Genomic DNA, 106,854 nt, shown 5'->3' with positions numbered 1-106,854 from the left:
AAATATTTTCCTAAATAAATCAATATAACAAATAATTTTAGCAAGAATAGGAAACAAGCCATTTCTCAGCTGTGAGAAGAGTTCAGCCTCACACACATTCGAAAGCGTCACTCAGGATCACATCCCTCACATCACGTCATAATTAAATAGAACATTGAGTGTGCTGATTAAATTTTAACAGTGTCGTGCTCAGTTTTCTCCTTTTTCTCATTGCTGAAACATGCTTTTGTTCAATATTCCCTGCTTTAAATCAGAATTCTCTACAGTATACAGTGCCTGTGCTCAAGAGGATCACGGTCTTCAGGAACCTCTTTCCACTGGCCTTGAAGTCCTTCAAACCCCTTCAGCTCCAGTACAGAACCAGATCACAACAGAGTGGACGTGACAACTGAGGATTGGTTTGAGGTATTGAGTCTAATAAGCTACAAATTACTCTGAATATAGATTCATATTTGGAAGATTTTTTACACCTTTTCTGTGCATTTGTTTTATGTTCTTTGTGATATGAGAAGATATTTGAGGTCAAATCTCTTCTATGTGTAATGTCACGCTGATTGCTGTTTTTGTTTTGTTTTTTGCGTATCATCACCCTGTTAGTGAGGGAAATGATAGTCAGGAGAGACAGAGGAGGAAGAGTAGTTTTGAAGAGCTGCTGACTCTTCACTGGAGCTGCAGTTCAGGTCAGAGTCAGAAATTGGAGGATCAGACCACTGCAGCCATTAATGAGAGACACGCTGAGGGTAAATCCAGTGACCATTTGAGAATCTGTTTATAGAGCTCTGTACATCATAAAGTCTACATCATTATGAGTGTCCATTAATGGAAACATAATTCATAAACTACAATATGTTAAAATCCACACCATCACACATTTTATCAAAAGTCAGAACAAAGCTGTGGTCAGATGTTTATTCTAAACCTAAACCATGACAAACCAGGGCCCAGATCAGGACGCAGACAAACTGGCTAAACCGACCGTCTGCTAACCGCCTCACGTCACAGAACTCAAATAATTCACAGCACAAAGAAACTCTTTCACCTAGATATTATCACATAGAGACTGTGTCTGTACCTCGAACTAGTAAATACAAAAAACTTCCGAAACCTTTTAAGGGTAAAAATTTAATTGATGTTCAAAAAATGAAAATCACAGATATATTAGATAAACAAATGATAAAGCTTGGGCTACTGAATATTAGATCTATTTCTTCAAAAGCACTTATTGTAAATGGAATTATCACAGAAAATAAACTAGACATGCTGTGTTTGACAGAAACCTGGCTAAAACCAGACGATTACATTATTTTAAATGAGTCTAGTCCTCAAGGTTATGACTATCGACACAATCCTCGACAGAAAGGCAAAGGGGGAGGTGTTGCTGTAATTTATAGTAATATATTCAGAATCATTCAAAATAATTTCAAATATAATTCCTTTGAAGTGATGGTGCTTTATGTAACATTATGTAAGTTGACATTTGTGCTGGCTACTGTATACAGGCCACCAGGGCACCATACTGACTTCATCAAAGAATTTGCTGATTTTCTATCAGAGTTAGTACTGGCTGCGGATAAAGTCCTTGTTGTTGGTGATTTTAATATCCATGTAGATAATAATAAAGACGCATTTGGATTGGCATTTGCAGACATTTTAAACTCTATTGGAGTTAGACAACACGTGTCAGGACCCACTCATTGTCGTAATCATACCTTAGATCTAATACTGTCGCATGGAATTGATATTGATGCTGTTGAAATTCTACAGCAGAGCGGTGATATATCAGATCATTATTTAGTGTCGTGTATAATACAGTTAGCCAAGGCTACAAAACCACCACCCAGCCATAAATATGGTAGAACCATCACTTCTACCACTAAAGATTGCTTTATAAATAATCTCCCCGAGCAGTTTCATCGCCTTAGTATACCTGACAACTTAGAAGAACTCGATGCTGCAACAGAAACTATTGGCTCTCTCTTTTCCAGCACATTAGATGCAGTCGCTCCTTTACGTCTAAAGAAGATTAAGGAAACTAATCCAACGCCGTGGTATGATGAGCACACTCAGGCTCTAAAACGAGCTGTGAGAAAAGCTGAACGTAGTTGGAAGAAAACAAAACTAGAAGTTTTTCGCCTTTCGTGGAAAGAAAAAATGATTGAGTACAGAACGGCTATAAGAAATGCTAGATCTACTTATTTTTCAAATCTCTTAATAGAAAACAAACATAATCCTAGGTACTTATTTGACACAGTGGCTAAATTAACTAGAAACAGAGATTCAACTGCTGACGTTTCCAAAGAGCACAGCAGTAATGACTTTATGAACTTCTTTACTTGCAAGATTGACAATATTAGAGAGAAAATTATAAACATGCAACCGTCTACAGTTTCGCTTCAGACAGTGCACTGTAGTGTCCCTGAGGTAAAACTAGAATCATTCGCCGCTATAGGAGAGGAAGAATTATCTAAACTTATCAAATCATCAAAATCAACAACATGTATGTTAGACCCAATGCCGACTAAACTACTGAAAGAAATGCTTCCAGCGGTCGTAGGTCCACTTCTTGATATAATTAATTCATCGTTAACACTAGGATATGTGCCAAAAACTTTTAAGCAGGCTATTATTAAACCTCTTATTAAAAAACCTCAACTAGATCCGAGTGATTTAGTAAATTACAGGTCAATCTCGAATCTACCTTTTCTGTCAAAGATACTAGAAAAGGCAGTTTCAACACAACTGTGCTCCTTTTTAGAAAGAAATGGAATCTGTGAGGATTTCCAGTCAGGATTTAGACCATACCATAGTACTGAGACTGCTCTCGTTAGAGTTCCAAACGATCTACTCCTATCATCCGATCGTGGCTGAATTTCTCTATTAGTGTTATTAGATCTCAGTGCTGCTTTTGACACTATCGATCACAACATTCTTTTAAAAAGACTTGAAAACTATATTGGCATTAGTGGAATTGCTTTGGCATGGTTCAAATCTTACTTATCTGACCGTTATCAGTCTGTAGTAGTTAATGAAGAGATGTCGTATCGATCACAAGTTCAATATGGAGTACCACAAGGCTCAGTACTAGGACCGTTGCTTTTCACTCTGTACATGCTACCCTTAGGAGAGATAATTAGGAAGCATGGTGTTAGTCTTCACTGCTACGCTGACGATACTCAGCTCTATATTTCCTCGCGCCCTGACGAAACCTACAAATTCACAAAACTAACAGAATGCATAGCTGACATTAAAAACTGGATGACAAGAAATTTCTTATTATTAAATTCAGAAAAAACTGATATCCTAATCTTTGGACCAAAAACTTCCTCACGAAAAAACCTTGAATACTCTCTAACACTTGACGGGTGCTCCATTAAATCTTCGTCCTCAGTTAGGAACCTGGGTGTGCTCTTTGATACCAATCTTTCATTTGAAAGTCATGTTTCTAGTATCTGTAAAACCGCCTTCTTCCATCTAAAAAATATATCTAAATTACGACATATGCTCTCAATGACAAATGCGGAACAGTTGGTTCATGCATTCATGACCTCAAGACTAGATTATTGTAATGCTCTACTGGGTGGTTGTTCTGCTCGGCTTTTAAACAGACTACAGTTGGTCCAAAATGCGGCAGCTAGAGTTCTTACTAGAACCAGAAAGTATGACCATATTAGCCCAGTTCTGTCAACATTACATTGGCTCCCTATTAAACATCGTATAGACTTTAAAATCTTGCTGCTTACTTATAAAGCTCTAAATGGTTTAGCTCCCCAATATCTAAGCGAGCTCTTGGTGCATTATAGTCCTTCACGTCTATTGCGATCTCAGAATTCAGGCCAGTTGATAATACCCAGAATATCAAAATCAACTGAAGGCGGCAGATCCTTTTCCTATTTAGCACCTAAACTCTGGAACAATCTTCCTAGCATTGTTCGGGAAGCAGACACACTCTGTCAGTTTAAATCTAGACTAAAAACACATCTCTTTGCTCTTGCATACACATAACACATTATCAATACATTAACATTTTTCAAATCCGTTAAAGGATTGTTACGCTGCAATAATTAGGTCAGCCGGAACCGAGAACATTTCCTATAACACTAGATATACCTGTACATCAGAATAAGAATGGCATCTACGCTAATATCAGTCTCTCTGCTTATCCTGAGGTTTGCCGGGTGCTGGATCCAGGCCGTATCCAGATCAGATGGAGAACCTGTGTCTGGACCTGACTACAACGTAGCCCAGGAGACAATGGGCCTACAGATCCAGTTCTGGCTGCATCTATAATTCAGATTTTTAAATCTCCGTATCCGCTTACATATATTTATATATAATCTATTTTTAATCTCCATAATAAAAATGTATAATTCAGATTTTGATCTCCATATCCATTTACATATATTATATATATCTTCCAAGGGGTTTTTTCCCTCCTAGGACTTTTTTCCCAGTGCTAGCATGCTGGGTTTTTCTCCTAGGGTTTTTTTTCCACCCCTGGGAGTCAGCCGACATTGGCTTAATGTAGCACCATCTTGTATATGTTACATATTACCACGCTTGCTTGTACAGCTTATTTTTAACCATTTCTCTTTTTTCTGTGCTCCTAATATGTAAAGCTGCTTTGAAACAATTACCAATTGTAAAAAGCGCTATATAAATAAATTTGACTTGACTTGACTTGACTTTAAACACAGATGAACCCAAGCAGAAATACATCAACATTGTACGTAGGCAACACTCACTAAACTGTTTTCAAATTAAACTGTGTAAACACACTGACAGAAACACTTCTTCATGATCTTCATGATCTTTCTTCTGGCCTAGTCATCCCACACCCGTTCCATTAGAGGTCGGCCTGTTGATACTTGCTAACAGTGGCCCAAAAGTTCCAGAGATCATTGAGTTGCTGGACTGTCAGGACCAACCTGACCAATACATCATGGTCTTGGAGCATCCCTCGCACTGCCAAGATCTGTGGGATTTTTTTGGAGAGTCATGGCGGCACCCTCAATGAGGACTTAACACAGTTTAATGACACAGGCAACAATGGCCGCTCACATGTGCTGTTGCCGTGGAGTTTTCCATCGTGACATTAAGTTGGAGAACCTGCTGATCAACACAGAAACATTTGAGGTCAAACTGATTGACTTCGGATGTGGGGATCTCCTGCAAGAATCTGCCTATGACGTCTTCTGTGGTATGTATGCATCAAACCTGTAGTTTTAGACCTCTAGTTTTAGAAGTTCTAGTGACAAGTTAAACTGGTATCATATAAACCAAATCTCACTTTTGAAGTAGTATTTTTTTAAATTAAAAAAAAAAAATTAAAAGAAAACATGCCGTGGGATTTCAAGCTTACCCATTAAACACAATCTCCTTCCTTCAGGCACTCGAAAGTACCGTCCACCTGAGTACTTCATAGATGGCAAGTACCACGGTAAACTAGCTGTGTGGTCTCTGGGAGTGCTCTTATTCTTGCTGGTGTGTGGACGCTTTCCAGAACCCAGAGACATGCAGATGATTGATGACGATGTCTGGTTTGGGCCTGGCTTGTCAAACGGTAAGATGGCATTTATCACAGCAAAGAAGAATCATACAAAACAAAGAAACAAGGAAAAAGTAACACCCGAGCCAAGTGGCTTTATAAAAGATGGATAATGTGGATGAATCAGGATTTTTTTCCAGATTTTCTAAATACTGCAGGTGTAAAGTTCAAAGTAATAATCTGACTTTCTTCCATTGTGCTGCACAGAATGCTTCTACCCAGGGACGTGCACAGGAATTTTGAGGGGCAGTTGCTCTGACCTAAAAAAAGGGCACTCCCCTACCAACACATCTCAACTCACGGGCTATATGAAGGACTGAGAATAACCGTGGTATAAGCGGAATAATTGACTCCGCTTCGAGTCCTGACCGAATCACCACCTCAGGTGTGCATTATTTTTCTAATAATTCAACGGCCCGTCGTCAATTATTCCTTACTTGAATCACAGCTTAAATAGTGTTTTGACATCGACAACCCAAGTGCATTTTACCTCAAACTTGCGTCTAGTTAACTTAAAGTAACAATCGCTTCTCGGGTCGACATTAACACACTGACAAAATTATATTCAGAATTAAAAATATTTTTATACCACTTTTTAATGTGTGATTGTGTAAAGGTTTTCACGAGATACCAACGTTTCGCGAACTTGCTTCCAACACTCGTTCTCATGGAGGCGCGGTGTGCGCGCGAGTATGTGAGAGAGACTCGTGAGTGATAGAAATGCTTTGGCAATACTTTGTAACAATTGTCATGCCAATAAAGCACTTTGAATTGAATTGAATTGACTCCTGAGTGAGAGACGCAGGGAAATGAAATGCAGCTGCAACGTTTGTTCTATGAAAGACATTGACAAAGACGAAAACTAAGGACAGTTTTGGTTAGTTATCGTTTTTTTGTAATGCCTCGTTTTTATTTTTATTTCAGTTAACGACGAGGTTTTTTCCCACCTAGTTTTCGTTTTTTCGTTTGTTTTCGTTAACGATTATAACCTTACTCACCTTTCCGACAACGTTAAGTCGTCTCACCCGACAACCGCGACAATCTCCTTCTAGTGCCGCTCATGCAGGCTCAGCTAAGGTGCCGGTCGCGTGCAGCGCTGCAGCCAAGTAAACAGAGTTTGCCCTTCCCCTACTGACTTTCACTTTCGGACGGGTGCCCGAATATGGAAGTGAATGAGGCTTTGCGATTTTTTTTATTTTTTTTATCTAGGCCTACGTGAAATTCTGCATCCATTGTACGATTTTTTTTATTTATTTTTTTCCACCTCGGAAGGGCAACGTGAGTCGAGAAGGGCATATGGGCAGTTGCCCGGGCAACCTGAGCAACCCCCCTGTGCACGTCCCTGCTTCTACCTGATTCGATCCCTCCTGCAGCAAAACCCAAGCTGACGGATTGATTTGAAGAAAATCATTTTCCATGAATGGTTTACGGTATTGAGCCTAAAATCAGATACAAATTTTGAAAATATATAAAATATATATATAAAAAATATATTCCTTTTTCATGAATTCCCTATTTTTTTCCCCCTTACAATTTATATTCTTTAAGAATGTTGGCTATGTATTTTTGTGCATTTGGTGAGGGTTTTTTTGTGTGTGTTTTTTGAGATGTCTTTTAATTCTTCTAATCGTAATGTAGACGTCAACATCTGGTGGCCTGACAAGTCGCATCCCTCCCGCCATGCCTTGGCTGGTGACCCTTGGCTTGTAGCAATCATATAAGCATCTGGCGATATTACTTGCCTAGGAAAAGAAAAAAAAAAACGCAGTCACAGCTGACTTTAGCCTCTCTTGGCCGCTCCAGAAGTTCATGTGGTCCCACAATGCTTAAGCAACTTAGTTTCAACAAGTTTCATAAGTTGCATAACTTCATATTTTTGTTTAACCTTTGTACTTTTTAATGAATTGTTCAAACTTGGCTGTTATTGTTCATTAAATATTATTGTTCAATAAATAATATTGGCATATCTGGTATTGAGAAACAGTCTGTGTGTTAGTGCTGGGAATAAAAAAAATAGTTTTTAACACCTTTTACATGACACTGTTTCTTTTCATGTCCATAGGGTAAAATAAAAAATCAGTTGCCATAAAAAATCTATTTCAGTTAAAAATAATTTCAGTCCTCCTTGTGTTCTCTGGTATACTTTCCTGAAGATCGAATCTTTCCCAACAGTCCTTGATTACCAATCAAGCAGGCATGAAAGTCTTTGCAAGACGTGTTTAAAGTTGTATTGTGTACACAGAAGCCCCTGCTATGTTTCCATCCTTTTGGGATATCGCATAAAAAAACACTAGATGGAAACTCAAGATAGAAAACAAAAAGCTCACAGGAAAAAGCATACATTACAACATAATCAGTTATTAATATTTCATTGGTTCTCTCATTTTTGCATGTGTTCATAATTTCTTTGTATGAAAGGCTGGCTACATATTGCACAATTTGGCATGTTTCATTGAAAAAACAAAAAACAAAAACAATGAACTTCAAGCATAACATAATGTGATTACAAAATCTTTAACACATTTTTAATAATATTTAAATAAAGGGTGAAGATGTCAAGTTTCATAGGCCGGACATCGCTTTTGGCCACTACTGTAACCTACAGAGAGAGAGTTTGACTCCCGGCTCATGCTCCTTTCCAGCCCCCTTTTCTCTCCCACTGTCAACTCTATTCTGTACTATACAAATAATAATGTTAAAAATGCCAACCAAAAAAAAAATTCTGGCAGTGAAAAGTGTGCGTGTGCATGTGCATGTGTGTGTACTTGTACAACTATCTTTGTGAGGACCAAGAAAGTAAAGTGAGGACATTTTGGGCGGTCCTCACTTTCTGAGACTCATTTAAAGGCCTGTTTGAGGGTCAAGACTTGGTTTTAGAGATAAGGTTATAATTAGGTAAATGGTAGGTTTAGGGTAAGAGTTCAGGTTAGGCACTTGTGATGGGGTAAGGAGCTAGAGATTGCATTGTGTCAATGAAAGTCCTCACAAAGATAGATGTACAAGAATGTGTGTGTGTGTGTGAGGGAGAGAGAGAGAGAGAGAGAGAGAGAGAGAGAGAGAGAGAGAAAAGTGAGGCTGTTTTATTACATTAATAATGGCAATAAGAGAGTTCACTGCTGGGGCAGAGGAGAAAGGTCACTTTTAACTATGAAAGATCCCTCTGAGCAGCCAGCTGCTCCAAATCTCCAACATGATCATTACAGTGTTTTCAAATTCCAGACTACCCTCTCTTTCTGTCTGCACTTCTAAAATATCAACATTTTAGGAGAAGATGGTGGTGCACTGTGGGTCAGCTGAGCTAGAGATGTTTTTCACCTGCTCTCCAAGACAGAAGTAGCACCCCTGGGACTCTCATCATGGTTCTGTCACAGCGGTCAATCAAAATCCATCTTGAGCTTCTTCTCAAAGTCAGCAAACAACAGATTGCTATCTATGAAAATAGTTATAGCCTGTTGTACTATGGGTATCAATACAATATCATTATGATAGTCTGTGCCAAAATTGTGTGACCAAACAATGAATTATAAAAGATTTTGTGATTAATTATTTTAATATCAAATTTCTTACAAAATTTAGTTTTTTCTCCATACAAAGTGTGCAGACAAAATTAAACTCTGCCCTGGAACATTTTTAACAGAATTATCAAATATTTATAGTCTTTCCTGACACTTGCTATCAGTGACATGAGGTTTGTCCCAGAGCGCATTACACATTTTCACCATTCTGTCATTAAAGATCATCTGCCGGGATTTTATGGAGGGAACGTTTCAGTGTACTGGAAGGATTTTGCGATTGAGACAGCCCTTATGCTGCCTTCACATCCCATCGGAAATGTCCTAATTCCCAATTCTAAAGCTGTGATACGAGCACATAGCATTCTAGTGGTATCTTGCCATAAAGAATATGATGAACATCAGGTTTATTCTTGCCTATTTATTGGGAGAATATTTAGCGTCCCATTCATTGACAACCATATAAACATTCACTGTGCTATCTAGATAGTCAGCTTGCTGGCGATTCTGGAATTGTGGTCAAATACAGGCTATTTTTGCTGTGTATAAAGCATCAACATCCCTCAAATGATTCTTCAAATATGTAAATATGCACTACTTTAATGACAAGGTGATGTAGATGTTGTGGAAAAACTAATAAAGAAACTAACAGCAGCAATCATTCTCCACTCTGCCATGTTTAAAGTATGTGGCACGCCCAACTCGGGAACTTGGGTATCAGAATTAATCCCGAGCTTCCCAGTGGTAATGCGATTTGAGAGGGTGTTCATTTTTGATTTTTAACTAGGAAACACGTTTTTACGATATTTCCGATAGTACAAGAAAGGCAGCATTAATTGATCTGACTCCCTGAACAGTGCAGAAGAAGCTGACTGAGACACAACCCCCAATATACTTCAAACGAAATCATGGAATGAACAGGTGTGACGTCAAAATCAGGCCAAAACATTGGTGTTCATTTCCAGAGTTCAGGCCTGATATATTCACAGTAAATTGTTATTCATTCTTCACTGAGAAAAAAACTTCGGAATACGTGACCAGCAACACAACATTCCGCTGCTGCCCACACGAGCGGCGTTTAGGTGAATATGTAAATAGTCCTGCAGGGATGATGTCAAAAATAATTCCCCAGTGGTTCCCTCGAGATGTTCCTGTGTTTTTTTTTTAATGGGGTGTAAAATATAAAAACCCCATTATGAAAACCCATAGCAAAAACCTTGAGGGAACCACTGGATAATTGGTCTTCTGGGTTTTGATGTCATCCCTGCAGTACTCTATATGTGCTGCATGCTTTCCGTTCAATAACAAAATAAACACACAAAAAAAATTACATTGTTGAGAAAACAATATTTAAGAACAGGGCCATCCTTAGGGCGGACTGAGCAACTGGCCCCGCGGTGACCGAACAGAGGGGGCCCCCACTTTCTCTAACTCGCACTGAGCCCCGTACCATGACAGCCCTGATTAAGAAAACGTCTGATCATAGCGATGTGGATGTTTGCACGAGCTATGCAATTCAGCACTCCAGTAAAGTCACGTCACATACAGCGACTCATTTGGGACATGGCTTTTGTGTCTGCTTTATATGGTGCTCATAAACTACATAACATTCAAAGTTGGACTGCTGTTCTTTTCATACTAACTATGTAGATGTCAGTTCCAGTCAAAACACATTTCATACTAGAAAACTTGAATTGCAGACAGATCTATTTAACCTGCTAAATATCCTTTGGGCATCGGCAACACATCAATGCTTCTCTCAAAATGTTTATTTGATAATTCAAACACATGACTGAGCACTGATTTGCCTCCGATTTTACAGGCTTTTTTAGGTTTCTCTTAGCAGTCTCCATAAACTGTTGTTGAGTGGAAAATCAGGGCTAAAGTCACATTTTGTGTGGTGGCATTAGTCTGTCATACTATTTAAAAGTTACACTGTAAAAAAAAAATCCCTGTAAAATTTATGGTAAAAAAAACGGCAGCTGTTGTTGCCAGAACTTTACCGTAAAGAATACCGATAGCAACGTTTTAGGTTTTATGGGACAGCACTTAGTTTATTGTCTATTTTACAGTTCAAAACCATATAATTTAAAGTTTTATATTGTAATAATTATGGTTCATAGCTGTTTATTTTACACACTGTAAAAAAAAAAAATCTGTTAAATTTACGGAAAAAAACCCGGCAGCTGTGGTTGCCAGAAATTTACCGTAAAAAGTATGGTAGCAACATTTTAGGTTTTACAGATTTAAATTAAATTTACAGTAAAAAACTTAACTGATATAATGTTAATTTACCAACCTATTGAAGTAGTAATATCTGTTTTGTACCGTAATACACTGACAACCACCAAACACAGTGATGATGAGTCACGTGATGAATCAAAGCTCATCACAAGCTGAAAAGGACAATACTAATATACAATACTAATATAATACTAATATATTAAAAATGCAATAAACATTAAGTGTACGGTTAGCCCTATTACAGTTATTCATCGTATATAGTACAGAAACTTTCTGTAAACCAATAAACTGTTTTTCACCATAGCATTTTTACAGTATTTTACCGTTAAAATCACGATCATTTTTTTACAGTGTAATGCAAGGGAAGGGAACATGACTTAATGAAAATCCATGTTGGAGGAGCTTGTGATAACTTGACTCAATACTGCACAAGTAGAAAAGAACTGCAGACAGCACAGGAAAGCAAAAGAATTTCTCAGCTTAGAATCTTTCTTCCTTGGAGATAACATCACAGAACATCAGAGAAGGAAGACACTGAGCCCGTCTCTAAAGAAGAGGCATTTGTGACCTGAATGTCAAAAGAACAATTGTTGTCTGCATTCCTGTATTTGATGTAGATATTGATGCCTGGAATCCTATCTCTGCTCACTTTTAGTCGGTTCAAATGACATTCTTGAGAGATGAGTGCTGCAGATCGCTCTCAGTGCCTCTATTAGTGATCAGAAGCACATATATCATAAACAGGTCCTGGTAACAGTACCTCTCTAAGATACCTTTGCAGCTGTTGCAATAAAAATGTTCTCTGAAAAGATGGAACCTGGAAGAAATTGGCTTAAGAGTTATTTAAACCATTTGATAGCTGAACTGTTACAGTTATCTGCATCATGAGTGTTCAGCTGTTTTATCATAATATAGTACATAATGTTTATGTTTACCCCAGTTCAGTTCAAATTCCGTATGTTGTTTCATTTGATATTTTGACTGAATGTTTTTCACAGGCAGAGCTATTAAGGCAAACCTCAAGGTATTTCTGATGATTCATCTCTGTCAATTATAGTTTGCATATTTTCATATTAATTTATCCAGTTACTGTCATCCTTTTCTCAGAGTGGAACTGATCAAACTTCTTTTCAGAACCTAATCATTACCAGAAATGCAAAATGAAAAAGAGAGAATCATTATCATTTTTTTAGATAAGGAAATATTCCATAGTGTGCCTTTGAATTACATAATGTTTAAAAAAAAAAAAAAAATGGAAGTAATTTTGAGAGTTTCAGAAATAATAAAGGACCATATTTTGTAGTCTGCGCTGGCTGAGAAGAATTTGATTAGTAATTTCTTTTTGATTGAGCTAGAATTAATCAAATGAAGTGAAGTGAGTGAATATTGATTGAAAGGTCATTTACAGTGTCTTTTAGTTCTAAAACATAGTTTGACAGAAACATATATGGTGATGATGATGAAAGAATTGTTATGTTGATCATTGTTGTTTTTTGATGGGATATTGCGGGGTGACACTAACAAATTAAAAATCATAGGACTTTGTATGGAAATGTTTTTGTCCCTAGGTTTTTAATCAGAGTCCTGCGTCAAAAAATGAACCATAAAAGGCATTTACCATCTTTATTACTGTAATTAGCAGTGAAAATAATCAAACTGATTGCACACAGTGATAGAAAATTTTAATATTGAGAAGTCTGGTTTAATCCCCATGAGAAGCCAGGCATGAGCCAACACCGGTGTATCTGAGGAAAGCACTTTACACCAGGTTGCTGTAGGGAGTTTCTCTATGCAGTGAGTGAAATTTTGGAAAAGAATTCTACTGATAATGTCTGTGAGTGAGGTGATAAATAGAGAATAAAGTCCAAATGACTTTAAACGAGCAGAATGTAGATTATGAGACACAGAACTTCTCAATGAGTTAAAATTATTTCAAATGAGTTAGAGGGAAATCTGCTGACGGAGGTGCTCACGGGACTCCGGGACACATTCCTATATTGTATGTGTAGGCCTGTGTAAAGGAGTGTCTGTGTGTGTGTGATCTCTGGCATGCTCGAGTGGGAGATTGAAAACACTGTTCGTTTTTGTTTTCTGTGTTTTTGATTCATAACAAGAGTGGGTGTGAGTTCTCAAGAGAGCTACTGATGACTAAACAGATGTGTATCTGTTTGCCTGCAGGGGTCTAATATAATACTCAGAAACCGAAATGAGGTGTCAAATCTTTCATGTTTTAGTGTGTCATCTTTTTTTTTTTTCGTTTGTTTTTGTTTGTTTTTTGTTTTTAATTTGGTTTTGTGTTCATGCCATCTCACACTGGCTTAATTTAATTTCATTTAAACTGTTGAAGTTATCATGTACATAAATGCACACATTATACGTTCATTGTGTATTGCGATTTACAGCAGGTGTCCAGTCAGTGATCGTATATGGTAATTGTTAAGAGAAGGGTTTCCTAAACTTTGGTTTGTGAGTTTATAAAAATGTGAAATTAAATAAAAGATAAGATAAAATGAATTTAATATAAAAACAGTCAAAACAAAATATTTAATTGGCTTATCTGCATGTCATAATACCATCAATCAACATCAATTGAATGTTGGTTGAATTATTGCAATGTTAACCTACTTGTAGTATGTTTGTAACAAATATTGTTGGGGTTTTGTTTAAATTGTCTACAAATATGTGATGTTAATCATGGCTTTGCAATACACAGCAAAGCTTTAATGAAGCTATAGCTGATTTTGAATATATTTTGAAGTGTTAACAATGACCGCTACATTAAAGGATTAGTCCACTTTTAAATAGACACTTTTCCTGATAAATTTACTCACCCCCATGTCATCCAAGATGTTCATGTCTTTCTTTCGTCAGTCGAAAAGAAATGAAGGTTTTTGAGGAAAACATTCCAGGATTATTCTCCTTATAGTAGATTTCAATGGCTACCAACAGGTTGAAGGTCCAAATTATAGTTTCAGTGCAGCTTCAAGGGCTTTAAACGATACCAGACGAGGAATAAGGGACTTATCTATCGAAATGATCGGTCATTTTCGAAAAAAATACAACCGTTTATGCTTTATAAACAAAATATCGCCGTGAACGTACTTTCTGCTGACCGATCGTTTCGCTAGATAAGACCCTTATTCCTCGTCTGGTATCGTTTAAAGCCCTTGAAGCTGCACTGAAACTGCAGTTTGGACCTTAAACCTGTTGGTAGCCATTGAAATCCACAAGGAGAATAATCCTGGAATGTTTTCATCAAAAACCTTCATTTCTTTTCGACTGACGAAAGAAAGACATGAACATCTTGGATGACATGGGGGTGAGTAAATTGATCAGGAAAAGTGTATTTAAAAGTGAACTAATCCTTTAAGTTGTTTACCTTCCAGAGAGTCTGTGTTCACTCAAAAATGAAAATGTTGTCATTGCTCCAACCAACAAAAAACACAATAAAAGTGGTCCATATATACTATATTCCAAGTCTTAAGAAGTGATATAATAGTTCTGTGTGAAGAGATTTAAATTTAACCTCACAAATCTCCTTCATCCTTTCTTAATTAGAAATGGTGTAATGTAATTCTGGCTAGCATCTCCTTTTGTATTACACAGAAGAAAGAAAATAATAGGACGTTGGAATGACATTAGGGTGATCCCTTTAAAGTTTGCCATGGTGTGCTGTGCCCTGTGAGGTCTCTGTTCTGACAGCAGATCCGGCTGGGCTTCTCTGCTTTTCCCGCTGTGTGTTAGCATTTAGCGCTAGCTACAGTGGTATGCAGAGAATCTCTTCTCTTGGCCAGCTGAAATATGGCCTTGTAGCCCCTCCCTATCTGCCTCTTCAAGCCGCTGAGCTCCAGACCATCAGACTCTCAGAGAGCCGTTAATCTGCATAGACTCAAAGAGCAACCTTCATGGGTGTTCACCCTTGACCTTTTGTACCTGACCCTCAGTGTGGCTACCTGTGAACATGGCTTTTATCAACTGTCTAAGAGCACTCGTCAACCAGGCTAAGGTAAGACAGAGAGACTCTATCTAAGAGTCGAAACTGCTCTGTGTCATAGGCACTGAGCACTAACAAAAAGTATCAAAAGTTACCATGGTGTTGCCATGTTTTTAGGCATTTTTGGACATGCCATATGAATATCATATAAACTGTTATAGTACCATCACACTTTCTGTGTAAGGGAAACAACTTTCAAATGTCAGTTAAGGGTAAACGTTTTCATTTTTGAAAAGGAATGTTTTGTATAATAAACTATGTGAATAGTTGTTAGAAGTCACTTTTTTGAGCATGTGTAAGTAAGTGTTTGGGCTGATGCAGTGGGCGTAGGAAATTATCATTTGCTGCACTGGACTCACTCACTCACTGGCTGGCCATAGTGAGAGCCAGCCAAAACTCTGTTACCAGGGCAACGTCTTTTTAAAAGCACCCTTTCAGCTTTTCCGCATTGCTCAGCCAATGGGCTACACTGCAAAACCCATGACATCACAACGTTCCTAAGTGAAAGATCCTGATATATTTACTTTTTTTCCGTTGCAGACTTAGGATACAGTGGAATGTCTGTTCAACTGAAATTACTGGAGAAACACACTTTGATTCAGAGGCACACTCAACAAACTCTGCAACTCTAACAATTTCCTTAATTTAAGGATAACAGAAAATTACAAAATTAATCTTAATAGTTCACCCAAAACCAAATTACATTTTGTCATCATTTTACACAATATTCTTCCTTGTGTAAAACACAAAGTGAAATGTTGGGCAGAATGTCAGAGTTAAAATAAATATACTGTACTATATATTTGTACTATGTTTGTGTCTATACACACACAGTGAGATTATTTGAGAAATATGTAAATGCTTTCTATAATATTGTTTAAAATGTAATTTATTCCTGTGATGGAAAAGCTGAATTTCCAGCAACATTACTCCAGTCTTCAGTGTCACATGATCCTTCAGAAATCATACTAATATGCTGATTTGCTGCTCAAGAAACATTTCTCATTATTATCAATGTTGGCAACAGTTGTGCTGCTTAATATTTTTGTGAAAACTGTGATACATGTTTTTGTGAAGTTCAAAACAGCATTTATTTGAAATAGAAACCATCTGTAACATTATAAATGTCCTAGTCATTTTTGATCACTTGCCTCATTGCTTAAAAAAGCATTAAATAATAAAAAAAATATCGTGCCAATCTCATATATAAGCCATATAAAGCTATTTGACATTGAATTTAGTCTGAATTTAGTCTGTATAGCCTTACAGTAGGCCTATAAAAAATGTATTTCAGACATCCTTGTTGAGGGTTTATTTTATCAAGCAGATGCTGAAGCACAAAGTGGGAGTGCCTAGAGAAAAACAGACACAGATCCTGTTGTTAGATTTCATGAAATATGATTGAAACATTTCCCCTGACGTTTCAGAAGCTGACCTGCTGTCGTGTCCAGCGCTCAGGTAAGGACGTGAGATTCTATTATAGCTGAATGGCTTTACTACTAACCACATTATTATGGCACCTGCTAGAGCACCTAGAAAAGACTACAAGTGTACATTATTTAGAGTGATGTGGACACAATTCAGCCTGAAGCGACCTACTAAGGAATGGTTCTATATTTAACTGTCTTTAATATAAAACACTCTGACACTACTTTCATGATATTTCATAATCTATAGTTTGAGCTGTTCTCCTTGCCCTCCTTGCCCTCTACCCTCTCTGTGCAGTCATCTACTGTAGATGTCACCCAGTTGCATTTTAGGAAAGTAATGGTAGGATCACATGACACAGAAAGTAGATCATACTATTTTTAACACACCTCAGATGGCATGGTAGATATCTAGCCTAATGTGTAATTATTCACCACAGACTATGAGGCACAAGGGTTCCTTATGTGTGCCATTTTTGGAGCCACTCTCTGGAAGTGCTTGAATCTATAAAAACATAATTAAAAGTTATAGCTTTATATTTATTTTTATATGTATATGTTTTATGTGGATGATTACCTGCTGATCTTTATGGGAACATTAAAATAAGACTAGAAGTCTTTTCTTGTTTTAGTTTAAAAATGATCGGACTAACAAATATTACATATTTTAGGGCACACAGTGTCCAGTTTCTGCTGGGACATTGTGGTTATGCTTTATTTGACTCTAATCAGTATTTTATGAATGTTTGTAGTTCATCCTAGTTTGCAAGGGTCCCCATAAACTATGCAAATGAATAAGCTCATCAAACAAACTAATGTGTGTGTGGCTGTTTTTGGTGTAAATTACACACACAGACAAGCCATCTTCAGTCCACATGGGTGATACCTCTTTTTTTTTTTTTTTTGTTAAATAATGTAAGTGTCTTTCCTCTTAATGGTTATTCACTCAATGTGATTGCTTCATCTCGTCACTGTTCAATCTCTGGCATGTGAACGAACTTTAGAAATGTTCTTCCCATTGATCTTCAGATTAGATCTTTATTGAGTCACATAGTTTGGTCAAGCACTATACCATAAGTGTGAGATATTTACTTTGTATATTTACACTGTCATTCAGATCAAAGACAGGAAAAAGTATCAGTCCACAATGGCAGATACCAGGAGCCTCTAGGCATCAGGCCAGGTTTTTAATTTGTTGTTACATTCACCCTGTTATGGCAGGATCAACCCTTTTATGATTTTTTAAATCAGATACAGGACATGTATGTGAAATAATTATTAAGATTTTTTTTAGACAAAAAATATGGCATGTCAAATAAGATTTGAGGACACTTTATCGCTTGATTAATGCAAAAAGTTTATATTAGACGAATATTAGGTTATTTTTGTCCATAGCACAACATTTTGACTCAGTCTTTTTAAAATGTTTCTGTAAATAATAACATTTAAGTTTAAACATAATAAACTTGACCTATGTGCAATTAACGTGCCCTTAGTTTGCATGACGAAACATAAAAAATACATATATATATAAACATCAAACAGCTGTTAAAAAAAGTCCGCTAGGCGTCATAACGGAAACTACCAGTCCAGTACAGTCAAAAGACGCACACGTGAAGAGACTTCATGTCCCGTGATGCTTAGCGGTTTGAATGGTTACACGGCAGCGTCCACGGAAACTTCTTTTAATTAGAGTATTTTAAAGAAATGAAACGATAGCGCTAACATAATGAGGGAGCAGCATGAATAACCACTGCTCCGTCTCAAGATTAAGACCTCGAACGCATCAAGAGTCTCAGAAAGAAGTAGTCCAGGGTTAGAAGTTGGGTTCAGAAGTCAGGAGAGAGTTAGCGAAGGAGTTTGGAAATGGATAAAAGCTGCAATGGCCAACAGACGCGATCTCTAACTTCACACTTCAGACAATCTACATACAGAGCCCTGACTTTACTACGGAGGAAGGCGAAACAGCGGCAGATAGCGGGTAAGTTATGCAGAGAGACGATTGTTTTTGCGGAGAGTAGGATTTTCTTAAGGAGTGAGTGTGAGACGGCAACGAGTCAGTCTATTATAATCTTCCAGAAGGGCTCGAAAGTCTGTCCAAGTATGCTTTATACGATTATGAGTGTTTCATTTAATAACAAATGAGATATGTTTGTTAAATCATAAAATATGTAATGAAATATTGTATAATCGATATTTATGTGTATCACTGGCTCCGTTGCAGTAATGAAACGAACCCTTGAGGTTTTCCCCCATGCATCGCTGAACCCTCTGAAATTTACCCTGGTAACCATGGTTTCTGCCAATAGCATGTTTAGTAAAGATTGATTACTTCTATCTCCTTAGAAGGTGTTAGAATTTTATTTCCATGTTAATTAATTTATTTTTGATGACAGCCGGCTAATACAAAGTTCATTAAGTCTGTTTATCAGCTATAATACGTCTACTTGAGTGTGCACGCGCTGCCACGTTTTTGCAAGCAGCTGAAATAAAAGATCTATTCATTTGTTAAAAGGCCAACAACCGCACGCACGCGACTGTGGAAAATGCATGTATTGAGAGGTAGGTGTGAGTGAGGCAGTGAGAGATCAGTTTACAGTACACCACTCTCCTTGAGTTTATACTGGATGTGTCTCGGTAGGTAGCCTACATAATAAGCTTCCTCCCTAGATAGATAGCTGCTGCACGTGCATGTGATGCTCAGAAGTGCGGTTTAGGTTGGTACCTCAGTAGGTTTGGAGACATAGTTACTGTCTGTGCTGAAATATACATTAAAGTAGCTCTGCTAATAACTACTTTGGTTGCCCACAAAGCTTTTATCTGGAGAAAGAAAAAGTGTGAGAGAATCTGAAATTGCCTTCAATTAACATAACTTACATATCTGTGTGTTCTCATGTTTGGTCTTATAACAATCCCTACATTTTCTTTTTTTTTTTGATTTATGAGGCCACTTTCTGCTGATCTCATTACAAACATGACAGTGCTAGTTTCCAATTTCCATAGAGACTTTGATTATCTTAATGAGTTTTCCAGTTGCTGCAATTAACCCATTTTGGAAGTGCACCTCCTGTCTTTAGAAATAGTTGCCTTGTGCCAGAGGACTTTTATCATGTTGAATTGTTTGCCCCAGAAGACAGGAATGCGTTTGTTATTTTGGAAGGGATTTTGGACATTAAACTGAAGAGTTTCAAAGGTCAACTGCTTTTATAAAGATTTTCCATTTCCTCTTTTATGTGATTAGTTTGATGAGCTTATGATGAGCATGTGAGGATCATGTTTCTGATGACTTAAAGGCTAAAGCATCATATTCGTTCAATTTAACTCTATTTTTGGAATTTCTTCAAAAAATTTTCTTCACTATTTTTGGAATTTCTTCCCAAAATTGTCTTGCATCCCGCAGCGGTTTACTGTCTCACATTAATTCACATCAGTACACATCCACATCAAATAAGACACTACAATAGACTAGAGTTGTCACGATACCAAAATTTTGACTTCGATACGATACCCAACTTAAATATCACGATACGGATACTTAAACGATACTATGGCAAAAACCTAAAACAGCAGGAAAAGTAAATAAATAACATATGACTTCTTTCTTCACCAGTGTGCAGGCTGATAATTCTGGATTTGAGCTTCATTGCCGTGAAGTTACAGAGTTGGATTTAATATAATTTTTAATGTTTATTATTTTATGCTCAAAGTTGAAAATTATTTAGATTATTACTGTAAATTATCAAGATTATTTTAAAAGTGAGATTACTGAGTAAAATAAATAAATAACTCTCATTTAAAGGTGCCATCGAATTGAAAATTGAATTTACCTTGGCATAGTTGAATAACAAGAGTTCAGTACATGGAAATGACATACAGTGAGTCTCAAACTCCATTGTTTCCTCCTTCTTATATAAATCTCATTTGTTTAAAAGACCTCTGAAGAACATGTGAATCTCAACATAACACCGACTGTCACGTAACAGTCGGGATCATTAATATGTACGCCCCCAATATTTGCATATGCCAGCCCATGATCGAGGCATTACACAAGGGCAGCCAGTATTAATGTCTGGATGTGCACAGCTGAATCATCAGACTAGGTAAGCAAGCAAGGATGATAGCGAAAAATGGCAGATGGAGCAATAATAACTGACATGATCCATGATAACATGATATTTTTAGTGATATTTGTAAATTGTCTTTCTAAATGTTTCGTTAGCATGTTGCTAATGTACTGTTAAATGTGGTTAAAGTTACCATCGTTTCTTACTGTATTCACGGAGACAAGAGCCGTCGCTATTTTCATTTTTGAACACTTGCAGTCTGTATAATGCATAAACACAACTTCATCCTTTATAAATCTCTCCAACAGTGTAGCATTAGCCATTAGCCATGGAGCACCATCAAACTCATTCAGAATCAAATGTAAACATCCAAATAAACACTGTACTTACGCGATTAGACATGCTGCATGACGAACACTTTTTAAAGATCCATTTTGAGGTTTATATTGGCCGTTTGAACTTTGTTTATGCAGTGGTAGTCGAGAGCTCGGGAGGGGGCAGAGAGCGCCTGATTTAAAGGGGCCGCAACCTGAATCGGCGCATTTCTAATTATGCCTGAAAATAGGCAGTTAAAGAAATCAATTAAAAAAAATCTATGTGGTATTTTGAGCTGCAACTTCACAGACACATTCAGGGGACACCTTAGACTTATATTACATCTTGTAAAAAAACGTTCGATGGCACCTTTAATGTTTGAGAGCATAAACATAATGCTGGTATCACATTCACTAACCTGTCGCTCTTTAAATTCTTTGTACATATCGGGATTTTTGTCGGCAAGATGCTTTTGACTCCCTTCGCTTGTGTTATTTTGTAACATCTTTTGCAGACGGGCTTTGTGGTGTCCATGGGCTTGCCCTGACTGTCGGCAATGTAAGCAAAATAATGCCATTATTTCACTTTGTGCATCTGCTTTCTCAACAATTTGTGGACGGTCTGCAAGAGCACCTGTATTTGCAACCATACATCTCGTTTCATCACCATAAAAGTCGTTGCGCAGTTGAGAGGAATAAAGACACACTCAATGTGCCTTAGAAGCAGCGCGCTGCATGCACACTGCCCCCTGCTGTCGCACATTAGGAAATACAGCTGGTACTCAAAGTACCGGTACTAATAAAATGAAGATCACTTTTAAAAGCAGGGTATTGCGATACCTTTCTAGTACCGGTACATCGTGCAACACTACAATAGACTACGGCTGGACGATATGACCTAAAATTAAAATCTCAATTAATTGAACATTTTACCTCAATTACGAATTAATGAATGATTATTAATCGTGACTTTTTTTTTTTTTTTTTTGCCCTCATAATTAACCAGCCAAAGCGTGAAAGCACATTTGAATTTAGCAGAGTGCTCCAACATAACTTGAATTAGTCATACCATCTCTTTTAATTTTGAAGCTGTGGGTTGTAAGTAGTTACTTCAAAAGTAGAAAAATATATGCTATAACTTTTTGAGTTTCAAAGCTACTTTAGCGATAAATCACAGCGTTGACAACGAGTTTCTGCGATCCTCTCTGTGCACAAGATCTTCACGTGATGTGCGAGCTATTGTGTGCCGCAATGCATCAGTGCAGTAGCTCAGTATAATGAATGATACACATCCAATGGTCTAAAATAGCTTAAATGTCCAAACTGGCAAGCCTTTAAACCAAGCAGCAACCTCTCTTTGTTTCTCTTGAAGCCAATACAGAAGTGACTTAAACTGCAATTCATCGCCTGGCTGCTAGAGACAGGCTCCAAAAGAGAGCAGAATCTCATTGAGCCCCATGTTAAAATGCCCAACTTTACAGCAGAAAGAAACATGTTTACAGGCTGGTACAAATTGTGGTTTGTACCAATTGTGGTTTTGGTCTATATAATTTTGCCCTTCATGACAACTGTGAGGGGGGTGTTTTTTTTTTTGTTTTTTGTTTTTTTTAATCCATTTAAATTATATTAAGCCTTAAAGTTCTGCATAATTAAAGGATTAGTCCACTTTCAAATAAAATTTTCCTGATAATTTACTCACCCCCATGTCATCCAAGATGTTCATGTCTTTCTTCAGTCGAAAAGAAATTAAGGTTTTTGATGAAAACATAGGACATACAGCGTAAGCTTTTTGAAGAATACGGAAAGCGGAAGCACATGCAAGGCAATCATTTGTGTTTATAAAGCATATACAGTTGTATTTTTTTCCGAAAATGACCGATCGTTTCAATAGATAAGACCCTTATTCTTCGTCTGGTATCGTTTAAAGCCCTTTGAAGCTGCACTGAAACTGTAATTTTGACCTTCAACCATTTGGAGGCCATTGAAGTCCATTATAAGGAGAAAAATCCTGGAATGTTTTCATCAAAAACCTTAATTTCTTTTTTACTGAAGAAAGAAAGACATGAACATCTTGGATGACATGGGGTGAGTAAATTATCAGGAAAATTTTATTTGAAAATGAACTAATCCTTTAAGGGCGCAGCCACTTGAGTGACAGGTGGATTGTCGCTGCTGTCACTACTGGCCGTTTGTCTGCTGCCGTCACGTCACCTCAGCTCCACTCACGTCCCACCAGCTTTAGCTTTAAAATGCTCTTCAGAAACCTACGGGTGATATCACGGACACTTCGTCCATATTTATTTACAGTCTATGCTTTAAACGCATACAAATGACAAACTTTTGTGAGGATGTATGCGAAAGTGATCTCACTTTGGGGATCGCCGCTGTCTGTGTGTGTTGACTCAGTGTTTGAGTTTGCCTCGGTGTTGCTTCCATGCCGTTGACTGGACGGGTCAGAGTCACATGTCTACATATGCAGTAGTATGTTTTAAGGGGAAAGTATTAACAGTATTAAAAAAACAAAAATGACCGACATGGGAAAATTACATCAGTTAGAAGTTCTGAATTTCGGTTTTGATTACTTTTCCAGCCCTACAATAGACACCACTTGGAGAAAAAAAAAAAAAAAAAAAAAAAAAAAAAATATATATATATATATATATATATATATATAAGTATGTTAATACACATTCATTCTTCAGAGGCCTACTTAGACCCCCAATTCTGGTTTATAACTTTTACCAAATGATGAACAAAAGATTTCCGTAATCTGTTCATTCTGGCATATGATACTCTGTCTTTGGTTTGATGTCAAAAGTTGATATTCTTCTTATAGATTATGGGAAGAGTCAGACATAATTTTACCTCTCAGGGACAACTTTTTTTTTTGTGTACAACTCATTAAAACTTGGCTCAAGCATTTGGCCCACAATCTTAGGACAAATATCAGTCTATAAAAAGTATATATCATAAAATGTATATAATAAATAAAATATATAATTTTATTTTTTCATATTTATTTTAATGAGGCAAAAGTCAAAGTTAGTTAAAGGGATAGTTCACCCAAAAATGAAAATTTGATGTTTATCTGCTTACCCCCAGGGCATCCAAGATGTAGGTGACTTTGTTTCTTCAGTAGAACACAAATGATGATTTTTAACTCCAACCGTCGCGGTCTGTCAGCCAAATAATGCGTGTAAATGGGAAAAACATGACAGACAAATTCAAATTAAACCCTGTGGCTCGTGAGGACACATTGATGTCCTAAGACACGAAACGATCGGTTTGTGCGAGAAACCGAACGGTATTTATATAATTTTTTTTTACCTCTAAAACATTATTTGGCTGACAGACCGTGACGGTTGGAGTTAAAAATCATAATTTGTGTTCTACTGAAGAAACAAAGTCACCTACATCTTGGATGCCCTGGATGTAAGCAAATAAACATCAAATTTTCATTTTTGGGTGAACTATCCTTTAACAGTGAGAATTGGACTCTAATCTGATCTGAAGTGACCTTTTGTTTTTTTTGTTTTTTGGAGCTGTGTCTTTAAAGAGTCTTATGTAAATGCACTCTTTGCATGTGAAATGAGATAAAAAATATTGAGCTCATGTTGTTCTGTTGAATTTGTGGACCTTCATTCGATAACTTTGAAAAGCTTCATTGTACTGTGCATTTCACATTCACAAGACAAACAATGTTCAAACTGTTAAAATCAGACTGAAATGATTAAGTATCTTGTACAAATAAACTAGCGATTAGTTTCAAATGTTGGGATAATTCCGAAGAATTTGTAGAGTGGAAGATATATGACATGACCCTTCTGAATGCAGGCAGTGAGCTTGTCATGTGCTGGTGTGGCTTTTTGGTTTGAGCCTGTGGATGGTCATGTCATGATGATACAGTAGTAACATAGAATATCAGCTGAGAGGAAGCAAGCATGGAAATCCAGTGTTGCAACATAAAAAAAGTACATGAAAAGTTCCTACTTCCATATCTCCAGGTCTTCTTTTTATCCTATTACAGAAATAAAGATATTATAATAAACATAACTGACACCAACTTTGTTACATCCATTCCAGACAGTAAGAGAGATCCAATACTCTATGGGGTCCTAATGTTGTCAAGCTTGATGCCTTAGCTACTTCCTTGGTGCCTCAGAGTTATTAGATGAGATTAATGTTGAGTGTTATAGGTCAGGTGAAATAAATGTTGTCTGTAAGTCTGTCTGTCTATATATATATATATATATATATATATATATATATATATATATATATATATATATATATATATATATATATATATATATATATATATATATATATATATATATATATATATATCTTGTGCTACTTATTTTGAATAATTTAAACATTACAACAAAGCAGCATAAATTTGATAGTAAATTGTAGTTCAACGCTGAATATATATTTACTAAGAAATAAGTACAATCAAATGTTTCATTGTCTTTCTTACAGTAAAATGTATTAAATAAAATTAAAATATAATGTGCAAATAAATGACTAAATGACATCAATAACTATTTTGAATAGCTTTACGATGTAAACCTAACAAAGGACATTAATATTACATATATAATTATTATATATAATAAATACATTACCGTTCAAAAGTTTGGGGTCAGTAAGTTATTTGTTGTTGTTTTTTTGTTTTTTTTAACTTGGCAAGGATGCTTGCTGTTTTCAGTAACTGTTTTTAATGTTAATGATAATAAGAAATGTTTCTTGAGCACCAAATCAGTAGTTTAGAATAATTTCTGGTGGACCATGTGACACTAGCTATGTTTCCATTCAAAGTTGTGAATTTAACTTAAGCACAAAATTCGAATGTCACATAAAACATTTTCAAATAATGCAGCATTTCCATCCCATGTTTTCAAGAGAACAAAATCGTCACTTCCTGGGAAATTGGCGCAAAGTATCTGTAATAAAACTGGAAGTTTCTGCAATTGGGGAAGCCACTGTGGCTCTTTTTTTGTACATCATAAATGACTTGCGTCTCAGAGCGCGCAGATGAAATGCAATAAATGTTGTCGTTTTATCTTGCATTCAGTGGCGGATACTTGGTGTTTGGGAACGCAGTCACGTGAGACACTTCTATATTAAAATAGAAAACTTTTTTTTTTAAATTATAATAATACTTTACACAATAATACGGTTTTTACTGTAGTCTTGGTGAGAGTAAGAGACTACGAAAATATTCAAAAATTCTTACTGACCCTAAACTTTTGAATAGTGGTGTATGTCTCTATAATATTATATAAATGCTATAAAATGTTATATATAATTAAATATTGTATATAAATATTATTAAGACTACTGTTCTGTTTGATTTGACATTGAATTTGCACAGGGACAAATACTGCATCTGTGCTGCTGTCAGGGATTAGTACTTGGGGGAAAAATGAAGTCAAACAGAAAGATTGACATGCAAGCTTGTGTGGATGAGATCTCAGTTGGATCTTGACCTGTTGGGTCGATATTTGTTCAGTCACATTGGTCTGATGAGGTCTCAGTGGTCTGGCTAGACTGAACTTAAGTAAAAATGGCACTCTTGTACATCTGAGAATAACGGTGTATTTGATGGTGTTGATTTCTGCCAAACTGAACTTGTTTGTCATCCGTATCCAGACAGCTGTGAAATGCCACAGAGGAAACCACTGTTTTTCAGTCCCTGCTGCAAGAAATTAAGTGAGAGCTGCATATCACAACACAACAGACACTGACATACAAAAGGGCATGAAAGTACAAAGAAAACAAACAGTAAAAGTGCAAACAGCCCACAAGCCTCTACAAGAGGAAGTAGATGTAACGTTCTCACATTCTGTTTCATTATCTCACTCTTTATCATTACTGTGGTCTGTGTGTCTGTGTGTCTGTGTGTGTCTCTGTGTCTGTGTGTCTCTGTGTCTCTGTGTCTGTGTGTCTCTGTGTCTGTGTGTCTCTGTGTCTGTGTGTCTCTGTGTCTCTGTGTCTGTGTGTCTCTGTGTCTGTGTGTCTCTGTGTCTCTGTGTGTCTCTGTCTGTGTATGCTGCTAAATTTCTGAGGTCTTGTTCAAGAAAGGTCACTGCAATTATGACCATGCAGCATCTTGTGTGTGTGTGTGTGTGTGTGTGTGTGTGTGTGTGTGTGTGTAAGAGAAATATTTTAATAACAGCTGTTCTTGGAGCTCTCTTGACCAAATAGGCCAGTGACTAGACAGGCCACCCGCTGACTGCTGCATTTTTTTTATGTTGCCTTTTTTATGTTGCCTTGTGTTTCAGCCTGATGATCTTGGCTGATGATAATGATATTGACAAGTGTGAGTTCAGTGAAATGGTCCAAATTATATTAAGATTTTAGTGATATTTTATGATTAAATGGAAATGTCATGTTTTCCTTTTGTCTAGTCTGTAATTTTTTGTTTGGATTGATGGATTATGGATATTATACATTCATTCATAGATTCTTTTATGGATTCATCCATAGAGTCATTGTTTCATCAATTCAATGGCCTGTGCGTTCATAGATTCATTGATTGATCTTTTGATTGATTAAAGGTGCCCTAGAACATCTTTTTAAAAGATGTAATATAAGTCTAAGGTGTCCCCTGAATGTGTCTGTGAAGTTTCAGCTCAAAATACCCCATAGATTTTTTTTTTTTTTAATTCATTTTTTTTAACTGCCTATTTTGGGGCATCATTAACTATGCACCGATATATAGGTTGCGGCCCCTTTAATTCTCGTGCTCCCCCGCCCCCGGAGCTCGCGCTTGCCTTGAACAGCATAAACACAGTTCACACAGCTAATATAACCGCCAAAATGGATCTTTACTAAGTTTTCGTCATGCAGCATGTCTAATCGCATAAATATTGTATTTATTTGGATGTTTACGTTTGATTCTGAATGAGTTTGATAGTGCTCCGTGGCTAAAGCTAACATTACACACTGTTGGAGAGATTTATAAAGAATGAAGTTGTGTTTATGAATTATACAGACTGCAAGTGTTTAAAAAAGAAAATAGCGATGGCTCTTGTCTCCGTGAATACAGTAATAAACGATGGTAACTTTAACCACATTTAACCGTACATTAGCAACATGCTAACGAAACATTTAGAAAGACAGTTTACAAATATCACTAAAAATATCATGATATCATGGATCATGTCAGTTATTATTGCTCCATCTGCCATTTTTCGCTATTGTTCTTGCTTACCTAGTCTGATTATTCAGATCTGCACAGATCCAGATGTTAATACTGGCTGCCCTTGTGTAATGCCTTGAACATGGGCTGGCATATGCAAATATTGGGGGCGTACATATTAATGATCCCAACTGTTACGTGACAGTCGGTGTTATGTTGAGATTCGCCTGTTCCTCGGAGGTCTTTTAAACAAATGAGATTTATATAAGAAGGGGGAAACCATGGCGTTTGAATCTCAGTGTATGTCTTTTCATTGTACTGAACTCTTGTTATTTAACTATGCCAAGGTAAATTCAGTATTTAATTCTAGGGCACCTTTAACTAATTGCTTTTCAGTTATAGGTCATAAACTCCGCCCTCTCCATGAAATGTAATGGAACGTGAGACAAACTAAACAATCAATTTACACATTAAATTTTTTTTTCCCAAAGACTGTTTCTGTCGTTTTTGGCAGTTTTTATCACGCTGGTGTTAGTTCAAGTGTTTGTTCTTTAAATAAATTTGGTTTTAGTTAGTTATTTGATGGTATAAAAACAGGGGTGAGACGTCATGATTGACAGCTGAGATTTACAGCTTCTCTAAATATGAAGTAGTCACTGAGGCACCAATGGACTTTTTCTGGATCTTCACGAGGAGATTGGAGCATTAACTTTAATTTCTACATTTTCTAACTATTCATTTCACACCGACATAATGAGTTGTTCTGAGTTTGGGTGGGACCTTGATATCGCAGCTCCTTCGTGCTCACTACTGTGCAGACTTGGGCTCCAAGTTCACTATGCGCAGACTCGAGACTCAAGATGTCAGCGCCATATTGCAACACTGGTGGCTTCAGTTACTACAATGGAAGAGAGTGAAGGTGCGTCATCCGTCTTTTTTTTTTTTTTTTTTTACAGTCTATGGTTCACACTGCACACAGATGCGGTCCAGCAGTGCGTTCCAGAAGGGGTGCGTATGCAGCAGTGCAGCGATCGTTTCCACACGGAGTCTATTTTTGCTGCACGCACTGAATTAAAGTGACAACATTAAAATAAACATGGATTGACACAAAATTTAGTAATTTCACAATAAATGCATCTAATTCAAACTCTACTGTGTTTCTCAGTCAACACATGGCTTTTTGCCCAGTGTAAAGCACAGAAAACTGCACCTGACCTCACATTTAGATAAACAAAATGACATAATGGATGGCACTTGTTTCTTCGTCAAGGTGGTAAAACAGTTAATGACCCACAGGATTTCTTGTACAAAAATTTAAAGATTTAAACCTATTCTGCAAAATTCACTTTTGCATGGTGTTTGGACATAAATATGTGTTGGCAGTGTGTGTCCACAGCCACCCTATAGTGATAAAAATCCACCCACTCCTTTTTTTTAATCCCCATAAATCATAAGCAGTGTCTCAGAACAAGCCGTTTCTAGATCCCTGACAGTGTGACATCACATTAGCCACAGGCCCCGCCCATGAATGTTGACAGACACTGCCGTTTTAACATAGAACCGCCCTGAGCGCGTTCACAGCAAGTTTACACAGTCTGCCATTGCTGCACTGACAAGAATGTCTCCCAAGCGTTTTGGGTGTTCTGTAGCTGGATGGATTAATCCACAGAGCTCTCTCCATTTACTCCCTAAATCTGAGCCGCTGAAAACAAGGTGGATTAACTTGGTTTTCCAAGAGAATGCTCCCTCAATTCTACCAAAATTCATTTGTCTGCGCAAATCATTTCATACCGGACTGCATAGTGAACGAATATCAATACAAAGGGACAATACAAAACAGAGGTTGTGCTAAAAATATGCTACTCAAGGATATACAAGTACAAACTGTTTGTGACCTAGTTTACTGTCTCCAGAGTGATACTGGATACAGCAGTAAGGAAGGTGAGAGCACTTTATTACAGTTCATCGGAGTTGATTTACGGACATAAAGTTTACCTCTATAATATTTATTGTTTATTAACCACCACCCGAAAAGGCATAATGTCTTTATATATATGTTTACTGTTAGTTATGTAACAAGTGTTTCTGTGTACTTCGCTATGTATGTTGATGATAATACAAGGGAGAGAGAGAGAGAGTTTATGGATAATATTTTAATGCACACTTCCACTGTGTTTTGTTAAGCTCTTACAGAGATTTTCTAGAGTTAAAAAAACCCCGGATGCTTCATATTTTGTGTGAAGTACAATAAACGTCATAAAACTCATCTGTAAAGTTTTGGCCATCATTCAGATAGTACAACAGGCTTGTAGTAATATAGTGGATAAAAACAAGACAATATAAGTTATAACCGTAATTGAACTAAACTATACCTGTTCTATCTCCATGCAGCATATATTCGCAGTTTCTGACATTATAGCGCGTCCTGACTGAATCCTGACAGGGGAGAATGAGCTCTTGAAGCTCCGCCCTCTTAGGCTGAGCACAGCAGCTCATTTGCATTTAAAGGGCCCACACTGATATGGCGTGTTTTTGCTCAACCACTAAAAGTGGCCATTTTAACATGGTATAAAAAATGATCTGTGCGGTATTTTGAGCTAAAACTTCACATACACACTCTGGGGACATCAGAGACTTATTTTACATCTTGTAAAATGGGGCATACACCTTTTAAATGCAAAAGAAAAGGCATGAGAGTCAGCTGTTTTTGTCAAGTGTTTTAATTTAAAATGTTTGATTTTAACACGTTTAAATGTTTTGCCACTTGCTTGTGCAACATATATATATATATATATATATATATATATATATATATATATATATATATATATATATATATATATATATATATATATATATATATATATAATGTAGTAATGAATTATAATATGTTGTATAAATTATAGTATATTGAATACTCCCATGTGTTCACGTTTTTCATCGCATCTGACCTCGGACTGAACAGAAGAAATGAACCAGAGAAGATTTTCACGTCAAAGAAGGCGGAGCCTCAGAGCGCACCTACTTATTTCGTAATCACCATGGACCAATGGTAGTTCGAAGGTGTTTATTATCATTAGTGCAGTTTAGGGTATCATCGTCCATCGTGATGGCTGACCAACATCACAATGGAGAGACACCATCGTGATGCCACGCCCCCGCCCCGCTCCGTTGCGAGTCTTGCGAGTCAACACACTCTCTTCTATAGACTATAGTTAATCTAAAATCTTTGCAGGAATTGCTCTGTAAATTAAATTGAGAATATAACTAATGCATATATGCTATTTTTAATACTGTAGTTTATGCCAGAGACGTGACGTGTGTTAGTTTGTGAAAATACCTTGTCAGGCATACCTATTGGAAAGCCCAGATGAGTCATTAGTTGGGAAATAAAATAACCCTTTCGCACGTAAGTTTAAAATATTCTGGCGACCGTTATTTAGAACATATTACTTTATTGTTTCCATGGTGACGCGTCATTGCTTGTCGTGTCACACACCGCAGCGCTGTATGACTGATGATCTGCTTTTATTTCAGTTTTCCTTTTTTATTCAAAATATTTACAAATTTGTTAACTATAACATGAAATGTCTGATATTCCGATTGTCAAATATGAGCACCTTTATAATGATCGCGTTAGTTGAGCTATACACGTTATGGGCGCCGCCATGTTAGTTTGTGCCGTAGGTTCTGTTGGATTTACAACGTGAATTCATCCAATTCTCCCGAAGTAAGTAAGCGGTGAACTGGGGAAGAATAGAGTAAACTTTAAAGTTACTTACACAATGTGTATCTGATATGAATAAAACGTGTCCTTAATTATAATGGAAATAATTGTTATTGCCACTTCTATATAGGCTACATCAGTGTGTATTTTACAAACTCTAAATGTATTGTTTTGTTTGTACTTATATGTATTTAAATTAAAAATAATTAAAATTATCCCCTCCCCACCCCCACCCGACGATATCATCGTCCATCGCAATGTTTTACTGTAAACATCGTCAACTGCCAATTTAGGGGACATCGCCCAACCCTAGTGCAGTTACTCTTTAGTTCAACAGTGTTTGGAACTTGTTTGGAATAAGAAATGGTTTTCTGTGTTTGGTATGAAAAATTGCTGTGATAAAAATTTGAATGCTAATATCAATGAGTATCAATTTATGGATTGGTGTTTTAATCTCTCTCTGTTTTTTTTTTTTTTTTTTTTTTTTTAAATCACACTGCAAAGAAAACTGGCCAATCAATAAGATTTACACTTTTGGTCAAATCTTACCAAATTTTCATACAGAATATTTGTGTTGAACAGGCCTTAATGCTAATAGTGTTTTTGTACATGTTGTATATTAAATTAGATGATCTTTTCTTGATTTTATAAATTGAATTAATCTGTTTCTCTTGTTGGATCATTTTGTTCATCATCATTTTGGGTTAGCAACAAGTTATAGATGCACACTGCTTAAAAATGCTCACAAGAAAGCACATGCGTTTGAAGCAATCTGAAGCGTTTGAAGCGGCTTTCGACTTCAGTTTTCTTGCTATATTTTGTGTGTGTGAGTCTGTCATGCTGTGTTTGAAGTGGAAATGCTGTGTGTAGCAGTATGTCCGTGTGTGTGCTGAAAAAGCTCGGTGTGCATATGTAAAGTAATAGCGTGTGTTTGAGAGAGGAACAGATTGTCACGGCCATCTTCTGCTCAGTTTGTCACAGTTATTGAGCTGATGTTGCCTTTAGCATTTGATGATTGGCTTGAGAGTATTTTAGAATATATCATGAGGTCAAAGCTGAGTGACTCCCCATCATTCATTTCCTCTTTTATATTACATCGTCTGTCTGTCTCACTCTCGTGATTCTCTCATGGTCTGTTTCACTTTTGTCCTACTTTCCGTCTTTCTGTATCTGATGTGTACGACTGGGCATGTGTTTGTTCGTGTGCGTTTTGTGTCTGTTTTCTGATAGACATCAAAGAGGCCCATCAAAAAGGAAGTGATGCGTGTACGACAACGCCACTCCCTTTTTGCACCGTGACATTTTCGTTTGTGCTTTCCTGTCTGATCCCTTGTTTCCTGAACTGTCTGTTCTTTCCCCCTCTCCTTCACCACTCCTTTCCTCTCCCCTCATTCTCACAGGACCCAAGGAATGACAGCAAATCCCAGGGAACAGGAAATGACTACAGACCGTCTGAACTTTGATCCAATCAGAATTTAGTATCAGCGGGACTCATTTGCTTTGTTTAACTACTCCTCTCAGTCATTTTTTAAAGCGATAGAATTGAATGCATAATTATTTTTCATACCAAAACCAGATGGATTTTCTGCACCATTCAGCAAGGGGTTGCAATATGTTTCATCTACGATAATATATTGTAATTGTTATTTTAACTATGTGCAAGCCGACATTATCGATTAGCTATGTCATTCATGTTGCAAAAACAATAGCCTGTTAGAATGCAGTTTTAATGCACCGAATTTCGGCTACTGAAACGGCTATTTCTGGTTTCAGAAGGAAATGGTTTTGGAGGGCCAAAATGTGTGACCAAAACAGATGTTTAATTAGTGCTTTTCCAAAGGCACGTTTTGCCTGTGTTCAGCATCTATATCATGCCCACAATGTGGATAAGCTGTTAAACATGTCAGCTGTGTGGATTGACAATATTATTTTCTATATTTTAATCAGTAATGATATGGTTTCTTAAATCTAAAATCTTTTAGTCTGTACTGTTGTCTTTTGATTTGCAGCGTGAACAAAACTTAACCAAACATTTGTAGCATGCCTGCCTTCCAATAATTGCTAAGTTAAAGCTGCACTCTCAGAAATAAAGGTACAGAAAAGACCAAAAAAAGGTACAAATGCTCGTCGCTGGGGCAGTACCCCCAAGGGGAACAAACTTGTACCATATTAATGGGTACAAAGAAGTACCCCTACAGTTTGTGCCTTTTAGGTACAAATATGTACCTTTGAGGGTACAAATGGCTCATCGCTGGTCATCGCTCACCCCCGAGGTACAGCAATGGTACCCTTTTATATTGTACCTTTTGAGAGACAATTTGGTACCTTAGCAATACATTTGTACCTTAATCCACTGGTACAAAAATGTACCCCATTAGATGGTACCAATTTGTTCTCGTTAGGGGTACCACCCCAGCGACGATGCCATTGTACCTATAAAGTGGCAAAAATGTCCTTGATAAATAGAAAAGAATGAGAGCAAAAGAAAGCAATGTTTTGTTTTCCCACAATCAATGATTTAAAAGAAGTTAAACTGTACAAATTAAAATACTGGAAAGAGAATAACGACCGCACACCACAATCTTCGTTTGCAATAAACTTTAATAAACAAAGTTTTTCACATTTAAACAACTTTAATAGAGAATCACTTTATGAATGCATTACTTACTGCAGTGTAAGAACATAACATAAGATAACATAACGCTTTATATTGACTAAAAGCTACTGTGAGTGTTCATTGTATGCTTAAAGGATTAGTTCACCCCAAAAAGAAAATTTCCTAATAATTTACTCACCCAATGCCATCCAAGATATTGACAGAGTGAATGTGGTGTTTCAATATTAGATGCTCCAGTCTTAGAAAGAAAAGACCAAACTAATCTGTGGTGGACAGGACAAGTTTCACACCTAGAATATATTGTCCACAGCACATCAGGCCCTCATCCACAGGAATGGTTACTCTGTCAATCCTCGTAATGATGTACTGTCATGTTGTGCTCTTCAAACTTCCAATGTAGATTGGCTGTGGTCTGGTCTTTGATGCGGTCTCAAAACTGCTGCAGAGGGATGCAATAGTGGCTCCACGCTAAGAGTTAAGGGAAAAAATAAATACATTTTAGGAGTTTATAATGCATCAAGACATCATTACAAAAATAACGGTCCATGTAAAACTTACTGGTACAAAATTAAATTGAAAAATGAAATTTCAGATTTAACATTGCATCGACTTCCAGGCAACGGTGGCAGAAGATATGCAAGAACAACCATCATTGTGTAGCACTTTTTAATCTGAAAATTAATGAAAACAGATTAGAGATGCAACAAATGTTTAAGTGTAGGATTAAGAGTAGGGCTGCACGATTAATCGCATGCGATTGTCACGCGCATTTCGTCAGTAAAGCCGGTTCCCTGATTACCGCTAAATCACCATCACCTGCTTTCAAATGGAGCGGCATTTAATAGACAAGCCACGCAATATCGCGTTCATTATCGAAGGCGATTCATCTGCGATATGAACGCGATATTGCGTGGCTTGTCAGTGATCTACGGTTCTGTCTATTAAATGCCGCTTCATTTGAAAGCAGGTGATGGCGATTTAGCGGTAATCAGGGAACCGGTTTTACTGACGAAATGCGCGTGACAATCGCATGCAATTAATCGTGCAGCCCTAATTAAGAGCAGCCTATGGGCCTAGGGTTGTTGTGATAACCACAATATTACAATACTGACAAGCCAGCCACAGAGGATGGCAACCATGAAGTTTATTTTATTTATTTTTTTAAGACTAAACTGTCCACATTTTACACTCAATGCATGTGTTTTTAAGGTTAAATAAGTTAGTAAGGGTGAAGAGGTTTTTTTTTTTTTTTCATTAAGACTTGAATGTGTACCATTACCATTATTATGTATTTACAGCAGCTCCATAGATTTGCACTAAAGAAACCTAAACAGTCAGAGATCAACATGTGCAATTACCTGCATTTGTCCTCCTTCACGTCAAGTCATATTAATGAATATTTGTTATGATAAATTAAACAAGAGATGTGCGTGTAAGTAAAGACTTCACACTTACATAGTATCTGCTTGGTCTTCCATCCCCTCTAAAAGAGAAAATTACTCCTTTCCAGGGTAGAATCAGCTTTCAACTCCTCAGTCTTTCCATCTGTTATTTATCCAAAAGAGGAAACATTTTCAAAATATATCAGTATCAGCAAATATATCAACTTTTGCATTGTCTATTAAAATATCTTAAAGGGATATTACACCAAAAAATGAAAATGTTATTGTTACTCCCCTCATGTTCCAAACCTGCATGAGTTTCTTTCTTCTGCTGAACATAAAAGATATTTTTAAAGAATGCTGGTAACCAGACAGTTGACGGTAGCCTGTGACTTAGTTGGGAAAAAAAAATATAAAAATACTATAAGTCAATGGATAGCATCAAGTGTCCTGTTACCAACATTCTTCAGAATGTCTTCTTGTGTGTTCAACAGAAGAAACTCACACAGGTTTGTAACAGTATGAGGGTGAGTAGAATTATTTTTTTATAACTTTATGTAAAAGAAGAAAATAAGTAAAGACTGAAATGCAATGAGACCTACACACACAGCATATCTGAGCAGCATTAGTACTCAAGCCATTGTGGGAGTCCCCTTAGATGTTCATCTTCACTGCTGATTAAATCAAAGAACAAAAAAATTTAAGAACAAAGTATTGATCTCAACAAAATACATTCATTTCTAATATCTATCAAACAGTCAGATGATGTTGTAAGCTGCATGTTAATAAGTTATATCATGAGAAATTTAGAGGCCAGCTGACAACAACCAAGGCATAAGATAGATTGACAGACAGAACATAGATTGCAAATTATATTGTATAAAAAGTCATCTAAAATATCCTCACATTAAAAATACATTTACTATACAAAAAACAAAATACGTTACCTGGATTTGACGGCACTCTCCAGCATTTGTGGTAGGCCTCCTGTGCTTGACGTGAAATCGGTCAAACCTTCATCTCTGTCAACATCAAATCAAATTCTTGACAACGTCCTTGAAGAAAATTCATACCGTAGAAAGTAATGCGATGAGAACAGACAACATTTCACTCGGTCAACCGCAAAACACATCACAGGAGCACTGTGAACGTACCTGATGCAGCAAAGCAAACGCTCCACGTTAAATCCTTCACTTATAATGCACTCTTTTAGTTGTTTATAATGATCTGGTGTGCTGGACAGCTTGTCGTGCGCTCTGCCTGGCTAACACTTCACTAACGCTACACTGCTCGACGCACGTCGCCACTCTCCAACTAATTAACAACATATTTGTTAGCTAACTATTTCTGTGATCGTTTTTTTCAGCACTACGCATTTTAACAAGTATTATCTACCGTAACTTACGGAACGGTCCAAAGCATCGCGATTCCCCTCAAACCAGGCCGGAGTGAAAAGAGCGCGATCCGCCGCAGTTTGAAAAGACGAGAGGCGTGACGTGATTGGCCGACAAAAAAACAGCCGTTAACATTGTAATAAATTGAAATATATATAATGTGTATTTATTTTTATAAATGATTATTCATCATTTATAGAGCTTTTTATACCATACGAAATATATGTATTGTTTTTATTTTCATAAACACAAACTGCCCGCCCAGGAGATAACACATTTATTGTGTCAATCTGTCCAAGGCATACCACATTTACAAATTATGACAAAGGCTCTATCAGTCTTAGAAAAGGTAGCTGCTACCCCAGAGGATTGTGTACCCTGTAACTTGAAAAGTACTTCTTAGTACCCCACAGGAAGTGTACCCTTTGACTTGAATAAGGTACTTTTTTGTACCCTACAGGATGTGTACCCAAAAGGTACTTCTAAGTACCCCATGGGAACACGATAGGACCTTTAATGGTACATTTGTGAATGTTGTACCTTAACTATTACTTTATATGACAATGTACCTTTTCAAAGGGTACATATATGTACCTTTCACCATGCATATTTCATTGTGTACCCCTTTTCTTTGGAAAGGTACTTTTTGGTACTCAGCTGGATACATGTTTGTTCCTTTGCTGGCACATTTGTGAAATTTGTACCTTAAAGTACTTAATTGTACCCTCACTGTACCTTTATTTCTGAGAGTGTGCAGTCCGCAACTTTTTTTGGTTAAAAATGATCCAAAATCAATTTTTGAGCAAGTACATAACCAGCCAGTGTGCAAAACTATCTCATTATCTTGTCTTGATTCACAACATTAAGCTTGTAATAATGTTTTATAATAAGAGCGACATGGCGGATTTCCGCGGGAAATTTGAGCATGCCGCAGTTCCTCTGTGCGTCATTATGTCACGTCCATAAACAGAAAGGAGTCCCGTGGAGAGGCTAGTCCGTTATATCATGTGAGGATGCTGCCGGTAGCGGCACATTTATAGCCTTTTCTCACAGCAGCTGAAATAATTAAACTTATCATTTTGATGGTGGATTGTAATCCAGAAAGATCTAAATGACAATCATCAGTGACAACTGGAGATTCACCTGTAGTCAAAAAGCAAAAGACTTTGGACTGTGGAGTGGATACAGAAACTGAAATCTACAGGTAACACTAATACACACTAAATTCACAGTCACGCAATGCTGATGTTGTTAACAATAACAATTTGAAAACAATATAACAGTAATAATAATTTGCACGGTTTGGCATGATCCGAGCTAAGCTATCGTTAGATTTAATCATCATTGGCAGCGCAATTTATTGTAGGCCTAATGCTTTTTTCCTCAGTTTGTCAGAACAAAAGTGGCAGACATGTTACTTACTTGTTCAAATGATATTTTCCAGTGAAAATTCTTATATTGGTCATACTATCAAGACGTAGAATCTGTGATTTCTGAAGTTCAGTATCCACACGGTGCGGTGACTGACAGCAAACATTAGATTCATCCGCGCTGACGAGCTGTGCCGAGGCACAATGCACGTACAGATAACTGTTCCGCATATGACTGCAATCGCATGTTTCAGACAGAGGTGGCGACAAAGAGGAAAAATTGCAGACTGCAGCTTTAAGTTTAAAAGATTCTAGCTGAGCCCCCGGTGTGAGTTTTCCATGGCGACCGCAGCCACAATAGAGCTGGATGACTGGTGTATCGCTTTTATTTAATTTTTCCCTTTTTTTTTTTTTTTTTTTTCTCAAAATACACACAAACTTGCATCACTTCACTTCAGAAGACCGTTATTAATCCCCTCGAGCCGTATGGATTACTTTTATGATGGATGGATGCACATTTTTGGGCTTAAAGAAATGTGTGTGTATATATATATATATATATATATATATATATATATATATATATATATATATATATATATATATATATATATATATATATATATATATATATATATATATATATATATATATATGGGTCAGTGACAAATATGGTGCGGCAAGATGAGAAATTAAAAAATCTTTTAAAAACCTGTTTTAAAATCATGCATCAGGTACGTTAAAATGTATATATTGTGTCTAAGTTGATTTTATGTTGATAAAAATGACATTTGCACAATTTTTTACTAAAGTTAAGAATGAATGTACCTAAAAATGTCAAATGGTGTAACCGCCAAAGAATGAGTAATATTAAATATTTTATCCACCTAGATGGCATGTAAGCTCACTTATAGAAATATATACTTCAATTTAAAATATCAAATGAAAAATAATTTTATTAGTTATCTCTAAATGTAAATTTTAATGTGTTTTTGCAATATTTGGTGGGACACATGCTGAAAACACATCTGATTTCTAAATAATCTTTGACAAATTATGTTAAAATTGTTTAAAGTCATGTTATTACACTAAACTAGATGATAACATTTTATTCCACATTAATTTTTCTGTATATAATTATATTTTTTATGAAAAATACTGGTTACGCCAATTGACACAAACCAGTTACACCACCTGACCATGTTGCTTCTACAGCCAAAGGCCATTGTTTGTTGAACAAATTGACACTGAAAATCAAGCATGACAGTCAGCAAGTTAAGTTAAGTGGTTTCAGTGATGAAAAACAACATCTGGCAACAAGAAATAATCATACTACTGAACAGTGAAATCATGTCTCATATATTTTACAGTTAAAGGGTTAGTTCACCCAAAAATGAAATTTCTGTCATTAATTACTCACACTCTTGTCATTTCACACCCACAAGACCTTCATTCATCTTCAGAACACAAATTAAGATCATTTTATCTCCCATAGAAAGCAACGAAATTACCCCTTTCAAGGTCCAGAAAGGTACTAAAGACATCGTTAAAACAGTCGACGTGACTGCAAAGGATCAACCTTAATGTTATGAAGAGACGAGAATACATTTTGTGTGCAAAAACAAAACAAAAATAGCAACTTCATTAAACTGTTTTGTCTCTTCCCTGTCATTCTCCTATGCTGTTGACATGGTAAACAGTGCAGAAACTCCAGGTTTTACGTCAGAACACCAGCTCATTATTGGCCGGGTCCTGCATCAGTCTCACACGCATGCGCTGTGCTGATCACGTGATGTCATCTGAGCTGAGGGCCAATACTGAGCTGGCATTCGGACATAAACAAGGAAGCCTTCACCGTGTTACTGCGTCACCTACATGAGGAGAGTGACAGGAAGAGAAGAGATTGTTGAATAAAGTCATAATTTTCATTTTGTTTTTGCGCACAAAAAGTATTCTCATCTCTTCATAACATTAAGGTTGAAACACTGCAGTCACGTTGACTGTTTTAACAATGGCTCTACAACTTTTCTGGACCTTGAATGTGGTCATTTTGTTGCTTTCTATGGGAGATTAAAAAAAACCTCTCAGATTTCATCAAAAAATATCTTAATTTGTGTTCTGAAGATGAACAAACGTCTCACATGTTTGGAACGACATGAGGTTGAGTAATAAATGACAGAAATTTCATTTTTGGGTGAACTAACCCTTTAAGGAACAATATCTAATAACAATAAATCATCAAAGTGATGATTTCTTAAGAAAAAAATATCTGATAGCAGGATCAAAATTCACTTGTGCTCTGTGATGAGCCACTGTTTCCTTGCTTGAAACTATATCGATTTATCTATTGGGGGAAGAGGGGCTCTGTTATGTCATTTTAATTATAAAATATTAGAAATTTAATGAATTGTATTTTATAGATGTAAATTGTAGTCTTTGGTTAAATGCACAATATATAAGACTTTTGGATTCAAATATCAAAAAACCACTTGGACAATTTTATATATTTTGTTGACTTGTGTACTTATATTATGCCAGATGTTTCCAAGAATGTTTAAACCTAGAGAAATAATAACCAGGACACGAGCCATGTCCATGCGTCGCCTATCAATGACATGATACCCGCGTTAATCTCGGTTTCCGGTTTTATTTTGTCGAAACCACAAAAACACCAAAGACGCTTTAATATATTATGTGTTTTATTAGACAGATGAGCAACTGTTTGGATACATTTGTCGACAGAAATCTAATCATATTATATAGCTAAACACGTTTAGTCTTATTGTTTAAACCTTGTTTTCTTGATTTACTGTGAGTACCATGTTTTACCAAGCCTAATATGGATCTAGTTGACTGCAGTGTGCAACAAAGTGTCTCATAGCAGTTGCCGAGCGAACGCACAGAGTAGCATAACAAATGTGAACACACAAATGTGTCTAATATGATAAAATAGAGCTGCTTTACCTCACATACGCTTGACTTGAAGAAGCATAAGCAGCGACTGCGGCATAATAAAAGCTGCTCTTGATACGTTTGACGCGCTTATCTTTCGTTAGCAATCACTCCATGATTTTAGATTACTTACATTTTTAAGTGAATGGAATAGAAATATGCATTGAAGCTAAACATTTCAATGTTAAACATTAATGTTCTAAACATTAATGTTGTGCAACATAATTATATTTTATTTTACTGAATTACAGAGCTTTAATAATAAAGTTGTGGTTAAAGCACCACTTCCTCAAAAAAATAAAACATTGAACATTTGAAAATAGTTCCAAATTGTAGTTTAGTTTATATTACATCTTTAATCAGCACCATAAACTAGTGATTTTGACTAAATTTGCCCCTAACAGAAAGACTTGTAATAGAAGTCAAATGGTGTAACCGGTTACACCACTTGACATTTCAATTTAAAATCAAATTTGACAGGTATTATCATGGACACCTATGTAAGCACATGGCCTTGTTGGAAATATTTCAAATGTAATTTTTAAAGTCAATACACATTTTTATAATAATGATGAATTATCAATGTATTCATGGGGTCATACCATTTGACATGTATACCTAAGAATACCTAACCATACCCTAAAAATGTCAAATTATCTCATATTTTAAAGACAGTTACTAACCTTTGCATGCAGCATTTAGTGTCACCAGGGGTCCCTCTTTGTGATATAATTTCCTGTCACGTGGTTTTCTTGCACAATATTAACAAAATGGCTCCTTGAGTGGTGGTTACACCACCTTGACACTTCAGGAATTTGACTTGACTCCAATGATTCCCCAAATTATTTATAATATTCAGAACAATGGTGTTAAATTTATTTTTATTTACTATTAAATTGTTCTAATGTAAGATTATGCCAAACTAGATTATATGGTGTTTTATTGAGAATTTCACCTTTTTTAAACAAGATCAATTATTTGGTACCAAGTTTTTACGGTTACACCACATTGACATTTTTGCAATCAATCCCAAAATATTCTCTCAAAATTGATTAAAACCAGAAATTTTAGACTTGGTCCTCCAAAAAGAGAATGTATGTAAGTAATTTGTTCATTTATTTTGCAATTTTTACCCTTTTAAATTTAACTAAAACTATAAGGACACAAAAAAATGAGCGTCACGTCATTGACCCACTATTTAGACACACTATTGTCTTTTTTTTGTTACTGAATGTATCTGTGTTTTTGAATGAATCGGTCGAGTCTGTGATTCAACGACCTATTCATATTGAGTAGGTACATCTTTTAAATGTACCATAAAATTACATTAAAAATCTATATATAAATTATATAAAAAATCTATATAGTATGAATGTGTGTAGTTTGAATGAACTCTGGAAATACTACGTTCATCATACCAGCGTTAGTTGCATTGTTTCACTGCCATTCACAACTGCTCCCCTGTGGTCTCGTGGGATAGTAAAGTTGTCCATTGGATGCACACTTGAGAATCTTTCAGGTACTTACCTACTGTTTAATAAATACTGTAAATTCTGACATAATTGTTCTTCTACTATGTAATGATAAATGCATAAATGCATATTCAGATGCAGCCATTGACTCATTTATTAAGTGATTTGCCACCACCTACTGGCATTTAAAGTTTCATTTTTAAAGTATCATTTCACAATTTTTAACAATCAAAATTAGGGCTGACCGATATATCGCATGCGATTGTCACGCGCATTTCGTCAGTAAAGTCGGATCCCTGATTGCCGCTAAATCGCCATCACCTGCTTTCAAATGGAGCGGCATTTAATAGACAGAGCCGTAGTTCACTGACAAGCTACGCAATATCGCGTTCATTATCGAAGGTGATTCATCTGCGATATGAACACGATATTGTGTGGCTTGTTAGTGATCTACGGCTCTGTCTATTAAATGCCGCTCTATTTGAAAGCAGGTGATGGCGATTTCGCGGTAATCAGGGAACCGGCTTTACTGACGAAATGCACGTGACAATCGCATGTGATATATCGCCCAGCCCCAATAAAAATCACAAAAACCCATTCATCAAAAACTGTCTAACAATCACTATTGTAAAAATAATTTTGTCAGAATCGCACACCCCTACGTGTTCAGCACAATAATGCACCGAAACACACATGCATACACCTTATTTGAGTGTTGCAGGTGTTCAGTTGGGCTGGTTGTTATGTTATACTTCACCGAGTTTAATAACTTTATGAAGCACCTAACAATCCCTCAGGGCCTAACACACAACCCTAATAAGGCTAATGACAGGCCGTATGGATTACGGCGCTTGAGCTCATTTAGCATGTTGAGGCACACAAGCACACGCAGACTGTAATGTGGTACGTGGAGGAGGAGTTTTTGAGGGCCGAACATTTGGTCTCAGGAACCAGATGGTGTAAATGGGTGGGGGGGGGGGGGGTGGTCAGGAAGGGACGAACCCCCCACCCCCTCTCCCTCAGGATACCGCCACCACAGTAAATCAGATCCCACTCCACTGTATAGACACGGTTAAACGTTGCTTTTCGATTATGGCCCTGTTTGGATAAAAACTACTTTTGTGGTTGGACCTTTTGGAAAATTATGAGCGCATGTTGGTATGGTGGTCTTGAGCAGGTTTTAGGTGTTTGAATGGCTCTGGCAGGCACTTTTCTGTGTTTCCTGAACCACTGGAGTTTAAGTGATTAGGATGGAGAGGTCGTCCACACAACATCGAAAGTGTCATGGTGAGTTTTAACCTCACTTTATTCTTCAGTGCATCTGGCTGCGGTCTCCATACTAAGTGCCTCTGGTAGTTGGCTAGTTTTCTGTAGCTATGTAATTTGATTCAGACCTCAGATATAGAGTGTTTTAAAATTGTTAATATTGATGTGCATTAGATTCTATATATCAGGGTTTTTCAAACTTTGGTGCCACACATCGCCAAATATGATAGTCGCATTGCGAGGTACCCCTACTTAGAATATACGGTGAAAAATAAATGTGTAAAATAGATTATTTGGAAAATATTCACTTTCTATTAAGTCAACGCTATATCTTTTTTGTGTCATATCTGTCAGTAGTCAGTTATAATTTGTGATATCAACCAATTTTTTAGAAAAGCAAAATGAAAGCAGAATGGTACTGATGTCAACTTTCATAATTTTTTTTTTTTTACTTTATTTAAAAAAAAAAAAAAAACAATTTTATTTTTAATAAAATTTTATATATATACACTGCATTCCAAATTATTATGCAAGTGACATATCAGTAAGATTTCAGTAGAATAAACATTTAGATTTTAGTTTTTCTAAGAAAATGTTTGTTTGTTTATTTAACCATGTCTTTTTAGATAACTGGTATCAATGTCAGAAAAAATAATTTGCCAGGTCTATGGAAACCCTACTTAGAGGTTGTTCCACATTATTAAGCAAGTCACAGTTCTCATGCAATATGGGGAGGAAGAAAGATCTTTCTGAAGATGAAAAGCATGAAATGGTCGAATGTTGTGCAAAAGGCATGAAAACAACTAATATTTTATGAAAACTGAATGGAGATTATCAAATTATCATAAGATTTGTGAGTGATTTAGAGCACAGCAGAACTCGGTCAGATAAAGGCTTATTAATGAAAGTTCCTGTCAAAAAAATTAATTGTATTAAAAGGGCAGCTATAAAAAAGCCAGTGTTGAGCAGCAAACAGGTCTTTGAAGCTCCTGGTGTCTCTGGAGTCTCAAGAAGCTCTCCATGCAGGCTGGCAGTTGTGCGTAAAGATGCATTTTAGACACCACTAACCAAACCTCACAAAGAAAAACATTAACAGTGGGTGTAGAAATACATGAAGACTAATTTTTTAAATAGTTTTATTCACTGACTAATGCTGTACTACAATAGATGGTCTAAACGGATGGATTTCTGGATGGTTGGTGAATGGCCACCACATTCCAACAAGACTGCGATGTCAGCAAGGAGCTGGTGGGTTATGATTTGGGCTGGAATATTGGGAAGTGAGATGGAAGGTCCCTTTAGGGTCTCTGAGGGTATTAAAATGACTTTTGCAAGATATGTGGAGTTCATAACTGGCCATTTTCAGCTATGATATAAAAAGGAGGATAGTGCCTTCTGAAATACAATGCACTATGCACTATCCCAAAAAAAACCACAGCAATAAAACTGTTTGAAACTGTTTGTATTTCTACACCCACTGTAAATGTTTCTCTTTGTGAGGTTTGATTAGTGGTGTCCAAAATGCATCTTTACGCACAACTGCCAGTCTGCATGGAGAGCTTCTTGAGACTCCAGAGACACCAGGAGCTTCAAATACCTGTTTGCTGCTCAACACTGGCTTTTTTATAGCTGCCCTTTTAATACAGTTAATTTTTTTGACAGGAACTTTCATTAATAAGCCTTTATCTGACCGAGTTCTGCTGTGCTCTAAATCACTCAGAAATCTTATGATAATTTGATAATCTCCATTCAGTTTCACAAAATATTAGTTGTTTTCATGCCTTTTGCACAACATTCGACCATTTCATGATTTTCATCTTCAGAAAGATCTTTCTTCCTCTCCATATGGCATGAGCACTGTAACTTGCTTAATAATGTGGAACAACCTCTAAGTAGGGTTTCCATAGACTTAAGTAGACCTGGCAAATTATTTTGTCTGAGATTGATACCAGTTATCTAAAAAGACATGGATAAATAAACAAACATTCCATTTTCTTAGAAAAGCTAAAATCTGAATGTTTATTCTACTGAAATCTTACTGATATGTCACTTGCATAATAATTTGGAACGCGGTGAATGGAGAATGTAGAGTTTTTATTACATATCTTTTTTCTAACATTATTAAAGTACTTTTAGATGTATAAACTTGGAACATAATGTAAAATGTTAATTATAGAATAGAACTAAATAATTCTTATGATTCCAACAGTATGTCAAATTCCCACGGAGAATCTAGCACCCCCTTGTGGCCCCTTGTGGAGTAGGGATGTGTGTGAGTACCTGAGTACTCGAGCACTTGGACACGACAGCGACAATCGATCAAGAAAACGACGGTCGCAGTGACTTTAAAAAATATATTTTTTCTGATTGGTTGTTACGGCATTTTGGATGTTATACCTGAGGTCTGATTGGTTAGTGTTAGGACAGCATGACCGTCCAGATGGGCAAAATAAAGTGAAACTATGTATTTGAAATTGGGCAGTGATGCCTGGAATAACTTTGATCATGAAAATACAGTTAAGTGCAGTGCTAAACTGCATTATAATGAGAACACTATTGTAAGAGAATGCTGTTAATTCTTTGTGCTTTTGTTTCCCGTGTTTCAGCGTTGTTAAGGGAAGAGTGCATCCACAACGGGTGTTACACATTCAGACAAGCATGTAACTTCAAGTTCACTTAAATTTGCATCCTTTTGTGCAGATACAAACTCTAATGTTACATTTATGTTGTGAATCTAGGATATCTGATTAATATAGGATGTCGTATAGCACAGGTTTCAGTTTACTGGTGTTCATTCACACTTCAGCAGTCATTTTTGTCAACATTCATTTTCATAACAGGGTTAGGGTATTTCATTAATATTTTCATTATCGCCATGACTGACACGCCCACCATACCCACCCCCATACGCACATGTCCCACCCCCAAGTATTCATTTTTGAGATCTATCAGTACTTGAAATTAAAAATTGACCATCCCTATCTTGTAGGTCCCCATTTAGAAAACCCCTGCTGTGGATAATAGGAGAATGTGTTATGACACTGCAATCCCAAAATATACAGCACAGTGAGTTCGCCAACATAAGACTGAATATGTGTGTGTGCGTGAGTGTGGATTGAGACTGCTGTGTTTAATAGCTCGCTGCTGAACTAGCTGGTACGGAAATGCCACGCTGCTTATGACACGCAGGGTTTAGTGAGAATTTGACCTCTGAACCCTGAACCTGAATGTCAGTCAGTGAAGAATGTTAATCATACATTTGTTTGTTTGTTGGGTGAATAAGAGGAGAAGTGTAAGAGGAGAATAGAGAGGCATAAATAGGATTGGTAAAAGAAGAAAAGGAGAAGTGTAATTGGGGTAAGTAGAGGTGGACTGTGGGATTGTGGGTAGAAGCCAAAGAGCCGCTTAGAACAATGAGCTGTATTCAGCCAAACACACACACATACAGCTAGAGCACAGAAAACATTTCCTTCCCCACACACACACTTCACAGATGCTATTTATTCATACAGCAGATGCTTCTATCTAAAGGCCTTTTGCTTAGATCTACTTACACCCAGATCTGATTATCATAAACGGAATGATACGAGGTTAAAAAAGCTGAGAAAGTACTAAAGGGATACTTGACCAAAAATTGAAAATTCTGTCTTTTAATGATCCTCATGTAACTCCAAACATGTATGAATTTTTTTTTGTCTTCTGCAGAACATAATAGAAGATACTTTGGAAGGTAATCAATCAGTTTTAGTGACCATTGACTTCCATGGTATGGACCAAAAAAAAAAAAAAAATCTGAAACATCTCAAAATATCTTCTTTTATTTTCTACTGAAGAAAGTAAGTGATACAGGTTTGGATCAACATTACATAATGACACAATTTTAATTTTTGTGTGGGCTTGATCTGTTTTTCTTCAAACAGATGTGCAATTTCATGAAGAATCAGTTGTGTGCTGTACATGTAACATAAATATCTAGACATTCCACAGCAGCTTGTTCACAAATGCATTTATATTCTTCAGGAACGTAGTGATTCTTTGTAGAAAGAGCAGAGACTCCCCAGAATCTCTTCTGAAGAAAACAGGGGCTCTTCAGAAGAAAACAGGGGCTCTTCAGAAATGCATAGACACTCTTCAAAATGCAGAGTCTTTTGAAACACAGAGACTTTTCAGAAACGCACAGAGGCTCCTTGATCTGTTTTTCAAAAGTCAGTGTTTTCCTGATGAGCCGTTGGAAATGTCTGTGACCTTTCACTTTCATCAGAAATACAAAGATGTCATAGAATTATCAGAAATGTACTCAAACAATGAGAAATATACCAGAAGACCTCTTGAAATTAGGGCTGTCCCCGACCTAAAGATTTTTCTAGTCGACTAGTAGTCATTAATTTAAGCCATTAGTCGACTAATAGCATGTTTATATTAATTTAAAGCTTACTCAGAGGAGGAGCTAAGCTAATAGGGCAGATTCATCATCAGTCGTGGACGGGGCCTGTTCCAATGTGGTGTCACATTGGAGTACATTCCTGAACGGCTCATTTTGAGACACTAGGTGCGTCCCAATTCGCGTACTTGTGCACTATTCTATGACGTTTTTAAGTATAAATAGTGCAGTAGTGCGTTCACACTGAAAATTCCAAAAAGAAAAAGTACACTTTAAATACCCGGATGATGCACTAAATTAACGGAAAAAAACGAAGTGTGGAATGTTGGACACTTCGTGCACTCAACTGTCGCAGCTTTAATTACGTAGTGGAGGGGAAGGGAGGATCGGACTCCGTTGTTAAATGACAAAATAACCTTATACAATTCACGCACTACATGGATGAGTGCATAGTGCACAAGTACATAGTGTATAAGTGCATAGTGTATAGTGCGTCATTTGGGACGCAACTACAGTTTCAGATTTATGGGGAAAATAAACTGAGTAGATGGACACATAGTTATGTTCGAAAACAATATAAAAGTGAATTTTGCATAATAGGTCCCCTTTTTAAGCACTGACCTGAATGCTTTTTGCTTTGATTCTAACCACTCCAGGAATACTGATAACACGCAGAGGCTCTGTTAGGGATCCAATCAATGGAGTTTGATTTTGAAAGTCACTTTTTGATGTTGATTCAAATTAATATAGAAACAGTGTGGGTTGTGGCAACACATGATGGTTTGATGGTAGATTACCATTTATGTTTTTGGAAAGTATTTTGTTTGAAAATTCATATTAATATATTTATAAATTAGTAGGGGTGTAATGGTACACGTATTTGTACCAAACCGTTTTGGTACAGGGTTTTCGGTACGGTGCAAATATAAGATAAGATGTGGATAAGACGAAAGCAGTACACGATGAATACAGCATTGTAAAAATCGCTATAAAGCTCTGCGTTTTGTTACTTTCGATAAGAAAAAAAGTGTCATCCTTCAAATTCTGTCTACGAAATCACGAAACTCAAACAGAAAATGCCGTTTTGACATGCTTTGATGTGGCGTGACAGATCGCTGTATAGGCACCTCAGTTCAACCAGCAGCATGTAGCGTGAGTGAACATGATCATCTCTTCCTCTTCACTACTAGTTACAGAATAAACATGAATGAACATCTGAAAGTATGTTGAAAGATACAGTGCAACTTACTGAAATGTGTAATATCTTGTGTAATCGCTCAGGGTTTCAACGGTGGAAAGACCTCAAAAAAACAGCTATAGCATTTACCTCAGAAAAGCCATTCAGTGTCCACAGCTTGTTAGTTAACTCTTTTGCTTAATATATGTAGTAGCCTATATATTTTACTTAACCTGTTAGTGATGTCTTGATTATTTAATGTTTAAATAAATCTGTTATGAAAATGACAGCCACTGTATATAAATGATTTTTAACAACGGATTGAAGTAAAACAGAATTTTATAATTAGATTTAGAAGTTAATGCAAAAACCGCCTTACAAGTTTGCATACAATTTATTTGAGTGTTGATTATTACATCTAAAAATAAATAGTGATTTGAATTTAGGCTAATAGTTTGGGCTCAGTTGTTAACCTTTAATATTAAAGTAGCTTAATGTTCAAGTAAGGGCTCCCTACACAGTTTATAGCATTAGCAGATAATGTTTTTATCCTAAGAAACTTTTAGTTATAATTTAAGGCAGAGACACAATTTGTTCAGTAAACCACTGTTTAATTAAAAAAAGAAGCAATTTTATGTTTAGTTCTCCCCGCCTGCTGTACCGAACCGTGACTGTAAGTTTTGTGAACTGTTACACCCCTATAAATTAGTATATTTTGTATTGGGCTGTCAGATTTTTAGTACATGATTATCATGGCCAAAAGAATTTACAATAACTGCATGCATGTTGCAATATATGTAGAAATTTAGAAGAAGGAAAAAAAAGTATTTGTCAAATTAATCTTTAAATTTATTTTGTTTTCTCTTTTTTGGCCAATAAATCACGCTTAAGTGTAAGGCATCAGAGAGAGAGAGAGAGGGAGAGAGATGGTATTTATAATTAAACTTAATAAATTCTGTAAAAGTGTAATGCATTATTTTATTTTAGCTATAACTAATGTTAACAAATTAAAAACTTATTATAAAGTGTTAAAAATATTTTTATTAGATGATACATCATGATATAGATTTTGTATGTTGAGCATTTCCTGGGAATTGAACCTATGACCATGGCGTTGCTTGCAGCATGCTTTAGTGTTTGATCAGTTGTGTACAGACTTTAAAAGTATATTGCAATCATACAACACCATTACCACCAATAATAATGCATAATAATATTAAAAAAAAATACATATTTTTATAATTATTCTCACATGCAAGCAATGATATTCTGGCCATAGCGGTGCAAACTCGCATGGGTAAAACTCCTATGGATATAATGCTTCCAAATGAAGCCCTCATTTGGTTGCATCCCTCTCATTGTTCCATGTTTTATTTTTTCCTCGCTCATTCCTTATGGCTCTCTTACTGTATTACACACATACACACACACACCAGCATTTTGGTCATCTTAAACCATCTGCTCTTGGCTCATGCACTCTCACACATGCAGAGCATGAAGTATGGCTCCCTCCCTGCACACAGCAGGTTCACACTACATTCAATTTACCAAAGGTCACTCCCCCATCACACACACATACAGATACCACACATATGTGATGCCAACAGGCGTTTAAAGTGCATTCAAAATGAGATGAAGTACTTTCCTTCTGCTCTCTCAGCGCTCATGGGAGCATTTAGTAGTGTTTTTCTTTTCTGCTTCAGGGTTTTCAGTGCTTTAAATGCCTCTCAGGCTAATTTTGGTTTGTTTTGTTCATGCAGCAGGGATTACCCAGGCTTACTACAAATCACTCGCGCCCGCTCAGCGCCGTTATGTGTGCGGTTTGGGGTTGAGACAGCGTGAGTGGGCGGGTATCTTATTAATCATGCTGTTCACATTTCATTTGTTAGTTATTGAAGTTATTTTGCACTAATCCAGATTTGCACCGCTTGTAAAACGAGGCTTTAAAATGGCTGTATAAATTCTGTCTGTACTTATGTCTGAATTTATGAACTTTTTAGCTGGTATGTAGCATGTTGGTCTAAAGCTGCAGATCATGTAGGGTATGCTTAGACATACTATACTATACTGGGAGAGAGAGAGGGAAATAGCAAAATGGGTAAAAAAATAAAAAATAAAAAGAAATGGAATGATGACTTTTGACCAGGTTCTTTGATACTGAGTGTTGTGGGGGAATTATGCAAATCAGGTAACGGCGCAAACACGCCCACAAAATCTGAATGCAGTTTTCAGTGTTTGTCCACTGTGGTGCTGGCACCTGAAACATCTCTTTAGAGAGCTGAAAATGTAGTCAGGATACATACTGAGTTGTATTGCTTTAGCATTTTATGTTGTCTTGTTCAGTAGAAAATGTACACAGATATCCTTTGGATGAAAGTACGTTGCCCTTCTGCTTTCTGTGGGTGGTAATAAAAAATGACCTTAAAGTCAATGTGAAACGACATTGCGATTAGTCTTTTCTTCCCTATTTGTGAGTGAAACGGCTTCTCGAACAAAAAATTGGAGGGCGGGACTTGGTTTTTTTTTTTTTTTTTTTTTTTTTCTCTTCATGGAGAATTGATTGGATCTTTGGTTTGCTATTGCTGTGATCTCACATGGGTGCAGGTTGTTCTGGTCTTGTGCTGAAAAACGCATCATCAGAGAAGAGATGTTGCTACAAGTGTGAGTTATTTCGATGATTAAAGATTATGAGGGCACATGTAGGGATGTCCAGATCCGATCACGTGATCGGAAATCGGGCCCGATCACGTGGTTTCAGACTCGATCGGAATCGGACGTTACCTCCGATCAGGACTCGGATATATATGTATTAGGGGTGCAACGGTTCTCGGTAAAAAATCGAACCGTATGGTTCTCCACTTACGGTTCGGTACGCACTTGCACCGCGGTCCATCTCGAATGACGACGCATCTATTGGTTAATACGGTTTGTTTAAAATAGCAACGTGGAAAACAGACAGACAGAGTTCAAATAATGTATGTTTCAGTCGATGGATGCGCAAAACGTTACAACAACAATAATCAGAAAGCGTGGACAAAACAGTCACTCTTTGCAAACTGTTAACTGCGAGTGCCGTCTGCTCTAATGTCCAGTCATGTACGCCGTCATCACCCGGGCGTTGATAGCGCACGAGCGCAGGTGAGACCTGAACAGCACACATTACTATCTGTGTTTAAACTAACTCATTTAAGACTTGCTGATTTAAACCTTCAAAAACAAGACGCGAAAGAGAACTCGCACGCGCTGTGAGAAGATTTGTGTGCGCTCATCCGAAGCGCGCACACGCTTATTTCAGTCAGCGCGCAAATACTGAGTTCTTTTTCAAGTCTTGCGCTTCAGCTGACAAACTCATACAAAAATTATGTCAACATGCCTGTCTTAGCGAGTATTCTAGCAAACATAGTCGGTTATGTCTTAAGTGAACGTATAACAGTCGAGAAAGACAGCGCATGTGTAACAGTATATGTACTGGATCGTGCATGTCTTATAGGGAAAAAAACTATTCCTGCTGCCTGTTTTTAATGTTAAATCAAACAACAAATAACAAAGAAATCACTCACTGCTCTTGACTGAATAGTTTTTGTAACTTCAATAATGATTAATCTTTATTTATTTTATACAGTAAAGATAATATGCAGTGATATTTTATATTTGATTACTTTATCCATTTTCTGTACCTGAAAACTACTGTTATATACCTGAAAAACCTGAAAAGCACTGATCCTGGATCTGTTTTTTCACTCTTCTTTATTCTTTTTCATGTATTATAGAAGTATCGGATCGGGACTCGGTATCGGTAGATACTAAAAATCAAATGACTCGGACTCGGACTCGAGGGCAAAAAAACGTGATCGGGACATCCCTAGGCACATGAATAAAAAAATATATATATTTGCACGGATAAATAATTTATAATAAATACTTCAATATTCCATTAAAAAAAGAAAAAGAAAAAAAGAATTGTCAATTTTGATATCACTGTGACTTTAATTGTTCCAGGCAAATAGTGCTGAGTTTTTTGAATGAAGTGCAATCTATAGTCAGTCTAAATACATCAAAGGTGTGTTTTCAATCTCTTTCTTCTGTCTGATTCTTTTTCTTTTCCTTTTTTTTTCTCAGTGAACTCTCTAATTTGCTAATGAAGTCAAAATGCAGAAGAACGTCTTTCAGAGGCAGAACACTCTGTGTTTGATGAATGTAACACTACCATGTACTTTCTTCAACAAGAACAGTGTTCTTGTTCTTATTTTGGCGAACTTTAAATTGATTTGCTGCCAAAATGAGGCAGTAATGTAGGCAATACATGACAGAGAATCGGTGAGACTCTTGTGTAATTGATCTCCTCTTTTAGTTTCTAAGCAAACTGAGTGTGACATCGAGCAGTGATGAGATTTCAGCAGAAACAGTATGTAATGTTTTTCACTGAATGCGCATACACTACTGTCCAAAAATTTGGGATCTGTAAGATGTTTTAATGTTTTTGAAATTAGTCTCTTATGCTTGCTGAGGCTTTATTTGTTTGGTCAAATGTATAGTAAAAACATGTCAATTTAAAGTAACCCTTTTCTACATGAATATATTTTAATATATTATAATTATTCTTTTGATGGCAAAGCTATATTTTCAGCAATATTACTCGTATTCAGTGTCACATGGTCCATCATAAAACATTCTAATATTTGGTTTTGGTGAAACTTTTCTTACTATTATTATAATATCTTTTCTTTGTGGAAACCATGATTTTTTTTTTTTTTTTTTTTTTTTTTTTTTTCAGGATTCTTTGAATAAGAAGTTGAAACTTTATTTTATCTTTGCTGTCACTTGAACAATTAAATGCAGCCTTGCTGAATAATAATAATAAAAAAAAAAAGTCTTACTGATCTCAAACTTTGTGTATATGCACATACTGTGTTTTCACCTAATTTTCATACAATGAAAGAACCAAAGTAAGTAATTAATGGAAAAATTAGAGGATCTAAAAATAATCTTTATGCTTGTTTCTTTGCTGGTCTAACAAAAGACAGATGCTCAGTGGCAGGAGGTTACAGCGGCTGTCAACATAATTATTTTAGCACACAAGTGATCATTTTAAAACATTTTAGAACATCAGTAACAGAGCAAGAAATATGGCATATAACGAGAGATTGTGTAGCGTGCATGTGTGTCAAGTCAATTACCGGCTATAAGCTGTAAAAAAAAAAAAAAAAAAAAAAAAAAAAGTACAGTTTTCTTCAAAAATGCTATCAACATTGTTAAATTGCTGCTGCATTGATGAGCATTGGGAGCTTATTGATGCGTTTGGGGCCAGAATTGCAATATGATTGCAGTCGACTGCTATTACGTTTATAAAAACCCCAGGAGTCGCTTGAACATCAATACCGCTAAAAACTGTGCACATGGAGTACAATTTTGAATCCAAAGATCCCTGGTGTTTACGAAAAGAGAGATTGTTTCCATGAGAGATTTGTCTTGCATTTGGTGCTCAAATAGTTGTGTGTTGAACTAGCCATGTCAAAAGGGACAAATTAGAGCTCAACACACAGAGACACTTATGAATGCTGTAAAACCTCAAAGCATGTTCTTGAAACAGCTGTGAGAGGAATGCTGATACACACAGAACATTCCCTCTATCATTACTCTCACAAGAGCTTAATTTAGCTCAGAGCTGTGGCAGACATATCTTTGGGCTGTATAGATCTTATGGATGTAGCAAGTCAGTGTCTGACTCTGAACCATGTTGGGCAAGATGTTGAGCATTTGGTGACTGAAATATTTATCAGAAGTTACTCAGTATACATTTTACAGAAAAAATGTAAGGAAGAAAGTTTGTCATCACATCCTTGTTTTATAAAACATCAAGTAATTCACATGGTTTGACAGCATACGCTGATCTGCGAGCAGAGAACGGAATCATCTGGGATATCCAAGTTTCTCATTTACACTCATAATGAGGACGCAGCAGAAATGTAGAAGACTCCAATGATGCGGCTGCCCTGAAGGCAGCTGTAGGAGCATTGGTGTATGTGGAGACTGTAGACTATAGAGACCCTTTTGGGGGTGTAATAGCTGAAACTGATGTGAATTTAGGGCTGGCTATCGATTCAGATTACAAGATTTAAGTCTGATTTGCCAGCTGTTAATTTGATTCTGATTTTTGATTCACTGATTCTTTTCCAATTTATTTGGCTCTATATTGGTTATAAGTTATTTGGACAATCGCTTGCTTTTTTGAACTGTTCATTTAAAAGAATTGTCTCACAAGAGTCATTAATTTGTGAATCAGATTATGCTGGTCACATTGCATGTTTTTGAGTCTCTAAAAGAACCTGTTCGTAAAGGCTTGGATATACTTAAAGCGAAATTGAAGAACCTACTGGTATGATATCATTTAGAAGATAATCAGGCAAAACGAGGTTCGTTTGGAATTCGTTTCAGCAGTTTGAAACATCCGGATAGCGTGGACGGCATCTGGATGATTACTAACAATATACTGCTGAAAAGGTATTTGAAACTTCTTTTTACCCCTAAAGCCGGGCACACATTTAACGACTAACGTTAGCTAAAACATTCTAAGACTGTGCTCAACATTCAGCGATTGTTTCCTGCGACTGAAGCCGATTTAAATACTTACACATGTAATTTAAACACCGACTGTATTCGCAGACTGAACACAGCTGGCTCTGACTGGACGCGTTTGAACGCGATCAGTCATAAGTATCAATTTACATTCATAATCGGCCTTACAATCGTTAAAGGTCCCGTTTTTCGTGGTTTTTTGAAGCTTTGATTGTGTTTATAGTGTGCAATATAACATGTGTTCATGTTTCGCGTGTAAAAAAACACAGTATTTTTCACATAATTTACTTATCTGTATACCGCTGTTTCCATTGTCATAAAAACGGGCTGATGACTTCCTTGTTCTATGAAGTCCCTCCTTCAGAAATACGTAACGAGTTCTGATTGTGCCAGCGGTTCCTGTGTTGTGATTCGACAGCTCTGAGCGCACCGTGCCCGGAAAGGTCACGCCTCTTACCATAACGTAGAGATGCACGCGCTCAGTGTTATTGTAAACATGTCTTTAATTTTACCCTATCAATTTGAGCCGGAATCAGACCCGGTGATTGGACTGCGGGATGAAAATAACAGCGTTTCGACCAGTGCCCAAGGAAGTCGACCGGAAGTTGAAGTCGGCGGCGTGCCGCCATCTTGTAGCAGAACTTCACTTGCGTTAGCATCCCATTGACTCCCATTCATTTTGGCGTCACTTTGACAGCGAATAACTTTACATCTGAAGCATTTAAAGACTCCATTTGTCCATTATTTATTTCTAAAGATACACGACAATGTATAAAGGGCTCCATTACCTTCTATGTTACATTATGGCCCCGAAGAAACAGTTTTTGTAAAAATAGGGTAACGATTGCGTCATAACCACTCGACTCTCTGTCGCACAGTAGAGAAATTACCGTACAGACAGGAGGAGAAGCTCGCAGGCAATAGTATGCATTAACTTAATATGGCGTACTGGCGTTACATTTTAAAAAACTATACAAAATAATTAATCAGAATACTTACTCCTGCTCACTCATGCCAAAGAACTCCCCGCTCAAGCTCGCCGTCTCTGCAAGATTAACGATGGCAGTTTACACGCACAGCTACTAGAAGATTTACATCTGTCAGACAGTTTGCTGACGTCATCAAGCTTAGTTTGAGTCTGCGCGTCAGAAACTGAAGTGCTAAAAATTGCTAAAAATGGGCTTCACTTGTCTCAATTGAGTTCCAATGGGGTCGCTGTGTCCATTTCTTTTACTGTCTATGGTTTCGACGACATGGCGACAAACACACTCTAACGCAACTCTTGTGTATTCCTGTGGGCGGAGGTTAGTCAAAAAACTGTTTTAGTGACGTCATTAAAGAAGGAAGTGGAGGGATGTAGTCCAAACTGGCCGTTCGATGTAGGCGACTTCTGTTAAATAAAATATCTCGCTTGGCATTGAACTTTGAGCTTTAAAATTTTACAGATTTTATTTATACTCTAACAACAACATTACACACTAACTAAAGTTTGAAACATGGGATCACGAAGAACGGGACCTTTAAGTGTGTGCGCGGCTTAAGCGAAGAACAAAAAAGAACTTATGTATGTGGTCCTTAAGTCATTCGTTTGTGATCCAAGTTACTTTGGTTTTGCTCTGTTTTTAAATCAGGGCTGGATGATTATGGCCTAAAATCAAAACCTAAATTTTGATCATTTTACCTCGATTACGATTAATGAACAATTTTTTTTTTTTTGGCCCTCATAGTTCACTGACAAGGTTTGTACTGTAAATATGATTGACTATTAAAGGTGGGGGATTTTTTTCCCATTGAAAGAGTGATCTGACATGACATAGCTCACTATCAGCAGTTACTTTATCTATGGTTCGTAACTTTTCTTACAGATTTCTGCTCGTTGTAAATCAGATACAGATAAATTAGCACAGTTGTGAGAGAGTGATTGCGTGTGTTATTAGTCATACCGTCTCTCTATTTCTTGTGAAGCTGTGGGTTGTAAATAGTTACTTCAAAAGTAGAAAAATATACGCTATACTAACTTTTGCGTTTCTAAGCAACTTTAGTGATAAATCACAGGACAGCGCTGACAACTAGTTTCTGCTCCTCTCAGTGCGCACTATCTTCACGATTGGAGCAGCTAACGTTACTGTTTGTATGAGTGTTCGTGCCACAGTGCAGCTGCGCGAGCACGGTAGCTTGATATAATACACATCCGATCCTCTAAAATCACTTGAATGTCCAAATTGGCAAACCTTAAAACAAATACAACTGACAAAGTTTAGTGAAGACGCAAGGCTTACCGCTCACGCGCCATCACTATAGTTGCGTCCCAAATGACGCACTATACACTATGCACTTATACACTATGTACTTGTGCACTATGCACTCATCCATGTAGTGCGTGAATTGTATAAGGTTATTTTGTCATTTAACAACGGAGTCTGATCCTCCCTTCCCCTCAACTACGTAATAGAGAATACGATTCTGACGTCACGCCGCGTTGAGTTCTGGGTAACTTCTTTGTTTATACGCCATCTTGACAGGATCGCGCAGCCTTTCCGTCATTGAGTTTAGTTCAGTAATTTGTTTTCTGTCATGATTGTGAAAAATTTCACCATTGTATGTCATTAATGCTGCATCGATAATGGTGATAGTAACTCTGATAATCTTTCTGAGAGAGAACTGGACAATGAGCAACGTTTTTTGCCTTTTCTACGTGTAAAAACAGCAAGGGAAGCAGTTCGTGGAGATGACGAGAAGACGCCGGATGGCAAATATTTTAGTAATGGCACTGATTAAACCCACTGCATATCACTCAATAAAAGAATCACATTGCTGAGTGTTTTTTGAAATTTTTGGTTTAATAATTAACATTACTTTTTGCAAGTCTGACTCTCACTCCGCTCGTGAATTAGTAGAACTTGAACGGGGACATTCAAATGCTTTTAAGAATGAAGAAACGCTTAATGCACCGAGACAAACACAAGATTCTGTACACATCTGTTAAAGCATACTGTGTGGAGAACGCATTGCGTTCATATTCAGGGCTCGTCTGCACCTCTTTTAATATAATGTCATCATAATACAATAAGCCAGCGTTTTTAAAAGGTGCCCTTGCAAGGACTCACTACTAAACTGTTGACAAGCTCCTAGGGTTTTGATTTTGTTTGTCATCTGTTGAAATAAATATAAAAATACAGTGTTCGTGTCCGTCTGTCCGCTGACTGACCCATAATCTCTGATTCTCTGGGATCGTGGAAAGGAATATTTACAATGACAACAGTTGTAGGCCTACTCAATATGCTCGTTTAAGCATCATTTAAATGTTTCCAACAAAGAAAATGAATCGATTTTTCTCAGCGTGTTGAACCCATACTTTTATTTGGATATTCATATGATGGGTAAACAGATGAACATTGTAAACGAAATTCTACAAAACTTCAGTGAAAAAAATAAAAATAAATAAAATTATCATGCGATGCTATAAAATAGCTTCTGTTCCCTGCAAACGATACCCTTAAAAATGTGAATGTTCCACTTAATGGCAGAAACAAAACAAAAGGTAAGCAAGTATCTGTATTCATTTCAGTGCAAGTAGTAGGGAGCGATCCTGTCAAAATGGCGGCGCCGCCCCGGCATGCAACACGGCATGACGTCGGTTCGTATTCTCTATTAAAGCTGCGACAGTCGAGTGCACGAAGTGTCCAACATTCCACACTTCCTTTTTTCCGTTAATTTAGTGCATCATCCGGGTATTTAAAGTGCACTTTTTCTTTTTGGAATTTTCTGTGTGAACGCACTACTCACACTATTTATACTTAAAAACGTCATAGAATAGTGCACAAGTACGCGAATTGGGACGCACCTTATGTGTTGAACCGGCGTTCACCTCCATGTTGCTTTTATGCCACTGACTGGACGGGGCGGAGTCACGTGGCTACACACGCGGTAGTATGTTTTTAAGGGGGAAGTATTAACAGGAATAAAAAAACGAAATAATCAACATGGGAAAATTACGTCGGTTAGAGGTTCTGAATTTCGGTTTCGATTACTTTTCGATTAATCGCCTAGCCCTATTTTAAATAACTTGAAAGAACCGGTTCATAGGAGTCATTTGTTTGGGAATCAAACTCAACTGGCCGTGCTGTATGTTTTTTGATTCACTGTAAAGAACCACCTCATAAGTCTTTTATTTTTTTTAATCACGACAAGGATAGCTCAATAGACTTTATTTTTGCCATTATTGTGTCACTCATATTTATTTTTATTTCATCACATTGAATGCAGACTGTAAACTCACATTCACTCACAATATAATGTCTTTTGCCATTATGCTATTTTATTATTGATATCATTAGAAGTCAAGCATATTATCATGGAAAAGGTCAGAGGTGGGACGGTGAATTGGAGATGATTGTTTATACTTGGAGATAACTGTCTGGAATAGAAACTGGTGAAAAATTCACAGATCCTCATCCATGAATTTTGCATCTGCAGTGGAAAACGATGACCATGTTATAAAAATAGGCCTCACAAACAGACACTTTTTTTTAAAATTACAGCAATGATTGACTATCTCTGCTCTGCTGTCACTTTGATCTTTCTCAAATGTCCATGCATGGAAGAACATCATAAAAGAAACATTTCTTTTTATCCTGTAGGAGACTTTTCTATACCAAAAGAATACAGTAAGATTAAACATAATCGTCAGTCAACATCATCATGTTAACCCACAGCACCCCCACCCATTATCCACTCGTTTTAATACCATAGCTCTTTAGACTTCCTGTTTATTGAACGAAGAAAAAGGGAGGGGGTGGGAAAAGGAAAAGAGGGAGGGGTAGGGGAGAAGGAGAGGGAAAAAGAAACGCTTTACTTAGGGGGTTTCCAGCTTTCCTGAGAAGAGAAGCAGCTACAGGAATGTTTTATGCCCATCTGGACCTTTTTTTTTATTACACCATCAATGATTGCTAAACGTACTAATAACAAAAATAGTAACTGTTGTAATGATGATTGACATGGAGAAGATATACAGTAATGATGAATTCAAACTCTTGTCTATAGGGTTTCATGAAAATTGACTTGTCACAAAGTGTTTATTTGCTTATTTACAGTATGAAAATTACAGTGAAAAAATACCAACTGAATGGATAATGTCAAGTGTGCGTACACAAATCCTTTCCTCCTTGAATGTGTCAGAAATGTCAACCTGTGTACAGCCATATGTGCATAAAGTATGTGAGGCTGATACCCCCAATCTCTAGCCAATGATGGAAAAAAACCTTTGATGTAGTCTTTATATCAATTCTTAAATAGCAAGATTGATATTTTTATTCAATGTTATTTTCAGTTGATTCATAAATAAGCTTTTAATAAACATCATTAGGCCTGTCCTTAGTTGCTTTTGATAAGAAACAAAGTCTCAGATTTGAAATATTAATTTTATTACAAAAAGTATATGCCTGAAATATTTCCAAATTAATCCAAATCGAATCTGATGAAATGCCATATACAATGAAACTGTGATGTTTTCTGAGACGGTTATCGTTGTGAAAATCGTAGTTTAATCTACTGTTTCAATCCTACTGTTGCCACATAACATATTTGTAAATGGAAAGCAGTGTTTGAATGGATTGTCAGACAATGCGTTTGATGACTTGAAGTGTGTGATCTAGCAGCAGTAGAAATGTGGGCGTCTGGGCGGGAAATCCCAGAGCACTGCTGGGAGTCAGGGAGTTCTGGAATGCTGAAGGGGCAGAGTATGGAGGCAGGAAACGGACGAAGCTGATCTCATCATAGGAATGAAAAGTGCTTGTACACATACATTTTCAGATCTGACCTTTCTGAGTTCTCTTGGCATCTCAATTATAATTTGGTATTGGGTGCGGAATTGGGGCATTGGGGGCGGAAAAAGCACTATTAAACAATCTTGCTTTTTCTGCCCCCAATGCTGCTAGATAAATAGATATTTTCAGAATTGAATAGACTTTTGTTATTATTTGCTTACAATACTTTGGTATTTTTCTATTTTCGCATATAAAATAACCTGTATAATAAAATTAAATGTATTTTGAAAATGTAGTGCTACACTAATTTCACAAGGTCTTACAATTGCTATATATGTATTTGTAAATGCTGAATAACTTTTGTGTACGTCTTGTTTTGAGTATAGGAAGAGTTGAAAATTATATGATAAATGAACACTCAAATGCATATGTAAATGAGTTCTGAAGTCTGTTATCATCTGTTCATTTGAACACAATTTTGCTTCAGTGTGCCAGAGATTGTCACAGCTGCTGTTTTGATTGACAGGATTATTCTGTTGAAAAATGTTGATTTTTCCCTCTCCTTGCTTCACTCTGCAATGTCATTGGCTTGTCAGTATATGTTTGGATCTGATTGGCTAGCTTCCCAAATGACAATGGTTTATGCTCAGAATTTTTATGCTAATGTGACCTGCATATGAAATCTCCTTATTGTTATTCATGCTGCGTAATAGGAAAATGTTTGTAGCATTCAGTGGACACAATTGCAGGTAAATAATGGTTTTATCAAATGCATATTCCGATATGCCATTGCCGTATATTTTACATTCCATTGGGATGTATTGTTTCAGAAAAAAAAAAAACCCTGATTTTATGCCACCGGATTCCTAATCACTATATTCAATAATAAAAATTAAAAAAACTCCTTCGCTCCTTTCCCAAATGAAGATAACTGTTCCTCAAGCTATTATTACCTAGGCTAATTAATTACTGACATAAGGAGAATATTTACTGTTTACTAGTGAAAACTGATTTGCTCTGTCAGTCTGACACCAACAAAATCAAAAAGCTCTCGATGGCTCCTATAAACATGAAGTGTGTAATTTCTCTTGTGCCCTTGCAAATCAAATGATAGAGATCACTACTGGAATATACAACTACTGGAATGAACAAATAATCCCAATGGAGTGTGAAATATGTGAATGCATTTGATGAAACCATGATTAACCTGATTGTGTAATGACATGTTTAAAATGCAAATCAATGGGAATCTCTCTCTCTCTCTCTCTCTCTCTCTCTCTCTCGTATTTTAATCCATCTGTAGAAATGCATCTTCTGACAGGTTTAAATTGTTTTTATTGAGATGACTTGTTTGATAATTGGATCAGTTTCATTCCTTTCATCAGTTTCATTCAGCTCCTTAGATTTGTTGGATTGTGTCCAGATAGAGGCAGATGAGACACTTTAATGTCAGGATTGATTTTCTCAGGGCCAGTCACTTTAGTTTGTCTCGTTTCCTTGAGGTCCGGCTGTTGAGTCAGTCAATTACCAGTATCTTAATGCAAGTAAACAGTAGTTTACATAGTTACAGTTGTTTAATATGATAAAGGGGAACTGTGTCCAGTAATTCACACAACTACAGATATGTGGACACAGAGAAGATTCCCTTGAGTGGGCACTTGGAAAGATTGTGCTTTGTTAAAACTACAACTAAAAAATAAAAGTGCTATTAATGGATTAAAACTAAATATCCATCTAAATTTACAATATGGAAATAAGCTATTTTCTGTGAGTGAGCAAGACTTCCGATTCATTAGATGCTATAGGTAAATAATTTTGTATAAGGGCAGTAAACTGTAAAACTACTCACACTACAAACTACGGTTCAACCCAAATCTGACGACGCAACTGTAATATGGTTTGTTGAAAACAATGTGCAAAACAGACAGACGGATCCGGCTAATTTGTATTTAGTTAACAGTAACTCAAAGGTTTCTGTGGACAATGCAACTAGGGAGGGGTGATATATCGTTAGATATTTGTCCGTATTTTTAGTATCCGTGCATTCGGTCTTAAAGTGACAGCAGCCTAATACATCTGCTGCCATCTGTGTCATTAAAGGGTTAGTTCACCCAAAAATGAAAATAATGTCATTAATTACTCACCCTTATGTCGTTCTACACCCGTAAGACCTTCATTCATCTTCAGAACACAAATTAAGATATTTTTGATGAAATCAGATGGCTCAGTGAGGCCTCTATTGCCAGCAGTGCCACCAAACTTCTTAAGATCCAGAAAGGTACTCAAAATTTATTTAAAACAGTTCATGTGACTACAGTGGTTCAACCTTAATATTATAAAGTGACGAGAATACTTTTTGTGTGCCAAAAAACCAAAATGATGACTTTTCAACAGTATCCAGTAAAGGCCGATTTCAAAACACTGCTTTCAGTGATTCGGAGCGCCAAAGTCAGGATTTTGGCAGTTTGACACACGATCCGAACCACTGATTCGAAACAAAAGATTCGAAGCAGTGTTTTGAAATCGGCAATCACTAGATATTGTTGAAAAGTTATTTTGGTTTTTTTTGGTGCACAAAAAGTATTCTCTAAAAGCACTGAACTCACATGAACTATCATTGTCTTTGTTAATGGTCACAATTTTACATCTGCATCCCAACTCAAGCTACTGTCAAATGTGCATTTCTAAGAGACAAAACATGTAATATTTTTCTTAAATATCAGCCTCAGGTTGTACTTACATCTGGGCTGTTATTTTTGAGATCCTCTTAGTATGTTGTTTTTGAGTAACCTACTCCTCTATCACCTCACCAGTTTCCATGGTGATCTCAGGCATTTCATGCCGGTCTGAAGGCATTGTCCATCACATGTGCCATGTTCCCCTGATGACTGGTGACAGCTGGATAAAGACCAATGTCTCAGTGATTACAGTTAGAATACATTAATAAAAAAAAGATATTATAGCACAGGACTGTTATATAATCTAAATATGTTTAATTGTTAAAAAGTTTGTTAGATCTTTCCGTGTCATGGAAAACTAGCTAAAATCCCAGTTCTGAAAGTTTTTTTTTTTTTTTTTTTTTTTCATAGACAGACCTAATAATGTGACCACAGATTATCTAAATAAGATTAAACATCTCTTATTCATGGTGAAATGAGTAATCAAGTCTGATGTGTTCTGTATGTCTCATTTTAATCAAGTGATAATGATTAATAGCATGAGAGAACTAAAAGAATATATTATGTTATTGATTTCATTAATTCATCTTTGTCTCTCTCTCAGAGCTGGAGGCAAAGGAGGCCTGTGAGTGGCTCCGGGCGGCAGGATTTCCTCAGTACGCTCAGCTCTATGAAGGTAATCCAGAACTCATTCCACAAATGTCTATTATCTGTCTCTTTCATTCGCCACTTATCTCTATGCCTTTTTGTGACTCAGTATGAGGTTAGAATTGTTGCATTATTCCAAATAAATAGATTAAGATCCACAAATAAGTGTAAAGAGATTCACAAAAATGAGCAAAAATCACAAATAAATAAAATGAGATTTGCTAATAAAAAAAATTACAAATGTGTTTTCTGTCACAAACACAACTCTAGCTGGCATTCATTTGTGGATTGCTTCTTGTGCATTTTGAAACACTTCTAGCATCAAGACATGCAGACAAATCCACAAATAATTGGACTCCACCCACCATCAAGCCATTCAGATAATGTCCACATTGCGCTGACCAATCATAGCACGTTCCTGCTACAACCAATCATGTTTTATGATTCACCCCTGAATGAAAATGTATTTGTTCAAATTGAGCTGAAGTGATATTTGTGTTGGTAACACCCCATTTCCAAAAGATTATTGGAGTTTAAGGTTTCTTCATATTTCCATCAGGATCAGTGAATCAGGATAAACTCAAGATTATACCAAAGTCCAAGACCAAGTCCTATGTATTTGAATGGGGGAATCCTGAAAACTCCAAAACTGCTTGGTGAACTCGCCATTAAATAACATATTTCAAATCAGCAACAAAATCTGACATGAACTGCCCCATAAATGTTGTTTCTTATGCTCAAATAGCGTTAAAAAAGCGTATTTTTCAGGTTTGATGAGCCAATGCACATGTGTAGTCCTAAGTGCGAGTCTCGGGTTTCTATGGGAACCGGAGCTTCTAACAGCAGCTGCAGTGACGCAATGACTTTATCAATCAGCGATTGGCTCTTTTAATTAGAAGGCGGGATGTATTTTGCCATATTTCGCGTTGCAGTTTCTTCTATTCATAACTAATAGGGGTGAATCGTCTTTCTATATCTGTAGTCTTTGATTACGCACAAATTATGACCATTCACAGATCTTGAGCATCATGATCAGTAACACACTCTCTACATCGGACGCAAGCAGCACGACACAGCATGTCAAAAGCAAATAGTACCCATTATATAATCAGTGATACTGTCTACACTGGACGTGATGCAGCACAGCGTGACACAATGATTCACTGACAGTAAACAGATGCCTGTTCTACTTCTGAAGTACTTGCATGTGCGCTAATTTACACAAAGGATAAATGATTTGCACATTGCTTTGATGTGTCTAGTGTAGACAGCTCTATTTGTGTGTGTGTGTGTGTTTGTGTGTAAAGCTACAGACTGTTGTATTTATTTATCTGCCATGAGATATTATTCATCTCGATCTGTTTATTTGGAATGATTCAACAATTCTAACCACATACTCAGTGTTTATCCTATTTTCTTTTTTCATCTGGTTTCCCTCCATATTGTCTTTTTAGAACGGTACACACTCACCCCCCTCCCCCTTCCCCTCCACTGCAGGAGGCTTCAATGTTATTGTGTTTCAGGATTAGTGATTAGGGAAATACATGTGAAACCAGATGGCTTTTGGTTCAGATCCCTTTTGGGTTGTGAGTGTAAAGTAATGCTGAACCAATGAGCGGTCCACAGCACTGTTCTTTAGAAACCATCACAGGTGCTGCAGATATTCAGAGCTTGTCTGTCCTGCTTCACCCCAGAGTATGATTTGTGCCATTTCACACACACTGAAGTTAAACAAATCTGAAAGCTCATGCATGGTTCACAGGCTATAGAGACTGGAATCATTTTAAGAGAAATTCATTTGAATATCAAATAATTGGCATGGTTCACCCAAAAATGAGCATTCTGTGATCATTTACTCACCCTCATTTCAAGCCCTCTGACTTACTTTCTTCTGTGGAACATAACAGAATATCCTGGTCACCTATTTTCCATATAATGAAAGTGAAATGAAGACTGGTGCTGTCAAGTTCCACAATGACAAAAAACATTGTTAAAGTCTTCTGAAGCATACAATAGCTTTGTGTGATGAACCGAATTAGGGATGCACAATATAAACTTTTAGATTATCTTTGCCATCATCTATTGCTCACTTAAAATTAATCTATTATTAAAGACTAATAATTTATTAACACTAAAAATCCATTATTATTAACACTCTCAATTTTTTTTTTTTACTGTATATTATAATGATGTGATTCCTAAATTCGCTTTTAGCATTTAAAATTTGATTTTGGTTTTAAGTTTTGGTCTAAATTTATTTAGACAAAATAGTATTTAAAGGTACAATTTGTATAATATTTTCGCAGTAAAATATCCAAAAACCACTAGGCTAGTGTTATATATTTTGTCCAGCTGATTACTAACAATATCTCTAATCACGGGGCAGTGCAGTCGCCTGTCAATGACGTCAGTTACCCTTTGTTACCGCCTTTACTGACGTAGAAACCACATGACAACAGTGTCATGGACAAATGCGGAAGTAGTGTCTAGCGTCCAGCAAACTACTAGCTTGCTTCAAGCAGTCCCTTATTTACTTCTTGCACATTTTATGGAGGATTGTGTTACTTATTTATGGAACATAATTACTGTTTACCATCTGCCGCTGGTTCTGTCGACAAGGACAGCTCCCGTAAACGTAAGCGTACGGGCCAACCAAACGACCCAAGAAGAGTTTGGGACAAGAGGAGAGAAAGAGCGAGGATGTTGCATTTTCTAGATGGAGAGAGCTTTGCGACAAACTTCACCTAGAAAGAGATGCCGATCTCGCTTGTGTTTTACTCAACAGGTGAATTGTTTTGATTCGTATCTTTACAGAAAACGTATGCCATTATAACGATCAACACGATTAGTATTATGGGGCATACACGCCAAACGCGGGGCGTCGCGTCTCTAGACCCGCGCGAGGACGCGTCTGATCCATAGTCTGATCGCATTGACTTTGTATGTAATCTACTCGCGCAAATCGTTGAACTCGCGTTTGCTATGTATGCCCAATTATTGTGTTTGAATGTACACGAGTGTATATATTTGTTGAACAAGTGGTAATCGTTTTCATATCATCTAAACAGTAATCAATTAATTTGATAATTTTCTGTCAAACTATATTTGCTGTATTGTATTGCAATATAGCATGACGTCATCAAACCACGCGATTGTTATTGTTTTGGTAGTGCGCCCTCTAGTGCCAGGTCCTACAACCTGTACCTTTAATGGTTACTGTTTATTGGTCATTACTCATAACATGAAAATTATTATCGGCTTATTGTATAAGACACAGTTTACAGTTTTAAGTCCATTCTTTATAAAAATATAAAATATCTTCTACAGTGGAAAGTCACATAGGTTTGGAATGAGTTAATTGAAAACAGAATTTTAATTTCTGGGTGAGCTATTCTTGTAATCTGTGAACAAAAACTCTGTCCTAACTATTTTTAAAACTCATTTGAGGTCCATATCACACTAACTTTTTCATTTTAAGTGATATGTGCTCTCAAAAGACCACACTATGTTTCCTTACTTCCTGATCTTTTTATTCATACGGCACCTGCAGGAATCTGTTGGTGATGCTGTCTGCTGTGTGAAGCAGGCGTACTTGTGACCCAGACAATGACGAATTCACAGACAAGTTCTAATATTAGCCTGCTCAGATTTCACTGGCAGGGCTGAACCTGCACCTGAATTCATATAAATCAGTTTTAAAATCTTATTGGCTTCACGCTTGTGAACATGTAATAAGGACCAAAATGTCTTGGGGGGGGAAAAAACAGCCCATAATAACAGAAGAGAGTTTTTTGTGGTTGAAATCATGCTCTTTAATCATTAGTGAGCCAGGGTTCTGCCAGGTCTGTTATTCCTTATGTTTGGAATCTAAAACCATTCTGTGCCACCTTACTAATTATGCTTGCTAATGCTGAGAGAAAAAAAAAAAAAGTTAATTAAAAATTTAAATCATTATTTGCAAATGAAATACCACAGATGAAGGTAACTCTAAGATATTCAATTATTGCAGCAGAAGGCATTGAATACACATTACAAAAAGTGTATAATAAATCAATATGTCCACAGCAATCCATTTTGTAGTCTGTTCAAGGAAATTAAATACAAAGGATGTGGTTTTACTTTTACTTTTGTCTGCAAGGTAGATCCCATATTTAACTTTGTGGTTGAAAATGGTTTTGATAGACTGAGTCTTTACAATAGCATGTGCTGTGTATATAGGTCCTAGATCATATGTAATTGTCACTTTTAAAACTGTTTTATGGAGGTTTTTGTCTACTGAAAGTCTCTTGGTTTTGGTAGCTGAACGATCGGTATGTTTTTAACTGTACAAGAACACTTCTTCCTCCACAAACTTAATTCCTGTCACAAATCAATATGACTAAGCTAGATATACAGACATCTAGATACAGGCTGTTGTATTGCATCCTGTTTTTCAGCATCTCTCACCAGCAGTGACACGTTTTATAGTGCTGTCATATTAAAAGCAGGGATGCACAATATTTACATGGTTCCATATTAATTAACTACCAATATTGGTGATAATTAATTGATAAATTAATCTATAATGCACATCCATTTTCGTACTGCACATTATGAGTCTGTGATCCCTAAATTCACTTGTAGCCTTTAACATTCTGAACAATTAACGTTAGTTCCGTGTGCGTGTGTGTGTGTGTGTGTTTCCATTTATTGGTTATCAGTGTGATCATAAAAATAATGATCAGCTTATCAGTTTCAGCCAGAATTGTTTTATCAGAGCATTCCTAGTATTAACTTTAAAAAAAAACGTATCTCAAGAACCCTGCATTCAGCACCATTCCTTCACATTCTGTCCAGCTGTGTTTGAATGCAAGCACACTTGAACAGCTATTTACTCATTCTGTGTTGTCAACTCTTGGTAAAGGCCCTGATATACTCACGGTATGTTAGCGAACATCCTGACACCACCCACGCTGCTGAGAGCTGCATTTAGATGAATATGTTAATATGCGCTGCACACTTACATTTCAATAACAGAATAAACATGCTAACAAAATGACAACCATGAGAAAACAGCACTTAAGAAAGCATCTGATCATAGCAATGTGGATGTTTGCACAAGCATTGCAAATCAGCACTCCAGTCAATTCATGTCACATTTATTTATATAGCACTTTATACAATAGATTGTTTAAAAGCAAACAGCTTTACAGTATTAAACATGAAAAAAATAGTCTCCGTGTCTCTTTCGATTAGAATTACAACGACATTTTCTACGCAAGGCAAGGCAATTTATTTGTATAGCGCATTTCATACACAATGGTAATTCAAAGTGCTTTACATAAAGAATAATAATAAAAATAAAACATAAGGAATAGAAATAACAGTAAAAACAGAGAATTTTGCTATCTGGATAGAAGAGCTAGGAAGTCTTTAGGGAGTTTTTTTTGGTTGTTGTTGTTGTTGTTGTTGTTGTTGTTGTCCGTCAGAGTGGGTCTAAACCTCACATGACAGGACCGCTGTCTAGCTCTACCTGTTAATGCACTTCAAACTGATAAACAAAGTTTGCCAAGACACCTTAAACTACATCACACAGCCCTAATCCCCCTTCCGAAGATATCTTATCTATGCAACGCAGTTCAAAAAGCGGCTCTCCAGAGTGTTCATGTTTTTACTCATGGATGTCAGACCTTGATGGACTAAATAGAAGAAATGAACCAGAGAAGATTTCCATGTCAAAGAAGGCGGAGCCTCAGAGCCACACCTACCTATTATGGAATCACCATGGACCAATGGTAAATTACCAGCCAGAGTGAATTTTTATGGAAAGTTCGCTTTAGTAAGCTGTTTCAAACTCCTGAAACGAACATAAAGCAAACTTTGTTTTAGCCTGATTTTGTTTGAAATGCATTCACACCAGTTTGTACTATGATTTCACTTGAAGTATATCGGGGGCCTTTAGTGTAGTCTGGTGAGGTAATTATTTATTCTGAAATAATCATTTTTTTTGTAGCTAATCACAGTAATGCATTTAGTTTAGTTTCTCTAAAATAAATAATTATCCGTGTTTTATTGCTTTCAAAATTTTTCCACCTACAAAATGATAATTTTAAAGCCGAATGCAGCAACACTTCCATTCACCTGTCTCATTTAAGCAACCTGACAAACACCTGTCATCTGCTTCACTTCCTCTGACAGAGCTGTGTATTTTCCGGCTGCACGTCACAGAGTACGCTGGCAGTGACCTGGCCCACGTTGGCTGTGACAGAAACAGAGATGTGCTGAATTAATGATACGCCAATATCTGGGATGTTCCTGCTGTTCGTGGCATAGGTCTTGTATTGGTGTTTATATATATATATGAGGAACTTTAAAAAGGACGTGACTTTAATAAAAGTTCTCTGTTGTGTGTTGTTGTCCAGCTTCAGCGTAACAGTCAGCGATTTCTCACTTTTTTTCTCAAAATAGTCCCCTGAAGCTCTATTACAAACTCAATAGTTGGCGCTGTGTTTTAAAACAGTAGGGATGCTGGTGTCCGTCTGTGTTGGAAACAGCCTTGTGTGTAATATTATCTTTGAAAAGTGACCATATGGTAATAAACATTGATTTATTAGGAAAATAAATTAGGGTAATTGTTACTTGCATTTTGAGGCTAAACTGCAGCATCAACAAACAGATGCTTCCGAGTTGGGCTTTCCCCATCCCTGAAAATAGCCCTGTATTTCAAAAGAGGAAAAGTTTATAATATATTCTGCATCTACGTGTTTGCTTGTATTTTTTTTTTTTTTTTTTTTTTTTTTTAGGAAAACAAAACATTAAAGGTGCCCAAGAATCACAAGATGTAATATAAGTCTAAGGTGTCTCCTGAATGTGTCTGTGAAGTTTCAGCTCAAAATACCCCATAGATTTTTTTTTAAATTAATTTTTTTAACTGCCTATTTTGGGGCATCATTAACAATGCACTGATTTTTTTCAGCGCGCCGCCCTTTTAATTCCCGTGCTCCCTGCCACACGAGCTCTCAATTATATTACAGCACATTTACAAAGTTCACACAGCTAATATAACCCTCAAATGGATCTGTACAAGATGTTCGTCATGCATGCTGTATGCATGCTTCGAATTATGGGAGTAAAGTATTTATTTTGATGTTTATATTTGATTCTCTATGAGTTTGAGGCTGTGCTCCGTGGCTAACGGCTAATGCTACACTGTTGGAGAGATTTATAAAGAATGGAGTTGTGTTTATGAATTATACAGACTGCAAGTGTTTAAAAATGAAAATAGCGACGGCTCTTGTCTCCGTGAATTCAGTAAGAAACGATGGTAACTTTAACCTCATTTAACAGTACATTAGCAACATGTTAAAGAAACATTTAGAAAGACAATTTACAAATATCACTAAAAATATCATGTTATCATGGATCATGTCAGTTATTATTGCTCCATCTGCCATTTTCGCTGTTGTTCTTGCTTACTTAGTCTGATGATTCACCTGTGCAGATCCAGACGTTACTGGCTGCCCTTGTCTAATGCCTTTCATAATGTTGGGAACATGGGCTGGCATATGCAAATATTGGGGCGTACACCCCGACTGTTACATAACAGTCGGTGTTATGTTGAGATCCGCGTGTTTTCCGGAAGTCTTTTAAACAAATGAGATTTACATAAGAAAGAGAAAGCAATGGAGTTTGAAACTCAATGTATGTCTTTTCCATGTACTGAACTCTTGTTATTCAACTATGCCGAGGTAAATTCAAATTTTGAATCTAGGGCACCTTTAAATGCAGTAGAGTGGTCTGGATGCTCTGTTTGTTTTTTTGTTTATGCGTGTCTGGAATTCTGAATTTAAGTAACATTACTGATTGGAAATTTCCTTCAAACACCGAACAGAGTAAAGAAACTTAAGAAATGTTTGGCTGTGTGTGAGCAAGAAACTCTGTGTTCCTTGAACTGCTGTGATAAGGACACTCATAACCAAGTCATTTTGAGAGGAAGAGACGCAAAATACTTCTCGTTCCTGATGAAAAAAATGAAATGTCATCCTCACACTTACACAGTGTGTGTCATTCTGAATTAGATACTGTAGAATTGCCTAGCCTGACTTAAATTTGACTTTGTTGGGAATTTCTTTTTCCTTTGTTCTTGTGGTGTGAGCTGAATGCTTTCTGGCAATCTTCCTGTACTACTGTCATTAGTTGGACCTGTAACTCAAGAGGGGAAGGAGGTTGAAACAAAAGCTGGAAATGGGACACCTCAGCAATGTTGACGCACTCAAACACACACACATACAATATGCAGGTATACACACCCCACACTCACATTCTGACTCTCTGTTCCATCTAAAATAGTGCTGCCCTGGTAGATATTGGCCAGAACATAATTGTTTTTCCAACTCATTTTTGAAGAATATACATTGATACAATGTAAGGCATGACTGCTGTTAGTGTATGCATTTCTATGTTTTAGAGCAAGGTTCTTTGACTTTTTTTAGACCCCAGACACAGCATATATAATGCTCACATTGCTTAAAATGATCATTAATGACACAAACATGTATTTTGTACATTTTGATATTACTAAATTATAAAGTAGCTAAAATTCAGCTAAATGTTTTATTGTTCATTAACACAAAAATAGTTGTGAACAGACTAGATAAAAGCCCTTTAGTAGCACCACAGACCCCCAAGAGGTCACGGACCTCTCTTGAATTACTCCGTGTGTAGCAGTATATTTTTGTTGTGTTGTACATGTACTCCAAACACACTTTAGCCTTTGTGCTACTGCTAACAGGGACATGTTCAAATCTGACCTTTATGTCTCAATCTCATCCCACCACACCCTCTGTCCACTTTCCTGTCTCCTCTCTATTGTCCTTTAAAAAAAAATAAAAATAATAATAATACAACAAACCCATATATCTTTAGCCCGTCCCTCAAGGGGTGTCTGGGGACGTTCCCCCTGGATGAAAAGTTAAACGCATTAAAACAGCCAATGATCAGGCATGATTATATTCTGTCAATCAAAAATGGGTGGAAAAACATGTCAGATTGCAACTCTTACTGTGTGTGAAGAAAATCTCTCTTGTGTTGAATTTAGGGCTGTGGAAGATAACGCGACAACAATTTAAAAAATAGCGATCCTATGAATCACCTGAAGTTAAAGGTGCCCTTGATTCAAAAATTTAATTTACCCTGGCATAGTTAAATAACAAGAGTTCATTACACGGAAAAGACATACAGTGAGTCTCAAACCCCATTGTTTCCTCCTTCTTATATAAATCTCATTTGTTTAAACGACCTCCGAAGAACAGGCGAATCTCAACATAACACCGACTGTTACGTAACAGTCGGGGTGAACGCCCCAATATTTGCATAATGCCAGCCCACGTTCCCAACAATTATCAAAGGGATTACACAAGGGCAGCCAGTTAACGTCTGGAGCTGCACACAGCCGAATCATCAGACTAGGTAAGCAAGCAAGAACAACAGCGAAAAATGGCAGATGGAGCAATAATAACTGACATGATCCATGATATCATGATATTTTTAGTGATATTTGTAAATTGTCTTTCTAAATGTTTCGTTAGCATGTTGCTAATGTACTGTTAAATGCGGTTAAAGTTACCATCGTTTCTTACTGTATTCACGGAGACAAGACTGTCGTTATTTTCATTTTTTAAACACTTGCAGTCTGTATAATGCATAAACACAACTTCATTCTTTATAAATCTCTTCAACAGTGTAGCAATAGCCGTTAGCCACGGAGCCCAGCCTCAGATTCACTCAGAATAAAACTTTTAACATCCAAATAAATAATTTACTCACATAATTCGAAGCATGCATACAGCATGCATGACGAACATCTTGTAAAGATCCATTTGAGGGTTATATTAGCTGTGTGAACTTTGTAAATGCGCTGTAATATAGTTGACAGCTCGTGTGGCAGGAAGCACGCGTCTTAAAGGGGCGGCGTCGAGTGTAAATCAGTGCATTGTTAATGATGCCCCAAAATAGGCAGTTAAAAAAATTTATTTAAAAAAAGCTATGGGGTATTTTGAACTGAAACTTCACAGACACATTCAGGAGACACCTTAGACTTATATTACATCTTGTGAAAGAACTTTCTTAGGCACCTTTAAATCAAGCGTTTTTTTCCCCCCTACAGTTTTATCATGAAATTCAAACAATAAATGGCATTTGATGCTCTTAAATGTGATGTGACAGTTCAAGTGGCAGTGTGGAGCACATCTTTTTTTCCCACTTTAATACAAGTTATAGCACGAAAAAAAACATCAAAAGGTATGTTGAAAAAATATAGTACAATTTACAGAAATATATCATATCTCATGTAATTGCTCAATCTGTGTTTCAGCGTTAATAAAAAAGAAAATAAAGGAAAAGGGCATGAAAAGAAAAGACATCAATAAAACAGCTTGTAAACAACTTAATATTGCATTTACCTTAGAAAAGTTATCTGATGTTCAGTTTGTTGGCTGGGTGTGTGTGTGTGTGTGTGTGTGTGTGTATATATATATATATATATATATATATAAAGGAGATTATTTACTGTTAATTCTACATATGTTTGAATAAATTTGTCACAAAAACAAGTGTTTATGAAAACTACCTTATGTGCAACTGAGTGGTACACAAACATTATGGTTTTTATTTAAGTGTCATGTGTATCTGAAAATGTATACCAGTTGAATATAACAGCTCTGTTGTTCATCTTAACATCTAATATTAAAGTAATGTTCCAAATGAGAGGGTTCCCTGTATAGTTTGCAGCTTTAGTTGGGAGAGTTTTTTTTCCCCTAAGAAAATCAAACTATCAGCATTGGTATTGGCAGATATCATTCTGAGTAATCGGCTACCAGTATTGGCGAAGAAATTTAGTTTCGGTGGGTTAAATTCGACATTTCCTCTGATGTTTGTGTGATTTAAAGAGTTAGTTCACCCAAAAATTAAAATTCTATCATCATTTACTCACCCTCAAGTTGTTCCAAACCTATATGAATTTCTTGAGGTTGTTACAAACCTGTATGTTTCTTTATTCTGTTGAGCACAAAAGAAGATATTTTAAAGAATGTTGGTGACCAGACAGTTGATGGTAGCCATAGAATTTCATAATAGGAAAAAAAAATACTATATGCTAAATTCTATGGCAGTCAATGGCTACCGTATACTGTCTGGTCACCAACGTTCTTCAAAATATCTTCTTTTGTGCTCAACAGAAGAAAGAATCTCATACAGTTTTGGATTGGAACAACTTGAGGGTGAGTAAATGATGAGATTTTTTTGGGGTGAACTCAATCAGCTTTTTTTTTTTTTTTTTTTTTAAATCGGCCAAGTATGCCTACCTAACCTTTTTAATCTCTTTCTTTTACTGACCACTGGCTTAAATGTTATATTTGGTCTCAGTTGGCTTTAATTAGTCCCATGGTGTAGTTGAATGATTGAATTAATTGGTGCATCTCTGTGTGCCCTCAGCCTCTCTGTTCCCCATTGAGATCTCTGCTGTGAGGAGAGACCATGAGTTTCTGGATCAGGACTCTCTCAAGGCATTATGCAGGTGAGAAACCATTGCATATTCACTTAAATATTAATTACAGCACTTTAAATATATTCCATCCTGCAATAATCCCTTCTAGTTTGAGTTTCGCTCCTCCTCTATGTGACTGCACCCATGGCATTAATCATGGTGGAATAGCATGATAAAAAGTATACTAATAATAGTGCTTTTATGACATACGTTTAAAAGTATAAGTCACGTCATGAGAGGGCATCTGTGAATTTCTATAGACTTTCGATCACCATGGTGACAGTCCACTTGTGTCAGCAGGCCTTGTTGTGCTTCATTGTTCAATCTGTCCTTTTTTATTATCAACTTTATTCTTTTTTTTTCACCCTTCCATGTGGAATAAGTGATTAAGTGACTGGTCACACCTGCAGAAGTCACATTGGAGTGAATGGCCTTTTCTAAAAGATAGCGGATAAACAGAGTGGAAAATTATATTTCCCAGGGGTGCAACTGGTTTCAGTCCTAAGGTGATAGAAGAAGAGGGAGATAGAGACTGAATATACCATTTGTCCCACAGTGGCTATTTACACACTGTATGCTTGGCTGCTAGCTACTGATAAAAAAAACATCAGGGCAGCTCGATGAATTAAGAGAACTAAGTCACAAACACACACACAGCTGAAAAACTAGAACTCTAAATCCTATATGCATGTCCATAGTATCTATATTTAAAGCAGTGTAGAAAAGAAAGCTGGATTTGTGTGAGCTAGGGAAAACGATAATGATTTTAACGGTAAAAGACTGTAGAAATGCTATTGTAAAAACCTGTTTTGTTTAACACTAAGTTACCTTACTATATGGTGAAATAGATTTAACCTTACATTTCATGTCATTTTAAAGTAAAATGCTATTAAATTGACAGTTTTTGGAAGTGAAAAGGAACGTCATTGTTTAATTTACAGTGAAAAACTGTAAATTGACATTCCCAGAATTCCCTGTGTGACACTTCACATGTATATTCATTGAAAGTTTTTTTTTTTTTTTTTTGTTAAATACATTAGGTTTTTATATTATATCTAATGTTTTAGAATTTCAAAACACTTGAGACCAAAGTAATGCAATTAACAATTTAGTTAATTGCATTACTTTGGTCTCAAGTGTTACCATGATGGTGTTTAGTAATTATGTGAAAGACACTTTTATATATTAGTATTTACCTTCTCCGCTTGTTTAAAAGCTGCCTGTGATGAGCTTTGATTCATCATGTGACTTTCTCTTCACCACCTATTTTTGGTGGCTGTCAGTGTATTACAAGGTACAAAACAGACATTAGTACTTCAATATGTTTGTATATTAACATTATATCAGTGAAATAAATTTACAGAAGTTTACAGTGTACAAAATGTTGGATTTAGAGGATTAGTTCACTTTGAAATGAAAATTAGCCCAAGCTTTACTCACCCTCAAGCCATCCTCGGTGTATATGACTTTCTTCTTTCTGATGAACACAATCGCAAAAATATTAATAAATATCCTGACGCATCCGAGCTTTATATTGGCAGTGATAGGGATCAATGAGTATGAGCAAAAACAGTGAAAGTGCCTCCATCCACATCCATCCTTCATAAATATGTGCTCCATAATAAAGGCCTTCTGAATCGAAGCGATGCGTTTGTGTAAAAAAAATAAAAATGAAAAATATCTAGCTTCCGCACAAGCTGTCTTCCGTATTCGGCATACGCAGAAAGTGTAAAACTCTTGCAGCTCACAAAGCTTATGCTACGTCCTATGCCTTCCCTATTCAACTTACGGAAAAAGTGTAATTGACGTGACGCTTCCTTCGTAACTTCAATACGCAAGGCTGTCTGGCGAAAGCTAGATATTTTACTTCATAACTTGTTTAAATATGGATATCTTTTTACACAAATGCATCGCTTCGCTTCAGAAGGCCTTTATTAACCCCCTGGAGCCATGTGGAGTATGTTTATGATGGATGGATGTGGATGGAAGCACTTTCTTCAGCTCATACTCATTGATCCCTATCACTGCCATTACAAAGCTCAGATGCATCAGGATATTTATTAATATTTCTGCAATTATGTTCATCAGAAAGAAGAAAGTCATATACACCTAGGATGTCTTGAGGGTGAGTAAAGCTTGGGCTAATTTTCATTTCAAAGTGAACTAATCCTTTAATGCTAGTGTCAGTACTAAACTGATATCTTCAACTAATAAACAGCCTTGGGCGACTAATAAAAGAAACTGACATAATTCTTATTAATTTCATAATCGTGTGAACTTGCTTTAATGTAAAATGTAATATGACAAGAACATCAAACACTGCAAACACATGTTGTTGTGATTGTGGGGAAAGGTGTTATACTGTATTTGGCAGATGCTTTTCAAAATTACTTGCATTGAATTAAGGGTATACATTTTGTCAGTGTCATGGCCATTACTGTGCAGGGATTTGACTGGCCTTTAAAAAGCCTTGAAATGTCTTAAATTCAGTTTGAACATATTTAGTGTTAAATTGTATGACAAAATTCTTAATTATCATTTAAAAGGGTTTTACGTTTGGGGAGTCGCAACACGGCCTATTGTGATTATCAAAAGGTGATAGTTTAATTCATTTGTATGTATTGCTAATTAAAAAATATGTATGTAATGCTATATTAGTACATAAACCAATTTCAGCAGTGCTATTATAAATGATTTATCCGTGCACATCATTAATTTTTTTTTTATTCATATGCCCTTGTAATCTTTAATCAAAAACACCCCCCAAACATCTGTTCTCTTCAAGATGTACGTCTCCGCAGAAGGTAGGACTAATAGACACATCTGACTCAAACTGGGATTTAGATCTGCTTCCATTTAGTTAGCAATGCCCAACTTCCAACGGTCCAATCAATTCTCAAGGATGTAATCAAGCCATTCCTCAAGCCGTTTCACTTGGATACCCATCACAATGAGGAAGAAAAGACTATCACAATTCCGGTTCATGCCAACTTTAAAGGTCTTACTCTCTGATTTATTTTTAAAAACTCTGCTGTGACATAGCAAGCACCATGCTTAGTATCGGTATAACCTAGTGTGTGTTGATGTTTTTTGTTACTCTGTGGAATCAAGGTTATTTATTAACTGCAATATAAAAATCAGTCTTCTTGCAGAATCACTTGGTTTGCTGTAAACGTATTCTGGCTATCGAAAACCCGATGGCCTTCTTGCATTAGTGGGATGATGAGCTCATCTGTTGATCTTTGCGCCACAGCAGGTTACTAGTGCACTTAAAGATCCCTGACTGTCTCTGTGAATTTGCTCTATGCAGAGTCTATCTTGCTGCCTGAGTGAATATGCCAGTCTGTGGCCATTTTGCCAAATAGCTTTAAGGTGAACTAGACTGCCAAGTTATACCTTATCAAAAATGCATAGGTGAAGTTTCATGCCATCAGTCAGTCTATTTGAAATCACTATGAGGCTGAGCTTCATTCATCCGGTACTTCAATTGTATTTGTCAGCATTTTCTTTGACTAAATATCTGTACTGCTGTGGCAGTGACTGTAAATGTAGAAAACATGTTTAGATTGGAGCTGTGATCTAGTGTTTAGTGCTATATTGTAATTATGGTGATTTAAATGATAGGTTCGGATCAGGGTCTGAAATTACACAGGGCTCGGGGCACGATTACTAATAAAAGAGACACAAAAAAAAAATTTAAAATAATCCATGTTACAAAAATAAAAAAGTACAAATATTACAAAATGTGACATTAAGAACCTTTATAAATTATTCTTTTTTTTTTCTTTTTTCTAAATAACACTGTCCAACAGCAACATCCACAAGTGAAATTACAATGGGAGTGCACATCTCTCATGCCTCCCCTGAGCCCATTGAGCTTTAACAGACCCCCTAAAGCGTGAGGTGGGTTTGTTGGGAGTAATTGAGAATGAATAGAGAAAAGTTACGTGAGAGAATGCAACGCCTCCATTGCGCTATGATTGGTTATGATTAGATATGATTGATTTGTGTGATTAAATCCTGCCTCTTGTTTTTGTGCACATTCGCAAATCAGTCTGAATGAACAAATATATATATATACAAATATATATATATATTTTTTTTATAATCTTTAGACTTTGCCTCCCTATATATATGCAAACTATGGATGTTTTTGGTCTAGAGTGCCACCCTCCGGTTTTATAAGATGACCATCCATTTTAGAAAAAGATAACATTTACATTTATTCATTTAGCAGATGCATTTATATTGCATTCAGTTTGTGCATTAGTTCATGCATTTCCTGGGAATCGAACCTATGAACTTGGAGTTTCTTGCACCATGCTCAATGCTTGAGCTACAGGAAGAAAAAGAAATCTGAAATCTCTCTCAATTATTTTTTTTTATTTTTTTTTTTTCTATTTTGAGTTTTCTTAATCTTTCAGAGAGAGAAAAAAAAAAAAAAAAAAACGGACAAGCAAGCCAGCAAGATTTATGAGTCTTATGAAAAAGAAATAAAAGCTAACAAGCATGCCTAATGACGCACAGAGTTAAAAGTCTTTGTTGGTGTTTGTTTGTGTACGAGTGTCTTGCTAGCCTATTGTTAGCGCTCTTTATCCTTATTGCCTTCCTACTGATTATTATTCACAAAGAGTAATTAGTTTAATATACTGATGTGCACAAACTAACACACAGTTATTATCTGTATCTCAAATGCCACACCGAACACACTCCCTCTTGTGTGTTTGTTTTCTAGAATTACTTTTGTTCTGTCATGCAGAAAAGGCATTATGTCCAGCAGAAATCCTGTGGCCACTGGGCGCCAGACACTATGGTGCGACTAGACGCGTTCAAGGGGAGCTACTTTGATCACTGGTGCAAATCCACTCCATCATTCAAAACGGATGGTCACTTATGCTTGTAGATGTTTATACTGGCTGGTTTGGACTATATTTCTCTCAACTGAATTTCATTTCAACTGTGATAATTTTCACAGCTAAGTCATTTTCATGTTTCTTACATACACACATCAGAGCCGGAATGAGATCACACCAAGCACAATGTGTGCACTAATTACCAAGAGAGCTGAATACTTGTGTATGCATCGCTTACTCGTACGCTTACAAGGCCACTCACATCAACACTAAACATGCTGATAATCAAATAATGACATGGTGATGAATGCCTCTCTACCTCTAACAAAAGCACTGCCACATCAAAGCCGATTGGGGCGCAGATGGAGGGAGCAGCAGAGTCGAGTTCAAGTCATCCTAGAAAAGATACATGGGCTGATAGATTTATCACTCTGTCAAGTGTGGCATTAGTGCAATTCAGCTGGGAGTATCATCAGGACTTGGTCAACATCGACAAATACACACACACACACACACACACACACACACACACACTCAGTGAACGTGTTGAACTTTGTGACTTGGATTGCTGACAGAAATAACAAATAAATTTAAATACTACTCTAAGCCTGGATAAACTGCTGCTAACAGTTGATATGTCCACATTTGCATCACTGTTGGAACTGTTTCAACCACAGGAACAGGAAGGGTTTGTTCACCCAGAAATTAAAATTCTGTCATTAATTACTCATCCTCATGTCGTTCCACACCAGTAAGACCTTCGTTCATCTTCGGAACACAAATTAAGATATTTTTTATAAAATACGATGGATCAGTCAGGCGTCCATTGCCAGCAAGTCATTTAACATTTTTAGATGCCCAGAAAGCTACTAAAGACATATTAAAAACAGTTCATGTGACTACAGTGGTTTAACCTTAATGTTATGAAGTGACGAGAAAACGCTGCTTCATGAAGCTTCAAAACTTTACAAATATTTTTTTAAATCAGTGGTTCCGAGCTTGTATCAAACTTCCAATGTCATGCCCCCCAGTGGTGAACCACTGAAAACACTTGTAACGTAACAAAGCCTTGTTTACTGAAATCATGTTACTTTGGGAGTTTGATACACGTTCTGAACCACTGATTCGAAACACAAGATTTGAAGCTTCATGAAGCAGTGTTTTGAAATCGCCCATCACTAGACATTGTTGAATAAATTCATTATTTTGTTGTTTTTTTTTGGTACACAAAAAGTATTCTCGTCGCTTCATAACATTAAGGTTGAATCACTGTAGTCACATGAACTGTTTTAAATACGTCTTTAGTAGCTTTCTGGGTATTGAAAGTGTTAATTATCTTGCTGGCAATGCAGGCCTCACTGAGCCATCGGATTTTATCAAAAATATCTTAATTTGTGTTCCGAAGATGAACGAAGGTCTTACGAATTAATGACAGAATTTTTATTTTTGAGTGCACTAACCCTTTAAGCTGTTGTTGTGCTGACACTTTTATTCAATGTGACTTTTATTTAATAGTATACTAATTAAAGGGACAGTCCCCTTGAGGCGATCTGGGGTTATGTGTCTTGCTCAACTATACATTTGGCCCATTTACACCTGATATTAATGTGCCCTTCAATTGAGGTCGGTAATATAGTAATAAGAAGTTCAGAGCGCATGAATGACCAAGCGAAGTTGTATTTACAAGTGCTAAAGTCTGAATTCTTGATTATGCATGAGTTGTGACATTGGAAGGGGCTTGCTGATGTGAAACATGGTGGAAACACAGTGTTATAATATGGATATAATATATCTGTATAGAGAGATCAAAGAATGGAAAGCAAGTCTGTAGTGAATGGCAATTAATGACTTGTTTTTGCAATTAATTAATGTTTTTTTTAAATAATAAAATTATTAAATTATTTTTAATAATTTTCAAGGTGTGAACAGCTTATAGAAAGCAAGTGTAAAGTTTGCTATATATATAAATATAAATATATATAAATATAAATATAAATATAAATTACAATATCTATTACAATATATTTAATTCAAAAAGTAAAACTTAAATATATTCTATATTTATTAGACATAGTAAAATATTTCCAGACTTTTTTGTTTTCATTTTGATGATTACAGCTTGCTGCTCATCAAAATAAAAAAATCAGTATCTCAAATTATTAGAATATTTAATTTTCAAGTTCTACAGTATTAAATTACCATTCTCAGGGTATAAATACTGGGTTTAGGTCAGTAATCTCAACAGCAGTCATGGGGAAGTCTGCGGACTTGACAGTTGTCCAGAAGACGATCATCAAGACCCTCTACAATGAGGGTAAGCCACAGAGGGTCATTGCTGAAAGAGCTGGCTGTTTGCAGAGTGCTGTGCCAAAACATATTCTTGGAAAGTTGACTGGAAGGAAAAAATGTGGTAGGAAAAGGTGTACAAGTGAAAGGAATGACCGCAGGCTTGAGAAAATGGTCAGGCAAAGCTTCAAAAGGAGAGCTTCAAAAGGAGTGGACTGAAGCTGGAGTCAGTGCATCAAGAGCCACCGCACACAGACGTCTTCAGGAAATGGGCTACAACCGTCACATTCCACGTACCAAGCCACTTCTACGACAACGTCAGAAGCGTCTTACCTGGGCTAAGGAGAAAAAGAACTGGACTGTTGCTCGGTGGTCCAAAGTCCTCTTTTCAGATGAAAGTAAATTTTGCATTTCATTTGGAAATCAAGGTCCCAGAGTCTGGAGGAAGAGTGGAGAGGCACAGAAACAATGTTACTTGAAGTCCAGTGTGAAGTTTCCACAGTGAGTGATGATTTGGGCTGCCATGTCATCTGCTGGTGTAGGGCCACTGTGTTTTCTGAAGTCCACAGTCAACGCAGCCATCTACCAGGAAATTTTAGAGCACTTCATGCTTCCTTCTGCTGACAAGCTTTATGGACATGCTAATTTCAGTTTTCAGCAGGATTTGGCACCTGCCCACACTGCCAAAGGTACCAAAAGCTGGTTCAATGACCCAGGTGTTACTGTGCTTGATTGGCCAGCAAACTCGCCTGACCTTAACCCTATAGAGAATCTATGGTGTATTGTCAAGAGGAAGATGAGAGACACCAGACCCAATGATGCATGATGACCTGAGGGCCGCTATCAAAGCAACCTGGGCTTCCATTACACCTGAGCAGTGCCACAGGCTGATCGCCTCCATGCCACGCCGCATTAATGCAGTAATTCATGCAAAAGGAGGCCCAACCAAGTATTGAGTGCATAGAAATGAACATACCTTTCAGAAGCCTGACATTTCTGTTTAAAATATCCTCTTTTTTTTTATTGATCTTATGAAGTATTCTAATTTATTGAGATAGTGAATTGGTGGGTTTTTGTTAAATGTGAGCCAAAGACTTCAAGTACTTCAGTCTGTGTGCATTGAATTTATTTAATACACGAGTTCCACAATTTATTGAATTACTGAAATAAATGAACTTTTCCATGACATTTTAATTTATTGAGATGCACCTCTATGATATAAAATTAATTATATATATATATATATATATATATATATATATATATATATATATATATATATATATATATATATATATATATATATATATATATATATATATATATATATATATATATATATATATATATTCATCATTGTCAATTCAGATGTAGTTATTTGGGTTTATTGCACCAAAATAACCCAAATATGCCCTTCTCTTTCTCTCTGTGTGTGTGTTTTTTAGGAGGCTAACGACCCTTAACAAATGTGCTGCGATGAGCTTAGAGGTTCATTATCAGTGTAAACAGGTAAACAAACAAACATGCTGTCCACTTATAATTTTGTTATGTGATCTCATGATCTGCTGACAACTGCTGTTTGCTTGTCTGTTTTCATTCATTTTGACTTCCACTGGATGGAATCTTTTAAACTTAACTTTCCTTTTAAAATGTATCTATGTCCTTGTCTTTATGCTATTTTTAGCAGAGTTAATTCTGTTACTTTTTGTTGGCTACTTTTCTTTTTAATACTTCAAAAATGGAAAAAAGCTTTTCATTATCTAACTGTGCATGTTTGTGTGACCGTCAGCAGAGTGAGGACTCAGAGGAGGATGATGCATGTGCCCTTAGCTCCCGCTGGGCTTTTCAGCGCGAGAGTAAAACTTGGTCCCGTCTCCGCACTCTATCACCCAGCCCTGTCCCCCCTGGCAACCGGGCCTCGACCTTACGACCCTCGGGTAGTAGCGATAGTGTGCTGAGTGACATCAGTCTCCTAGAAGTCACCTCACTGACCTCTGACCTCAGCGCTAGCAGCTTGAGCTTAGACAGTGCCCGGGAAATAACAACTCCAGAGGGTCATATCACGGTGGGTGAAGGTGCATCGTCAGTTTGTGTCTCACCCGGCCAAGATGAGAACGAAGACACCGGATCCTCATCTTCCCTGCCGTCCGTAAGAGAGAAGACGAAGCGTCCTTCTAGATCATTTTTACGAAGGAAAGAATCAATAAAGAAGCGAGATTGTGAGAGAGAGAAAGTCCCAAAGAGCATTTCAACAGTAACTCAACATCAGCCACCCTCAGGTCTGCACTGCACATCTGATGCAAGTTTGCCTGGACGAACCACAAATAAGTTCAGAATCGCCAAAGATGAGGCATGGAGGTCGCATACGATATGCCGCAGTAACGTTAGCCAGAAAGCCACTTTGCACAAGCCTCACAGAGCGTGCCTTTACCTGGAGGACTACCAGTTAACTTGGGAAGTGCCGAAGTTCACCAGTCATAACAACAGTCAGAGGAAAGAGGATCGTGTGGTCCACCTCCCCTTTGACCACAAGCCTGGAACCTTCCCAAAGTCTCTCTCAATCGAAAGTCTCTGTCCGGTTTCTGTTTCTCAAAGTCCTGAACATAGTGACTGGGCAGGAGAAGATGGAGACCTGTCATTGGATGAAAGCATTAGTCGCAGTGGGTCACAAGACTTTCTCTCAGGTTTTGGGAGGAGAAGAATTTCTATGGGCTCGATTGGAAGCATTTACGACAATGTTCCAGAGACACCGGGCAATCCGTGCGATATTTTTGACCCTGGAAAAGAGAAAGCCTTCCAGCATCTGGACGACATTCTACAGCACGTACACGGGCTGCAGCATAACATCGACGAATGGTCTCGCTCGCTTGGCATTCAGCCGCAAGACCAGTCGAATGCTGAGACTGTGTCCACGGCAGACACGACATTACCCAGCAGCCTTAATTATGATGAGCAATCAATGTCAGATGTTGGGACGACAGTGAGCGATTACGATAGTGCAGGAAACTCGGTGAATGAGGGAGAAGGAGAAGGAGGAATGAGAGAGAGGAGGGACTCAGGGGTGGGGGCATCACTCACGAGACCCAGCAGGTGAGTCAATCTGATGGTTAGACTTTATAGACGGAGGAAATTCTAGCCTGTCCACACTTGTGAGAGTAGTTAGCACTTATCCAGACAAGGTGTTTCTAGTGCTGTGAAAAAGTGAGAGAGAGAGAGAGAGAGAGAGATACAGGCCACTCAATTTGTCTTTTGTTAAACTGGAGTCTGGCGACAGTGAAAGCTTATGTGTACCTTGAAATCCTACTTGCAGCTCATCTGTGATTGGGATTTGATAGTTTTTGAAATATTAAAAATATAACTGCACTTCATGCAAACACATCACTGATAAAGATTAAAGGACCTAGAGTGTAACTCTGGGGTACACCCATTTAAATCACTGCAAAAACATAAACTGTATATATATATTTTTTTAATTAAATTATAATCTTAAGACTAAATAATGTATGTTCTGAAAACAAGACTTCTTATGCATTTTTATTTAATTTTATTAAAATTAAATGTAATAAAGTACAGGCTTTTTGTCACATAACGTTACTTTTATTTTTTTGAAGTTTGCGTGTGTCCCATTCATCCAAGAGAGTGAACTGAGTGAAAGTGTTGCTTTTATACCCATCTGTTTGTCCTTTTACTGTTCTTGTTTTTCTCACTCTTGTCTTTCTATACTCAGAAAGTTGCGCTGGCACAGTTTCCAAAACTCTCATCGTCCGAGCGTGACTTCTGCGTCTTTAGAAATCAACAGGCAGTCGGCTGCCCAGCTCAACCTGCTGCAGAAATTCAGCCTCTTGCGACTGACCGCCATCCTGGAGAAACACACGGACACCAGCAAACATGGCTGGAACTGGTGAGATGGCATATTCTCATTCATACATATTGTCACAAATTTTCTAAATAACACCCAAGATTGTACCTCAAGGCATGTTCCCATTCTAAAAAAATGTGCGGTTGTTTAAATGCATTAATATGGTGGACACATTTTATGACTCGTCAGGTCAGCTGTGGCATTAATGCTCTCTTATGTCTGATGCAGGAAATCTCATTTCTGCCAAAAGTGTTTTTAATGGCACAATCAGTTGAGTAAAACGGCTCTAACAGATGCAGTTAATGACAGCATCTTTCTGTCTCTCTATCTGTTCACCCGTTGGCTTTTTATTGCTTATGAAAATTACATTCCATATCTACCTCTGCCAACAGGGCTAAAATTACAGTTCTGTTTGTGTACACACACACACACACACTCACTCTCTCACTCTCTCTCTCTCGTTCTTCAGTCATTTTTTATTTGGCATTGCAGGAACGAAGTGTAAATTGGTTCATAATTTTTGCATTTGTCCATTTTTAAACTCTAGCTGTAGGAAAGGACTTCTGATGAGAAGCTTATAGGTCTATCAGACATGGCTCGCAGATCTAAAAGATGATTCATTTCATTCTGCACCAGTCACTGAGGTGGCATTATCTTTCCCCTTTCGTCCATTCCCACCCACCCACAGTCAAAGGCCTGCATCAGTGTCAGTGTCATAGGCAGCAAACAGATCCAATTTTCACAGGGTTTATACATACTTACTGCAGTTCCATTTGCTCTCTCTCTACAGCCTGCTGCCATGATTTTGAGTTTATCTTGCAATTATGTGACCTTGCAGGTTTTATTGTGGACATCCACAAAATTGGATTCTTGTACTAGTGTGCTTTTCTCATTGAACTCATGTATGTTGGTTCTCATCTCCCTGGTCAGTTGTCATTGTATGACTCAAATTAAATAAAATATTTTTTTCTCTGCTGTTGGTCAGGGTGGTTCCGAAGTTTATGAAGCGTTCCAAAGTTCCAGATTACAAAGATAAACATGTGTTTGGCGTTCCGCCGATCGTAAACGTCCAGCGAACTGGTCAGCCCCTGCCTCAGAGCATCCAGCAGGCGATGAGATATCTACGCAGTCAGTGTCTGGAGAAGGTTTGTATGCAAGCAAACACACTCACAAACACACTTTTTTTTTTGTCAGCTTCTTATCTCTAATTCCTCTCTACAGGTGGGAATATTCCGGAAATCAGGGGTTAAATCCCGGATCCAGGCCCTCAGGCAGCTCAATGAAAATTCCCCTGATCATGTGACCTACCAGGGCCAATCAGCTTATGATGTGGCTGACCTGATTAAACAGTACTTTAGGGATCTGCCTGAACCCGTGCTCACCTCCAAGCTTACAGACACTTTTCTACATGCTTACCAGTGTGAGTGACACACACAGTCTAACATTTTTTTTTTTTTTTTTTTTTTTTTTAAGTGTTCACAAGTTCTCATTTTTTTTAACACATCAGTAACGCTTCAGTAAGCTTTACAACTCTCTCTCTCACATGTGTGTGCGTGTGTGTTTGTGTAGTCGTTCCAGAAGAGCAGCGCTTACAGGCCGTGCAGGCAGCCGTGATCCTGCTGCCTGATGAGAACAGAGAGGTTCTACAGACGTTGCTCTATTTCCTCAGTGATATTGCATCTGCACAGGAAAACCAGATGACTGCAGAGAGTCTAGCTGTCTGTCTCGCACCCTCCATACTGCACCTGAATGCCTCTAAGAAAGATGGTGCTTCACCAAGGTGTGTGTGTGTCATGTTTTGCCTTCATTGGGGGACCAGCCAAGGTCCCCACGAGAAAAGCAATTTAAAGGGTTAGTTCACCCAAAAATGAAAATTCTGTCATTTATTACTTGCCCTCATGCTGTTCCACACCCGTAAGACCTTCGTTAATCTTCAGAACACAAATTAAGATATTTTTGTTGAAATCCAATGGCTCTGTGAGGCCTGCATAGGGAGCAATGGACATTTCCTCTCTCAAGATCCATAAAGATACTAAAAACATATTTAAATCGGTTCATGTGAGTACAGTGGTTCAATATTAATATTATAAAGCGACGAGATATTTTTGGAGCGCCAAAAAAACTAAATAACGACTTATTTAGTGATGGCCGATTTCAAAACACTGCTTCAGGAAGCATCAGAGCACAGATGAATCAATGTGTCGAATCTGCTGTTCAGAGAGCCAAAGACACGTGATTTCAGCCATTGGCAGTTTGACACGCGATCTGAATCATGATTCGACACACTGATTCATTCATGCTCTGATGCTTCCTGAAGCAGTGTTTTGAAATCGGCCATCACTAAATAAGTCGTTATTTAGTTTTTTTGGCGCTCCAAAAATATTCTCGTTGCTTTATGATATTAATATTGAACCATTGTACTCACATGAACTGATTTAAATATGTTTTTAGTACCTTTATGGATCTTGAGAGAGGAAGTGTCAGTTGCTCCCTATGGAGGCCTCACGGAGCCATCGGATTTCAACTAAAATATCTTAATTTGTGTTCTGAAGATTAACAAAGGTCTTACGGGTGTGGAACGGCATGAGGGTAAGTAATAAATGACAGAATTTTAATTTTTGGGTGAACTAACCCTTTAAAATTCTAAAAAAGATGATGGAAAGTAACCATCATAACAGAATGTAATGAAATATTCCTGCCAGTTTTTCCAAAACAACTAATAGTAACCGCATTCAAAATGTCCTCAAGTCTCTCACAGAACAGTTTTGTTTTGTTTTTTGGGTTTTTTTTGTCAACTTTTTATGTACGTTCGGTTTGGTTAAAGGCTCATGAGCAGAAAAGGCGGAGACAAGCCAGTCCAGAAGGACCTGAGTGAGAACATGGCTGCCACACACTGCCTTAGTCACATGATCACAGAATGCAAGAAGCTATTCCAGGTAGCCACATTTTCATTTCTAATGTCTGTTGATAATTCAGTGTCTGCGTCCATTGCAGGCAAAATATTTCAAGTCTTCTTGTATATCTTGTATGCATTAACAGTGGCAAGAATTAATTTTGCGAACAGGGAGCAGCATATTTTTGCACTGCTCAGCTTTCTGTCACTGTATCTTTCTGCAGATCCCTCATGAAATGATGCTCCAGTCTAGGAATTCTTATGTGGCGGCTGATGCCCAGCCATTGCCTCTGCACGGGCTTGGGGTGAATGCCCTGGGCGAGCCTGTGGATTATCGGGCATACCTGGAAGACAACATTCAGTGTCTTCTCAGAGAGGCATCTGAGCGGAGTAAAGGCTGGCATCATGCCCATGGACCCGACAACACTGAACTGGCTTATAAAAAGGTAGAGCCACAGGCATGCTCTCAGAGGAGTCTCTCTGGAGCTTTATGTCCAGAATTTTAATTATTTAATTCATTAACTTTCTTTTTTTGAGAGAGAGAGAATTACGTATAATATAATTATATTATGTAAATTAATTATATTAAGTAAATGAATTTATTTATTTATTTTTTGGCTACTGACACTTAGCTTTGACACTTTTGTATAAACACTTTTAACTAATATGCTCTTTGGGTTTGCTGTCAAGTCCAATATAGTTTTTAACAGCTCCACATGATGTTGTGACAGGTTCACACACAACACATGCAGCGGAAATGTGATACACACACTCTTAAAGTCGCAGTGAAATGGAAGTAGTGACATACACTTGAATGAAACGTATTAGTGAAAAAGACACTTGAAGTGCCTTGAGTCAGTCCATGGGTTGTTGACTGGATAAAGACAGATCTGACTGCAAGCTTGAGGCCGATTCCAAGAAACCGGATTAGATTAGAAGTCTGTCGTTTCACTGGAAGATTGAGAAATGACATTTTGATTCAAAAAAATTTTTTAACAAAAATGAAACATGCATGGATTTTTTTTTTTTTAGTGATGAATAATTAAGAATATATATAAAAAAAAAAAATCAGGTTTCAGTTGTGTTATCTAAATACACCTCTGCAACTATTGCTAAGTCACTACTGTGGCAGCACTTGGACCGTGAAGAAAATCGAGCACTCTCAGCAACTCTGTGAAAGAGGAATGGAAAAACATGAGGCATAGATAGATACAAGCACATTTCCAAGTAACTAAATACCCATTGGACTGTGGTTAAATCAATTTAGAAATGATTAAGAAATGGGAAGGAGCATGGCACAGCTGTAAATCTACCTACGACAGGCTGTCCTCAACACAGTGACTGTGCATGAAGGTTACAAGCTTCAGTGGCTGAGACTGGAGAGACTTTCCAGGGTACTTCATCAGTCACAGCTTTGGAGTGGCACTAAAAGAGGAGTCCTAGAGGAAAGACATCTGCAACTTGCAAGATTAATTTTTTTTCATATAATCTATGACTTCATATGATTACACTCACCCCCCTTTTTTATAGCACTAAATTGTCTTGAATTCTTTAATGTCCATTACAAGACATGGAAGGTGTTTAGTTGAATTCCCTCAGTGAATACTGTGTGACAGAATGATTTGAGTCATGATTTGAGTGTTTAGAAACAAAGTCTACGATAGTTGTCAGATTTCAAGGGTGATTTCTAATATGATCGTAATTTAACCATATGTTTAGTGAATTGCTTTGGAGAATTTGATGTTTCCCCGTTCAAAGAGATAGGAGCTGTACTTGCATGACTGAAATTGCTGCCCAGTAGGTGTTTTAAAGATGGCTGCCAAGTGAAATGACTTGCCGGAAAGGGACTTTGCTTACACTCAGGGGAATGAGATTTTAGTGCATGTGGCAGTTCACTCTGTCTCCCCTTAGATCAACTTGCAAATATCAGATGCCCAAGCACCATGAACACTGTTGGCACAACTGAGTTTAGACCATCTGCCATCAAATCACCTGCTGAAATGGTCTCTTTTAGATTGATATGTGCTCATGTGGCTCGGTCTGCTGTAAAACGTGCACAGATATGCTCTTCTACTGATCAACTCCATTTTCCAGTATTTTCAATAGTCACGGAACCACTTCCAGAACTTTCAAATCCGTCTGCATTATTATGCATTATTCATTAGGGCCCGAGCACCGATGGTGTGAGGACCCTATTGTAATTGCTCAGTCAATTATTCTTCTCCGAAACGAATCGCATTTTTGAGGGAATTTTTGAACTCATGAAACTTTGCACACACATCCGAATTGGTGAAAATTCACATCTGATATGGGTTTCTGAATTAGGTGTGGCAAAATGGCTTGATAGTGCCACCTCAAAATTTCAATTAAGCGCCTTTCGCACTGTGTTTCACATACAGGTATGAAATTCGGTAGACACATGTAACAGCCCAATACCTACAAAAAAGCCCCTGGGTGCAAAATCTGAAAACCCAACAGGAAGTGAGATATTTTGAATTTTCTCTGCAAAATGTTTGCATTTTTTGCCACTTCCAGATATTGTACTTTAACAAACTCCTCCTAGAGGTTTTATAAGATTAATATCATATTTGGTCAGTCTAATCTTAAGATCTTTGCGATGGTAAATTGTAAATGGTGTCCGTGGCGGCCTGACAAAATTCGATGTTTTGCCATGAAACAGGAAGCTGTTGTAACTCGGGCATACAACGTCTGATCTGCCTCAAACTTCACCTGAGTCCTGGCCCGAAGACATTTTAATGGCAATATTCAGTTAGTCATAGCGCCACCTGTGGCCAAAAGGAAATGTCATGTTTTACACTGTGATTATCTCCTCCATAGAGATTTAACCAGATCAACATCATATTTGGTCAGTCTAATCTTAAGATCTTAGTAATGTTAAATTGCAAGGATCTTGAGTTTTCGTTGAACAGCGTGTCCGTGTCGGCCTGACAAAGTCTGATGTTTCGCCATGAAAGAGGAAGCTGTTGAAACTCAAGCATACAATGTCCAATCTGCTCTAAACTTCAAATGTGTGATAAGAGTCCTGGCCTAAAGACATCTAGATGACAATATTCAGTTAGTCATAGCACCACCTGCTGCCAACAGGAAATGGCATGCTTTGCACTGTAATTCACTCCCAGAAACACATTTAAATATGCCATGAAGTACCAAACATGCTAGAAACATGTTAAATCATGCAACACTTGGCTCAGTGCTAAAGTATGCGATTAACGCCACAAAACAGGAAGTTGTTGTAACTCAGACATACAATGTCCGATCTGCCCCAAGCTTCACGTGTGCTAAGATTCCTGGCCTGAGGACATCTACATGGCAATATTCAGTAATAGTCAAAGTGCCACCTGTTGGCAGCAGGAAGTGTGGCACGTTGAAATGACTTTGCCATATTTTTCCTCTATTTACTCGCTTACATGCATGTCACCCACTATTCACTGTTTTCCTAAGGCCACCGGGTGGCGGTGAGCCCGGTTGCGAGGGCCCTTTCATCGCTGCTTGCAGCTTTAATTCATCATTGTTTTTTTGGCATGATCCTCACAGTTTAATGATTGGTTGTTTGCAGGTAGGAGACGGGCAGCCAATGCGTCTATGGCGTGTTTCGGTGGAGATAGAGGCCCCTCCTGCTGTGGTGCTGCAGCGTGTTCTGCGAGAGCGCCACCTGTGGGATGAGGACCTTCTACACAGTCGAGTCATTGAGACTCTAGAAAACAACACCGAGGTTTTCCATTACATCACAGACAGCATGGCTCCACATCCACGGAGAAATTTCATAGTGCTCAGGTACACAGCTCCAAAAAACTATTTTCGTACAGGTTTGCTAATACAATTCTTGTTATTTAAAACACTAATGGGATCAAATAAGCATCTGCCAACAATAAGTAAGATTTTTTCTATGCAGATTTTTTGGGGATCCCATTAGGATCGTTAAGGATCCAAACTGTGATAGAAAATTCATTAGAATTCCTGTTTTCTATATTTTCTGTATACACCTCATTTTTCAACACGGAAGTAAGGTGTTTTTTGTGAATGCGTTTTATTATTCGCTATAGGGAAATAACGAGAAGAATATCAAAGTGCAGTAAACTGTAAAACTGTTTGTGCTACAAAATTAAAATAATAAAAACATTAAAATAATATGGCAAGCAATACCAGTTTGCAATATCAAGCAGCATAATAAGCTGTTTTGTACAGCTAAAAATAACTGGAAGAGAATGACTCCAGAAGCCAGACACATTAAATTTACAAATGGCTGCACACACTCTTGCCTGAAAAATAAGGTGGATACTCTTTAGGTACTTGTGTGAAATGTTTAAGTGTGTGTGGGTTTATATTATGTGTGTGCGTATATAAAGCCCCTTGTTATCCAGCACAATATTCAAAGGCTCCCTGATAAAGGCTCTCTGATTTTTCTATAGATTTCTGGTATTTCTACTGTAGTTATGACAAAGTGGTTTGTCAGATTTGTGTATAGAATATTGAATTAAATGAATTAACCACAATTCATTTTGTGGTTTCAGAAGTTTCAAGAACGGTATGTCCTTCAATTAAAAATAATTGTAGAGGGGGAAAATGCATATTTTTGTTTTATTATTTTTATTATACTAAAATAATGAGAAAGGTATTTCTTAATTTTCTGTTTTTAGCATTTCATTTTTTTATTAGAATTTCAATTGTTAATATAAAAATTTAAATATTAAAATAAATGTTTTAAAATATTCGTTTAAATATTTTTTTTTAGTCATCCTGGGGCCTCCTGGTAAATATAGTATTTTGTGTTGCAGACGTTGGAGTAATGATCTTCCAAAGGGGGTGTGCGTTCTTGTGTCCTCCTCTGTGGACCATGAGAACGTCCAGGTGGAGGCAGGGTTACGGGCTGTGCTTCTGACATCACGCATCTTTATTGAGCCATGTGGAATGGGGCGGTCCCGGCTCACACACTACTGCAGGGCTGATCTGCGGTAAGACACAGGTTTTACGAATGATTTGCTACATCTCGAGCACATGACTGCATGTGTTTTTTGATTTTTATTCATGCTTATGTTTAATATTAATTAAAGGTCATTGTGAATTTTAATCTTTTGTATTTCTGTCCCACAGGGGGCGCTCTCCTGATTGGTATAATAAAGTGTTCGGCCATCTGTGTGCGATGGAGCTTGCCAGAATACGCAGCTCTTTTCCAGTTCTAACAGCACGAGGACCTGAAACCAAACTCTGAACCCACTTGGGTTAAATCTAAGACTGTTTTGTATGAGAAAGAATGAGAATTATGAGAGTGCAGGTGTAAAACGAGGATGACAGCGCAAGTTGGAAGGTGGAAAGTAAGGATAGTGGAGAATGTTTTAACTGGGAATGGATGACAAAGAACAGTACAATGTAGAATAGTAGTTGAACTATGCAAAAAAATAAACCCATTGTGGTTTTAAAAGCCATGGATGATTAATGTGAAAAAGCTCAAGCTCACAATCATACTGTTGATATTGCATCTAATCTTGTATGTGTTTTGTTTGTGTAATTGTTTATATCTCTTTGTGTTAAGCAGTGCGTCTCGATAGACATCTGTTATGCCTTAAAATCTTTGTCTGATAATCCGGTGTGGTCTGTCAGACCCTTCATTCATTCTCAGGGTAAATGTAAACAAGTGTTGCTTTTTGACTTGCACAGGAATTTAGTCATGTGGCAATGATAATGACCAGTTGGCAAAGAGAAGCAGCCAATCACCAAACATTCATAACATCATATGACATGGGTCTGCTGTTACAAGCTCCCTGTGTACATCATCATTCCAACGTGACAGACACCATAAAGACTCCAAACATTTCTGTGTGCTTAAGAGGTGCTGTTGAGCAAATGTGACACCACCTCCACTGACACAGTACATGATAATCTGATGGATGCAGGCCAAATTGAATCAGTCTGACAGTTTTCTACATTGGTAATTTTTGTGACCTCAATCCCTTTCTTCCTTTTTCCATCACCCCCTTTTTAATTTATTTGCGTGAGCCATTGGCATGTGGCAAACTTCATTTGTGAAGTTTTAATAACTTAACGTCTGCATGGAATCCATGGGAATGATATTCAAGAGACTTTCTTAATACAGCTTTACTTTTTTACATTTACAATTTTAATCTCCCCTAAAGGTAAAGATATTTTTTTTATACGATGACGATTCTATTTCTTATTAGTGTTCTTATCTGTTATTACTATAAGTCCTAACTGCCTAAGTGCCTTTGAGCAACTAAAGAGAAACTTTGTTTGTCTTTTGTCTTATAATTGTCATTAAATCTGTGCTGTTTCACCAGGGCATTATGTAATATCAGTATTTTATTTATTTAAAATTGTAACTGCATGTATACATGTTGTTTTAAGTGTTCTGCCTCAAAGTGAAATGGTTCCAAGTGCCACAGTGTGGTTAAATGTGCTTTGACTTTTTCTAATGTACGGGACTCTGGTTTATTTACCCACAATGTTTCATTTGTTTCAAGTCTTCCCTTTTTTGAATGATAATTCAGTGTTAAACATGTGTCATTTTTTGAATAATGTTGATTTGGTTGTCATTTTCAATCATACTCTCTTGTGTATCGTGCCAACTTAGCCTTTTGTGCAATGAGAATAAAGTTCCAAAAAATAATTGGCAGTGTCTATTTTGGCTTTTATACGGACAGTGCTAAGCCTAAAAACAGAATCTAATTCAACTAACAGGTGTCTTGCAGTGAGCAGCAATCCATTTAAACCACATTGGTGTCCTAGTAGCACAAGGTGTTTTTGGACATTTAAGGACAAACATGTCAGTAAATGTACTATAGAGCTGGTGATGAAGAACTCCCATTTACACAAGCTGCTTTTCTACATTATTTGTTCCAAATTAGTTTGATTGATACAGGGTAATTACTGATTCTGAGTCACAGTCTGTGGGCTGACAGTCTGCCCTGTCGCAGTGAAAACTCCTTGGGAGCTGTCATTTCTCTAGAGAGATAAAGTGCTCCTTATTGTTGACTCGTTAATTATTAAAGTGTCTAAAATTGGCCAATTATGTTGTACTGGCAGACAAAAAGGAGACAGTTCCTGGTCACCTTTTAATGTTGCATGAGAGTGAATTGTTTTTGAATAGGTCAGAAAATATATTAGACAATGGGTTGTGTTAGTTAAAGGAAATTCGGTTTGTTTCAAATGTCAGAGACATTTAAGTAGATACGTTTTTATTATTATTATTATTACCTTATAGCCTATCATTACAGGTGCTGTGTTTTTTTTTTTATAAATGGAGTTTAATGGCAAAATTTGATATCACTTTGTTGCTTTTCGGTCACGTACGAAGTCATGTCGGAACGTACCGACGAATTGGTATCTCGCCTGAGCGAGAGATGTGAGAGATGTGCAACGCACATTCAGCTTTTCACTTTGGAGCCGAGTGATTCAACAGTTCTGCTCTGTCTATCACTGCAAGAGTGTTCTACGAGTGTCTGTGAGTGATATTCGGGAAGAAGCCTCTTCATTTCTGGTGTTGGTGTGAAGGCGCTGCATCAGTGGTCGTGATCTTCCAGAGTACATTTTCTCCTGTTTAATACAGCCTTAAAGAGCTGTGTGCACAGCAGGCTGCTTGTTCCCTGCTAGTTGTGCAGCGGCTCCTTCCCCTGTGTGCTTCAGCACTTAAAAGAGCAAAACACCGGTGTGACATTGCTACTTTCTAAAGATGTCATTCTACCCTTGTGTTTCTGGATGCAGTCATCACCTGGAAAGAGTCATGCACCCACTGCAGGAAGATGACCATCATGGTGTTGCGGTCGAGACTCCAATACTTCAAAAGAGGTGGAGTCCCCTTACCTATGCCTAATCTAGATCCTCTTCTCACTCCACCGTTTCCCGAACGCCTCGAGGTTGGTATCTCGGGGTGGCCGGGGCTGGTTCTCAGCCCTTTGCCCCAGTGCCATTGTTTCTGTAAGTGCATAATTGGGTTACTAGATCATGGACAGCACCTTTCTCTGCCCGAAACCGATCTGGTACCTCCTCCCCCATCACTACCCTTGATGGTGGGGCAGCCAAGGGGTACGTGTCCAAAGAGCGCTGCCACCTGGAGAGGTAAACCATGTCTCCCATCCAAGGCCTGTAAGTTCTCATCCGTTCTCACGGTCAAGTGACGAATGTCACTGCACGCAACAGACAATGGCTATCTCTGGCTGAACCTGGAGGATTTGCGGGAGACCTACAAATATCGCTTTCTCATCTCCCAGCTCATAGTCAAGAGCTTTGCCCAGCAGTTCTCGGCTGCCCAGAAGCAGACAGAGGCGATCAGACTCATCCTGCCCTGTCAGCCCGCTGCTGCTTCCACTCTGCCGCTGGCTGCAGGGGGGCGCCCTCGCCGATGAGCAGGCGGAGAAGCTGCAGTCGGCAGCAGAGTGGAGGCAGCAGCGGGCCACCAGAGCAGGGTGTGTATGATCACCTCCGTCTGCTTTTGGGCAGCCGAGAACTGCTGGGCAAAGCTCTCGGCCTCCTCCATCCCCTCACAGCCTCACAGCCTCCACCTAGGCAACAGTGGGAAGTTGGCCGCAGGAAGACTGCGCCGCCTGTCCAGGCCTCCACCAAACAGAGCGGCATGAGCAAGAGGCCTTGAGATGGGTGACCCAGAGATGGAGAGATGCGCTTCGGCAGCGCAATGTTTTTTTGCGCAGACGCTTTGTTGCTATGATACGGAATATCCGTGGCACTGTTACTTATAACTGATTTTGCAGGTAGTTTGTTTCAGACTTAAAATGTCGACACGATGTAGAGTACTTGCTATTTATGTTCGAAGACCAGCAGTATTAATTTCTCATCCATTTTGTTCTGTTCTCTGCTTGTTGATGTCGTTGTACAGCAAGAATTCTGTGACAGTTGGTTGGTGTTGTATTTGTTTTACACAAAGTTGCATTTTACTAAAAGTTGAACATTCTTGAACTTGAGGCGACCAGTAAAAAACGCTGAGCTCTCAGCGCTTGAGCGTGAAAAAGACACTCAGCGCCTCGTTATGCTCCTGCCGTTTAAAAAAACGTGGCGCTCCCATTGAAAACAACTGGAAAAGTACGCTAGCCGCTGGAAAAAACGGTTTGGTGGACACGGGGCCTTAGGCCGTGTATCCACCAAAGCATTTTAGCCAGCTGAAAATACTAGGCGCTCTCCTTAAAACGCCTATCTGTGAGCGCTTGAAAGCGATTCGGCAGCACAATGTTTTTTGCGCAGACGCTTTGTTGCTATGATACGGAATATCCGTGGCACTGTTACTTATAACTGATTTTGCAGGTAGTTTGTTTCAGACTTAAAATGTCGACACGATGTAGAGTACTTGCTATTCATGTTGGAAGACCAGCAATATTAATTTCTCATCCATTTTGTTCTGTTCTCTGCTTGTTGATGTCATTGTACAGCAAGAATTCTGTGACAGTTGGTCGGTGTTGTATTTGTCCCGCCCCTCCTTCACTCTGATTGGACGGCTGGCTAAAAAGTGACAGTGATGAGCGAAGCGTTTTACTCAAAGTTGAACATTCTTCAACTCGAGGCGACCGGTAAAAAATGGCGAGCTCTCAGCACTTGAGCATGAAAAAGACGCTGGTAACACTTTACAATAAGGTTCATTAGTTAACATTAGTTAACAACATTAGTTAACATGAACTAATAAAGAACTGCACTTCTACAGCATTTATTAATCTTTGTTAATGTTTATTTAAACATTTATTAATACATTATTAAAATCTTGTTAACATTAGTTAATGCACTGTGAACTAACATGAACAAACAATGAACAACTGTATTTTCAATAACTAACTTAACGAAGATTAGTAAATACAGTAACAAATGTATTGTTAATGGTTAGTAAATATATTAACTAATGTTTAACTAATGAACCTTATTGTAAAGTGTTACCAAGACACTCAGCACCTCGTTACACTGGCGTTTAAAAAACGTGGCACTCCCATTGAAAACAAAGCAAAGCAAATATCTTTGCGTGGGAATGCAAAAGTTTTGCGAGGGAACACAAATATCTTTGCGAGGGAACGCAAAGTTTCTTGGGGGAGCGCAAAAGTTTTGCGAGGGAACACAAAAGATTTAAAAAAAAAAAAAAAAAAAAATTCCTCCCATCCCAAATTTTTTTTCCACCAGCACTTAAAATGTCCTTCCTTCCTTCCTATTTTTTTTTCCACCACCACGTCCCTTTAGGGGCTCCGTACAAATGCAAGCACTGTTAATGCAATGGGATTATTTTTCAATTAGTGCAATTAAAAATGCTTTGTTTGTTTCAAATACATTTGTCATTATTTTACTTCCATACTAGTAATTGTAGCAATTTGACAGACTGCCATTGTCTAAGGTCCAATGCAAGTTCCTATAAATATAAATAAAATGATCATATTTGGTTGCAGATCCTTTGAAATTGATGAACAAATAATTCCCTTATACTAAAGATTAAAGTCTTTTAAACTCCAAATTATTAATTTCAAATCCAATATGCTGAAGGACAGTGACAAAATAACCAAAAATTGTATGCAATTAACATATTCTATTGCTATCTAATGATAAACATTAACTAAAGCTGGCTACACAAAATACCACTGCTGATTAGATTCAGGAGAGGTGATAAAATATAACAAAATGCAGCCATTTATCAATTTACCAGGCAACTTTAAGCAATATCTAATTATTAAACCTATCATCATTTTGTAGATCATAAACAGAGAAATATTTGTTTTAGGTAGCCTACATTGTTCTTCATTTTTTTCTCTGACTGGTTGAGTTTTTTTTTTTTTTTTTTTTTACAAAGCGGTAATTTTTCTTAACAGTACTTTTTTCCATCTTGTTTTCCAGTAAAAATATCTAAAAATCCATTTAACAAGATACCTAAGGACCAATGTCTACTTGAGCAGGCACTTACAGTGAACCCAGGATGCCCCAGGTGAGGGTTTCCCATTTCAAAATGACTTTGGATGTCAAAGTATGTGCTAAATTAAGAAAAAAAGTATTGTAAGGTCCTGTTGGTCACCTGCATAGAAACTGAAGCGGTTTCCTGTTCTTTCAGGCAGCTTGGCTTGAAGCCTTTCGCAGGCTAGTGGCCTTTTGGAGTGCAATTAATTTCCTTGTTCTTTTGTGCTCCCTTTGTGGTATCTCCTGCTATAGAATACAGTGTAACACAGAGAAAAGGTGTTGTAGCAGTTGATGTGGCAGGTTGCATAAATGAATTCTGCAAGTTTTATTCACAGGGTCACAAATGAGGTTTGTTTTAGTTTACTGTGATGTTCTCACACTCATTCTCTCTCCCACACCTTGTCCTTTTCTCTTTTCAGTCTTGATTGTGCCTCATCTGTTGTATCGATTAGATAAATAGATTGCCTGATAGCTTGGCTGGCTCAGGTGATTAAAAAAAATCATGGAAGCCACATTTCAGGTCTGTTTGAAAAGATTTCTTGTAACATTCTGTTTGACTATAGATTCCTGAATCAATGAGAGCTGACCCTGCTTGGTCATTTTTTTGTTACTGGATCAAATATAGCATTGGCTGTTACTGACACAGCATTATAATGGTTGCATTTGAATCGATCTGAAGTCATTATATACAGTGGGTACGGAAAGTATTCAGACCACCATACATTTTTCACTCGTTGTTATATTGCAGCCATTTGCTAATATAATTTAAGTTCATTTTTTTTACTCATTAATGTACACACAGCACCCCATATTGACAGAAAAACACAGAATTGTTGACATTTTTGCAGATTTATTAAAAAAGAAAAACTGAAATATCACATGGTCCTAAGTATTCAGACCCTTTGCTGTGACATTCATATATTTAACTCAGGTGCTGTCCATTTCTTCTGATCATCCTTGAGATGGTTCTACACCATCATTTGAGTCCAGCTGTGTTTGATTATACTGATTGGACTTGATTAAGAAAGCCACACACCTGTCTACATAAGACCTTACAGCTCACAGTGCATGTCAGAGCAAATGAGAATCATGAGGTCAAAGGAACTGCCTGAAGAGCTCAGAGACAGAATTGTGGCAAGGCACAGATCTGGCCAAGGTTACAAAAAAATTTCTGCTGCACTTAAGGTTCCTAAGAGTACAGTGGCCTCCATAATCCTTAAATGGAAGACGTTTGGGACGACCAGAACCCTTCCTAGAGCTGTCCGTCCGGCCAAACTGAGCTATCAGGGGAGAAGAGCCTTGGTGAGAGAGGTAAAGAAGAACCCAAAGATCACTGTGGCTGAGCTCCAGAGATGGGAGAAAGTTGTAGAAAGTCAACCATCACTGCAGCCCTCCACCAGTCGGGGCTTTACGGCAGAGTGGCCCGAAAGATGCCTCTCCTCAGTGCAAGACACATGAAAGCCCGCATAGAGTTTGCTAAGAAACACCTGAAGGACTCCAAGATGGTGAGAAATAAGATTCTCTGGTCTGATGAGACCAAGATAGAACTTTTTGGCCTTAATTCTAAGCGGTATGTGTGGAGAAAACCAGGCACTGCTCATCACCTGTCCAATACAGTCCCAACAGTGAAGCATGGTGGCAGCATCATGCTGTGGGGGTGTTTTTCAGCTGCAGGGACAGGACGACTGGTTGCAATCAAAGGAAAGATGAATGTGGCCAAGTACAGGGATATCCTGGACAAAAATCTTCTCCAGAGTGCTTAGGACCTCAGACTGGGTTGAAGGTTTACCTTCCAACAAGACAATGACCCTAAGCACACAGCTAAAATAACGAAGGAGTGGCTTCACAACAACTCCGTGACTGTTCTTGAATGGCCCAGCCAGAGCCCTGACTTAAACCCAATTGAGCATCTCTGGAGAGACCTAAAAATGGCTGTCCACCAATGTTTACCATCCAACCTGACAGAACTGGAGAAAAAAAAAATCAATCGTTTCTGTTCCAGCGTTCCTTCTGTATTATTAACGTTTGTTTAGAAAAAATAATGGTTAATAACATTAGTTTTTAACTTTTTTTTGTTTGCATGTAGCCTACTTAAAAATAATAATAATAATAATAATAATAATAATAATAATAATAACAATACGTACAGCATTTTATTTATTAAAAAACAAAGAGTATTTGCCGTCTTAGCTAATAGGCCTACCGATCTTTTAAAACAAGATTCTGTCCAAATGTAAACCTATTAAACGAAAGGAAAATCTATCAACGGGTTATAAAGTATTTTTTCAAGATATTTTAAAATGTTTGCTGCATGGTTAAAAATACCGACGCTATTCCTGAGAAGAAAAAAGAGATGTCGCATATATACGTTACATTTTATTATTATGTTCAGAAATGGCCTAATGTAAGATATCGGTAAATACAATAAAATGTTTACAAATGGCCTAGCCTATATATAAGATATAATATAATTTTATAATTTTCATTATTTAACAGGCTGCAATATCAAGTAACCACTGGAATTTTTTTCTCCCGATACAAGTTTCGAAATTTCCGCCTACTTTGCTCTGGCCAGCATAGCGCAAATCAGCGACGAGCGCAGCGCATATCGCGTACTGTGTGAAAGGGCCTTTAGACGGTAAACTGTACTGCGTAATTTATGGTCATACAGGTAAAAGCAAGAAATAATTCATACATTTACAAAAGACACTTAAATAACGAAAACAAGCAGAATGTCTGTTTCATTTCCTAGATCTTTGGAGTGCGCCACAATGACCTTTCGTTTTGTTAATCTTTAGACCTAATTATATAGTGAAATATCATGTAGCCTACCCACGCAATGTTCTCATGACCTTGCGCAACGTTCCCTAAAGGTTCTCAAAAGTTGACGAAAATTCCGAACCTTTACAGAACATTCGGGACGTTCCTAAAACGTCCTCTTTTGGTAGTGAAAGTGCTGCAGTTCAAGTTTCCTTATATGACTTTAGGGGGATGTTTCATTTGGGTTATTTTATGGTCAAAAAAAGAACGTTAGAAAGAGGACATTTGGGACATTAACAGAACATTCCCACATGGTCCTCTATTGGTCATTTAATAACGTTCCCGATATGAGTTTAGGGGGACATTTTATTTTGGTTATTTTATGGAACGTTACAAAGGGGACATCTGGGAAGTTATCAGAACATCCTATAGTAATAGTCCCCTAAACATTCCCAGAACATCCTGAATGTTCCGTGAAGGTCCACCAAGTAATGTCCCCCAACCGTTAAAAGAACTCCATATCGTGACCGTCTCTGAACGTTCTGGGAACATTACTAGGTGACAGGTTACCCCGCTAGAAATTTTACGTTCCCAGAACATTCTCAGAACGTCCACTGGTATTAAGGACATTGTCTAGTAACGTTCCCAGAACATTCAGAGATGGTCACGATGTGGAGTTCTTTTAAGGTTTGGGGAACGTTATCTGGTGGACCTTCAGGGAACATTCAGGACGTTCTCGGAATGTTTACAGGACTATTACTATAGGGCGTTCTGTTAACTTCCTAAATGTCCTCTTTGTAACGTTCTCATGCAACCACAAAATAACCAAAATAGAATGTCCCCCTAAACTCATGTCGGAAATGTTATTAAATGACCAACAGAGGACCATGTGGGAACGTTCAGTTAATGTCCCAAATATCTTCATTGTAACATTCTTATGTGACCATAAAATGAACCATATTGGAATGTCCCCCTAAAATCATGTAAGGAACCTTGACCTGCAGCACTTTCATTACCAAAAGAGGACGTTTTATGTCCCAAATATTCTGTAAAATTTCTGAATTTTCATCACTTTTAGAGAACTGTTAGGCAAAGTTGCACAAGGTCTCGAGAACGTCGCCTTTTGCGTGGGTGTTTTATAGAAAATAATAAAGTTTGAAGTCACCATTATGGAGGTGAGCGTTTGCTTTAGATGGGCTCTTGATTCTTGATATTTAACATTAGATTTTCTCTGGTTGCTTCAACTGTGTTTTCAAGACACGTTTGTTATAGCAAAAAAAAAACGCAAGAGAAATTCTGATCAGATGAATTGGGTTGTTTAGTGCTGGTGATTCAATCATCATGGAGTGTCCTGGTTCACTGATCATCACCAAAGTCTAAACTGTGGGTGTTTTCACTGTTAGTTTTGCATTAATGAATGGTTAGTTTTTTTTTAAATTCATTATACAGACAGTTTTGAGCGGTGTCTATTAGACTCACACGGACATCATGAATCAGTGTATGATCCTCAACAATGGTGACAATAAACAAAAATCTTTGCGACTTTAGTAACTTGAATTGTTAATCTGTTTATCTGAAAATTTTGTCACCATTGTTGAGGTTCATACGCAGAATCTTGATGTCTGTGTGAATCTACATGATGCTGTCTGAATAATTTCTGCATAATGATAAAAACTTTCAAAATATCAAAGTAGGACAGGATTTTATACATTATCATAGGACTACAATGACATGAAAGAAAATACAATATTCACAGATCAGTGAATAAGACCACTGTATGATGACATAATCATCAACAATGACCAACCAAATCCATTTAATAAGATTTTTTTTTTTTCTCACAATTTTTTTTGTAACAAATGCTTTAAAAACACAGTCACAACAATTGGAGAAAAAATAAAGGTCAAAATGTCAAGGGTCAAGAGCCCAACTAAAGCAAGCGCTTACCTCCGTAACAGTGACATGTATAAATTTTGATAAAACATCAACACCTCATTAAGAAGATTTGTATGAAAGAAATAAAGTCAGAGTGGTTTGTAATAAGTGAAGATCTAGAGAGATCTGTTAGTGTGTTGTTTCTGTTATCTGAGTTTTGTGAGGTCACCATTGTGCTGAAGAGTAGAGC

General features: G+C 37.2%; 1 protein-coding gene, 1 long non-coding RNA gene and 1 pseudogene across 7 annotated transcripts; 2 read left to right on the top strand and 1 right to left on the bottom strand.

Annotated features, from left to right (window-relative positions):
• Positions 1-4,807: 4,807 nt before the first annotated feature.
• LOC125266062 lies at positions 4,808-6,043 on the top strand (annotated as a pseudogene).
• A 9,127-nt stretch (positions 6,044-15,170) lies between these two features.
• Positions 15,171-97,707, top strand: stard8 (StAR-related lipid transfer (START) domain containing 8). 5 transcript variants are annotated; one of them, XM_048187032.1, is made up of 15 exons: positions 15,171-15,307; positions 16,723-16,753; positions 65,609-65,680; positions 77,122-77,203; positions 85,758-85,821; positions 86,102-87,402; positions 88,040-88,213; positions 89,157-89,316; positions 89,393-89,591; positions 89,741-89,951; positions 90,996-91,107; positions 91,289-91,510; positions 94,642-94,859; positions 95,861-96,037; positions 96,177-97,707. In XM_048187032.1, exons 1-15 carry the CDS (start codon positions 15,263-15,265, stop codon positions 96,292-96,294), a joined length of 3,186 nt encoding a protein of 1,061 aa, XP_048042989.1. In that variant the 5' UTR covers positions 15,171-15,262; the 3' UTR covers positions 96,295-97,707. The 5 variants fall into 5 exon arrangements, with proteins under 5 accessions (XP_048042989.1, XP_048042988.1, XP_048042986.1 ...); XM_048187031.1 differs by lacking the exons at positions 15,171-15,307; positions 16,723-16,753 and adding an exon at positions 18,288-18,703 and having other exon boundaries at positions 86,105-87,402; XM_048187029.1 differs by lacking the exons at positions 15,171-15,307; positions 16,723-16,753 and adding an exon at positions 18,289-18,703.
• LOC125266414 lies at positions 34,558-37,302 on the bottom strand. Of its 2 annotated transcripts, none has more exons than XR_007184489.1 (6): positions 37,128-37,302; positions 36,921-37,028; positions 36,576-36,647; positions 36,047-36,136; positions 35,150-35,262; positions 34,558-35,059 (listed from the first exon to the last, which is right to left on the bottom strand). It is a non-coding gene; the product is annotated as an uncharacterized LOC125266414 (long non-coding RNA). The 2 variants fall into 2 exon arrangements; XR_007184490.1 differs by having other exon boundaries at positions 36,921-36,995.
• Positions 97,708-106,854: the final 9,147 nt, after the last annotated feature.

Source organism: Megalobrama amblycephala, linkage group LG4 (assembly GCF_018812025.1).
Source record: "Megalobrama amblycephala isolate DHTTF-2021 linkage group LG4, ASM1881202v1, whole genome shotgun sequence".
Classification (NCBI taxonomy): domain Eukaryota; kingdom Metazoa; phylum Chordata; class Actinopteri; order Cypriniformes; family Xenocyprididae; genus Megalobrama; species Megalobrama amblycephala.
This window is presented reverse-complemented; position numbering and strand designations above follow the sequence as displayed.

Excerpts from the sequence above, each read along its gene's own strand:
- stard8 (XM_048187029.1), top strand. The coding sequence starts at position 18,589 with ATGGATAAAAGCTGCAATGGCCAACAGACGCGATCTCTAACTTCACAC. Across the intron at positions 89,952-90,995 it reads AAAGATGGTGCTTCACCAAG|GCTCATGAGCAGAAAAGGCG; the intron begins GTGTGTGTGTGT and ends GTTTGGTTAAAG. Across the intron at positions 91,511-94,641 it reads CTGAACTGGCTTATAAAAAG|GTAGGAGACGGGCAGCCAAT; the intron begins GTAGAGCCACAG and ends GGTTGTTTGCAG.